The sequence below is a fragment of the Thalassophryne amazonica genome, chromosome 4 (genome assembly GCF_902500255.1).
Source record: "Thalassophryne amazonica chromosome 4, fThaAma1.1, whole genome shotgun sequence".
NCBI lineage: Eukaryota > Metazoa > Chordata > Actinopteri > Batrachoidiformes > Batrachoididae > Thalassophryne > Thalassophryne amazonica.
The window spans coordinates 131,597,264-131,741,442 of record NC_047106.1 but is presented as its reverse complement, the minus strand read 5'-3'; the positions used below and the strand labels follow the sequence as shown (position 1 = coordinate 131,741,442).

Here is a 144,179-nt window from a genome sequence, read left to right as displayed (position 1 = left end):
TCTTTGCAAAACAATGGCAACAAAGTGGTATGATAACCTCTACAGGGAAACCAGTGACACATGCAGGCTTACTCACAAATTTGCTAGAAGCAGTAACATTACCATCACACCTGGCATTATGTAAATGCGCAGCCCACACCAGAGGCACAGATTTTGTCTCCAGAGGAAACTGTCTCGCAGACAAAATAGCGAAAGAAGCAGCAGCTGGTCGATATGGCACTTCTTCTATTTACACAGCTCAGACAGACAATGAACCATTAATAGATTCTGACCTTTTATTGGATATGCAAAAACAGGCACCAGCGCAGGAATGACATTTGTGGTTGAAAAATGGGGCAACCCCAAACCCCAAAGGACTTTATTGTGTACATAACAAACCCGTCCTACCCAAAAGCTTATTCAAGCAGCTGCAATTGCGACGTATGGGTTAACGCATGTGTCAACAAGGGGGATGGTATATATGGTAGACCAATACTTTACTACCTATGGATTTAATTTATACTCAAAAAATTTTTGTAAAGCCTGTGTTACCTGATTGAAACACAACCCACAGGGATCTATAAGACCCCATAAGAGAACACATGAAAATTAAGTTAAAACATCATTGTGCTTACCACCCACAAAGTGCAGGATTAGTGGAAAGGACAAATGGCACAATAAAAACAAGATTAAGGAAATGTATGGAAGAGACAAAACGAACCTGGATTGAATGTTTGGACCTAGTAAAATTGTATATGAGAATAACACCAACACCATCAGGTTTAACACCATTTGAGATACTTTATGGACGACCATATCGTCTACCAATTTTTGACATGGATACTAAAACAGCAGATGAGGAACAAACATTAGCAGATTTTATGAAAAAGACATTAACACAGAAAGAGATAACTTAAACACATTTACTGCTGAATAATTTTGATCTTCCACAGGACGGCCTTCCAGTAGTCCAGCCAGGAGACTGGGTGTTCATCAGAGTGATTAAGAGGAAGAACTGGTCCAGTCCTCGTTGGGAAGGTCCATACCAAGTGCTGTTAACAACACCAACTGCAGTAAAGATAGCGGAGAGATCAACGTGGATACATCTAAGTCACTGTAAGATACAGCGTGTGTTGGCTGCCTCCACAGTGTAAGGGGAAGTCTGGCTACAAAGGGAGTCTATTTAATTAGCAATAGATTGTCTCAACGCCAGTGAAGCAGGGAGATCCTTGCACTATTAGGTGAGGTTGGTTAACAACACTGTATCCTAGCAATCATGACTGAACTACAGCAGACCCCGGAGCGGCGTGCTCAGCGTAAGTGATTGTGAACACGAGGGGAACATTTAGGGCAGTGATTGTGAACACTCGGTGACAATTCAGAGCAGTGATTGTGAACACTGGGGGCACATTTAGGTTGGTAATTGAACACTGGGGCCTCAATTACAGCAGTGATTGTGAACGCTGGGGGCACATTTAGTGAGGTAATTGGACATTTGGGGCACATTTAGGGCAGTGATTGTGAACCCTGAGGGCACATTTAGTGATGTAATTGAACATTTGGGGCACATTTAGGGCAGTGATTGTGAACACTCGGTGACAATTCAGGGCAGTGATTGTGAACACTTGGGGCACATTTAGCGTAGTGATTATGAACACTGACGGCTCACTTTGTGTGGTAATTGAACCCTGAGGGCACATTTAGGGCAGTGATTGTGGACACTGGGACCACATTTTGTGATGTAATTCAACACTACGGGCACATTTAGGTTGGTAATTGAACACTGGGGGCTCAATTACGGCAGTGATTGTGAACACTGGGGGCTCATTGAAGTAAGTGATTCTGAACACGAGGGGCACATTTATGGCAGTGATTGTGAACACTTGGGGCACATTTAGGACAGTTGATTGTGAACACTTGGGGCACATTTAGGACAGTTGATTGTGAACACTGGGGACACATTTAGTGAGGTAATTAAACACTGGGGGCCCAGTTAGGGCAGTGATTGCGAACACTGGCAGCACATTTAGGACAGCTGACTGTGAACACTGGGAGCACATTTAGTGAGGTGATTGACCACTAGGGGCACATTTATGGCACTGATCGTGAACACTGGGGCCACTGGTGGCCTGCTGAGTGGAGAGTCATCCCACTCGTAGGCGCGGAAATCAGGGTGCTCGCTCCTCATCAGAGGCTCATGCACGGCAGGTGAGTGGCCGTGATGAGCGGTGATGCGCAGCAGGTAAGACCCGGCTCTGTGTGCGCCATCTGGGCACACTATGGGCACATTTAGGTTGGTAATTGAACACTGGGGGCTCAATTACGGCAGTGATTGTGAACACTGGGGGCACATTTAGTGAGGTGATTGACCACTGGGGGCACATTTATGGCAGTGATTGTGAACACTTGGGGCACATTTAGGACAGCTGATTGTGAACACTGGCGGCAAATTTAAGGCTGTGATTGTGAACATTGGGGACACATTTAGTGAGGTAATTGAACACTGGGGGCCCAGTTAGGGCAGTGATTGCGAACACTGGCAGCACATTTAGGACAGTTGACTGTGAACACTGGCAGCACATTTAGGACAGTTGACTGTGAACACTGGGAGCACATTTAGTGAGGTGATTGACCACTAGGGGCACATTTATGGCAGTGATCGTGAACACTGGGGCCACTGGTGGCCTGCTGAGTGGAGAGTCATCCCGCTCGTAGGCGCGGAAATCAGGGTGCTGCAGGTTTCCGTGCCAGTCTTGAAGGAGAACTGAAAACTTGGAATCTGGGACCAGGACCAGGCGGGAATGCAAAGAGCCAAAACCGGGAGCTTGAGTTTATCATCGGGAAGCTCCGACATTTTAGGCGCTTGGAAGCTGCAGGAACACGCGGTCAAGGTCACAGAGAGGAATCAGGCTCGGTCCTCACATCATCGATCTGTGGATCATGGCTCTTCGATCATGGAAGCATCTGGAAAGGCTTATGGATCGTCAGTGTAGACTCTGGCCTCAGGGCAGGAAAACCAAGCAAGGATTCGGTCACAATGAAATACTAGCATGGGATTATATAGCCCGCTCCTCATCAGAGGCTCATGCACGGCAGGTGAGTGGCCGTGATGAGCGGTGATGCGCAGCAGGTAAGACTCGGCTCTGTGTGCGCCATCTGGGGGAAAACACTCAGAGCTACACACAGGGTAAAAAGGCAAGGAGAGAGAGGCAGGGCAAAGGCTAACCACGACACCTGCACAGTAATAAGGTCGGTCCCGTTCTGGTCAAAGAGGTCTTGGGACACAACTTATTTACCTTAAGGCAGACAAAGAGGCCAGCAGAAGCCTTAAAATCCCTCCTCACAGAGCCTGGGTTTGACTTTCAGCATCAGGTGAAACACAGCAGGGAGTTCATGCAGCGCAGGTCAAGGCAGGTCTCCAGGTGGGTAACTTTTGTTAAGTATAATGAATGAACTAATGTGACAGAATACATGTGAGCCTTCATTAAAATGAACTTCTCATTTTTTTTTACAGTGTTCATATCTTCAGTTATTCTGCGTGTAGTGGCGCCTTCTTGTAATAATAATCATAATATTAATGAAGAAAAATGTGGGAATTCAAAGGGCGACTATTTAAATTTTCACGCTGTTGAAAAAGAATTGGCCGAGTCTCGAACCTGCGGCGAAGGGGGTTACAAAGCACACGGTTTTCCTGCTACGCTAACAAAAAGTATGACGTCATCACAAGAAATAAAGCCTTATATGGACATCTACCTATCTATTTTTGCAAAGTTTTTAAACAGTATTCCTTTTTTTTCACACAGATATGCATTGCCGACTTTTAAATGGTAGATAAAAGTTAATGTCGTTTAACAATTTCAACAGGTTTTCAACTGAAATGCCCTTTCAAGTTTATTAAGGATAAATATAACGCATTGATGCAAACCAACTGCCCAGTCGCATACTGTAGAGGTTAAGGAGGTGCGACTGGGTGGCAATAATCACTTGTTCGATTCCCCCCCCACCCTTCTGTCTGTTTAAATCAATAGGTATTATCGCCAGCCAGTCAGCCTCGAGTCAACCCTAATTTTATTTATTTATTTATTTATTTTTTTTAAGTAAAAAGGGGGGCCAAGTTTTTTCGGACTTCGATCACGTCCCTCCAGGCCAGACACCTTGTAAAAAGGCCCGTAATCCTGTCGTTGCAGGTGTTGAACAACTCGTGCCAGCTCTCAGCCGCAGCTGTGATGGATCTGACGCGGCCGCTGGCACTAACTCGCTCCAATTTAATTTCACCCTCAGAGTCAGTGTCAGGAGGTCCCCGCTGAAATATCACCCTATAGCGCGGCCCCTGGGGCTTGAGCCCGGTGAGTGGAAGCGAGTTTTCCTCTTTTCTGGCGTCCGATCTCCTGGAGGCTCAGGGTTGACCGTGTCGCGAATCATCGACCCTGCAGCCGCGGAGAACACTCCCCAGTCGGCGGAAGTAAGCGCCACCCGCGGGGTTCCTCGAGTGGCAGTCTCACCCTCAGCCAGAGTGAAGAAACTTACTTGGGCAAAATACGGATCGACGTGTAAGTTAAACGTTCGGGCCCCTCCAGGCCGTACGTCAAATCTTCCTCGGTATCGGCTGACTCAAGCGGCTGACGTACATCCCGCTTTTTTTGGAGCGAGCGAGCCCTCTGTCGTCATGGTGATGTTGACGGGCGTCTCACAGATGTAGCAGAGGATTGGAGTTCGTCTCGCCATGGTGAATGCTGTATGTCACTCTGTCATCGAAAAGGGGTTTTTAAACCCCGTCTTCGCCCGCGGGGTATAATTCAACGCCTCGGATGAATAAAAACACCATCTGGCATGACTGAGAAGGAACTTTGTTTTTTTCCGGCTTCATCACCTCGGGCTGCATCTCCGATCAGCGGGTGTCCCGCAGCCCCTGATCGACCATATCTTAAAAGAAACTGCATCTACCGTGACTAAGAAGGAACTTTGTTTTTCCGTCTTCAAACAAGCCCAGCGAACGACCCCGTCATCAGGAAATCGGATGTAATAAAACATTCAAGCTTCAACCAAAGATTCAAGCTTCTCTACTATGTTATAAAAGACCATCCGGCGTGACACCCCCGCTGCGCAGGTCACACACACACACACACACACACACACACACACACACACACACACACACACACACACACACACACACACACACACACACACACACACACACACACACACACACACCTCCGAAACACACAGTTAGCGTCTGCAACAGGTATTACAGCCGTGGGGTCATGTTTCCGTGAGGAGCTCTATGCGTGGGTATTTGACCGTCTTGCTGCAAAGACAGCCGTTACAGCCGAGAGACGGTTATTTTTAACCCTTCTTTAATTAAGATTAAAAACAGAAAAGGAGACGCATTAATTTAAGAATTAAAAAATATTAAAGGCGTATTAAAATATTCGTGTTTAATCACTAAATTGAAGAAGACCTCCCATAATTATGCATAAGATACGGTATTTTTTATTCCTTCTTTAATTGAGGCATTAAAAACCATAAAAGGACGCGCTTTAATTTAAGAATTAAAAATATTAAAGGGGTATTAAATATTAGACACTGATTTATGTTTAATTATTTCAGAATTAGTTAATTCTTTAATACATTAAAAAGATCTAGGTATTTTTAAATCATTCTTTAATTCATGAAATAAAATGACATTAAAATATTAGACTCGGGTGGGAGGGAAGGTAGGGCTTGGAGGCGGCGCTTGGGGTGGGGTTAGGGGAGGAGCTTGGGGTGGGGCTAGGGGAGGTAGGGGAGGAGCTTGGGGATGGGGCTAGGGGAGGAACCAGGGGCGGGACTAGGGGAGAAGCCAGGGGCGGGGCTTGGAGGCGGGACTAGGGGAGGGGTTAGGGGCGGGACATAGTGATGTAATCGATTCTGATTGGCTGTGACATCATAAGGGGCAGGATTAGGGGCGGGGCTTAGTGACGTACTCGATTCTGATTGGCTGAAATCACTTTTTTGACATAAGGTCTCTCAGTATTCTCTCTCACATTTATGGCAGTGATTGTGAACACTTGGGGCACATTTAGGACAGTTGATTGTGAACACTGGCGGCAAATTTAAGGCTGTGATTGTGAACACTGGGGACACATTTAGTGAGGTAATTAAACACTGGGGGCCCAGTTAGGGCAGTGATTGCGAACACTGGCAGCACATTTAGGACAGTTGACTGTGAACACTGGGAGCACATTTAGGACAGTTGACTGTGAACACTGGGAGCACATTTAGTGAGGTGATTGAACACTAGGGGCACATTTATGGCAGTGATCGTGAACACTGGGGCCACTGGTGGCCTGCTGAGTGGAGAGTCATCCCGCTCGTAGGCACGGAAATCAGGGTGCTCGCTCCTCATCAGAGGCACATGCACGGCAGGTGAGTGGCCGTGATGAGCGGTGATGCGCAGCAGGAAAGACCCGGCTCTGTGTGCGCCATCTGGGGGAATAAACTCAGAACTACACAAAGGGAAAAAAGGGGAAGGCGCGCGAGGCAGGGCAAAGGCTAACCATGACACCTTCACAGTAATAAGGTCGGTCCTGTTCTGTGATTGTGAACACTGGGGCACATTGAAGTAAGTGATTGTGAACACTGGGGGCACATTTAGTTTGGTAATTGAACACTGGGGCCTCAATTACGGCAGTGATTGTGAACGCTGGGGGCACATTTAGTGATGTAATTGAACATTTGGGGCACATTTAGGGCAGTGATTGTGAACACTCGGTGACAATTCAGGGCAGTGATTGTGAACGCTGGGGGCACATTTAGTGATGTATTTGAACATTTGGGGCACATTTAGGGCAGTGATTGTGAACACTCGGTGACAATTCAGGGCAGTGATTGTGAACACTGGGGGCCCATTTAGGTTGGTAATTGAACATTGGGGCCTCAATTACGGCAGTGATTGTGAACGCTGGGGGCACATTTAGGGCAGTGATTGTGGTCACTGGGACCACATTTCTGATGTAATTCAACACTACGGACACATTTAGGTTGGTAATTGAACACTGGGGGCTCAATTACGGCAGTGATTGTGAACACTGGGGGCACATTTAGTGAGGTGATTGACCACTGGGGGCACATTTATGGCAGTGATTGTGAACACTTGGGGCACATTTAGGACAGTTGATTGTGAACACTGGCGGCAAATTTAAGGCTGTGATTGTGAACATTGGGGACACATTTAGTGAGGTAATTGAACACTGGGGGCCCAGTTAGGGCAGTGATTGCGAACACTGGCAGCACATTTCGGACAGTTGACTGTGAACACTGGGAGCACATTTAGTGAATTGACCACTGGGGGCACATTTATGGCAGTGATCGTGAACATTGGGACCACTGGTGGCCTGCTGAGTGGAGAGTCATCCCGCTCGTAGGCGCGGAAATCAGGGTGCTGCAGGTTTCTGTGCCAGTCTTGAAGGAGAACTGAAAACTTGGAATCTGGGACCAGGACCAGGCGGGGACGCAAAGAGCCAAAACCGGGAGCTTGAGTTTATCATCGGGAAGCTCCGACATTTTAGGCACTTGGAAGCTGCAGGAACACGGAGGTCAAGGTCACAGAGAGGAATCAGGCTCGGTCCTCACTTCATCCATCTGTGGATCATGGGTCTTCATTCATGGAAGCATCTGGAAAGGCTTATGGATCGTCAGCGTAGACTCTGGCCTCAGGGCAGGAAAACCAAGCAAGGATTCGGTCACAATGAAATACTAGCATGGGATTATATAGCCCGCTCCTCATCAGAGGCTCATGCACGGCAGGTGAGTGGCCGTGATGAGCGGTGATGCGCAGCAGGTAAGACTCGGCTCTGTGTGCGCCATCTGGGGGAAACACTCAGAGCTACACACAGGGGTAAAAAGGCAAGGAGAGAGAGGCAGGGCAAAGGCTAACCACGACACCTGCACAGTAATAAGGTCGGTCCCGTTCTGGTCAAAGAGGTCTTGGGACACAACTTATTTACCTTAAGGCAGACAAAGAGGCCAGCAGAAGCCTTAAAATCCCTCCTCACAGAGCCTGGGTTTGACTTTCAGCATCAGGTGAAACACAGCAGGGAGTTCATGCAGCGCAGGTCAAGGCAGGTCTCCAGGTGGGTAACTTTTGTTAATTATAATGAATGAACTAATGTGACAGAATACATGTGAGCCTTCATTAAAATGAACTTCTCATTTTTTTACAGTGTTCATTGTTATATGTTGGACGCAGCCCGGAGAACCGACCAGCGTTTGAAGGACCCAGTATAAAATAAGCAGAGCACGGTACAAAGGATAACTGAGTTTAATAAACATAAAAGTGATGTGATAAATATACAAACAAATAAGTGTGCGGTCTGGCGAGGTGGTAAACGGTGCGCTCCCAGCAGCACTAACGGTCCGGAGCCAGAACCAGTTCGGACCCAAGGACCCCGCCGACACCCCCCAGGTGGCCGCGACAAACCGAGTCTGTGAATGAAGAAGTCATCATGTGAGTTCACACTCCACACACAGAGCGAACGCTCAAAGGTGTACAAACAGCAAGCACTTCCTGGCTTAATTACTAATCAGCTTCCCACCCTGCAGGCATGGAACACCCTGTTCACAAACTCACTGCAGTGGAAGCTGATTAAAGCGACTAACATAACAGCTCAATATAATAAGGTGTGAGGGACACCACATTTACTGACTGTACAAATGTTAGTCACAAAACCTCACGTACCTCAGGAAGTGTGCTGACGAGCGTGAGACCTCACCCTCTCCTCTTTCACAGACCATGCATCAAACCTGGACGTTCTCTGCATCCACTGATGATGAGATGGCTCTCGAGACGACGATCTCACCCGTCTGGTCTCTGGCAAATACACACTGTGTACTCCAGACTTAAATGCCACCATGTTCCAATCCGTGTAGATGCACCACAGCTGTGAGTCCTGACGAGCCGCACCTGATCAGCCTGGGTTTGACTTTCAGCATCAGGTGAAACACAGCAGGGAGTTCATGCAACGCAGGTCAAGGCAGGTCTCCAGGTGGGTAACTTTTGTTAAGTATAATGAATGAACTAATGTGACAGAATACATGTGAGCCTTCATTAAAATGAACTTCTCATTTTTTTACAGTGTTCATATCTTCAGTTATTCTGCGTGTAGTGGCGCCTTCTTGTAATAATAATCATAATAATGAAGAAAAATGTGGGAATTCAAAGGGCGACTATTTAAATTTTCACGCTGTTGAAAAAGAATTGGCCGAGTCTCGAACCTGCGGCGAAGGGGGTTACAAAGCACACGCTTTTCCTGCTACGCTAACAAAAAGTATGACGTCATCACAAGAATAAAGCCTTATATGGACATCTACCTATCTATTTTTGCAAAGTTTTTAAACAGTATTCCTTTTTTTCACACAGATATGCATTACCGACTTTTAAATGGTAGATAAAAGTTAATGTCGTTTAACAATTTCAACAGGTTTTCAACTGAAATACCCTTTCAAGTTTATTAAGGATAAATATAACGCATTGATGCAAACCAACTGCCCAGTGTCAATAATCACTTGTTCGATCCCCCCCCCCACCCTTCTGTCTGTTTAAATCAATAGGTATTATCGCCAGCCAGTCAGCCTCGAGTCAACCCTTTTTTTTCTTTGTTTTTAATTAAGCAGATTCTGAACAACTTGACAACAATGAGCGGGGATGCACAGCAGGTGAGACTCGGCTCTGTGTGCGCCATCCGGGGGAAAAAACTCAGAACTACACACAGGGTAAAAAGGGAAGGAGCGAGAGGCAGGTCAAAGGCTAACCATGACACCTTCACAGTAATAAGGTTGGTCCTGTTCTGTGATTGTGAACACTGGGAGCACTATGAAGTAAGTGATTGTGAACATGAGGGGAACATTTCAGGCAGTGATTGTGAACACTAGGTGACAATTCAGGGCAGTGATTGTGAACACTGGGGGTACATTTAGGTTGGTAATTGAACACTGGGGCCTCAATTACGGCAGTGATTGTGAACGCTGGGGGGCACATTTAGTGAGGTAATTGGACATTTGGGGCACATTTAGGGCAGTGATTGTGAACCCTGAGGGCACATTTAGTGATGTAACTGAACATTTGGGGCACATTTAGGGCAGTGATTGTGAACCCTGAGGGCACATTTAGTGATGTAACTGAACATTTGGGGCACATTTAGGACAGTAATTGTGAACACTCGGTGACAATTCAGGGCAGTGATTGTGAACACTTGGGGCACATTTAGCGTAGTGATTATGAACACTGACGGCTCACTTAGTGTGGTAATTGAACCCTGAGGGCACATTTAGGGCAGTGATTGTGGTCACTGGGACCACATTTTGTGATGTAATTCAACACTACGGGCAAATTTAGGTTGGTAATTGAACACTGGGGGCTCAATTACGGCAGTGATTGCGAACACTGGGGGCTCATTGAAGTAAGTGATTCTGAACACGAGGGGAACATTTAGGGCAGTGATTGTGAACACTGGGAGCACATTTAGTGAGGTGATTGACCACTGGGGTCACATTTATGGCAGTGATTGTGAACATTTGGGGCACATTTAATCAATCAATCAATCAATTTTATTTATATAGCGCCAAATCACAACAAACAGTTGCCCCAAGGCGCTTTATATTGTAAGGCAAGGCCATACAATAATTACGTAAAAACCCCAACGGTCAAAACGACCCCCCTGTGAGCAAGCACTTGGTGACAGTGGGAATAAAAAACTCCCTTTTAACAGGAAGAAACCTCCAGCAGAACCAGGCTCAGGGAGGGGCAGTCTTCTGCTGGGACTGGTTGGGGCTGAGGGAGAGAACCAGGAAAAAGACATGCTGTGGAGGGGAGCAGAGATCAATCACTAATGATTAAATGCAGAGTGGTGCATACAGAGCAAAAAGAGAAAGAAACACTCAGTGCATCATGGGAACCCCCCAGCAGTCTAAGTCTATAGCAGCATAACTAAGGGATGGTTCAGGGTCACCTGATCCAGCCCTAACTATAAGCTTTAGCAAAAAGGAAAGTTTTAAGCCTAATCTTAAAGTACAGAGGGTTGTCTGTCTCCCTGATCTGAATTGGGAGCTGGTTCCACAGGAGAGGAGCCTGAAAGCTGAAGGCTCTGCCTCCCATTCTACTCTTACAAATCCTAGGAACTACAAGTAAGCCTGCAGTCTGAGAGCGAAGCGCTCTATTGGGGTGATATGGTACTATGAGGTCCCTAAGATAAGATGGGACCTGATTATTCAAAACCTTATAAGTAAGAAGAAGAATTTTAAATTCTATTCTAGAATTACAGGAAGCCAATGAAGAGAGGCCAATATGGGTGAGATATGCTCTCTCCTTCTAGTCCCCGTTAGTACTCTAGCTGCAGCATTTTGAATTAACTGAAGGCTTTTCAGGGAACTTTTAGGACAACCTGATAATAATGAATTACAATAGTCCAGCCTAGAGGAAATAAATGCATGAATTAGTTTTTCAGCATCACTCTGAGACAAGACCTTTCTAATTTTAGAGATATTGCGTAAATGCAAAAAAGCAGTCCTACATATTTGTTTAATATGCGCTTTAAATGACATATCCTGATCAAAAATTACTCCAAGATTTCTAACAGTATTACTAGAGGTCAGGGTAATGCCATCCAGAGTAAGGATCTGGTTAGACACCATGTTTCTAAGATTTGTGGGGCCAAGTACAATAACTTCAGCTTTATCTGAGTTTAAAAGCAGGAAATTGGAGGTCATCCATGTCTTTATGTCTGTAAGACAATCCTGCAGTTTAGCTAATTGGTGTGTGTCCTCTGGCTTCATGGATAGATAAACCTGGGTATCATCTGCGTAACAATGAAAATTTAAACAATGCCGTCTAATAATACTGCCTAAGGGAAGCATGTATAAAGTGAATAAAATTGGTCCTAGCACAGAACCTTGTGGAACTCCATAACTAACCTTAGTCTGTGAAGAAGATTCCCCATTTACATGAACAAATTGTAATCTATTAGATAAATATGATTCAAACCACCGCAGCGCAGTGCCTTTAATACCTATGGCATGCTCTAATCCCTGTAATAAAATTCTATGGTCAACAGTATCAAAAGCAGCACTGAGGTCTAACAGAACAAGCACAGAGATGAGTCCACTGTCTGAGGCCATAAGAAGATCATTTGTAACCTTCACTAATGCTGTTTCTGTACTATGATGAATTCTAAAACCTGACTGAAACTCTTCAAATAGACCATTCCTCTGCAGATTATCAGTTAGCTGTTTTACAACTACCCTTTCAAGAATTTGTGAGAGAAAAGGAAGGTTGGAAATTGGCCTATAATTAGCTAAGATAGCTGGGTCAAGTGATGGCTTTTTAAGTAATGGTTTAATTACTGCCACCTTAAACGCCTGTGGTACATAGCCAACTAATAAAGATAGATTGATCATATTTAAGATCGAAGCATTAAATAATGGTAGGGCTTCCTTGAGCAGCCTGGTAGGAATGGGGTCTAATAGACATGTTGATGGTTTAGATGAAGTAACTAATGAAAATAACTCAGACAGAACAATCTGAGAGAAAGAGTCTAACCAAATACCGCCATCACTGAAAGCAGCCAAAGATAACGATACGTCTTTGGGATGGTTATGAGTAATTTTTTCTCTAATAGTTAAAATTTTATTAGCAAAGAAAGTCATGAAGTCATTACTAGTTAAAGTTAAAGGAATACCCGGCTCAATAGAGCTCTGACTCTTTGTCAGCCTGGCTACAGTGCTGAAAAGAAACCTGGGGTTGTTCTTATTTTCTTCAATTAGTGATGAGTAGTAAGATGTCCTAGCTTTACGGAGGGCTTTTTTTTATAGAGCAACAGACTCTTTTTCCAGGCTAAGTGAAGATCTTCTAAATAAGTGAGATGCCATTTCCTCTCCAACTTACGGGTTATCTGCTTTAAGCTGCGAGTTTGTGAGTTATACCACGGAGTCAGGCACTTCTGATTTAAAGCTCTCTTTTTCAGAGGAGCTACAGCATCCAAAGTTGTCTTCAATGAGGATGTAAAACTATTGACGAGATACTCTATCTCACTTACAGAGTTTAGGTAGCTACTCTGCACTGTATTGGTATATGGCATTAGAGAACATAAAGAAGGAATCATATCCTTAAACCTAGTTACAGCGCTTTCTGAAAGACTTCTAGTGTAATGAAACTTATTCCCCACTGCTGGGTAGTCCATCAGAGTAAATGTAAATGTTAAGAAATTATCAGACAGAAGGGAGTTTTCAGGGAATACTGTTAAGTCTTCAATTTCCATACCATAAGTCAGAACAAGATCTAAGATATGATTAAAGTGGTGGGTGGACTCATTTACATTTTGAGCAAAGCCAATTGAGTCTAATAATAGATTAAATGCAGTGTTGAGGCTGTCATTCTCAGCATCTATGTGGATGTTAAAATCACCCACTATTATTATCTTATCTGAGCTAAGCACTAAGTCAGACAAATGGTCTGAAAATTCACAGAGAAACTCACAGTAACGACCAGGTGGACGATAGATAATAACAAATAAAACTGGTTTTTGGGAGTTCCAATTTGGATGGACAAGACTAAGAGTCAAGCTTTCAAATGAATTAAAGCTCTGTCTGGGTTTTTGATTAATTAATAAGCTGGAATGGAAGATTGCTGCTAATCCTCCCCCTCAGCCCGTGCTACGAGCATTCTGGCAGTTAGTGTGACTCGGGTGTGTTGACTCATTTAAACTAACATATTCATCCTGCTGTAACCAGGTTTCTGTAAGGCAGAATAAATCAATATGTTGATCAATTATTATATAATTTACTAACAGGGACTTAGAAGAGAGAGACCTAATGTTTAATAGACCACATTTAACTGTTTTAGTCTGTGGTGCAGTTGAAGGTGCTATATTATTTTTTCTTTTTGAATTTTTATGCTTAAATAGATTTTTGCTGGTTATTGGTGGTCTGGGAGCAGGCACCGTCTCTACGGGGATGGGGTAATGAGGGGATGGCGGGGGAGAGAAGCTGCAGAGAGGTGTGTAAGACTACAACTCTGCTTCCTGGTCCCAACCCTGGATAGTCACGGTTTGGAGGATTTAAGAAAATTGGCCAGATTTCTAGAAATGAGAGCTGCTCCATCCTAACAAGACCAGGTTTTCCCCAGAAGCTTTGCCAATTATCTATGAAGCCCACCTCATGTTTTGGACACCACTCAGACAGCAAGCAAGGGACTGATGATCCTCCACCTGTTGTGAGAAGCTGCTCATTTACATAAAGCTTAAATTCAGACCTGAATGTGTTGCTGATAGTGTGTGCCTTTGAAGGATATTAGTTGTAGCTGTTGACTTACCTCACCTCTTCTATCCTTCACAGGGTCAGTTTGTCGTGTCCACCTGGGGGGTGTTTGGCGGTGAATGTGAGTCCAGAAGCGCCAGGCTTCGATCCCTTTGGGCGCTGGAGAGCGCGCCGTCCTTCACTCCACCAGACAAACGCACTTTTATGTTGTACACTGAGTATTGCACAAGAAGGGGAAAATAAAGTTGTTTTGTTTTTTGGAACCGCTTTCTGGTTATTTAGCGTTGGGTTCAGTCAGACGCAGGTCCGCTCCTCAACCCGCGTCGGCACATAACACACTTATTACAAGTACCATTACTGCTAAAGGAGGCCGAGGAATAACTAAACATTTCACACCCAGAGCAGAAAAGTGCAGGAGAGACAGGAGAAGCCGCCATGCTAAACCGGCTAAGAGCTAGTAGCTGCGCTAAGCTAGCGGATTCCTAAAGACACACAAAGTGAATAATGTGTAAATAATTTAGAGGTGATTCAGCAGAGGAAGTGCTTTAGTTAAGGCACGTGAAGATTACACTGTGAAACAAATCGTTATCTAGGTAACTAGATCAATCTAACTGCGCAGATTAAACAGCTAACAGATACAGCAAAACACCGCTGTGCTCCGGGAACAGGAAGTGATACAATACCGCAGTGAGAGCCAACCACCAGTAGAGGCAAAAGCCTCTACTTCTAACTTCTCTATGTCTAGAAGACGTCATAACTGAGAAAGTGACGAGGGTCAGACGTCCAGAGCTCAAACACAAAGGTACTGATAAGCTTTATTGTGAGCCGACATTCACGTCTACATCTGTACACTATGAAACACGCATCAGCAAACAATCACTGCATTCTCACCACACACACACACACACACACACACACACACACACACACACACACACACACACACACGTTCAGAAATCTGAGGCCTAAAAAGGTTTTGTGTATTTAAAAAAATTCTGTACAAAGTTCAGAGTTACTGCTGCAAAGTTAATTCATCTACTTTGAAGGTTAAAATGAGGCAGTTCCTTGTGAACCCACCACAGAGCCCCCCACCCCCATTCTTTTCACACCATCTTGACTTCACACAAAACCCACAAGGTTCCCTCCTTTAATCCATGCTAATCTCAAATTTACAACATGACAAAGTAATGAGTAGACACAGAGGCTGGAAACGTCTGAACATCTGGGTGTTTTGAGTCTTTTTGAAGATGTGCGATTAACAGATTGTTATTCATGGAGCTGTATATAAGAACTCATATACAGCTCCATGGTGTTATTACTCCACAGCACCCTCTTCTGGAACATGTGTTTACACGGCTGCAGGAAATAAGATCGAACACAACATGACATCACCTGAATGATTCCTTACTTCAGTACTAACTTGACTGAAAGTTTTATTAATTTTTTTCTCTCTCTGGCAGAATGTTTTGAGTTAACCCTCTGGGGTCCGAGGGCATTTTTTGGACAGTTCACTCGCCTGGCATAAATGTTTTATTATTGCTGTTAACAGCTCTCCCTGCATCCCACAATCAAGTTTTATGTCTCTTTATTTTCAGGACAACCTGTGCTTTCAGAATATATATGCTATAGTTGTGTTTTATAACTGTAATAAAGACTTACAATCAAAAATAGGCAAGGAAAAAATAAAGCGAAATTTTCCACACACATTTATTCAAAACACACAGCAAAGTATAATAAACAACTGTTTTGACACTTTATAAAGGTAATTTGAGGTCTTGTGTGAAAGACTGTACAACAAAAAGGTTCAAACAATAAACACAAATGCACATTTTGAACAATATATACAAAATGGTCTATGCGTTTTGTTGTCCATTGATATGGTAAACAGTGCTTTACACAGAGAAAGCAACAGTTATCCAGTAACATTCACATGCAAACTAGTGGAGCAATCCTGATAGTTACACACTCTTTGTTTGAGAACGTGAGATTGTCATCAGAGGATCTCCGTCTGCTCCTGCTTTCACTGATCGCTGTGCGTAATGGCGCAGGGTGCACTGAGTATGTACTAATAGTATGTACTCACTGGAGCACCCAGGGGGCTATTCAATCGGGCCAACTAGTAACACATCACATCTTTGGCATTTCACGTGAGGTAAATTTGCCCTACAATTGTATTTTGGAAAACCATGTGACGGTGAACCAATTCCGATTAGACACTCACATTGCGCACATTATCACACAGCTTCTATGAGGAGTACAAAGATGGCCGATGGCTGGCTCGAAAGTCCGCAGAGTTAACTTTTCAGCAAAAAAAAAGTAAGTTTCTATCTCATATCATGGTGGCCAAGTGGTTAATGCGCTTGGTTTCAGTGCAGAAGGTTCCGGGTTCAAATCCCACCCCTGCCACATTTCTCCATGTAACGTGGAGTTGCATCAGGAAGGGCATCCGGCGTAAAAACCTGTGCCAATTCAACATGCAGATCCACCTTGGATTTGCTGTGACGACCCCGAGTGCAAACAAGGGAGCAGCCGAAGGGACTTACTTTTATCATTCAAAAGTTATTTATAATTTAGTAAAGTTTGGTCTTAGCCATTGTATACAACGGCGTCGACCCCAGAGGGTTAAAGGACCATAAATTATCTACGGTGCATCTGGAAAGTATTCACAGCACTTTACTTTTTCCACATTTTGTTATGTTACAGTCTTATTCCAAAATGGATGAAATTCATTATTTTTCCTCAAAATTCTACACACAATACCCCATAATGACAATGTGAAAATATTTTTGTTTTACATAAGTTTTTTTTTTTTTACATAAATATTCACAGGCTTTGCCATGAAGCTCAAAATTGACCTCAGGCACATCCTTTTTCCATTGATCATGCTTGAGATGCAGCACGGTGGCTTAGTGGTTAGCACGGTTGCCTCACAGCAAGAAGGTCATGTAATCGATTCCCACTTGTGGCCTTTCTGTGTGGAGTTTGCATGTTATCCCCGTGCTTGCATGGGTTTCCTCCTGGTGCTCCAGTTTCCACCCACATTTAAAGACATGCATGTTAGGTGGATTGGAAACTTTATAATTGTCCAGGCCTCCCTTGCAAAAGAGGTTTTAATCTCAATGGGACTAACCTGGTTAAATAAAGGTTAAATAAAATAAATAAATAAATAAAAAATCTACAGCTTAATTGGAGTCCACCTGGGGTAAATTCAGTTGATTTGACATGATTTGTAAAGACACACACCTGTCTACATATAAGGTCCCACAGTTGACAGTGCATGTAAGAGCACAAACCAAGCATGAAGTCAAAGGAATTGCCTGTAGACCTCCAAGACAGGATTGTCTCGAAGCACAAATCTAGGGAAGGGTACAGAAACATTTCTGCTGCTTTGAAGGTTCCAATGGGCAAAATGAACTCCATCATCTGTGAACGGAAGAAGTTCAAATCCACTAGGACTCTTCAGCAGTGAAGGGCCTTTTTCAGGGAAATGACCAAGAACCCAATGGTCACTCTGTGAGACATCCTGGATGAAAATCTGCTCTAGAGCACTCTTGACCTCAGACTGGGGCGACGGTTCATCTTTCAGTAGGACAACGACAGCAAACAGGGATCGACTGCAACTCACAGTGATTCCAATTGAAAATAATGGAGAAGCAACCTGAGCTTCTTCTGGCATTTTAACATAAAACAAACACAATAACAACATCTATAAACCCAGAGAATATATTCATGCGAGTTTTAGGCACAATATACAAAGAGTTTAATGCTGTTGTCCGTGTGGAGTCTGATCAGAGCATCTCAAATGCATTTCTCCTGTTGTGACTGTACTGAGATTACCCATAATGCACCTGGACACAGCGTGTCCACACTAAACCCTACAAAATTAGTGCAATACTTTAAAACTAAAACGTATAGCTGATGTTTTCACTTTATAAAACTTCAGAAGTTAATTTAAATAACATGTCTGAAATTAGTTTGGCTAAAATTTTAACCATAAGTTAAACCTGTATGCCTCTGGATGACATGGGTGATATTGCCAGTGAGCTAGTATGGTGTCAAGAGTAATTATCTTGTGAACAGCTCTGACTGCAGAGGATAGAGCTGGTTTCTCTGGAAACCAGCTCTCCTCTATTTACAGAGAATAGAGCTGTTTATCTGCTACAAAACATTTAACAGGTAAGCGCTAAAATCTTTGATATCAGACTTAACAAAAGTTTTTAACTGTTTCAGATTTATTCACTTCACCTGCAAAAACATACATAAAAAATGTAAGTGATCTAAAAATTATCAGACCAGAACTTATCGGAAGATAAATGGTCTGACGATGGTTTTCAAAGTTATCTGAAAAGCTAATCTGATAATGAGAACATTAGCTTCGATAATTAGCAGTTAGGATTAGCGGAACTGTGCCCACCATTGGGTACATCCAGGTTTTGGAGCAACACATGCTGCCATCCAAGCAACGTCTTTATCAGGGACGTCCCTGCTTATTTCAACAAGACAATGCCAAGCCACATTCTGCACGCTTCGTAGTAAAAGAGTGCTGGTACTAGACTGGCCTAACTGCAGTCCAGAGCCCGTTGAAAATGTGTGGCGCACTATGAAGCGCAAAATACGACGTCTTGTAGGCATCCATTTCAAAATGAAGAAATATTTGCACAAAAGCAATAAAGTTTATCAGTTTGAACATTAAATATTTTGTCTTTGTGGTGTATTCAATTGAATATAGGTTGAAGAGGATTTGCAAATCATTGTATTCTGTTTTTATTTACATTTTACACAACGTCCCAACTTGTAATTGGGGTTGTATCATGTCCACCTAATCCTTCCCCTTCACCTAACTGTCACCATATTACGATCCATATATTAATTTACTTTTCGTAACGCCATCATGAACTGCTGTGAGATTGGGTTGGAATCCACATGTGAACGAGCATAATTTAATTTTACATTTATTTGATGGGCAGTTGGGGCCCACTGAGGTGCAATAAATCTCAAAAGTTCTAAAATATCTATTATGTTTGATTGTTCTACTATTATAAACACAGTAATGATAATATGTACAATTAGAAGCACTCAGAGTGCAAACCTCCGCCAAGGTCATGGGGTCACTGACGCTATAACATCTACACGCCGTGGAATCATTAAACCTAAAAAAGTCTAACAATAATGTTTGCTAAAAAAGTTTCATCTGCTGTGACTGGATAGCATGTATCCTTAGCACTTGGCATCACAGTTTATTGCAACTTGCACCTTTCACAGAAGCTACTGTCATCTGAGCACTGATACTGATATTGCATGTGCTTATAGACAAAAACAAATAAGAGACAAAATTCAATTTATTATTCAACTAAACTGCAAATATCTGAATTTTTTTAACATTTATGAAACACTTCTCTAAATAAATAACAGTAAATTCTGAAATAGAACTATTTTTTAAGTGTTACATGTGCTACACAAGGCCATAGGGTCCACGACCCTAAAGAGATTCCCTCCTTGGCACAGTGATCTATTCAACAATTCAGTGTTACAACCAAAACTATGATACATACACTTTTCTTTCCTTTATATTTGACATCCTTGACCATGAAAACTTACCACTAGAACTTTGAATCACTTTTATGTCTTTATTAGTCCAAAGTTATTGTATAAAAATGATTTTTCGGTAATGGCGGTTTTCTTCTGGATCTAGCTCCATAACATTTGAAGCTACATCAAATCTGATGATACCTTACTGAATCAGTACAGATTCAGCTACAACTTGGTGTTAGTTGTGCATCTCTAGCTTCATTTGTCACTTCACACTGACACATTTTCTATTTTCCCTATATTTTTGCATATTCTGGATCACCAGATCCAGAATCCGGGTCCGATCATCACCAAACTTTGTTGTTTGATAGAACATTTGACTATGTTACACCCTAATTTTTTTCAAGCCTTTCTGCCTTGTTTTTGTGGAGTTAGAAACTAGAATGTCAAAATTCCCCCCTATCCCGCAATGGTGAAGAATCCTTTAAAAAATTCATGGATCTGGATCATGATCCGGATCACCACTAAAATTTAATCACTTGTTCCTCTTGTCATTTCCAACCACTCCACAAAATTTCATCAAAATCCATTCAAAACTTTTTGAGTTATCCTGCTGACAAACAGACAGACAAACAAACAAACAAACTCAACCGAAAACATAACCTCCTTGGCAGAGGTAAAAATGTATTTAACTTGAGTGTCTTGTCTCACATTGTCCCACAGAAACACTAAAATAGTGTAGATTAGTGTACAATGTCTACCGTTAATAATTTATTCTATTAAGTAAATGGACTGCATTTAGCATCTGCATCACAAGCTCAAAGTGCTTTACAATTATGCCTCACATTCACCCATTCACACAGACACTCACACACTGATGTCAGGGTGCTGCCATGCAAGGCACTCACCTTGTCCAAGGGCCCTTAGTGATTTTCTGGTCCTGCTGGGTTTTGAATTGAGGATCCTCTGGTCTGAAGCTCAACGCTTAACCACTAGGCCATCACCTCCCCCAGTCCATTTAATTCATTATTTAATATCCAGTTTTAATATAAATAATATAAGATACAGCTGAATTTCAAGTTCATTCAAAGAGGTGTGTGTGTGTGGGGGGGATCCAAATTCACTGACATTTTTGAACAGTTAAAAAAAGTAAGCTGTCCCACAGTAAGATTAAAAGAGTGTAGATTGGTGGTGTTTTCTGTTGATAATTTTTTACCTCCGCCAAGGAGGTTATGTTTTCGGTCGCGTTTGTTAGCAGGATAACTCAAAAAGTTTTGAACGGATTTTGATGAAATTTTGTGGAGTGGTTGGAAATGACAAGAGGAACAAGTGATTAAATTTTAGTGGTGATCCGGATCACGATCTGGATCCCGATGCCAACGCGTTAGCATGTCTATAGCATTTTCAATGTTAAAAGTTAGCATTAAGAAGTTGCAGCTGTCATCACGTTCGGGTGCATTTGTTTTCAAACTGTAATATTTCTTAAATTTATTTTTGTTTCTATATTAATAATCTAATGATTATTATACACAATCTTAGAGAAAGAGACAAAAAGAAATAGATCACTGTGCCAAGGAGGGAATCTCTTTAGGGTCAGTGACCCTATGGCCTTGTTTAGAGAAGTGTTTCATAAATGTTAAAAAATTCATATATTTGCAGTTTAGTTGAATAATAAATTGAATTTTGTCTCTTATTTGTTTTTGTCTATAAGCACATGCAATATCAATATCAGTGCTCAGATGACAGTAGCTTCTGGGAAAGGTGCACGTTGCAATAAACTGTGATGCCAAGCACTAAGGATACATGCTATCCAGTCACAGCAGATGAAACTTTTTTACTACTGAGCAAACATCGTTAGACTTTTTTAGGTTCAATGATTCCACGGTGTGTAGATGTTATGGCGTCAGTGACCCCATGGCCTTGGCGGAGGTGTGCACTCTCTGAGTGCTTCGAGTTCTATAATGTGCCTGTTTAATACATTAAACATATTTAATATTCAGTTTTATTGTATGGCTGAGATGCTACGCGTGCTCTGATTGGCTGATTTGCGGTCTGATATTTTCCAATATCAGACTGGTTACCATGACAATCAGTTCAGAACACATATCATATTTATTACAGACCAGAAAGCTAAAAACATGATTAGAAAAACCAAGTTGGACATGAACATACTCATACAGCATCGGAAAAAGCAGATTGAAAGCTTACCACCTAACGACCGGACCATCTGTTAGCAAGTTCTTCATGGAGGTGAAGCAAACAGGCCTGACTGCGAGCCCAAAACCATTCGCATATTTATATATACAGTGGTATGTAAAAGTTTGGGCACCCCAATGATTTCCATGATTTTCCTTTATAAATCATTGATTGTTTGGATCAGCAATTTCAGTTAAATATATCATATAGCAGACAAACAAAATTAGGCAGGTGCATGAATTTGGGCACCCCAACAGAAAAAAATACATCAATATTCAGTAGATCCTCCTTTTGCAGAAATAACAGCCCCTAAACGCGTCCTATAGCTTCCACTGAGAGTCTGGATTCTGGTTGAAGGTATTTTGGACCATTCTTCTTTACAAAACATCTCAGGTTTGTTGGTTTCCGAGCATGGCCAGCCCGCTTAAAATCACACCACAGATTTTCAATAATATTCAGGTCTGGGGACTGAGATGGCCATTCCAGAACATTGTACTTGTTCCTCTGCATGAATGCCTTAGTAGATTTTGAGCAGTGTTTAGGGTTGTATTGTTGAAAGATCCAGCCCCGGTGCAACTTCTACTTGAACTACTCATACAGCATTCTTACAGCAGTCGGCACATTCTTGCGGCCAGAGCACATGCACTCACTCGTGTTGGAAAACAATCGAACGGCGGTCAAAGTGTAGTCATACCGCAATATGACTATTGGTACGCAACTCAAAGCATTCGCAGAGCATTCGAGGGTCTGTTCGAATTGATCGAGCTCGTCGAATCCTGCCCGAGTGTCCCGATCGTACCTGCGCGCACCTCCACGTCACACTACAGCACGAATGAGCCCGAATGCCACATGAATGTACCTTCGAACTTCAGTAGGGCAAATTCAAACTGCATTCGAAATCCTCGTACAACAAGCTTGAGTGCACACCACACAGCCCGGCACATTCACACGGCCAGCTCAAATGTGGAGCTTGCTTGCATGCATGCACACCACATGCATACCACTGTTGAGCTGCATTCGAAGTGGGGAAATGCCTCCGGCAGTCTTATGGCATCCTGCGCCTTTCAGTCCGGCCGTGATAACAGCTGATCGAAGCGGCCTGCGCGAGTGGCAGGCTGGTTCATCCACACACATCAATGTGCATGTGTGTGTGCACATATAATCTGATTGCTTTACCACTTGTTCGTGAACCAGTCTGTTCAGCAGGGTGTCCACCTGTCCACTAAACAGCTGATGTCCAGAGAGAGAGCGAAAGGGAGGGCGCGACTGCAATGGGACTTGGCAGATCTTCATAAGATCGGACCACAGCGCACGCTCTGCCACCCCCCTCCCCTTCCCTTACCTGCCTTCCACCCAGATCTCGGGTGGTACATACGGCTTTGGAAGCGCATTCTGCTGGCATTGTGGGGTTTCATGCTGTGTTCTGTCTTTTTACTTTTTAGTGTTTTGTGCTGTGTTGTGTTCAGTGTTGGTCAAGTTACTTGGAAATAGTAATAAGTTACTGATTATGGATTACTTCTCCAAAAAATTAATCCAGTTACTATACCGATTACTTATTTTCAAAAGTAACTACTTACTTTATTAATTACTTTACTTGTTACTTTTCAGAAACATGATGCACAACCTGAATATGCTCTAAACCATAGAACTTTCAGCCTAAATCTTTTCTTTCTGCATATTCATCATATAAAATTTAATCAAATGAAAGACTTTAAAAACTTTCAAACTTTCAACCTTATGAACATTGCATCAAGAAAAAAATAAAATTCAATGCAGCAGTCTTTTTGAATGTGCACCTTTGACCATGTTTTAATAAAATAAAATGTGTTTCTTCTGTTAGCTTATATTTCTGCATATTGCAGCACATAAAATAAAAATCTTTTTCTCTTTCCTTCAAAAATTTGTAAATAAAATACAGTAAGAAAATAATAACAACAATAAAATCTCTCCTGAAAGTATTCCAAATTACTAACATTTACATGTTTTAACAGAACAGGTAAAATGCAATAAGTTTACCAAAAATGAAGATGCTGTTGCATGGTACACTGAGGCTGTTAGTTATGTTTTTACCCCTGTTAGTTTGTCTGTTTGTTAACAGCTGGAGCCCACAATTTTTTCTTATCCTTCTGACTACCAGGAAACACACACACACACATATATATTTTTAGTTGACGCCAACATGTACTTGGCTGTCAAGGGGACCATGAGTGCGCAAAATATGAAAGAATTTGAACAAACTGTTTTCGTGTTATTGATGAAAGTCTGTGCATTTCCACATAGGGTTTCCTTTAAATCTCCATTTTCAACTGCATTTTTCTTCATTTGAAGAAAAAAGACTTACTGGGTTTTGCATCTGAACTATATATATATATATATATATATATATATATATATATATATATATATATATATATATATATATATATATATATATATGTGTGTGTGTGTGTCCTGGTAGTCAGAAGGATATTTCATTATTAAAATTTTTAAACAAAGATTCATATCCTAACAGGCAAGAACTGATTCAACTCTCAAGATCATAGGACAAACACCAAAGTCAGGAAAAAATCCCTGTCTGTAACACTGAACAAATATTTAAAAAATTCATAACTCTGTCAAAAAAGATGTAATTATTTCATATTTGAGTGTTATGTAGGATGGTATCCTTTATTGACTGAAAGTTTGATCTGGATCTGATCCAGATTACAGATTTTGTGGCCATGGAAATTTAACTTTGAAAACCCCATTTAATGTGTATTTTAAATTATATCTTACTCAAATGTGCTCCAATCACTCTCGTATTCGAAAGTGAGGTGCAGGCTGACACTATCACCTAAATTTGATCTCGATGGGATGTGGATTGAGGATTTTGTGGACATTTGAATTAAATATTGAAAATCCCATTTAATGCACATTTTGCATTATATCTCAATCAAAAGTGCCTCAATCACTCTCATTTTTATGTTATGAATTTACCTGCACCACCAAAATTGGATGGAGGCTCCAATTTTATGCCTGTTTAGCTTCCAGTTATCAGTCTGAAACCAAGTGCCAAAAAGCAACGACAAGTTTTGCGCAGCAGAGATAAGCAATATTCTGTTGAAATGATGTGAACAAGAATTCAGAAACCAAAAAATTCTGAAAAATACTGACAACACCACAAAAAAAACTTTGATTAAAGTGCATGAACTAAATACATATGTGTTAGCTTATGAAAAGTCACTTTTAACTGGACTTTTTGTTGTGTGGGCCGCCAGAAGAGGAGGTACTGCTGGCCCACCACCAGAGGGCGCCCTGCCTGAAGTGCGGGCTTCAGGCACGAGAGGGCGCTGCCGCCACGGACACAGCCGGGGGTGACAGCTGTCACTCATTATCTCTTGACAGCTGTCACCCATCTACACTACATCATCTCACTCCATAAAGACCGGACGTCATCTCCACCTCGTTGCCGAGATATCGTCTACCTTAGGAGGTAACTTTCTCTGCCGGCATTGATTGATTCCAAGTGCTATTGTGTTGCAGCTGTCTAACCAGAGGACCGGCGTGGGTCGCGACTGTTTCGTCCTACTTCCCGTCAGATAAGTGGTTAAACAGACGCTGCACGAGTGTGTGTTAGAGGTGGAGGTGGAATTCCCACCGTTGTTGTTACTGGGTGTTCACACACCCACATCTGATTGTCTCTGCTCCTCGCCAGCAGTACCAGATCCGACACTCGGAGACAGTGGCCACCTGGGGTGTTCGGGATTTGGCGGCTCCAGTATTCTCCGGGTTCGGCGGCGGAGGAGGAAATCGTGTGGTTCCGGTTCTTCTCAGGACAGACGTCTTCTATCCTCCAGCCTGCCCACACGTCACCTTTGCTAATTGACTATTGTACTTATTCTGTGTTTGGTTGTGCTTTTCACAACAGTAAAGTGTTCATATTTGACTCTTTCATTGTCCGTTCATTTACGCCCCCTGTTGTGGGTCCGTGTCACGACACTTTCCCAACACTTTTACCTTGAAAGTTTTTTTCCAATGTAAAAATTGGTGGAATTGGAAACTAGTGTTGGTGGAGGTTTTACGCTCTAGTTTCATAGCTACTCTGACGAGGCCCTATTTTTGTTTGTTTTCTTTTGGAATGAAACAGTCATTATATCGCATTAGCAGAAGCTTCTCAAACCTCCTATCAGACAGTCTGTTCCTTTTCGGGAAAAGCACCAGTCCACCTAAACCGAACAGTTGTTCCACTGGTGCACTGGATGGAGTTGGAGAGTTGTATTTCATGTACACTCAACAAAAATATAAACGCAACACTTTTGGTTTTGCTCCCATTTTGTATGAGATGAACTCAAAGATCTAAAACTTTTTCCACATACACAATATCACCATTTCCCTCAAATATTGTTCACAAACCAGTCTAAATCTGTGATAGTGAGCACTTCTCCTTTGTTGAGATAATCCATCCCACCTCACAGGTGTGCCATATCAAGATGCTGATTAGACACCATGATTAGTGCACAGGAGTGCCTTAGACTGCCCACAATAAAAGGCCACTCTGAAAGGTGCAGTTTTATCACACAGCACAATGCCACAGATGTCGCAAGATTTGAGGGAGCGTGCAATTGGCATGCTGACAGCAGGAATGTCAACCAGAGCTGTTGCTCCTGTACTGAATGTTCATTTCTCTACCATAAGCCATCTCCAAAGGCATTTCAGAGAATTTGGCAGTACATCCAACCAGCCTCACAACCGCAGACCACGTGTAACCACACCAGCCAGGACCTCCACATCCAGCATGTTCACCTCCAAGATCATCTGAGACCAGCCACTCGGACAGCTGCAGAAACAATCGGTTTGCATAACCAAAGAATTTCTGCACAAACTGTCAGAAACCGTCTCAGGGAAGCTCGTCTGGATGCTCGTCGTCCTCATCGGGGTCTCCACCTGACTCCAGTTCGTCGTCGTAACCGACTTGAGTGGGCAAATGCTCACATTCGCTGGCGTTTGGCACGTTGGAGAGGTGTTCTCTTCACGGATGAATCCCGGTTCACACTGTCCAGGGCAGATGGCAGACAGCGTGTGTGGCGTCGTGTGGGTGAGCGGTTTTCTTATGTCAGTGTTGTGGATCGAGTGGCCCATGGTGGCGGTGGGGTTATGGTATGGGCAGGTGTCTGTTATGGGCGAAGAACACAGGTGCATTTTATTGATGGCATTTTGAATGCACAGAGATACCGTGACGAGATCCTGAGGCCCATTGTTGTGCCATACATCCAAGAACATCACCTCATGTTGCAGCAGGATAATGCACGGCCCCATGTTGCAAGGATCTGTACACAATTCTTGGAAGCTGAAAATGTCCCAGTTCTTGCATGGCCGGCATACTCACCGGACATGTCACCCATTGAGCATGTTTGGGATGCTCTGGACCGGCGTATACGACAGCATGTACCAGTTCCTGCCAATATCCAGCAACTTCGCACAGCCATTGAAGAGGAGTGGACCAACATTCCACAGGCCACAATTGACAACCTGATCAACTCTATGCGAAGGAGATGTGTTGCACTGCATGAGGCAAATGGTGATCACACCAGATACTGACTGGTATCCCCCCCCCCCAATAAAACAAAACTGCACCTTTCAGAATGGCCTTTTATTGTGGGCAGTCTAAGGCACACCTGTGCACTAATCATGGTGTCTAATCAGCATCTTGGTATGGCACACCTGTGAGGTGGGATGGATTATCTCAGCAAAGGAGAAGTGCTCACTATCACAGATTTAGACTGGTTTGTGAACAATATTTGAGGGAAATGGTGATATTGTGTATGTGGAAAAAGTTTTAGATCTTTGAGTTCATCTCATACAAAATGGGAGCAAAACCAAAAGTGTTGCGTTTATATTTTTGTTGAGTGTATATCTTTTTGAGGTTTTGGAACTGATTTATAATCTCAAGTTCATACCCTGACCTTAAATAGTCAGTTACTTCTTTTTCTGCAGAGAAGCTTTCTGTGGGCTGGTTCTCAAAATCAAAAAAATCCATTTCAGCTGGGCTGGCTGGCAGTTGGGGCACATTAGCATCATCAGCAGCAGGAACAGTTTTACGACACTCTGCTGTGAGAAGCTCCTTCACATGTTCTCTCCTACAAGTATGTTCATCCCTCAGCCATCGAAGTTTGAACTTGGGACAAGTGGCTGCTGCAAGAAGACCTTCTTCGCTATCTATTACAGCATCAAACAGATCTTGATGGCCTGTAAAACACAATATAACTAAAAATATATTAATTTTACCTTATAAAATTGGCTATTTTATTAATATTTATGAGCTTTACTGACCTAAACAATCTCATGTGGTATCAATACTGTGAGCTTTAATTTTGGTGGAGGATTTTTTACCTCTTTATTTTGATCTTATGTTATTATGATTAATACGAGTACTAATTTATTCATTTTTATTCATTTTATTGATCGTATTCATTTTTAATGATGACCACTTTCCCAGATATTGAACAGGGGATGAATAATTTATCTTTGATTATCTATTATCATTATGATAATTGTACTCACGGCTTAAAATTAAGTGTAACATCTGCTCATCTTGAATAGCATAATAATTTCACAAATCCACCCCAATCAATTACCAAATAATTATCTTACTTTTACAATGACGTTGGGAAGGCTGGCTGTCATTCTGGAGAGGTCATCTTTCAGGTCAAGTGTTTCTGACATCAGGCTTGTGAGTGTCAGTAGTAAAGCCCCACAGGTGCACTCATCCCCTTGCAAAATGTTCAGGGCTACAATCAGGGGCTTCATCACCGTGCAGTACTCTTGCAAAAATAGGTACTCCCTTTCATTAAGGCACTTGATTCCCAGTTTTACACACAGGGGATTCAGCTCATTCATGGGAATTGTGATGATACTGGAAATGGCCTGGTACAGGGAATTCCACCTTGTGAATGTGGGAACCATTAGCTTCCTGCGGCTGACTTCCTCCACCTGTTCAGAGGCTAATGTTGATCGACTTGCTTTAGTCCAAAGAGCAAATCAAATCAAATCAGTTTTATTTATATAGCGCCAAATCACAACAAACAGTTTCCCCAAGGCGCTTTATATTGTAAGGCAAAAGCCATACAATAATTACAGAAAAAACCCCAACGGTCAAAACGACCCCCTGTGAGCAAGCACTTGGCGACAGTGGGAAGGAAGAAACCTCCAGCAGAACCAGGCTCAGGGAGGAGCAGTCTTCTGCTGGGACTGGTTGGAGCAGTGCATTTTGAAATGCTACTCCTATATACAGTCTTGGTGTCTGCACAGGAATTTAAATGTTTATCAACATCACTTGTTGAAATCAGATTGTGTGTGATGTACATCTGTGGTGTGGAGGGAGGCTAAACTGTCCATCACCAGATGCGGTTGAAAGAGCTTCTATAACATCTGTAAAAGTCGGTTCCTCATCATCACCTTCTTCAGATTCAGACTCCAACTCACAGGGCTGACATACTCGGAATGCTTTGGCAAAATTAGATGCATTATCTGTTACAGTGGCAACAACTTTGCCATGAATGGATGTCTTCAATCTCTGCTCCAATTACATCGTAAGTGTGCCTGCCGTTAATTCTCTTGCATGCCAGTGCGAACCTGTTGCACTGTAAAGTGGAATCAATACAGTGAACTGTTACTCCCAGAAAACTTTTGTTATTCACTGTCCAGATGTCAGCAGTGGTGGAAACAAAGTCCCCATCTCCAAGTGCAGCCTTCAAATTAGCGCCCATTTTGTCATATTCTCTCTCGAGGTATCCTGCAAATGATTTTCTCTGCGGCAACTTGACGCCACTGAATTCTACCTTTTAAAAAAAATCCAAAATAAAACAATGATTTGGTTTTGATGCTAAAACCAAAAATACGACAACAGAATATGGAAAGCGTAAACAGACATATACTCATTTATTATGCTTGTGCTTTGAATTAAATCTGTCAACTCCTTACACATCACTCTAGTCACAACTTTAGTTAAAAAAAGTGCTGCAAAAACAATTATGAAAAGAATGGACAGTTACACATAAAAAAACAACGAGAAATAAAAGAATGACAAACAATTTAAAAAAATAGTCAAGATGACAAGTGACTACTGTACAAATAATATTTCAAAAATTCAGATTTTCTGCGCTGAATAACTGTCCACATTTAAGCAGTAATAGCTTTTACATGGGCAAGTGCATTTTGGTGCCACATGCCCAGATATGTCAAGTGTCCTTGCCCCATCCCCACCAACCTCCATTTCACCACCTCCCACCCCTCAATTTCACTGTATTTAATGATGTACTTGCTCATGTAAAAGCAATTACTGCTTAAATGTGGACAGTTATTCAGATTCTGGACAGTGATTCAAATTCCAGACAGTAGTTCGCCATATCATTAAATACAGAGAAATTGAGGGGTGGATGGGGCAAGGACACTTGACATATCTGGGCATGTGGCACCAAAATGCGCTTGCCCATGTAGAAGCTATTACTGCTTAAATGTGGACAGTTATTCAGCGCAGAAAATCTGAATTTTTGAAATATTATTTGTACAGTAGTCACTTGTCATCTTGACTATTTTTTTAATTTTTAAATTGTTTTTATCATTCTTTTAGGCCTATTTCTCGTTGTTGTTTTTATGTGTAACTGTCCGTTCTTTTCATAATTGTTTTTGCAGCACTTTTTAACTAAAGTTGTGACTAGAGTGAGGTGTAAGGAGATGACATTTAATTCAAAGCACAAGCCTAATAAATGAGTATATGTCTGTTTACGCTTTCCATAGTCTGTCGTATTTTTGGTTTTAGCATCAAAACCAAACCATTGTTTTATTTTGGATTTTTTTTTAAAGTAGAATTCAACAGGGCACGTTTATTTCAATTTTAAAAACATTTTTTGCCCATAATACAACTAGAACTGCTTCATCGCGAATTACTGTCTGAATAATGAACTACTAACTTCGCGCCGTTTTTTTTCTACGATGCGTCGGAATGACTGAGTCGACAGTGGAAATGGGCAGCATGTCCTCGACAATATAGCCAGCGACAAGTTTATTCAGTTCAGCGGCACTAAGTCCTGTCGGTCTTAAGTCTATTTTCACCTGTTTAGCAGGAGAGGAGCCCTCGGAGGTCCACTCGGGGGTTTCGATGTGGTAGCTGCAGCAGTTAGCTTCACATTACCGTGACGGCTTGCTAAGTGCTTGCTAAGATTTGAGGTGGAATTTTTCGCTGTTGACAAAACTTTTCTTCCAACGCAGAGTATACAGCGGACGCTAATGTTTTTGTCATCCTTGACTGACTCAAAGTCAAAGTAATGCCGGTATTTCCAAGCATTAAACGCTGCATGGTCCAGTTCTCCCCCACACTCCATGCTGTGGCTTCCTCTTCCGTTGTGTCTTGTTGATGGACCATTGATCATCGGGACCATTGATGATGCACCGCTTGCGTCAGTCAGGAGACAGCCTCGCAAAACAAAATCACGGTTTAGTAACGCACTAACGCTGTCTTTTTGCGGGAAAGTAACAGCCGTCTAATTACTATTTTTGCAATTGTAATCCCGTTACTTTACTTGTTACTTGAAAAAGTAATTGGATTACAATAACGCGTTACTTTAAATGCGTTACTGTCCATCACTGGTTGTGTTTGCATATTCGACCTGCACTCTGGGTAGTCTACCTGGATTTGGGAGCTGCTGCACTACGATTGTGCACGAATCATTCGAGACAGCTTCGAAACACATTCTGGGTATTTGTACGGCATTCGCACATGGCTGCACAAATGTCTGTCCCCTATGAATGAGGTTCATATTCTGGCTGTTTGTACGGCATTCGGGCTCATTCATGCTCCGTGTGACGGGGCCCTTACTTTTGTGATGCTGTAACTCCATTAATAACTAAGTTACTTTTGGGTAGAAGTAACTATAATTACTTTAAGTAACGTGCCCAACAGTGTCTGTGGCATCCTGATATGAGGTGTGACATGGATGTGAACAACACTCAGTTGGTGGTGGTATCCACTCTGCTCATCCTGTCATATTTCCCACTTTATATTACTTTGTAGTTTCCATGAGGTTTTGGCCTGTAGTATTGAAAGCTGCATCAGAGGCTAAAATCCAGAATGTTTGACAGGAAAAGCTTCAGATCAATCATTACCAATCACATAATCATTTATCCAAATAACTAAACCATGTCACTGAACACGTGCTTGGGTTTTTTCCCCCCACATGGACAGTTGGCTGGTTAACACAGTCTGTTGTGAGGTTGTGTTGCCTTATTACAGGTTATTAACCTCACAAAAAAAAGTGCTTCATAAGATGTTTTTATATGATCATAGTATCACTTCAGCATTAACATATTACTGGATGATTAAAGTATGGAGGATTAAAATATTTGTATCCCCCCAAAATTAGTCCCCTCCATCTACAAGTACACACAAAGTACAGGAGCCAAAAAGAATTTTCAGTAGAGAGAATGAAGGGGGGGGAAAAAAAAAATCCTTTAATGGGCACCTTAATATCTTTACAAATATAGTTCACAAACAAATCGAAGTACAATACAGTTATTTCAATTACTAAGAAATTCATTACATATAAGAAAAACCTGTGGAGAATAAATCTAAACAACGATCACAAAACTTTAACAGTTTCTTCACAATGATCCAAAGACGTCCATTTGCAAATTAAGTGACACAAAGATGATATTTGTGCTAAACGGCGGCAAAGTGCCAAAGCTGCAGTGGGAATTCTGTCCTGTCGATCTGGCACAAATTCTATTCATTTACCTTCTAAAAATCACTTTGTACCTGCAGCTAACACCACACTGAAAAAAAGAAACATGATTTAAATACGGTGTAACAATTTTATGTTTCTCAGTTGGACACATTCTGATCATGTGCTAACGATGTACATATGTAAATCCTGTCAATTCAACAGACTCCTTTTTGTCCCCTTCCAGGGCAGTTTGATGCAGGAGACAGAGGTAGAAGAATTACTTTTAATAGTCTTCTTTCACACACCACTACAGTGAAGCTGAAATAACGTAAGATCTGTTTGTAGTGTGGACACTTCACTTTAATCTTTTAGGAATTACAGCCATTTGTACACACAGTACAAAGTGGACAAATACTACTACAAGTACAACAGTCTAGTGGTACTGTGTGGTAAATCTGTCTAAAGGCACTTCTCAAAAATGAAGTGATTGTACATGAAGTGCACTTGTGAGGGAAGCCACCAAGGTGGCTTTTTTTTTTTAAATCCACAATAAAAATGAATCCAAACTTGACATGAGTGCTCCATGTGCCTTTTGGCAAACTGCAGCTGAAATTTTACATAATTCTAAAATAATCTCTGTGAAACGCTACCATGACTGCATAACGTGACGCAACAGACAAAAGCTGCACTGCCCAGTTTCTCCAATCACAGCCACAGAAGCCTGCAACCTCTTTAGAGTTGTCTGGGTGGCTTCCCTCACAAGTCGTCTCCTTGCACACTCAGCCACTTATTGAGAACTGTCTATTTGCTGTACAGTAGCAGACAGCTTTTATTTCTTATGGAATACAGGTGAGCCCCGGTAACTCGCGCAAGCTGGTTTCCACAAAATTGGGCTGCGAGTTAATTAAGCTGACCCCCAAAAAAAAAAAAAGTACCTTAAAATTAGCTCACCTTGCAATATTATAATATTTTTGATGATTTGAAGCATGATTGCTTCCTGGATAGTGATGATTTCTTCATCAGGAGTGGGTTTGGAATGTTTTTTTTCCTCCTCCAGCTGCAGGGATCAGTGTGGAAGATTCTTGACAATTCCAAGTTTTTGGATGTGACTCTTTAGAGCCTTAGTGCCAGTTCAGATTGGGCCAGAATTTATACACACACCCTCTATGTAACACAGAATCGTCCGCCCTCATCGTTGACCTGCAGCAGCTGGAGGAGGAAGACAAAAAAAACAAACAAACAACCAAAAAAAAGTTGCCTGAACTGACTATCCCCCCCACCAAAAAAATGGTCAAATCCAAACTGACTTTTATAACTAGTCTAAACTTTCAGGGTCTACAACCTGATGCGAGTAAGGCTAAATCATGACTTACGTGTGCGTGAGTTAACGGGGCTCATCTGTATTCAGTGACTTGGAAATGTTCATGTATCCATCCCCTGACTTACCTAAAGGAAACAATTCTTATATTTCTTTTGTCCAGTTACTTATGGCCTCTGAAACTGGAAAGACTTTATATGAATAGCTGCAATTCCTAAATAGTTAATGTGATATTTTTGTTAAATCCCTTGAATTAAAGCAGGAAGTTACAAAAACTGTCACTGTTCAGTTTTGGATCTGATTGCACCTTTACAGTCTGTACTTTCTGATAACTTGCTATTTTTGAGATGATCCAAAAAGTTCAAACATAAAAGGGACACGAATGTTTAATGTGGTTTTGCTGACATCTAGTGTTAACGTTTCATACTGCAGCCCATCCAATAGTCTCCAAATTGTTCGCCAAATGGACACCGGGGTTGCAGGACTCATATTTAAATCTGCTGTATGACTGGATTTTCTCACATATCGGAGCCAACAAAGTTTGTACTCATAACAAAATGGATTTGCTTAACACCAACAAACAACTCCAGCAGAACAAGAAACAAAGAGAAGTTTAATCTGAAGAAGCCCATCAGGACAAACTAGAGTCAGATCCATGTTTGGTGAAAACGTGTTTTCCAAATGGGGTTGCCAGGTCTCTGTACCAAAAACCCACCAAAAAGCAGCACTAATAAGGGATTTGTGATTATCAGTTGTAATTACGTGTTCCCACACGAGGGCGCTGCTACTGAGGACTGTGTTGGTAATGAAAACGGTAGAAGAAGTGAACGGCTGCAGGTTCTGTTTATAAAAAACAGCCGTCTTTTCTTTTTGGCAAGTTATATTTTGCCAGATATGGCAAACACGCACCTAGCGATATTTGACCGGGTCTCCTCGCTGATTGGCTAGTTCAAATGACATCATCATAGAGTTTATTTCAACATGGCGGCGCCCTTGGCAAAGCTGAACTGGACAATATTTCGCCGTACGCGGCACTGGCAAAATGACGGGTTGCGCTGTTTTGCCAGCTGTCTAAATTTATTCACAACGGAATGGAACAGCCATAGTCAGGGAGGAACTTAAAGGCGAGCGGAGTTTAAGATCTCCTTATTTCACATTCATGATAGTAGCTCGGTATTGGTGATTTTCATTATTGAAAATTGGCATATTTTACCATTCACTATTTTCAGGGGTGGACTGATCGAAGGGTTTGCAGACATGACACTGACAGAGGAAAAAACAGGATAAACACACGTGCTGACGTGGACTTCTGTATTTTAGTTTTTATTCTGTCTTGAATTTGCAGGTTTTGTTTATCATCCCCGCCCTACACAGAAAATTACCAAGACTGCAAAAATTATTTCCACCGTGCCCAAAATTATTTCCACCGCGTGGCAAAAATCGCCGGTGGACATAATTTTGGGCACGGTGGTGGAAATAATTTTCACCACACGGTGGAAATAATTTAGGGCACAGCTATGCCACGTTTTTGAGCTGCTTTTAGCGTCCGAGAATCCCTCCGGCAGTAGGTGATTTTCTGTTCCGATTAATGGCACCCAAAACGGCACAGAATCCCTCTGCCAGTAGGTGATTTTCTGTTCCAATTCAAATTACTTTATGGCACCCAAAACGGCATTTAAAGATGAAAAATTAGCACCAACACTCAATGCCGAGGGCGCTGCAACATTCAATGCCGAGGATGCCGCCATGTTGGAATACCCTCTACAATGACATCATTTGAACTAGCCAATCAGTGAGGAGATCCGGTCAAATATCGCTAGGTGCGTGTTTGCCATATCTGGCAAAATATACACGTTGTTTCTTTTTTGGCAAATTGTCCTTTGTCCTTTGTAGTTTGTCCTTCAAACATGGACACGACAGGATTTATCAACATATCACGCTGTATCCAGGACCTTTTTTTTTTTTTTTTTTAACCCAGATGCTACATGCCAGTTTCAAAGCATCCACATGGTAAAATAGCAATCACACATATTAGCTCACTAACCCGTGACATTTGATGAATTAGCTTGTTATCCACTCAAGAAGTTACTTTGATAGTCCAATGATTGAAATATCCTCGGTCAGTTAGCCATGTTGGTTAACTAAAGTTACCCAACTTCAGCAAACAAAAACAAAAATTCACACCATTATTTCTATAAGCTTTTCAGCAGTGTTAGCTTAAAAACTGTTAAAACTCACTCAGGATCTGCCTGAACCCCCCAAAGTACCAACAACAAAAACCTTCTAATAAAACTTTTGTTTCTTAGTTTTTATTGGTCTGTTCTGTTTGGAGTTGTTAGTTTGTTGGTGTTAGCCGAATCCATTTTGTTATTTCTACAAATTTTACCAACTTTATCAAGTGTCTCTTCAAAGGATCTGTTTTATGGAGCGCGAGTGCTTGCGTTCATATTAGCTATAAAATGAAAAAGTTTGATTGGATTTCCCTGAGAACACAACATGTTTTCTGAATATCATCCAACAATCCATTTGCAGGTGACACAAAAAAGGACGAATGTTTTGGAAGCTCAGTGAATCAAATGCTGAGAAAAAAAAATTACACACACACACATATATATATATATATATATATAAAAACTTGTGAGACAGCAGGAAGTGATAAAAAAAACTGCTGTCAGATAACCAGATAACTTCTCTACGTTTAGAAGACGTCATAACTGAGACAGCGACGAGGACGGGGGTCAGACGTCCAGAGCTCAAACACAAAGGTACTGATAAGGTTTAGTGTGAGCTGACATTCACGTCTACATCTGTACACTATGAAACACGCATCAGCAAACATTCCCTGCATTCTCACCACACACACACACACACACACACACACACACACACACACACACACACACACACACACACACAGAAATCTGAGGCCTAAAAAGGTTTTGTGTATTTAAAAAAATTCTGTACAAAGTTAGGAGTTACTGCTGCAAAGTTAATTCATCTACTTTGAAGGTTAAAATGAGGCAGTTTCTTGTGAACCCACCACAGACCCCCCCCACCCCCATTCTTCTCACACCATCTTGACTTCACACAAAACCCACGAGGTTCCCTCCTTTAATCCATGCTAATCTCAAATTTACAACATGACAAAGTAATGAGTAGATGCAGAGGCTGGAAACCTCTGAACATCAGGGTGTTTTGAGTCTTTTTTTAAGATATGCAATACAAATCTGACTCATTGTTAAATATTAAACAGATTGAGTGTTTTTACTCCACAGCACCCTCTCCTGGAACGTGTTTACACAGTTGCAGGAATTAAGATCGAACACAACATGACATCACCTGAATGATTCCTTACTTAACTAACTTGACTGGAAGTTATAGTGGTGCAGCTTAGCTAAAATTTTGATAAAAATGGTTCATTTTGTGATAAAAGGCATGGAACTTGGCACACAGTCTAAATTAATGTTTATGTTCAGATATGGAGCCATTCTGGAGCTGACCTCTAATGAGCTACAGGGGTCAACAAATTACACAGGACTCAAAATTTAAAAATGCTCCAGTCATATTGAAAACCATACCACATTTGTCTGATCATAATGATTCCAAAAAGGTATAGTTTGGACTATCTATGACTGAATGTTCTGGAGTTATGGGGTAAAAACAGCAAAAAATGGTGACAAAGGTCAGTTTCCGTTTGTACAGAGTTAAAAGTTGCTCTAATTTTGGTGTGATGCAAAAAAAGTGATGCAAATTATTGGTCGAGTTAATAGGGTTAAAAAGGAATAGCTTGCACCATGTGTCATGCTTAGTTCTCACATCATGAGGTAACAAATGTCACATGTCATAGAATCAAATGGACACCAACATTGTTTGACTTTTGGAGACCAAGCAATTAATACGGTCAAAAGTATTCCATTTATTAATCCTATTAGCTCAACCAGTAATTTGCACCACTTTTTTCTCCCCCAAAATTGGGGCAACTTTAACTTTTGTTCCCTGTACAAACTGACACTGACCTTTGTCATCGTTGTTGCTGTTTTTACCCCATAACTCCTGATCATTCAGTCATAGATAGTCCAAACTATAGCTTTTTGGAACCGTTATGATCAGACAAATAATGTGGTATAGTTTTTAACATGATTGGAGCATCTTTTAATTTTGACCTCTGTGTAATTCTTCAATTGACCCCTCCCTGGCTGCCTGTAGAAAATTCAAATGGCCAATCAGTTTTTTCATGGGTAATGCCTAAGGAGCATTTCTGTCCAACTTGGTGCTTCTATCACTATTTGCAGGATTAAGTTATCTGCTGCACTCGATCAGACCTTGGCACTGTTTGCTGAATGGTCCTTACTTTTTTTATTTATTCGGGGGATTGACCAAGGTCTTTTCTACAGGAGCATTTTGTATTTTGGTAACTGCTTGTGAGGGTACATCACACATCTTAATGTTAATATGTTTTAAGATAAAACAGTTGTAAAGATAAAGTTGTACTGTGAAAACAAAGACGCTGTAGTTTCTTTTATTAAATTCTACAGTTCACGGAATAAATATCATGTCTCTCCGTGGCTGATGCTCAGGCCGAATTTCAGTGTACTACGCTTGCGTTCCAGCTGTTGATTTTGATACGTGTAGTGCTGATCAACACAATTTAAATCAATGCTTCCTTTTCAACTTTTTAGACGTCACTGTACTTACTGATAAATAGGCAACGGGTCTATTTTGGACGGATGCTGGAGCTGAAAGACAACAGAACGGCCAATCAGACCATCTGTAATCACGTGTCATCATGAATATTAACATCACTGTTAACTGATGGTCAAATAGCTGCTTCTTTATTTGGCCATTAACCAGCTGACACTGCCTGTAATCCCGTCTACGCTCTTAAAAACAAACAAAAAAAAAAAAAAAAAGGAAAAAAAAATACAATAAAATAAAGCATGTGCAGGACGGTCCAAAAATGCAACAAAGATGTGATGCATATGTAAATCAATGCAAACGTAGTATGTGGAAATCCATCCTTACTTCTAAAACCTAGATTAAGGTCCAGGCTCTTTTCTATGAAATCTATCTTTATTTACAGTGCACAAACACAAAAAAAAAAAAAAAAATCATCTGACAAAAGTTGTCCACCACTAACGTGGTGTGGACTGTGATGTTTGCCGTCTCATTCTGAAACAATCACATTACTGGTTTGTTTGTGACTGTTAAGCAGGTTGATGTCTACCTCGGCACTGATCATTTCCTCTTCATGTGTGCAGTTATGCTGCGAGTAGCGCTACATGTGTTGTTGAACAAAGGAAATTAAAGAAGAAATGGTGCAGCATTTACGTGATGGCCCTAAACGCAGCAGCGATTGAGCCCCGGAGCCAAGCTGATGCCACACAGACGGCGTCGATAAATTTATTATATGCAAGATTCTGACATAAGTATTACAATGAAATAACCCCGACATAAAAAACCCAAAACATTACAATTTGATTATGAAAACGTAGTACTAAGAATGACAAACCCTCTACGTGGTTAATGCGTATGACGGGACTCTGAACGCTCAGCCTGAGTGACAACAATCAGAAAAACAGCTTACTGTAACGCGCGGAAGATCAGCACTACAGCTAGTGTGCCTAAAAATGGAGATCTAAACATTCTGGTCAGGACGAACATTTAAAATGACATGACCGTACAGAGATGATGCGTTTGCAGACAGTCTGAGCGTGGGAAGAGTCTGTTGTTCTCGCTGGAAGCAGAACGGCCTCAGCGCGCTGCTGTTAGTGTTTCAGCAACAGGAGGAGGTGCCGACAGGATGAGCTGCAAGGCCACCGCCCATGGCTGGTGCTGTCCTCACCATGGCAACCCCGATACAGTGCAGCATGGGAGGATCTGAAAAGTAGGAAAGAAGCAACGGGGTCTTACTGGATGGATTTTTGGGGAATGCTTTAACTGAAAGAAAAAAAAAAAGACAGAGGAAGATGATGCACACAAAATGACAAATACAAGAGACATCTTTACAAACTGGGATTTTTTCTTTTCTTCTTTTTTGGAATCTAAACACTGCCAAATAGAGACAGACCAAAGAAAGGTCGGCAAGGGTCACTAGGTAGTAACCAATAGAAAGTCTGGAAAACATATTACATAGGAATAATAGAAAAAAGTAGCTAAAACAAGATAGTGGACCATCATTTGTGAATAATGGCCGTCCATCCTAGATTATTCAGTCACAGGGTAAGAAAGAAAGAGTGACACCACCTCTGATTTTATAATTTAAGGCCATTTTCTAAGCCACAAATTAGAATAAAGATTAAAAAAAAGGCTATCTGGAATGTTCCGATTTCATTTAACTCAATGTGCTTACAACTACATTTATTCTCACTAATTTTTTTGCTGCTTAAGGCCCTGTCACACCATGACAATTTAGCCAGCGTATGCCGACCTTATTAAAAAAATACTGGCATAAGTTAAGGGTAAGTTTTTTTACAAGTTAAGAGCAAGTTCGAGCATGTTGAAGCACGCTGAAACAGTTCGTCCTGATAAGCTCAGCTCCTCAAAAAATTTTGGACATGCTGAAAATTTTCAACGAGTGCCAGCGTGTGACTCACACGTCCCGCACATGCCGGACATCAGTTGTAGGTAAGTTATGTGACTGTTGGCAGACGTTTCGAGCAATTTACTCATCTGTCTATTAATGCTGGCCACTGATTGGCTGAAAGCTGCGGTCTGTATGCAGAACGACTGTTCATTTCAGTCCAAATCACCATCACACTGACGGACATGAATCCACATAAAGCTCCTGATTTTTGAAAATGACTTCAGAAAATCCTTTAATTTGTTGATGTAAACGTAGCGTTTTAAAGCAAGTCCCTCTGTGTTTTTTTCTGCTGCAGGTGTGTGTCTCATGACAGGCACCTGCACTATGATGATTAAACTTTGCTCGCCATCGCTGTGGTGTGAAAATCAGACGACCTGATGGATCGATCAGGGTGATCACGCCTGAATAATGCGCTGTTTAAACATTTAAAGGGCCGTGGCTGTCGGCGATTGATCACCACGCCGACGGATCACACAACACGTCACTCTGATCACACCTGATCATGGCTGACTGGCGTTTTAAAAGTTTAAATTATCACAGCGTTTCATTATTCAGGTCTGTGATGGTCTGATCAGCGGAAAAAAGTCCCACGCAGCTGGCTGTTTTCTGATCAGCGGAGCAGAAAGCATCCGCACTTTAAAGAGTCACAGCTCTCCATTCATTCACAGCAGCATTTTCCACAGCCAGTACACTCATCAGCATTCTGTACACAGTGAAAATGGTCCACCAAGATTAAAAAAAATAAATAAAATAAAATAATTAAATTAAAAATAAAATAATCTTTTATTACTCTGTTTTAAGACTCTGTACAGAGTCTTCCCCAGAACCTCATCCCAGTTGAGGCAGCTTTGTAGTGATTCTGCGCTATATAAATGAAATAAATTGAACTGGATGTGTCTAGAAGACCTCCAAAGGGAGACATTTAGGGGCTTCCTCACCGTCAAACAACTGAACTTGCCCCTTTCAATGAGAACAAGCAGCAGCTGTTGTCCAAGATCCTCCTGGGTATTTGAGCTTCTCACCCTGTTCCTGAGTGTAAGCCCAAATACCCAATGGAGGGACCACATTTCCACCACTTGAATTTGCGACCTTGCACTTTCGGTCATTACCCAAAGTTCATGATCGTTTCACAGGAAGAGTCTCTACAAAATAATTTCCTTTTGGGAAGCATGGCCTCTGAGTCTGTCACAATAATTAAGATCATTTTGAATAATTAATTTATGGATTCAGGATTAAGGGCTTGAGATGTGAGAGCTTTATGTAGGATGGTATCCTTTATCGATTTGATCTGGATCCAATCCAGATTACACATTTTATGGCCATTTAAATTTAACACTGAAAACCCCATTTAATGTGTATTTTACATTCTGTCTTAATCAAACGTGCCCCAATCAGTCTCATATTTGAAAGTGAGGTGCAGACTGGCACCCATTATGGCGTGACAAAGTTTTATGTGGATCTGAGCCAGATTGTAGATTTTGTGGACATTTGAATTTAATATTGAAAAACCCATTTGGTGTACATTTTGCATTATATTGCTAATCAAAAGTGCCTCAGTCACTCTCATTTTACTGTTTCAGATTCAACTACACCACCAAAATTGGATGGAGTTTCCAATTTTATACCTGTTTGTCTATCTTTTGGTTATCAGTCAGAGACCAAGTGCCAAAAACCAATTAGAAATTGTGCATAGCACAGATAACTAATGCTCTGTGAAAATTATCTGAAAAAGAAAATAGAAACCAAAAAAGTTGACAAAAAAACATAACACCACAAAAATACTTTGATTCAAGTGCATGAACTAAATACATACTCCTGACATTTGATCACATCTAATTTAGCTCATGAAAAGTTACTTCTAACAGGACTTTGTACTTTAACTTTTTTCACAAGGTACAAATTTGTGGAATTGGAAAATAGTGCTGGTGGAGGTCTGCACTCTATGAGCGCACTGCTCTAGTTGTTGTTCTTCACATTCAATTGACCGGGTTTCTTTCTGGGACATCCTGAAAATTTGTATGATGCCAAACAAGTTGCTCAACATTATAACTGGCCTACATACATACTGTTGTAGATTGATTGATTGTTACGCAGATGATACCCAGCTTTATCTATCCATGAAGCCAGAGGACACACACCAATTAGCTAAACTGCAGGATTGTCTTACAGACATAAAGACATGGATGACCTCTAATTTCCTGCTTTTAAACTCAGATAAAACTGAAGTTATTGTACTTGGCCCCACAAATCTTAGAAACATGGTGTCTAACCAGATCCTTACACTGGATGGCATTACCCTGACCTCTAGTAATACTGTGAGAAATCTTGGAGTCATTTTTGATCAGGATATGTCATTCAAAGCGCATATTAAACAAATATGTAGGACTGCTTTTTTGCATTTACGCAATATCTCTAAAATTAGAACGGTCTTGTCTCAGAGTGATGCTGAAAAACTAATTCATGCATTTATTTCCTCTAGGCTGGACTACTGTAATTCATTATTATCAGGTTGTCCTAAAAGTTCCCTGAAAAGCCTTCAGTTAATTCAAAATGCTGCAGCTAGAGTACTAACAGGGACTAGAAGGAGAGAGCATATCTCACCCATATTGGCCTCTCTTCATTGGCTTCCTGTTAATTCTAGAATAGAATTTAAAATTCTTCTTCTTACTTATAAGGTTTTGAATAATCAGGTCCCATCTTATCTTAGGGACCTCATAGTACCATATCACCCCAATAGAGCGCTTCGCTCTCAGACTGCAGGCTTACTTGTAGTTCCTAGGGTTTGTAAGAGTAGAATGGGAGGCAGAGCCTTCAGCTTTCAGGCTCCTCTCCTGTGGAACCAGCTCCCAATTCGGATCAGGGAGACAGACACCCTCTCTACTTTTAAGATTAGGCTTAAAACTTTCCTTTTTGCTAAAGCTTATAGTTAGGGCTGGATCAGGTGACCCTGAACCATCCCTTAGTTACGCTGCTATAGACTTAGACTGCTGGGGGGTTCCCATGATGCACTGTTTCTTTCACTTTTTGCTCTGTATGCACCACTCTGCATTTAATCATTAGTGATTGATCTCTGCTCCCCTCCACAGCATGTCTTTTTCCTGGTTCTCTCCCTCAGCCCCAACCAGTCCCAGCAGAAGACTGCCCCTCCCTGAGCCTGGTTCTGCTGGAGGTTTCTTCCTGTTAAAAGGGAGTTTTTCCTTCCCACTGTCGCCAAGTGCTTGCTCACAGGGGGTCGTTTTGACCGTTGGGGTTTTTACGTAATTATTGTATGGCCTTGCCTTACAATATAAAGCGCCTTGGGGCAAGTGTTTGTTGTGATTTGGCGCTATATAAATAAAATTGATTGATTGATTGTTAGAGTGAGTGTCTGACTTCTTCCCCGTCAGGGGTGTGTTCCTACTTTGTTCAATAATTGCACAGACTGGGTTTTGGTCAGTTTGAGACCGGAGACTTGGGTGGTTTTGTCATGCGAGAAAAGCTTTGCTTACTTCGACTTCACGGATCATGCTGGAATCTTTGCGGAACCCTGACTGCAGCGCTTGAGAGACTGAGTGAGATGTTTCAGGAGCTGTGTTTGTGATGGTCCTGCATAAACACTAAGATCCTGGCTTCCAATAAGTGCTTGGTGTTGGCTATCAGAAGTGTATTTGTATGTGGTGGAAAGTATTGAACTTTTTGAGGGTCTCACTAATCTCCGAAGTGACTGTCTCTGGAGTCTCATCCTTTGAGACTGAGATCTGTATGGGAGGCGTTTATGTAGTCATAGAGTCCCTCGATTTTGTTTATTGATGCTGATACCTTTTCAGGAGAATGAACAGCCGAAGTGTTAAGGGTCTTGGTGCTTCCTGTTTTACTGTATGATTCTAAGAATTGAACACTAACCATGTGACCTAAGGCGATGCCTGGATGTCTTTGGTACTAGGTCTCTTCGTAGGATCCTTGGGTACTGTGTCAATGAGGACATGTCAGACAGTGGTCCAATACTGTGCTTGTGATTACATGTGCAGCAGCCACACAAGAATAATGTGATACCTGCATCATATCAGCGCATTCCTAAAAATGAAGAGTTTCTTACCATGATGGCTCACTGTGCTGTTCGTTCTCTTCCTGAGTAACTGGTCTTCTAGGCTGACCATCTTCCTCTGCACAAAGAGGAGCACGGTTATATCTCACCTCACCAGTGTTATTTGAACATGTTGCAGAGAATCAACAGCTTCACAAACAGTAACCCCAATCAAAATCCCACCAAGCAAAACTGCCTGGTGTGATTTTTGTGATCGACGTAGTTCTGCATGGAATGTTAATTCTGCTGTATGGTGGTGGTATAATAAACGACACATTTACGGCGGGAGACATACACAGATAAAGACATTTCTTTCTAGGGGTCGATGATTATCGGCCAGGAAAATTACTGATGCAGATATCGATATCAGCAGATATTTGCTGTTTTGCACTTGTGAATCTCATGCGGTGAATCTCATCTCACCAACCTCTCGCGGTCCATGACTTACGCGAGAGGTTGGTTTTGGCAGAGTTCCAGTTTAGGGCACAATGTAAACACCTCGCGAAGCATGAACAACAAGACAACATCGGGGCACAGGAGAATTTCATCACAAGTGCTACACCTCTTCTAGATAACCCTCTCAACTTGGGAGAATGTTTCATCATCATAACTGCTCGTGAACTCACTGAATTGACGCCATCCACATCCTCACTAGCCATTATTTACAGTACATGGCTTTGAAAAGCCGAACTCTGCTGCCACCGCAGTACATTCTGGGAAGCGCTGGGGGCCGCCAGAGGGATTATGGGAAACCCTAACGCAGCGAATGACTATTTTTGCAGCACTGAATGTAGAGACACACCGGTCACCAAGTTCCGCTTTCACACAGACATTTGTTTAAAAAAAAAAAAAAAAAAAAAGACCGCCAGTCAGCAACTTTAGTGTTCCGTGAGGCCCAAGCGCTGTGTAACTGCAGCCCAGACAGAAGCAGAGCACAGATAAAAACAGCGCCTCTCTCCCTCTGAGTAAAGGAAAAAACTTGATCAAAATCATTCATTAAATAATCCAGAGTTCCTCCTGTGTCTGTAGCTGTGGTTAGATTCAGAAATTAAAGGTTTATTTTACAAATTAAAAGCTCTGTGTTCCTAAAAAGCTCTGTTTTCTCAGAGGAGAAGAAAACTAGTGTCTGTATTGCTTTGAAGCAAAATGAGGAGAGAGAGAGAAGAGTGAAAGGGGAGGGGTTGGGGGAAGTTCACTCTTTCACATGAAAACAAAAGTTAATAGTTTTCATTGAACTGATGACATGATCATTTGTGCGAACAGTGGACTTTAGCATTAAACGCTCATTAAAGCCGCGGAACAATTTAATGATCACAAACCATCAGCACATAGCGTCACATAATGACATTGGAAAGTGTGGGGAAAAAAAACTATGACTCAGAAAATTTTCATCTAGGTTTTATCCTTTAAAGACAGGTTTGACAATGAAGTCTGTTTGGCTCCTGTTCAAATAAGACAGTTATTAAAGGGGTTATATTGTATATATATATTGTATATATATATATATATACATATATACAAAAAGAAAATCCCATTCAAAAATGTTGGAAAAAAAAAACATGTCTGACAGCTCTTTGCCTCATTGAATTAAAGCTACCGTGTGTCAGTTTTGAAGAAGGGCGCAAATGCTTTGTCCATTAAATATTCTGTTTTTAACCTTTCAAATGTAATTTATGACCCACACAACATAAAACGACATGAAATAACAGAAATATGAAATTTGCATCATATTTAAGTCAAACTGTCTGAAGTTGTGGCTCTTAAAGTAGATTACAAAACATAAATCTTGAATAACTTTCATTTATTCTGTATGCCACAGACCCATTGATGTGTGAGAAAGACCCATCATATCAAACCAATGGCCCCTTACTTCAGGCACTGATTGGCTGTTGGTCCATGCCACTCTTAAAAACATGAATCGCTGCTTTCTTGTTTGCAGCCAAGCCCCACCCACAGCACTATTTGATTTGTTAGACACCACAAGTTCAGCCTGTAAGTGCCGAAGGCTGCTGCAGTGCGCAGACTGGAGCTGTGTAGGCTGTTTTTATTTATTTGTTCAAATTCATAATGTTATTTGTAGCATCTTGCACTTTTGTGTGAAGGTCATGTTGAAATGTTCTGCAAATTAAACATGCTGAAAAATATTAAAAAAAATTTGTGTCAACTGTGTTGTACTAAATTTTAACACCTTTTGATTGCAGGCAAATATCAGCAATTCCGTCCCTTTGGCTGCTCCCTTGTTTGCACACAGGGTCGCCACAACAAATTTGAGATGGATCTGCACTAGGCATATGGAGATTAATTGATACAAATTGATATCTAAATACAAATGTGCATGATGCGAGTGCATTGAATCATTCAGTGTGCATCAATTCAACTAATGGGTTGAATCGTGTTGCATTGTTCACTGCCTGCTTGCAATGATTTTCTTCCGAGGCACAACGAATGCACCGCAGATGGTTGGGTACACTGAAGCGGCTGTTGTTTTTGAGGGCATTTATTGGGAAAATTATTATTTCTCTACGTTGATTGAAGACTGCAGCGGGTCTGTTTTAACCTTGAAGCAACGAAGCAGCACTTCGACCCGCTGTTCGCTGGTTCCCTGCTTCGCTGGTTTTCAGAAGCGGCAAGTCCACTGGCGTGCGCACCAGCCTAAACTGAAGTTGTTCATCAGGTAAAGGAAATAATAATAATATCCTCTGTTTTGTGGGACTAAGTGCGCAGCTCCAAAGAGCTGTGCAGATTTCGGTTGGAATTAATAACTTCAGCGGTTTAAATCAAATGACACCTCTTTCCAAACGTTATAATACAAACAACTACAACCGACCAAAACCGGGGATTTATTCCCCAAAATGAGACATCCTCTATTTTTTATGAATTACATCCTGACATGCAGCACAGCTGGTGGAAGAGCTCAGCTCAGGGTCTATGGAGTTACATTTGTGATTCAGAGTCATTGATATCTGAAAGGAAATGCTTTTGACAAAAACTACAGAGTTTGTTTATTTTAATCTCTGTCCATAGATCTAGGATCCAGTGACCAATTTCAAATTTATTTACTTTAAGACTCAAAATGTTACTGACATAGAAAACCTGTAAAACCTATTTTTAGTACACAGAAAATTCACAAGCGGTATTGATAAGGGAATCAATAAAGAATTGGATTGATAGGTGGAATCGATAATAGCATATATATCGATATAAAATAATACCCATCCCAAATCGTATCCCATTGTGAGGAATTGAATTGCCATCAAATACATATCAAATCACATCGAACTGAGAACAGGGGTATCGCATCCTCAGTATCACTACATGTATCGTATCGCTGGTAGTGTATTGAGGTGCGTATCAAATCGTCAGTGATGATATTGACATGTCTAATCTGCACGTTTTACATTGGATGCCCTACCTGACGCAATTCCACATTACATGGAGAAATGTGGCAGGGGTGGGATTTGAACCAGGATAGGTTTCCATACTGAAACCAAGTGCACTAACCACTAAAAATCCATATCGGTCAACCCTTATTCCTTTCTTGCACAAATAAGAACTTTTAATCACCCATGTCACTCTTCAAAAATTACAAAGGTCTCAAAATTAATTTACTTTTTTAAATTCACAACTTTTCAAGAATTTCAAGGACCTGTGGGAACCCTGCATACTGAAATATGAAATTTTGCTCAGTAGAGGATCCCTGAACGCTGCCTCGTTGCACTCTCTCCTCTGAGATGTATTTTAATTTTAGTTACTTCATTCATTCATTTACCATACCAATTAAGGGTAAATGGAACCTATCCCAACAGTCACAGGGCAGGAGGCGGGGTGCACCGTGGGCAGGATGCCAGTCTATCGCAGTACTTTATTTATAGGATCAAAAACCAAGTACTTAACTATTTCAATCCTTGCATTGACACTCCTGGTGTCTCCAACCCTTAATACATTCATCATTCTTACACCATACCTCCCCCCACCCAGACGTGGATCAAATATTATTTTAATTGTTTTTATAAGGCCTCCCATTGCTTTCCAAATTATTTGCACTTCCTCAAAACAGTCTCCACCCACACTTTAATATAATTAAGGACAGAAACAGATGATTATATGAACTGGATGGAGTTAAGCACTCTGGGAAAATTCAGTTTTTAATATATTCAAAATTTCAAAGACACTATTTATGAATGATTCTTAATATCTTTTAATAATTCAGAATGTAGTTGCAATATAACAAAATGTGAAAAAAACCTTACAGGTTTCAGTACTTACTGAATGCACTGTACTTAACATTTCCAATTTCTAAACGTCAGTGGTTTGTAAGCCTACAAAACTGTGTTCTCAGAGGAAGCTGTAGCATTCATAGCTGAAGTTTGTGTTTGCTATTATCACACTAAACTTGGTTTAACAGTCTTTTCTTCATGCTACAGGAGAGACTGGACAAATCTTACTATCACGCAAATTTTCCTTTATTCGAGTGTGCAGCATAAGGGCAGGGGTGGTGGCCAAGCACTTGTTTCCAGTGTGGAAGGTTCCCGGTTCAAGGCCAGTTCTCTATGGGGTTGCGTGAGGAAGAGCATCTGGCGTAAATTGTGCCAAATCAACATGCAGATCCACGTCTGATCCGTTGTGGAGACCCAGAGTGGGGGGGAAAAAAAAAAAACAACAAAAAAAAACAAAGGAGAAGCTGAAGGGAGTGCACAGCATAAAAACTGGCTTTACATGGAATGGGTAACAAATTTCTTACCACCGGTGTTTCCTTCTACATCATCAAGAAGATTGGCTGTTGAGTTGGCTGCACCCAGTCTTAAAAAGAGCTTAGTTAAGGAGAAACTGTTGGAATAATCCCTTTTTCGCAACTCATGACAATCTTCATTACTATCTGAGTGAAGCAATCCACAAATGAGCACAAATGTGACACAGTAAAGGCTATGGAGGGTTATAATATGCCCATGTCATTTATCTATCATATTCGCCCAAAGTCTCAGCAGCGGAATTTCCACCAAACCATTCTTAAAAACATGGCAAATATTTTATGAAAAACAGTGTTTGTGTGTGTGTGTGTGTGTGTGTGTGTGTGTGTGTGTGTGTGTGTGTGTGTAAGAAAATAACCAATTTTGCACACCAGGTCATCAGAACATATTTAAGTCACACTTGAGGCAAGGGTCTGTGCACAAAAGCTTTTAAACAGAATTCTATCTGTTTAGTGAGATTAAGAGGGTCACATTTGGTTTGGGCTCCATTTTATTAAATTTGTTGTTTTGCATATCACCAGTTAAAAATCAAAAGCCCTTTTCTCATCTGCAAAATGATTTTCTTGTCAGCTGATAATCACCAAATCCCTCAAAATATTTTGTGCATGTTCAAAACTTTGAGGGGACATCAGACAGAAAACCTCTTTGCTGCCTGCATGTTTATTTACTATTTTGTCTTCTGCCTGTTATTTACTTTTACAATACTCATGTTTTTTATATCCAGGCACATGAGAAGCAAATAAAGAAAAATTGCTTAAAATGGGTGGGGGTCAAGAGGGTCCCGATTGGGGAGTAGCTGAAGGGTTTTACCCATACCAATGCTCCACTGAACCATTTTCTGCAGTAAATTTGCAAGGAAAGATAGGGAGAATGGGAGCAGCTGTTTGTCCAACTCTTTAAAAGCTGGACAAAATCTATCTTCATATGCCACCATGTCTGTGCCATGTGAGAGAGTCTTCTACAAAACTGAAGAGCTAATAACAGAGGAGGAACAGACTCAAGCCTAACACTGCTAAATTATCTAATTTTTAAAGAAAAACTTTTGAAGCCCATAAATCCCCTTTATTTTGTGCAACTATGGTCATAACAATCCCTATTTGGACAAGCATTTCACAGTTTCTATCTCTATTATACAGTATTTTATGATGGCAAAATCACAAGTATATTATTAATGTCTTTAAATGAAAATATAGTCAAAAAATGTCAAGATGCACATACCACCCTTATTATTAATCATATATAATAGTGCCTTAACTTTCATGACATCTTGCTCGTTACTGTTCCATGCAATTGCTATGTTACAGATTGGCCAGCAGATGTCGCCATATCTAATTGTATCAAATGCTTTGAAACACTGAATCATTACAACCCAATTGCTTTCATACTGATTCAGTGGTTCAAAACACTTTGGTTTCTCCGTCACTAATAATTAGCAATAAAATACATCAGCAAACACTAATTATTACTGCATGTGCACGGACAGACTTACAATCATGAATACTTTTATGTTGTGTTTTTAACTGGGACATTACATAACAAGCGACAAGTCCTTAAAACATTAACTTACTGAAGAAAGAAGCAGAGAGCAAGTCACCTGAATCTCACAACGTTCAATCCCACAGGTACCTGATGCCTGCTTCTGTGTCAATGTTCCTGGCATCCAAATCACCAGTTTTGTCCCTTTCTATGTAAGTCTTTCCACAGATTTTTTAGTTTGAGTTTGACTGTTTTATGGCAATTTGCATCCATTACAGTATTACAGTAGTACTGTATAAGCATACGATTGTTGTAAAATATTTTTTTTACAACATCTAACATGCGCCTTCAAAACAGACCTATTTTATACCTTACGCAAACACTTTGGCAGAAATTTTAAAATGCTTAAATACGCAAAAATGCACAATTCTCACATGCCTGATATTCTAGGGCTATCCAATGTTTCACACTGGGCTTGTGATTTGGCCAAAGCTCTGACGTGTGGTGTGAGTTCTGCATGACTGGAGAGGGGACCCGATGCAGCTGTTCAAGGTCAGACTGAAGAAAAAGCCAGTGCTGCTGCAGGCATTTGTTTTTTTTTTTGTTTTTTGTTTTTATCTGGACCACAGAGTGCCCAGTAGAGTCTGTTGGCAAGAATGCACAATGTATTGTTTCACCCCTAGTGATAAGAATTATGGGTAATCAAACAACCAGGACTGCAAAAATCTGTTTGTGGAAGGCACCTGCCCTGCATATTTTCATGTCTACCTGCTCTATTCATACCTGATTTTTTTCTTTTTTTTCGGACTTGTGCAGTGTCTGTGGGAAGTTTGTATTACTATAGAAAATTGGGAGCTTAAGTAGATTTTTCATAGATGGTCGTATGAGGCTGCATTTGAAGGTGGGATGTACAGCGGTGTACTTACTCTTAGACAGTTTTAATAGACAAAGTGTATGTTTGTTGAGACGGGGCTGAAACTGAGATACAAAGAGACACACAAATACAGTTATAAAAAAAAAAAAAAAGACTGACATTTGGCGAACATGGTCAGACATACATACACACACAGAGATAGACAGAGTCAGGGACATTTAGGTTTGTTGTGAAATGTATGGATTGATATGTGAACCACATGAGCCGACAACTTACATTCTAACATTTGAAGTAGAAATAATATAAATTTTGATTGACATGTGGACTTGATAATGAGCACTTTTTATGTCATTTGGGTCTACGTTTTGTTTGATGTGTTACATTATATTATTATTTGAATATAGCATTTCGTATAGTTTCAAAAATCTATTTTATTATCAATTACATGAAAATAAAAGGATTCCTATTAAATAGGTTATTGGAAGAGACTCACACAAAATCAAACAGAACATTTAGAATATTTAAATCTCAGTACCACCACCTTCTGAACAGTTTATTTAAACTTGAACTCACAGCAAATTTAAGATTTGATTCAGCTTATGTACTTAGTGAATCTCTGTAAAATTGTGGGAAATTCATAAATTTTTAGAAAAAAAAAAGATTTTAGCTAATGTCTCCTCAGTGTTAAGTTAAACTCAGTCGCAAGAAACACTGACAGCATGCTTTTCACAGTAAAAGTATTTTCTGGGATGCTGGCATTAAAAGTTTTATTGTGAAATGGTGCGAGTAACATTAAAGCTGGAATGCCGGCAATCTTCAATAGATAAAATATAGTCTGAAGTTTAATATATATAAACTACATCATATTTAGAACCCATTAAAATTTGGGGGGAATTTTTAATCTGTTGTAACATACATACGAGGTCTGAGAGAACTATCTGACCTTTTTCTTTTTTTCAAAAACTATATGGATTTGAATCATGTGCGCTTACATCAGACAAGCTTGAACCTTCGTGTGCATGCGCGAGTTTTTTCACACCTGTCAGTTGCGTCATTCGCCTGTGGGCAGGCTTTGAGTGAGCACTGGCCCACCCCCCTCGTCGGATTTTTATTGTCAGGGAAATGGCTGAGAGACTGCCGCTTTGCTCCATGAAATTTTTTTCAGAAACTGTTAGAGACAGTCAGTTGGAAACCATTCAAAAGATTCAGATGGATTTTGGTGGAGATTCTGTCGGCATCACACGGATTAAGGAGTGTTAAAACCTTTTAAAGACAGCCCACAGCAGCGGAGGGCGCGCGGCACACCGAGCGGCCATCGACAGGCTGGAACGACCAGATCATTTCTAAACTGAACGCTGTGTTGATCCGGGACATCGTGTGACTACCACAGAAATGGCAACAGAGCTGGACATAGCACTTTTGCGGCACATTCCACTGTTACAGGAGATTTTGTAATGAAAGACGTGTGGAGGATTTCGCGCGTCGGCTCTAAACAAAAAAAAAAAAACGCTCAACAAAAAAACACCTCCGTGTTGGAAACCATTCGTAAATTTCAGACGGCTTTCGGTGGATTTTCAGTCGAGTGAGTATCCAAGAAATTGTTTAACAGCTGGGCATGTTCCAACTTGTCCTGTGAGACTTCCAACATGGAGGTATTGTTTGTCTCGCGGCTGCGTCCCGATGCGCGAATCCGTCCGCACGTCTTTCATTACAAAATCTCCTTTAACAGTGGAATGTGCCGATAAAGTGCTGATCCCGACCTCTTCTGAAACTTCTCTGCTAGTCACACGAGGTCCTGCATCAACAGAGCCTTAAATTTGGACATGATCTGCTCGTTCCAGCCTGTCGATGGCCGCTCGGGGCGCGGTGCGCCCTCTGCCGCCGTGGGCCGTTTTTAATCCAGTTTTAATGGTCCTTAATCCGTGTGATACCGATAGAATCTCCACCGAAATCCATCTGAATCTTCTGAATGGTTTCCAACTGGCTGTCTCTAACAGTTTCTGAAAAAAATTTCATGGAGCAAAGCGGCAGCCTCTCAGCCATTTCCAATAAAATAAAAATAAAAATAAAAATCCGACGAGGGGGCTGGACCAGTGCTCACTCAAAGCCTGCCCACAGGCGAATGACGCAACCGACAGGCGTGAAAAAACTCACGCACGTGCACGAAGGTTCAAGCTTGTCTGATGCAAGCGCACATGATTCAAATCCATATAGTTTTTGAAAAAATAAAAAGGTCGGATAGTTTTCTCACAGACCTCGTAATTTGAGGGAAACCCATAGCGTATTTCACCCCAGCGAACGTCAAAACCTGCAGACGAATTCAAGCCGGAAGTGTGTCTGCGCTTGTGTAGATGCATTTAATAACTCAGATAATCAGATAATAACAGACTCAGATAATAACCATAACTGTACACAGTCAGACACCAGTCACCAGGCAACTCACCTGTCCAAAACCAGCGCTGCGAAATCTGCATAAGTTCGATTGCCAGTCTTCTGTCACTGCAGCTAGCGGTGAAACCCCCCCCACGTGACCTGTGACGTCACCCCAATGGTGTCCTGGCTTTCGAATTTTTGGCACGTGCCAATAATTCAGAATTTGTTTCAATCAAGTTCAGACTAATATTTTGGGAACCCATTATATTCACACTAACAAACAACATAACTTTGGTCCCCATCAAAATTCTAACAATCGTGCTTCCTGGCACTCTAGCTTTAACTATCTGATGTTTAACATTGCTACCAGTAACATCAGTGAGCAACACAAACATGAAAAGAACACATTTAACTGACTGTTGTTCTCAAAAGTCATTCTCCTGCAGCCTGCTTTCTCACTTTACTCTGATATTGAAGTTGCAGCTCTTGGTCAGAGTTAGCGTACAGTCACAAGATGCCATGGAGGGCGCCATCTTGGAAGTACTAATGTTACAATGTTAATGAAAATAAAGACTTCAAATTAAAGGCTTTGAAAATTAATCCCAAAATTTTCTTAAGGAAGCGTATCATTGTGCCATGTGGAAGCCGCATCCGAAACGATGAGGCTGATGTGACAAACAGAGAGATATGTGAGCCCCCCCACCCCCCCAACACACACACACACACACACACACACACACACACACACACACACACACACACACACACACACACACACACAATGAAGGTGTTTCTGAAGCAGCTGTGGGGGACATTATTTATGGTTTTGAGCCTTATTTAGATGACAATAAACTTTGGAGGAAACCTTCAGTCTGACAACAGTGACGATATTGGCAGAGTACAGAACAGAATGGTGATTATAAAAAAATAAATAAATAATGCAGACAATTTCAGCATGGGTGGAGGTGATAAACTTTTTTTTTTTGCCAGCTCTTTGGTCGTAATCAACCGATTAAAAAAAAAAGTTTCACTAATCCATACCTCACTATCTGTGAGGTCTGGATTTTTTTGTTTTTTTCCTTAGAAACAATTTCAAATCTGAAAACTGTCATGAGGAACTGAAAATATCAGCTATTTTTAAAATAAATATTGTTTCCTTCTTGAATACATTGAATGTACTGTACATTAGTAGTGTAACACGTTATTATTAAATATTAAATCCAATCACACAAGAAGTAAATATATAGTCTTACCTGTCCGTTTCAGTGAGATCATCTTTAAACTGATCCACCTTTAAAAATCACGGCTGAAAATAATTAAATTCCTTCTGTCTTGGCTGAAGAAAAGTCTATTTGTCACACGGGAGTTTGGTGACGGCAGTGCCGGCTGTAATCCGTTATTGTGGCTGATGGAGCAAGTATCTGTTGTTAACGAGCTGCTTTGCGCTGCAAGTTAAAAGACTCTCAGCACCTCATGTGCTCATAACCTCCTCAGTCTGCATGCGACGACATTATCTCATGATACAGAAAACAATAAAATAACCTGAAAATACTCAGTTTTGTCTCCGTGTCGAGTGGAGAAGCCACGGACACCATGCGTATGTGCTCGTCAATATAAGTGTTGTGCCTGCCAATCAAAAAAGATTCTGCCGGTGAAAATGAACTGTTCTGACACAGAACACATGGTGCAGCTCCGACCCGAACCACTCGGTGGAAACGGGGCTGTCAGTAGCCTGTAAAAATCCATAAATTAATCCATTTAATGGGACAATTAAGATAATGGGTTCCGGAGCTAATGCCACTTCCTCCTCCTTCTTGTCCAATGTCGGCACTTGCCGTGAAGTTCCTGGTTTTTAGTGGTGTGCAGTTCAAAATCCGAATATTTATCTCTTCAAGAACTGTGCCCCAAGAAAGGATAAATTTCAAACTGTTTAATGTTAGTCTTAAATACTCATGAAAACATGGCATTATGTGTCATCTACACTTTAATGTGTAAAATGTTTTTGATTCCAGATTATGGATGCAAACACTCGATCCTGGTGTTGATGTGTTAGTGAAAACATGTATATAGACATACAACCACATGTGCAAGACAATCAAGATGGTACCAACTTGAAGTATTGCTGTAGTGAAACCCATCCGTCATAACTGTATTAAAACAGACAGTCACCCAAAAGAAAAAAAATGGCAGTTAGCTTCTTCACCATCTATACAGATCTGCATATGGTTTCCAAAAAGAGATAAAGGATACGAATGGTGCTTCAAGAGCATCCTCCTTTTTGACTTCTTTCTCTTTGTTTTTTCTGAGAAAGTCCTGGCAATTTCAAAAAGTTTCTTTCTTGTTGCTGAAGATTGGGGGAGGATTCAAAGAAACCAGTATATGTGAAGGTACAGACATTTTTTTTCTCTACTTATTATTTGGTGTGTGTTTCTGTGTAATGCCAACAATGCTGGAAGTGAGACTTACATTTGCCCATGTGTTTGAGTTTGTCTCTGAACATGGCATCATCTGACACAGCATCCACTGAGTTAGCAGAATAATGCTCCCCTGCAGACACACACACAAACGCCAACACTAATGGACTATACACATGTACACAGCTCAAACACTGAACACTGTACTTGACACAACCAACAATATTACAGTGAATGCAGAGACGCACACAGGCCAGTTTTCAGTAAGATTCAGTGAGCACACACAGAGTAGCAAACAGCTTTGCAGGAGAAGCTCGATGAGTGATATCTACCTGTGGAATTCTCCATGCTAGATGAATGATTGGACTTTGATTTCTTTGACTCATACTTCAAGCGATCTAAAAACAGAGAGCAGATATTATGAATGCTGATGAACAGAACAGAGATGTGATGATCTGGGGCCAAAACATCTGTGTCCATACATCGAGCCATTCCAATCAGAGTTTCACCAAAAACGGAAACTGAAGCTTCATTGTTGCATTTCACCACCACAGTCAAGTCGCCTGATCAAGCTTTTTGTGGATGTGCACAGCAGAGCTGATATTTTAGTGACAATATTTTGCGCTCCAGCAAACATGTCTGTATGAAGGTCATACACACTCACCGACAAAATGAAAAATTAGTGGCTGGTGAATATGGTTGTCATTTCTAAACAATTTCATCAGACACATACATACATTATAAACGGAGTTTCTCAAAAGTGAATAATGAGTACCATATTTTCCAGAATAACTCGCACTCGAGTATCGATCTCATCTGTGCAAAAATGCAACATGGAGAAAAAAAACAAAACAGCAATCACACTGGTAAGTCACCTTTTTTTTTTTAACAGTGCTACTGCTTCATGCAACACAAAGCAAAATTAATTTAAATCGGCACATTTATTTAAAATGTAAACACCATGCTCGCAAGCAGAAGCTAATGAGCCAATTAAACTTGTATGAGGAACAAAACATGAGTGAACTGCTTCTTGTCACCACTCAACAAAAGACTGCATGTAAGGTAAAAGAGCAATCTAACTGAACACTGAAAACTTTTTTCAAAAAGATTTGTATAAAGGCAGGGGTGGTGGCTAAGCAACTAAGTTTGCTTGATTCCAGTGCAAAAAGGTTCCCAGTTCAAAACCCACTCCTGCCCATTCTCCATGTGATATGACTATGTCAGGAAGGGCACCCGGCATTAAACGTGCCAAATCAACAGGCAAATTCAATTCGGATCTGCTTTGGTAACCCAAAGCAAGGGAGCAGCTGAAGGAACTTAATATCAAACATTTGTAAAGGATAATAGCCTTCTATATTTGTGAGAATCCGTGAATTCGTTTTGACATAGTCCTTCAATGCCTATATAAAGGGAAATCTTGATCCAAATCCGATTCTGGATCACCTCCTAAATTCAGGGGAGTCTTGACATGGCCTAATATGTATCTGTGTTGTAAACTTCGTCAAAATCTGTGCAGTAGTTTTGATGTAATCCTGTTAACAGTCAGACAAATAAATACAACCCCAATTCCAATGAAGTTGGGATGCCATGTAAAATGTAAATAAAACAGAATACAATGATCTGCACATCCTCTTCAACCTATATTCAATTGAATACACCACAAAGACATTTAATGTTCAAACTGATAGACTTTTTTCTTTTTGTGCAAATATTTGCTCATTTTGAAATGGATGCCTGCAACACATTTCAAAAAAGCTGGGACAATGGTAACAAAAGACTGTGAAAGTTGATGAATGCTCAAAGAACACCGGTTTGGAACATTCCACAGGTGAACAGGTTAACTGGAAACAGGCGAGTGTCATGATTGGATATAAAAGGAGCATCCCCAAAAGGCTCAGCTGTTCACAAGCAAAGATGGGGTGAGGATCACCACTTTGTGAACAAATGCATGAAAAAATAGTCCAACAGTTTAAGAACAATGTTTCTCAATGTTCAATTGCAAGGAATTTAGGGATTCCATCATCTACAGTCCATAATATAATCAGAAGATTCAGAGAATCTGGAGAACTTTACACGTAAGCAACAAGGCCGAAAACACTGAATGCCCGTGACCTTAAATCCCTCAGGCGACACTGCATTAAAAACCGACATCATTGTGTAAAGGATCTTACTGCATGGGCTCAGGAACACTTCAGAAAACCATTGTCAGTTAACACAGTTTGTCACTACATTTAAAAGTGCAAGTTGAAACTTCACCATGCCAAGTGAAAGCCATACATCAACAACATCCAGAAACGCCGTCACCTTCTCTGGGCCCGAGCTCATTTGAAATGGACAGACACAAAGTGGAAAAGTATGCTGTGGTCTGATGAGTCCACATTTAAAATTGTTTTTGGAAATAATGGACGTCGTGTCCTCCGGACAAAAGAGGAAAAAGACCATCCAGATTGTTACCAGCGCAAAGTTCAAAAGCCAGCATCTGTGATGGTATGGGGTGTGTTAGTGCCCATGGCATGGGCAACTTACACATCTGTGATGGCACCATCAATGCTGAAAGGTACATCCAGGTTTTGGAGCAACACATGCTGCCATCCAAGTAACGTCTTTTTCAGGGTCATCCCTGCTTATTTCAGCAAGACAATGGCAAGCCACATTCTGCACGTGTTACAACAGCGTGGTTTCGTAGTAAAAGAACTAGACCCTGTCGCCCATTGAAAATGTGTGGCACATTATGAAGTGCAAAATATGACAATGGAGACCCTGGACTGTTGAACAACTGAAGTCGCACATCAAGCAAGAATGGGAAAGAATTCCACCGACAAAGCTTCAACAATTAGTGTCCTCAGTGCCCAAACGCTTATTGAGTGTTGTTAGAAGGAAAGGTGATGTAACACAGTGGTAAACATACCACTGTCCCAGCTTTTTTGAAATATGTTGCAGGCATCCATTTCAAAATGAGCAAATATTTCACAAAAACAAAGTTTATCAGTTTGAACATTAAATATCTTGTCTTTGTGGTGTATTCAGTTGAATATAGGTTGAAGAGGATTTGCAAATCATTGTATTCTGATTTTAATTTACATTTTACACAACGTCCCAACTTCATTGAAATTGGGGTTGTAGAACATTGGCGCCATCTCGTCATCATCTCGTCTTAGTCATGGAAAAAAGGGTTGTAGACGAACATATTTCGTCTTGTTTCGTCTGACGAAATTAACACTATTCTTGTTTTATAGATAGATAACCATGAATTTCATTTGTTTTATATCATCAGAGTAAATAACCGGGATTTATGAGTTTTTGTTTGTCTACTTTTGTTTTGTTTTTTAACACAAGTTTCCTTCATGTAAATATTGTTCATGATAGGAAAAAAAAAAAACTTTTGAGGATGTTTAATTCACATGCATAAAAAAAATTGCCTCACGGGTCTGAACTGTTTTGTATTTACTGGATCAACTTTTTTTTTTTTTTTTTTTTAGGAAGCTGCTCTTTCTGTTACTTTGTAAACATAGTAGTTAACTACTATAAAAACTATACCTGAGAAGCATAAAGGAATAGCTGAAAATTTAAAAAAGGAGGAGGAGAAGAAGACATTGGCATTTCTAAAATCAGAAGGATCCAAGTGCTTCTGAATTAGACCATGTTAGCCCTTTGAGTGGTGGTAAAGGCAACAGTGATATGACAGCAATGATTAGCATGGTAGACATGAAGAGCGGCAATGTGGATTCAGGACCACACAGCCCAGCGAACACAACTACTGCAAAAATGTGGAGTACAACAAAAAATTAAAGAATCCACTTCATGCTAGAACAATGGACAAGGACGCTGCATCTTGCAAGATCAACAACATTCCAATTATCAACATTATTTAGGAAAACAACACATAAAACAAAAACAGGATAAATCCTATCTTGCTGGAAGATTTCCTGACAGTTTATTTTTGTCAGTGTGGCAAATGTGTAGTATTGCGTGTTTCATTTGTGTCAACAGTATATTCTACATAAACTTAACACAAATGTAAAGAATGTTCTTGTTTTTAGGCGAAATTCAAATAATTTCAACACTCAATCATGATTTAAGATGATTAACAATTCAACTGCAAACTTATGGGGTTTGGTCTGTGCGGTGACTTGATATTGATTTTAAGGGACAAAAACTGGGAACCCTTGATGGGTTTACCTGCTTCTTGATATTAAAGCCCCTTTTACACCAGGCCCACTTTGAGTTGCGTCGTGCAGTGTCATGACAACGCAGGAATGTCTGCGTCAGGCGCGCGCAGCAGGGGGGCAGAGAGGAGGTAAGGACGCAGAGGAGAACCTGCAGACAGACTCAGCTGCAGCCAGTCCGTGTGCACTGACTTCTCTTATAGTTTGTATATCTTGTGCTGAGCTGCAGAGCTGCAGCTCAGAGTTGTCATAGTTTATCATCTCTGACCGCGAGCTGCAAGCGCAAATGAACTGTCTGTGAGAAAATGTGGAGATGTCTGGAGTTATGCTGTGTTTTGTGGACATGACCTGTCTCTGGCATTCAGTCTGTGAGCAGGACATTGGACTTTATTCAAAAAAAATTGTGAGAGAATTTAATGTGAGAGCGAGCAGCTGCCTGCAGTCAGGCAGCAATCAGCATTTTTTTTTGTGCTCTTTGAGCATGTAGTGTTTTCTGCATTGTGCACATGGTATAAAAACAATCCTGCGTGATTTATACTTCAGGAACAATGGAACATAGCAGGAATCATAAATTGGCGTCCGGTAATGTTGTATTGCGAGGTTGTGGCTTCCAGTCATGTTGAGTACCGTTGCTTTGCCCCGACTTGCGTTGAAACTACTTCCTTTCTGCATCAAGCACAGGACGCAGAAAAAAGTTAAACGTTTCATTTTAGGCGTCCGATTGGCTTCGTCCTTTGCATCCCTCGCGGTGTTGTGGCATTGAGCTACATCGTCTTGGCACAAGGTTGCATCCACATGGCGTCGTTATGACACCGCACAACGCAACTCAAAGTGGGCCCGGTGTGAAAGGGGCTTAAGAGTTTGAGGATTACTCCATACATCATCAAACTAATGGCTTCACCAAGTGCTTCAATCAGACCCTGTTGTGCAGAATTGTGAATGACACTGGTGCACAGTGGGATCAATGGTTGCTCTATGTCCTCTTTGGATATAGATAAGTACCCAAGGCGTCCATGGGTTTCTCACCCTTTGAACATCTGTGTGGTTGTGAAGTAAGGGGCACTCTCACTCTATTGAAACAGACATGGGATAGTGATAGGGGAGGGCCAGGGACTGTCAACGTAATCTCTTATGTTTCACACCTGGAACACCAGTGAACTGGTCCAATCTCATATGGCACAAGTCCACAGGCAACAGAAGGTCTGATACAATTAGTCAGCTTGCCAGAGGTCCTTTAATCCCAGCCAAAAGATGATCATACTCCTCCCCACTAAGGAGAGTAAGCTGGCATCAAAGTGGCAAGGTCCTTTTGAGATCCAGCAGAAGACAGCATCAACTAGGGCAAGAGGATGACAAAGTTGAGAAATGGTATTTGCCTTTAGCTGATCTCCTGGATCTGGATCTCAGTCATGTCCCTGAAGAAAAACAGCTACAGGTGAGAACTTTGTGCAGTTCAAAAGGATTTCAGGAGAAGCTTAGAAGGACAGACATGGTTAAACAGGATATGCTGAACAATGGAGCTTCTGTGAGACTGTGACTCATTGAGTGATGCAATCCATTGGTCGTAATTCCAAACAAGGATGGCAGCATACTGTTTTGTATTTATTTGAGGTATCTGAATGTAATCTCACAATTTGAATTATGTCCTACTCCTCTGATTGATGACCTGATTGAGCGCCTGGGAAAGCCCAGATATGTGACCACAACAGATCTCTGCAAACCTTACTGGCAGTTACCACTCACTCAATGATCCAGGAAGCTGACTGCCTTTCAGATGCCATGGGGCATGTTCCAATTTACGATCCTGCCTTTTAGGCCACACAGTGCCCCAGCAACATTTCAGAGGCTGATGGATCAGGTACTGTGTGTTGTGTCAGATTTTGCTGACACATATCTTGATATTGTTTGTCCCTCATTTCCCTGTCAGGGTAGCTCCCCATACAGACGTGACAGGCTCCAGTTACCCTAATCTAGTCCAGTCGCCAGAAGAAGCAGAAGATGCTTTCCATGACATTTGACAGTCATGACAGTCACTTAGTAATAGCACAATCTTCTACAGTCCAGATTTCTACTCTCCAGTACTTAACAGTGGATAAGGAGGGGTTGGAAATCTAGTGGACAATGGATTCCTTTAAATACTACCTTCTGGGATGAGACCTCACACTAGAGATGGACTGCAAGGCATGTCAATGGCTTGAAGACATGAAGGACACCAACGGAAGGACCAACCTATGGTATCTGACAATACAGCCATTCTGTTTCACTATAGTACATCACATTCCAGCCAAGGACAACTGTACGGCAGACGACCTCTCTCGCAGTGCCACTGAGGAATCCGAATGGGGACGAGTGTGTGATAAGCGTATCCACAGGTACATTAATACAACGGTAATGGTAATATTTATCCAGTCACACCACATGTACTATACAGATTTAAAATGCAAGTATATGACATTATGCATGCTCCCAAATCATCAATTTTGTTGTCTTTGCGGTTCTTTAAGTTGCATTTAAAATCCATAGTTTGATTAGATTATAATTTGATTTATTACATTTTGACACTGTTGTAACAGAGATAGAGTGCACATTTAGCGTGCACTGTAATCAATTTTTCTGTTTTTGAGTTGCTGTGAATGCTGTGTTGGCCCTCCTTCCTGGTTTGGCCAAATGAGGTGGCTGCAGCTGGATGCCCACTTAAGCACAGAAACACAATGAGTAGACCAGACCAAGAGCTGCAGCAGTATGTGGGGGGGTGGGGAGCGTCCCTTGTACTGAGTTTTAGTTATTGTTCATGTTTTTTCCACGTTTTTGTGTCTGAAGAGCTGATCAGCCAGTATATTTGTTTTTCTTGTCTCATTTTGTGAGGATAATTTATTCAGTTCAAGTCTGATTTTTGTAAGCAGTTTTTTTTTTTTTTTGTGGAATTATGCTATCTGACCTCTTAACTGTCTACTCATATTATTTTGTTTGTTTTAATCTCTATTTCTGGTACACTTTGGAAGAAACTTTGGAAGACACTTTTTTTTTTTTAGAAGAAAACCTGTGTCCCTTTGGCTGGTTAGTTACTGTCGCATTAAACTGTCCAATAAAAGAACAAATCCTCGCTTTGCATAGCCTTATTTAAATTAATCTTCCACATGTTATACCGCTCCTCACAACACTGAACAATGCAACTCACCGTGGCAAAAATACAACAAAAAAACTCAATATCACAAACCCAGTAACCCAAGTGTCACCTGCCTGGTCATTGTGCATTCTTAAAAATAGAGTCGTTTTTATAACAGCCATTATGTGGCTTTGAGTTGAGCTTCATGCAGAGATTTGCAATCAAAGGAAATACATGGAAATGGTCACACCTCTCTCTAAGGCAATGAGGAAGTCCCGGTTGCGCTGAAGCTCCCTCATGAACTCTTCATTCTGCAGGAACAGGGCAATGCGTTCATCTTCCAGATATTGCTTCAGCTTCTTCTCATGTTCTGCAGCTCCTGCAGTCAGACTGGAACATCCAGTGGATCCTGCTGCTAAAGACTGAGCTGTCCACTGGCTTACAGAAGAGACTGAAGAGGAAGATGATGATGAAGGCTGAGACAGACTGCTCTGAGAACTCTGTCAAAGAAAGCAGATGAATGATTAATAGTTGCAATTAATTTAACTGTAATAGAGACCATGTGCCAAAGACAATGAATACAGTAACAACAGCCATTCTGACAGCAACAGAGGCCACCTGCTTGTACCATTTGTGCTATATATAGAGGGAGGGAGGGAGGGAGAGAGAGAGCGGGTAAAATAAAATAACTATTGAACATGTCACCATTTTTCTCAGTAAATATATTGTAAAAGTACAACTGAAATGAATTTTTCACCAGATGTCAGTGACAACCCAGGTAATCCATACAAAGCAATCAAACCACACATAAATTAAGTTTTTGATCAATTAAGTTATGAGTAATAATGTGAAATAACACAGGGGAAAAGTTTTGAACAAATGAATAAGGGAGGTGCAAAAAGGCATGGAAAGACACCAGCTGAAATCTATCAGTAATTAGAAAGCAATCCTGCCTCTTGTCAGTGCAAATTAATATCACCTGGCTCAGTCCCAACTGATGGCCTTTAAAAAGGTGTCTCATTACCAAGGTGTCGCACAAAACATCTCATGATGGGTAAAAGCAAAGCGCTCTTTCAAGATCTTTACAACCTTATTGTTGCAAAGCATACTGATGGCATTAGTTACAGAAGGATTTCTAAGCTTCTCAATGTTCCAGTGAGCACTGTTGGGGCCATAATCCAAAAGTGGAAAGAACATAATTTTTCCATTAACTTGCCACCATCAGGCTCTCCTCACAAGATTTCTGGGAGTTGTGAAAATAATTATGAGAAGAGCTGTTCAAGAGTCCAGGGCCACTTGTGGAGGGATTCAGAAAGACCTGGAATTAGCAGGTACAAATGTTTCAAAGAAAACAATATGTAATGTACTGAACCACCATGCCCTGCATGCATGCTCACCACAAATGACTCCATTGCTGAAGAAAAAAAATATGTTCAAGGTTGTTTAAACTTTGTTGCACAACATTTAGACAAGCTTGTGAAATACTGGGAGAATTTAGTCTGGTCAAGTGGGACCAGAATTGAAGTCTTTGGATCCCATAACACAGACCACGTATGGAGGTCAAATGGCACTGAACATCACCCAAAAAACACCATACGAACAGTGAAGTTTGGAGGTGGGAACATCATGGTGGGGGGCTGTTTTTCAGCATACGGCAGTAGCAACAGCCTTATCTCATGGCAAACTCAAATTCAAAACACTGTTCTGAAAACTTTATTACATCCGCCAAGGACCTAATAAAATCATCAGCATTTACAACCCCAATTCCAATGAAGTTGGGACGTTGTGTAAAATGTAAATAAAAACAGAATACAATGATTTGCAAATCCTCTTCAACCTATCTTCAACTGAATACACCACAAAGACAAGATATTTAAGGTTCAAACTGATAAACTTTATTGTTTTTGTGCAAATATTTGCTCATTTTGAAATGGATGCCTGCAACACGTTTCAAAAAAGCTGGGACAGGGGCAACAAAAGACTGGGAATGTTGATGAATGCTCAAAGAACACCTGTTTGGAACATTCCACAGGTGAACAGGTTAATTGGAAACAGGCGAGTGTCATGATTAGGTATAAAAGGAGCATCCTCAAAAGGCTCAGCCATTCACAAGCAAAGATGAGGCAAGGATCACCACTTTGTGAACAACTGCGTGACAAAATAGTCCACCAGTTTAAGAACAATGTTTCTCAATGTTCAATTCAGTTCAATTCAATTGTTGAAAATCAGGGATTCCATCATCTACAGTCCATAATATAATCAGAAGATTCAGAGAATCTGGAGAACCTTCCATATGTAAGCAGCAAGGCCGAAAACCAACAGTGAATGCCCGTGAGCTTTGATCCCTCAGGCAGCACTGCATTAAAAAACGACATCATTGTGTAAAGGATTTTACCGCGAGGGCTCAGGAACACTTCAGAAAACCATTGTCAGTTAACACAGTTCGTCACTACATCTACAAGTGCAACTTAAAACTCTACCATGCAAAGTAAAGGCCATACATCAACAACATCCAGAAACGCAGCCACCTTCTTTGGATCCGAGCTCATTTCAAATGAACAGACACAAAGTGGAAAAGTGTGCTGTTGTCTGATGAGTCCACATTTCAAATTGTTTTTGGAAATCATGGATGTCGTGTCCTCCAGACAAAAGAGGAAAAAGACCATCCAGATTATTACCAGCGCAAAGTTCAAAAGCCAGCATCTGTGATGGTATGGGGGTGTGTTCATGCCCATGGCATGGACAACTTACACATCTGTGATGGCACCATCAATGCTGAAAGGTACATCCAGGTTTTTGGAGCAACACATGCTGGCATCCAAGCAACATCTTTTTTAGGGACGTCTCTGCTTATTTCAGCAAGACAATGCTAAGCCACATTTTGCATGCGTTACAACAACATGGCTTTGTAATAAAAGAGTACAGGTACTCCGTACCTAGATGACTGGTTTGTGTGTGCTCAGCGCAACCATTCGACGACACTTTGAACGTACTGAACCATGCATCGCAGCTAGGGCTCTGTGAATTTCACAAAAAGCTTCTTAACGCCAAGCCAACAGATGAATTCATTGACACTGCAATCGACTAACTGAGAGCTTGCCCATCCCCACAGAGAGTGGACAATATTCTCACTCTGGTCTCCGGTGTTTGCAGGAATGTAAAATTGACTTGCGGTCTGCTCCTCCAGCTGATGGGGAAACTGACTGGAGAGTCAGCCATCACACCACCGGGACTCCTGTTTTTGTGCCCCTTACAAATCTGGCTCAACAGCTTGGGCCTCGACCCCAAGCTGCATCAACACAGGTCTGCGCATCTTCCCGGCCAGTGCCTTCAACATTTTCTGCCCTGGGGAGACAGGGAGTTTGTGACACGTGGTGTTCCTCTGGGCTCTTTGCTCTCCCGCTGGAAGGACGTTCTAACAGATGTCTCACTTTCAGGTTGGGGTGCAGTATGAAACCACAGAATGGTCAGGGGTGTCAGGGTTAGCTCTGAGGCATTTCTCCCCAGCATTAGTGGGGAAACGTGCTTGTTTGGTCAAACAATGCATAAAGTCTACCATATAAACCATCAAGGGGGCACCAGGTCTGTTCATTCCCTGAGAGAAGCCCAGAAGCTCCTCCAGTGGGCTTCGCCTCACTTGCAGAGTCTCAGAGGTGTACATTTGCCCGGTGTGCAGAACTGTGCTACAGATTTGCTCTTAAAGCCTCGGTCCCACCAAATAATAAGCAATGAATAATGAGCCACGCATGGGTGTGTAGCAATTATTTGAAGAATGACCCACATTTTCATCTTATATCCACTACTAAGGCGCCTCTATGTGCCTCTCTGTACCCCGCATGTGCCGTAGTAGTAGTGAGCTACGACCATTAGAGTCTCGAATGCCTCATATCAGCCACACTAAGCCACGTAGAGTCACGTATGAGCCATGCACTGCCGTGTAGCGCGACATCGGTGCACAAACGCACATGTTCAGTCCTACCCTCCGCCCCTCCCACACTTGTTTCCTCATGGAGCAGGAAAGAGGAAAAAACATCCAGATGAAACAGTCTTCTATGATTCCAGAAGTGATTAGAGGTGTTTTCAGCATCCAAGGTTTGGCAGAAAATGATTATAATCCCCTACAAAATAATTATTTTATATACAGCATCCGGTGCACAGAGCAGGTGGAATTGTGTGCATAAGAGGGCAGCCGCTCCAAAAATAGCCTCTCAGGTCCTGTGTAACTGCCAGGCACTGGGATTATGGGCTTTTAGCAGCCTTGTAAGCACCACGCACATGCCTCTAAAATCCTTGTTATTCATCGTAGTAACTCATACACAAATTGCCCCACGCTGTTGTTGCTAAATTTTGAACATCTTGAAATTCGCACCACGCTCAGATGAAATGGTAAATAAATGGACTGCATTTATATAGCGCTTTTCCATCTGCATCAGACGCTTAAACAGCTTTACAATTATGCCTCACTTTCACCCCGATGTCAGGGTGCTGCCATACAAGGCACTCACTATACACCGGGAGCAACAGGGGATTATGGACCTTGCCCAAGGGCCCTTAGTGATTTTCCAGTCAGGTGGGGATTTGAACCGAGGATCTTCTGGTCTCAAGCGCAACACCTTAACCACTAGACCATCACCTCCCCCGATGAATGTTTGGGTGATGTTCAGATGAGCCTCGTTAACCAAAGATAATGCCTCTAAGAGCCACCATTCTCCCACGATAGTTGAATAAACCTTCTCGTAGCAAAAAAATAAATAAAAAACATGCTGCGTGGCTCATTATTCATCCTTCGTTATTTGGTGGGACCAGGAATTATGACAGAAACCACCACCGGGCAAGTGGTGACTGAACCCGGATGTGGTACAGATGTTCTTGGAAAGCTATGGCAAGGGGGAAGTCAATCTGGTTGCCTCGAGTTCCACAACACACTGTCGTCTGTGGTTCTCTCTCTCTCGGAACCGAACAGCCCCTTGAGCCAAGATGTTCCGTCTCACCCTTGGCCGGGCCGTCTCCTGTATGCATTTCCTCCTTTCATTGATCATGCTGACACTACACAGGAAATGCATGAGCAATTACACAATGTTGTTGGTAGCCTCATACTGGTGGGGCAGGACATGGTTCCCCATGACTTCTAATGCTCCTCCGCATGGAGCTGTGGTCTTGTTTTGTTGCAGCTGGAGAGGTGAATTTGTCATCCTCACCCAGAACGTCTTCAGCTGTACGTGTGGCCCCTGAAGGGTCCGACTCCATGCTGAACTCCTGTTATCACACTGTTGTACAGATTTTAATGAATGCCCATGTGTCTGCCACTAGCGCATTATATGACAATAGATGGAAGGTTTTAAATCATTAGTGTAGTACACAGGGTGTAAACCCAGAGTGTTGCTCTGCGCTAGTGCTGCTTAGCCATCTTCAAACACTGTTTGACAGAGGTAATGTCTCTATTACTTATGCTCTCCACCATTTGAGCCACTGGGAGGCAGTGACCTCAGGTGGTGGATGTTAAGACTGAACTGCTCCTTGTAATTTCATCCGCAAAGCGTGTTGGCAAGCTCCATGCCTTGTCAATCGCTAAGAACTGTGTCGTGGAATTCTGATGAGTCTGGGGATACTCTATGGCCTAACCGTCCCTTACTTTTCACATTAACCAGCCTGTTACCTTGGCTGTCTTTGCCACGCAATCTGGTGCAGAGACTAATACTAGTCTGTTTACACTTCAATCTAGTGCAGAGATTAAGTCTAGTCTGTTTACCCCTTAATCTAGTGGACACACTAATTGTAGTCTATTGTGTCCTGTTCATTACGTTGAATTCACAGCAGAGTTCGGCAGAACTGATGCTGTTTGTCTGCTATGGGGGCACAGGAAGGGCTGTGCCTTGTCCAAACAAAGACTGTCACATTGGATTGTTGACGCTATATTGCAAGCTTACAGGACTGGCAATTGTCAACCTCCTCCAATAAGATGTCATTCTACCCAGGGCATATCCACTTCCTGGGCTGCCTTGAGAGGTGGTCCACTGAGCGACATCTGTGCTGCAGCAATGTGGGCTCTTGTACTTTCGACCGCTTCTACACAGTTGATGTGGCTGTTCGTCACCCTATGACGATGGCCATATCATCGGCCTCTTCAAACTGCAGCTGAGGTTCAGTAAGTGCAGATTCCTCATGATCTTGTTGGTATTAAGTCATCCAGGTGCTAAGCACCGCCCTCTGGCAGTCAGGTGGAATGAAAAAGAATGAGTTCTATGAATTTCGATTGACCGACAGATTTGGTTGTCACTCGGAGTCTAGGCGACAGATTCCAAAAGAACTGGATGCTGGATGACAGTCTTATATATTGCTGGATGATGTCATCCAGGTCATGCCCACTAACATGACTGGGAAAGGTATGGCAAGGCAGAAGTCGATCTGGTTTCCTCAAATGCCACAACACACTGTCACCATAAGATCTCGACCTTTGCGCGAGTGGGATAATCCAGGTGCTAATCACCACCCTCTGGTAGTCATCCACAATAAAAACCGTAGTTAGATACATAACTCTCGATCAACTCTGAATAACAACCGCAACAAACGCTGTTTCAGCTTCAAATTTTACCCCAATGGAGCATGATCAAATAAGCTGCAAGCGGAAGTCACTACAAATACCCTGTTTAAAGAACTTCAAATATACTACGAATACCCGGAGGTCACCATGTATTATCAACGATTTCAGAAATGGGGATCCAATTGGATCCTGATTTCAAATCTGGTGCCAATGATGGCCTACTACGTATAACAAGTTTGTTTAAGATTGACAAAGATGGATCAAGAAGTTACTATGATGCTGTGAAACATGCCTCAATTTACTATTCAGGATTAAATGGAAAGTAACGGCGCTCTGTGGAACAGCCCCATAAGTTTTTAAGGCTTTCATTGGGCTATTCTACAGAGCACATTCCTTCCCATTTCAAAAAAAAAAAAATTATATAATCTCACACAAAGGGTTTTCAAGCAAGGTCTCTGCCAAAATTGCTCCCACTGTGCAGCTGAGCGCTTTGCATAGCAGCACCCTGACATTGGTGTGTGTGTGTGTGTGTGTGTGTGTGTGTGTGAGAGAGAGAATGCGATGCATCACTGTAAAGCACTTGGAGTATGAAAATGCAATATAAATGCAGTCCATTTTCCATTTTATGGATAACAATCACCCAGAGCCCCACCCCACTTGTCGTAAATCTTTAAAGTCTAACAGTAAACACGAGCTGTGTGGCATGTGGAGAAATTTCCACAGGATGATCAAACAACACACCTGAATCAGCAGGAAAGACACTGCTTTATGCGTGGCCAGACTCAACAGGTTTTATTGTTTTAACCATCAGATTAGTACTTTTAAAAGTTGTGTCATGAACCCTGTGGTTCAATGTCATGTTTTTATTCAGAATGTAAGTTGTATGCGTACATAGTGGCATTTTTAATCACACCTCTTATCTGATGAACTGTTTAGAGCTGCTTTTATGAGTAATTTAGGAAACAAAAGTCCACGGGTGTAGAGTAATGCAGGCAGTTTCAAAAACATTACACTGATGGATGCTTCCTTCTCACTTTTTATTTAGGCTGGAGAGGAGAAATGGTCAAAGGGTGGTTGATGTGTTCTCTGTACTCCGATAACAGATGACTACTCCAGGAGTTCACAGAGATTTACAAGTATATGGTCAGTTTTTATGAGGAATTGGACCACACAGAGTATATTGAGAAATCTGACATGTTGCAGTTTTGCCCCTCAATGGTTTGCCAAGTCTCTTTGGAGAAGACAACAGGGAGCTCAAGGCCATTTTTGCTGCTTGATAACCTTAATGGCAGTTTGAAGAAAGGCCAACTATCTTTGAGTTGCAGGAGAGCAGTTCCAAAATTTGAGATCTGCGGAAGATTAAGAACTGGTTGCTAGTGTCCCACCTATGTACAGATTACAAGGTGCTCTTTAAGGTCCTGACCAAGAGGCTCAGGAAAGCGATGGAGCAGGTCAAGCATTGTGGACCAGGATATCTGGATGTTCCCCAAGAATGGTCTCAGACTGACGAAGCCAAATGGATGAGGGGTTGAAATATTTATGAGCTAGGGCTTTATATCGTCTCTCAAAACTCCATATGATACGCATCACTGGACATCTGACACGTTATACATATCAGGAGAGATATATTTATGTGTTTAATACAGCTTATATAAAATTTATTTCAATACATTCATAAATTATAGTGTATGTGTAACCCAGCGTTTTAATACTTTGCTTATACTGCTTAATGTGTGTTGTATTAGTAGTTTCTAGAGCCCATTTTCACCATTTCTTTGACTTCACCCCATCACAAATTGACATCACAGCAACATGTTTGTTTGATAAGCTTACTAACCCCAAGGGCCTTAAAGGACATGTCACGTTATTTAACATCCTGGTTAGCAACACAACATCAAAGTATTCATGATTCTAAGTCTATCTGCATACATTTGGTAATAATTACTGGTCGCTGATGTAGTTTATTGGTAATTACCCCTCTCCCTTGGTGAGTCAGCAGGTGCATTTCTGGAAAACCTCTTACCCTGCATTTCTCACTGTTTTTCAGCGTGTGATATACATTTTAGCAAACGCAGAAACATTCCGACGGCTGACAGAGTGAAATGAGTGTGGCTATGACAGATAATGAAGCTTCTGAGCTTTCATTCAAAAGTGATGTCTTAGATTTACATAGGATGTACAGAGAGAAGATGACTCACTTCACCCCGAAACTCTTAATTTTTTAAGAGTCTGTTGGATTTTGGAACCTAATGTGTACTGACTGCTGTCTGTGTTGTAGGACGCTATTTTACTGCTGCCGTGAACACACACATAGAATGTCTCCACGATGCTTTTTGTAAAGGCTGCATGAACATGCAGATGTATTTCTTACATTGGAAAAAAAAAAAAAATCAGAATACGTTATTTTCAGGACATAATGGACTTTCTATCAAACATACCAGAATCGTCAGAGAACTTTGTGAAGAGCTGGCAGTGGAGCTGCCATGCGAGCATGCCAAAATAGCAGAGAAGATCGCAGAGAGACACTTTTGGAAGTGGCCAAGACAGCCCAGCAGCCATGGCTCATGGGGAGTGGACTGGACACACCTGTCCACACCAGCTGGGATGATCCTTTTTCTTATTTTAAATCAGGACCATAATGCGACGACCGTGGTCAGCCCCTGCGCACAGAGGTGGACTTAATCACAGTGGAACTGTGGAGGACATCTGTCTACAGGAGGATGGTGCGGACGGACTTGGTTCTCTGGCTGGAGATCATGCTCCATCCGTGCACGATGGTGACAGTTGAGACCTCTTTGATGGAGTGGACTTGGACATTATTCTCCAGCTGGCAATTGTGTGTGATCCATGCGTGACGACTTCTTTGGTGTAGACTTTACATATTTAATCTTGGAAATCATTCTACAAGTAGATGAGTGCTCTGTTCAGTTTTTTCCTTTTGTATTTTGCTCTCTTCAGTGGAGCTGGTAGTCTGTTAATTTTATGTTGAGAGAGTGTCAGATTTTGTATCTCGATGTGTGCGGAGTCTGCTGTCTACCAGAGCAGCCCGCTGTGTTAATCCCCTTGTAGCTCCCACCATGAACGTGCACTCAACTCTCCACTGTTTTTCAGGCTACCTGATCACACAGATGATTTCTTAGATTTTTCACAGTTACATCAATGACAAGACTTATACGCTTGCACAAAGATGAGCCTCAAGCAGAGCCTGTTTTTAACAGGCTTCCCTAACATTAAATGACCCGATTCTTAAGCTAGAACTCCAAACAGACTCAGTTATGCCCTATCTTAGACATTACCTTAAAAATAAAAAATAAATAAATGAATGGAAACTAAACACTGCTTCACATCACACTTAATTATGCAGAAACATTTAATTAAATAAACATTTTATATGGCTCATCAATTCCACTTAGTGCAGAACTGTAGCCAAACCCAAGGACAGAGTTATAGTGGGGGAGCTAGGCGCGGTGGGTGGAGACAGACTATGGACAGAGGTGGCAGGACTTGTGGCCTGGTGTAAAGAAAACAGAAAACAATCTCTCCATGAACACAGACAAAACCAAGGTGATAAATATTGAGGAGGAAGATGGAACATATTCACATTAGAGAGGTTGACGTAGAAAGAGTGAAAACTTTTAAATTTCTTGGAACCCACACCAGTAAGGTTCTCACCTGTTCTTACAATACTCAACAAGCGAACACACAAAAGACCGTACTTTCTGAGGAAGATGAGGAAATTTAGAAAACAAACTAAAATCCTTACCAGTTTCTACAGGGGTACAGTAGATTGACATCACCTGCTCCATCACACTGTGGCATAGAAACTGCACTGTGCAGGAGTGGAACGCACTTCTGTGTGTCACTAAAACTGTACAGTACATCTCTGGAACCATCTCTTCTCTACAGGACATTTACACCATCAGGGCCCACAACATAAAGACAACACACCATCTTCACACTACTAAAGTGTGAAATCATGACCCAAAAGACTGACAAAGTTTTATTTCCACAATAGGAGGAATATAGGTTGAAGAGGATTTTCAAATCATTGTATTCCGTTTGTATTTATATTTTACACAATGTCCCAACTTCATTGGAATTGGGGTTGTATGAAGGAAAATCATGAAAATTATCAGGGGTGCCCAAACCTTTGCATATAACCGTGTGCGTGTATATAAACTGTTGGTTTAGTGGTGATTTTAAACCGTGCAAAAAGTGTCCAAAGGCATGGGCATCCAAACCAGTTATTGCTCTCAGAAACACTTTATTTACAGACCATGTCAGTGACATCAAAACAAAACGGTTCAAAGTGAGATTAATCGAGACTAAAAAAATGAACGTTATAGGTATTGCCATTAATTGATCTTAATTAATGGTATTTTGACATATATATCTCTAATACATCTAAAATATGCAATAATCAATCAATCAATCAATCAATTTTATTTATATAGCGCTGAATCATAACAAACAGTTGCCCCAAGGCCCTTTATATTGTAAGGCAAGGCCATACAATAATTACGTAAAAACCCCAACGGTCAAAACGACCCCCTGTGAGCAAGCACTTGGCGACAGTGGGAAGGAAAAACTCCCTTTTAACAGGAAGAAACCTCCAGCAGAACCAGGCTCAGGGAGGGGCAGTCTTCTGCTGGGACTGGTTGGGGCTGAGGGAGAGAACCAGGAAAAAGACATGCTGTGGAGGGGAGCAGAGATCAATCACTAATGATTAAATGCAGAGTGGTACATACAGAGCAAAAAGAGAAAGAAAAACTCAGTGCATCATGGGAACCCCCAGCAGTCTAAGTCTATAGCAGCATAACTAAGGGATGGTTCAGGGTCACCTGATCCAGCCCTAACTATAAGCTTTAGCTAAAAGGAAAGTTTTAAGCCTAATCTTAAAAGTAGAGAGGGTGTCTGTCTCCCTGATCTGAATTGGGAGCTGGTTCCACAGGAGAGGAGCCTGAAAACTGAAGGCTCTGCCTCCCATTCTACTCTTACAAACCCTAGGAACTACAAGTAAGCCTGCAGTCTGAGAGCGAAGCGCTCTATTGGGGTGATATGGTACTATGAGGTCCCTAAGATAAGATGGGACCTGATTATTCAAAACCTTATAAGTAAGAAGAAGAATTTTAAATTCTATTCTAGAATTAACAGGAAGCCAATGAAGAGAGGCCAATATGGGTGAGATATGCTCTCTCCTTCTAGTCCCCGTTAGTACTCTAGCTGCAGCATTTTGAATTAACTGAAGGCTTTTCAGGGAACCTTTAGGACAACCTGATAATAATGAATTACAATAGTCAAGCATAGAGGAAATAAATGCATGAATTAGTTTTTCAGCATCACTCTGAGACAAGACCTTTCTAATTTTAGAGATATTGCGTAAATGCAAAAAAGCAGTCCTACATATTTGTTTAATATGCGCTTTGAATGACATATCCTGATCAAAAATTACTCCAAGATTTCTCACAGTATTACTAGAGGTCAGGGTAATGCCATCCAGAGTAAGGATCTGGTTAGACACCATGTTTTTAAGATTTGTGGGGCCAAGTACAATAACTTCAGTTTTATCTGAATTTAGTTTAAAAGCAGGAAATTAGAGGTCATCCATGTCTTTATGTCTGTAAGACAATCCTGCAGTTTAGCTAATTGGTGTGTCCCCTCTGGCTTCATGGATAGATAAAGCTGGGTATCATCTGCGTAACAATGAAAATTTAAGCAATGCCATCTAATAATACTGCCTAAGGGAAGCATGTATAAAGTGAATAAAATTGGTCCTAGCACAATAAGTGTCAGTGACGTTTACAAGTTTGTCTATTTTTAATGTTCTAAAGCTGATCACATAATAACTTACCAATAATGTAATAAAGTATTGAACGCTACCATAATGTTTTGCCAAAAATGTAAAAAAAAAATTAAATAGATTAAAATAAATAAATTAGGGTTAAATAGATTCTTTAAAAGTCAGAATCAAATTTATTGCCAAGTAAGTTCGCACATACAAGGAATTTGATTTGGTGTTATTGGTGCATAAGCAATAATGGAATAAGACAAACAAACAACAACAAAAAAAAAACTGGTGATTGAAATATGGTAGTGGGGAGGAAGGCAGAGTAAATAGGGGTCTGGCGTTGTTTATGTGTTCAGTTGCGGATGGAAAGATGCAGATGTTGCATCTTGAGGCTTTGGTCCTGAGAGATCTCAGCCTCCTGTCAGAGGGGAGAGTGACACAAAGTTTGTGTCCTGAGTGGGAGGGATCAGCCACAGTCTTCCTTGCTCACCTCAGGGCCCTGGAGGTATCCAGGTCCTGTAGGGATGGCAGACTGCAGTCAATTACTTTCTCTGCTGCACGGATGATACGCTGTAGTCTGCTCCTGTCCTTAGCAGTGGCACCAATGTACCAGACAGTGATGGAAGAGGAGAGGATGGACTCATTGATGGCAGTATAGAAGTTCACCATAATTGTTTTAGGCAGGTTGAACTTCCTCAGCTGCTGCAGAAAGTACATCCTCTGTTGTGCTCTCCTGATGAGAGTGCTGACTTTCAGCTAAAACTGTTATAACTGGAGCCGATAATGTAATATAATGTTATCACTTTATTCAAATTTTATTTATTTGCTATAGTCACACTTCCATAGCACTCTAGACATTGCCCAAGTATATTCAACCACCAAAGTCCAGTTTCTTTGAATAGTGTGAGCACTGTGGGTCATGTCCAGGGCCAGTGCACTGTCAAGTCTCTTGGTCAACTTGCAGATAATGGTCTGGTACAGCTGGATTTGGCTGTGGCCACATGTAGTTTAATCACAAACACTGCAGGAGCAGTAACCTCTGACATCACATCACTGATGCGACTGTTTATGTTAATTTCTTCCTTCAACTGCTCGTTAGGAGTCCCCACAGCAGGTCAACTGTTCTCATCTCACCCTGTCCTCTGCATGTCCTCCCACACCACATCAATAAACTTCTTTGATGTCCCTTTTCTCTGCCTGATGCTCTATCCTCAGCATCCTTCTCCCTATATACCCTGACTTCTTTATTGTTATTATAGCTACTTGGATAATACAGTCTTCATTTGTTTAAAAACATTTAAGTTAAAGACAGGTCTGACCCTGACTGGGGATGTTGTCGGGCGGTGGAAGGAATATTTCGAGGATCTCCTCAATCCCATCGTCACGTCTTGTGAAGAGGAAGCAGAGAGAGGAAGCAGAGACTGGGGACTCAGAGGCGGACTCATCCATCACCCAGGCCGAAGTCACCGAGGTGATCAGAAAGCTCCTCGGTGGCAAGGCTCCTTGGGTGGATGAAATCCGTTCGGAGTACCTTAAGCCTCTGGGTGTTGTGGGACTGTCTTGGTTGACACGTCTCTGCAACATCGCGTGACGGTCAGGGACAGTGCCTCTGGATTGGCAGACCGGGGTGGTGGTCCCTCTGTTTAAGTAGGGGACCGGAGGGTGTGATCCAGGTAAGGTCTATTCCAGAATACTGGAGAGGAGAATTTGACCAATAGTCAAACCTCGGATTCAGGAGGAGCAGTGTGGTTTTCGTCCTGGTCGCTAGGTTGCATCATTTGCCCCAATGTTGGAAATTCAACTTGTACCCAATTTTAAATTATGACAATACTTATGAAAAGAAAATATGTGGAATATTTGCTGGATTGAATAATGTTTAAGGGGTCCACCAAGCCTCTAAAGTCTTTACGTAGCCGACACGGGGAGAAAATCAGTTATTCTCAAATAATGTAAAAAATAATGCATTTAGCCCTATTGTGTCAATAAAAGTTGAATATAAATGTGGCTATTGTACATTTTTTGGTACCAATTTTATATCTCTAACTTCATTGGTTTTCGAGATACAGCATTTTTTATGAAATTCGGAGCATTTTGTCATCACAAGACCAGAGATGAATGTAGTCACTAGTCATGGTCTCATGAAATAAACTTTTTCCACTATGGGTTCATGGAACCAAACCTACAAAGACACAGGTATATAGATCTAGACTTAAAAGGCAAGTTCTTGCTGCTATTAAGGGTTAATTAATGAGATGAGAGACAGAGTGTGTGTTACAGTACTCATTCCGCAGTTATTTTAGAGCTCTTACTGATGGTCTCTACTACTGATAATCTTTCACAGCAGTTTCTGGTGGTGAAAAGAGTGAACAAGTACTTTTCAGTACTTACCAAAAAATTTGACCCAAAATTTGTGTTTGTCCAGAGTATCTATATTGTATCCTGTAGTACTTGTCAGTACTTTGCCACTATGGCAGATAAGCCATTGCAAAAGGATATCAGGCCAAGCCAAAATGCAAAATCAGCAACAAGGAAGGCAAAGTCCATATATGGACTTGGGGCTGCAATAAACAATGATGATACTATCATAACAGGTTCAAGGCTTCCAAACTGCAATCAAGTCTTCAGATGTATGATGTGGCACATCCAAGAGGGAGCATCTGATCCACGGCCCAAATGGGAAGCAGCAAAACTGGTGATGGCACTACTTGAAACCTTCTACCAGAAAGCCAACATCCCAATGATATCAGAGATAAAGGCCCTTCAGAGGATAATAGCCTTGTCAGATGAGAATGCCAAGATAAGAGCCATTCCAAAGAACCACAGGGATCTGCTAGCCTCACAGGAGAAGCTACAGAAGATGCAAGTCAAACTTCAGGAGACATTTGCCATCTGGCCTTGCAATGTTGAACAGCTCATGAAGAACCAGAAAGATCTGGCCTTTCTCCACTCCATGAAAACAGATCGGAAAGCAACCTTTGGTGCTCTGGACAAGCCAACTGCTGCAAAGGAGAAGAGGAAGGAGGCCCGGTTGTCAGCAGAGAATGAGAGAACACGCAAGTATGAAGAACTAGCGTCTACTTCTCAGAAAGTCATCAGCACGACAGGTGGAGAGTATTCTGATGATGATGAAACTTTCGAGCAGTTTTCCAAACAGTGACCACATAATCGTGTCAAGAAGACTGGCACCTCAGTTTTTATCCCTCATGACATTCCAAAACATCCCAAGCTGGTGTTATTGTCCACGAGAATGAAGCTCACTCCATCTCAGCAAGCGCTTTCACTCAGTGTGTCATTGAGGAGACTGGAGGTAACCCAGAGGCTGTTGCACTATCATATGCAACAGCTGATAGATCCCAAAGGCAGATAGCAAAACAAATAGCAACATCCACCAAGGACAACTGGGAACCTCCTAGGATGCTTACTGTTCATTGGGACTCAAAGTTAACACCATCTGTGATGACACCAAACAAGTGTGAAGAGAGGTTAGCAGTATCTGTAAGAAGCTCCCATGACACCAAACGTCTGGGTGTGCCATCTTACACACCTGGCAGTGGACAAGGCTGTGGAAGCATCATCAGTGAGCTGACATTCAACCTGCTTGAAGAGTGGAAGTGTGAAGACTGAGTGGTCAACATGGCCTTTGACACCACAGCATCCAAGATGGTCCATATATCTGCAGCCTGCATAAGCATCCAGGAGAAGGTGGGCCGTGCTCTCTTGTGGTCAGCCTGCAGGCATCATGTTGGTGAAGTTGTGTTGGACCATGTCTTCACAGACCTCAAGTTTGAAGCATCTAAATCCCCAGAGGTGGCTCTCTTCTCAAGGTTTAAGAAGAGTTACTCTCTCTTACCAGAGAGTGAGCCACCAGACTGGTGCAGACTAGATGTGACATCTTATTCTGTGGCAGCCCAGAAGGTGATTCACAGTCTACAGGATGATGCAGTTCAAGTTGCCCAATCAAGTCTTCAGCAAAAGCGTTGATGACTACTTGGAATTTATAGAGCTGTGTCTTGTATTCCTCAATGCATATCCAGAGGAGAGACCATTCTCTTTCAAGCAACCAGGTGCCATGCACCGGACTCGCTGGATGGCTAAGGTATTGTATTCCATCAAGATCTCTTTGCTCCAAGTACAAATTGCTCAGCTCCCCACTGGCAAGATCACCTCCAGGCATCAACTTGAGAAAATTAGAGCTGTTGTCACTTTTGTGGCACTCGTCTACTCATCTTGGTGGTTGCAGTGTTCAGTGGCTATTGATGCACCATGGAATCACCTGCAGTTCTTCAAGAACTTGCTTTAGTATTCACATGTGTCGGCAGTGATCTCCAGGAGTGCCCATGGATATTTGTATTCAAACATGTTCATGAGTTATCAGTCATTTACATAATGTAGTTTAAAGATTTCTAGTGTTTGTCTAAGATTTTAAAGTTTATGGTGTTCATAGGTCTAGGATGGAAAGGTTTTAGTTACCTATCATAAACATTTCCTTTTGTGAAATTACAAATTAAGGAAGTAGATTTAAGATTTGAGTCATTGTTGCTTTACTTTGTTGTTATTGCATAAATGATTGCGAAGGGCAAATTTCAAAGAAACATTGACACAATATTGTCATATCTAGTTTTAAAGATAGAGACATACAACTGGCACCAAAAGATGTGCAATGTCCATATTTATATTCAACTTTCATTGACATTATAGGGCTAAATCCATTATTTTTGGTGCCATTTCAGAAAAACTGATATTTTCGGCCCAGAATCATGGGCACTGTTAGTAGGAAACTTCAGAGGCTTGGTGGACCCCTTAGATATTAATGGAATTTGATAAAATTTCTTATGGAACTTTATTTTAGTAAGCGTAAAAAAATTATTCTAGGGACAGACTAATTTTCAAAAAATTTGGAAAAAGTGGGGCAAATGATGCATCCTACTGGTCGCAGCAAACTGGACCTGCTCTACACCCTCCATCGGGTGCTCGAGGGTTCATGGGAGTTTGCCCAACCAGTCCACATGTGTTTTGTGGATCTGGAGAAGGCGTTCGACCGTGTCCCTCGAGGTGCCCTGTGGGGGGTGCTCTGGGAGTACGGGGTCCGGGGTCCTTTGTTAAGGGCTAACCGGTCCCTGTACAACCGCAGCAGGACCTTTGATCACACTGCCAGTAGTAAGTCAAGCCTGTTTCCAGTGCACGTCGGCCTTCGCTAGGGCTGCCCTTTGTCACCGGTTCTGTTCATTACCTTTATGGACAGAATTTCTCGGGGCAGCCAGGGTGTAGAGGGGGTCCGGTTTGGGAACCACAGAATCTCATCTCTTCTGTTTGCGGACAATGTGGTTAAATCAGGACCTTCAGCGTGCACTGGAGCGGTTTGCAGCCGAGGGCGAAGCATCCGGGATGAAAATCAGCACCTCCAAATCCGAGGCCATGGTTCTCGACCAGAAAAAGGTGCTTTGCCCTCTTTAGGTCGGTGGAGTGTCCTTGCCTCAAGTGGAAGAGTTTAAGTATCTCGGGGTCTTGTTCACGAGCGAGGGACGGATGGAGTGTGAGATTGACAGACGGATCGGTGCAGTGTCTGCAGTGATGCGGTCGCTGCACCGAAGCGTCGTGGTGAAGAGAGAGCAGAGCAGGGGACAAAGCTCTCAATTTACCGATCGATCTACATTCTGACCCTCACCTATGGTCATGAGATTTGGCTCATGACCGAAAGAACAAGATCGCGAGTACAAGCGGCCGAGATGAGTTTCCTCCACAGGGTGGCTGGGTGCTCCCTTATTGATAGGGTGAGGAGCTCTGTCACTCGGGAGGAGCCGCTGCTCCTCCACGTCGAAAGGAGCCAGCTGAGGTGGCTCGGGCATCTTTTTTGGATGCCCCCTGGACGCCTCACTGGAGAGGTGTTCCGGGCACGTCCCATCGGGAGGAGGCCCCGGGGAAGACCCAGGACACGCTGGAGGGACTACGTCTCGCAGCTGGCTTGGAAACGCCTCACGGTTCCCCCAGAGGAGCTGGGAGAGGTATGTATGGATCGGGAGGTCTGGGCGGCTTTGCTTGAGCTGCTGCCCCCGCGACCCTACCTCGGATGAAGCAGAAGAAAATGGATGGATGGATGGACAGGTATGATTTCTCACCTTACTGATGAACAGTCAGCCAGCAAATCTCTACAATATGTTCTTGTCATGCATGTAGTATGATTGTTGATATCTTTTGCATAATTTATTCAGGAGGGATAGGGTTTACATAAGGAGGTGGGCTGAAATAGCTTTTACCAGAAATCCTTTGTATTTTACTACATTTGGACACACCATCTGGACTGTGCACTTTATCCCAGCACCTGCAGAGTGCATACAGCCAATAATAATAAAAAGTTTATTTGGCAGATTAATTGAAGCTACACTGTAAGAGTGAGACTGAAGAACTGAATGTTGCCAGAATTGTGGTCAGTCCATCTCAGATCACCAAAAAAACAAAAAAAACAAATTGCATTTTTAAACCTCACCCACTACAATTTATATGAAATTTGGTATATAGGTAATTCTTGGCCAGAAAAGCCAGAATTTCAAATGTCGTCTTTCTCGGACCAATAGTTTTTGAGGTATCGCAATTTCAATTTTTCACCGTTTTGCGAAAAAGGGTGTTACTCAGCAGTCTCTTGGTGAATTGGAGTTGAAATGCAGTGCCTGTGAGATCTGGCAGTCCCAGAAGAACTTCACCATTATGACCTGGACTTTAGATAGGAGGGTTTCTGGAGGGTTCCTGTATGCCAGATGATGCCCCAACATGACATGATTAAATTAATTATTAAAACCCAATTTCAAAGAGACAGTTTAGCTAAAATCCCCTCCCTTATTTCCCAACATTGTCCCATTGTTTTCCGCTCAGCATCTTGATCAACCAGATACACAGAGTCCACCAGGTAAACTGAGTGTCCTGTTCACTTTGCCGTAGGAGTTCAAGCTAAAATGATCAACTATACCAATTTAAACTTAAATCAACATCAGCCTAGTTTATAAGTGCAACAATGATATCAGCATAAACACAGTTTTAAAACACAGTTACAGCCAGGAAAAATAAAACCAGTTGTGTGTTTATTTAAAAAAAGGCTTTATGGCCAGATAGTACACCATAACAGAGGAAGCAGCCATGTTGTTAGGAGAGACGGCATCCATCCCACTTTGGATGGAGCAGCTCTCATTTCTAGAAATCTGGCCAATTTTCTTAAATCCTCCAAACCGTGACTATCCAGGGTTGGGACCAGGAAGCAGAGTTGTAGTCTTACACACCTCTCTGCAGCTTCTCTCCCCCTGCCATCCCCTCATTACCCCATCCCCGTAGAGACGGTGCCTGCTCCCAGACTACCAATAACCAGCAAAAATCTATTTAAGCATAAAAATTCAAAAAGAAAAAATAATATAGCACCTTCAACTGCACCACAGACTAAAACAGTTAAATGTGGTCTATTAAACATTAGGTCTCTCTCTTCTAAGTCCCTGTTGGTAAATGATATAATAATTGATCAACATATTGATTTATTCTGCCTAACAGAAACCTGGTTACAGCAGGATGAATATGTTAGTTTAAATGAGTCAACACCCCCGAGTCACCCTAACTGTCAGAATGCTCGTAGCACGGGCCGGGGTGGAGGATTAGCAGCAATCTTCCATTCCAGCTTATTAATTAATCCAAAACCCAGACAGAGCTTTAATTCATTTGAAAGCTTGTCTCTTAGTCTTGTCCATCCAAATTGGAAGTCCCAAAAAACAGTTTTATTTGTTATTATCTATCGTCCACCTGGTCGTTACTGTGAGTTTCTCTGTGAATTTTCAGACCTTTTGTCTGACTTAGTGCTTAGCTCAGATAAGGTAATTATAGTGGGCGATTTTAACATCCACACAGATGCTGAGAATGACAGCCTCAACACTGCATTTAATCTATTATTAGACTCTATTGGCTTTGCTCAAAAAGTAAATGAGTCCACCCACCACTTTAATCATATCTTAGATCTTGTTCTGACTTATGGTATGGAAATAGAAGACTTAACAGTATTCCCTGAAAACTCCCTTCTGTCTGATCATTTCTTAATAACATTTACATTTACTCTGATGGACTACACAGCAGTGGGGAATAAGTTTCATTACACTAGAAGTCTTTCAGAAAGCGCTGTAACTAGGTTTAAGGATATGATTCCTTCTTTATGTTCTCTAATGCCATATACCAACACAGTGCAGAGTAGCTACCTAAACTCTGTAAGGGAGATAGAGTATCTCGTCAATAGTTTTACATCCTCATTGAAGACAACTTTGGATGCTGTAGCTCCTCTGAAAAAGAGAGCTTTAAATCAGAAGTGTCTGACTCCGTGGTATAACTCACAAACTCGTAGCTTAAAGCAGATAACCCGTAAGTTGGAGAGGAAATGGCGTCTCACTAATTTAGAAGATCTTCACTTAGCCTGGAAAAAGAGTCTGTTGCTCTATAAAAAAGCCCTCCGTAAAGCTAGGACATCTTTCTACTCATCACTAATTGAAGAAAATAAGAACAACCCCAGGTTTCTTTTCAGCACTGTAGCCAGGCTGACAAAGAGTCAGAGCTCTATTGAGCTGAGTATTCCATTAACTTTAACTAGTATGACTTCATGACTTTCTTTGCTAACAAAATTTTAACTATTAGAGATAAAATTACTCATAACCATCCCAAAGACGTATCGTTATCTTTGGCTGCTTTCAGTGATGCCGGTATTTGGTTAGACTCTTTCTCTCCGATTGTTCTGTCTGAGTTATTCTCATTAGTTACTTCATCCAAACCATCAACATGTTTATTAGACCCCATTCCTACCAGGCTGCTCAAGGAAGCCCTACCATTATTTAATGCTTCAATCTTAAATATGATCAATCTATCTTTGTTAGTTGGCTATGTACCACAGGCTTTTAAGGTGGCAGTAATTAAACCATTACTTAAAAAGCCATCACTTGACCCAGCTATCTTAGCTAATTATAGGCCAATCTCCAACCTTCCTTTTCTCTCAAAAATTCTTGAAAGGGTAGTTGTAAAACAGCTAACTGATCATCTGCAGAGGAATGGTCTATTTGAAGAGTTTCAGTCAGGTTTTAGAATTCATCATAGTACAGAAACAGCATTAGTGAAGGTTACAAATGATCTTCTTATGGCCTCGGACAGTGGACTCATCTCTGTGCTTGTTCTGTTAGACCTCAGTGCTGCTTTTGATACTGTTGACCATAAAATTTTATTACAGAGATTAGAGCATGCCATAGGTATTAAAGGCACTGCGCTGCGGTGGTTTGAATCATATTTGTCTAATAGATTACAATTTGTTCATGTAAATGGGGAATCTTCTTCACAGACTAAAGTTAATTATGGAGTTCCACAAGGTTCTGTGCTAGGACCAATTTTATTCACTTTATACATGCTTCCCTTAGGCAGTATTATTAGACGGTATTGCTTAAATTTTCATTGTTACGCAGATGATACCCAGCTTTATCTATCCATGAAGCCAGAGGACACACACCAATTAGCTAAACTGCAGGATTGTCTTACAGACATAAAGACATGGATGACCTCTAATTTCCTGCTTTTAAACTCAGATAAACTGAAGTTATTGTACTTGGCCCCACAAATCTTAGAAACATGGTGTCTAACCAGATCCTTACTCTGGATGGCATTACCCTGACCTCTAGTAATACTGTGAGAAATCTTGGAGTCATTTTTGATCAGGATATGTCATTCAAAGCGCATATTAAACAAATATGTAGGACTGCCTTTTTGCATTTACGCAATATCTCTAAAATCAGAAAGGTCTTGTCTCAGAGTGATGCTGAAAAACTAATTCATGCATTTATTTCCTCTAGGCTGGACTACTGTAATTCATTATTATCAGGTTGTCCTAAAAGTTCCCTAAAAAGCCTTCAGTTAATTCAAAATGCTGCAGCTAGAGTACTGACGGGGACTAGAAGGAGAGAGCATATCTCACCCATATTGGCCTCTCTTCATTGGCTTCCTGTTAATTCTAGAATAGAATTTAAAATTCTTCTTCTTACTTATAAGGTTTTGAATAATCAGGTCCCATCTTATCTTAGGGACCTCGTAGTACCATATCACCCCAATAGAGCGCTTCGCTCTCAGACTGCAGGCTTACTTGTAGTTCCTAGGGTTTGTAAGAGTAGAATGGGAGGCACAGCCTTCAGCTTTCAGGCTCCTCTCCTGTGGAACCAGCTCCCAATTCAGATCAGGGAGACAGACACCCTCTCTACTTTTAAGATTAGGCTTAAAACTTTCCTTTTTGCTAAAGCTTATAGTTAGGGCTGGATCAGGTGACCCTGAACCATCCCTTAGTTATGCTGCTATAGACGTAGACTGCTGGGGGGTTCCCATGATGCACTGTTTCTTTCTCTTTTCGCTCTGTATGCACCACTCTGCATTTAATCATTAGTGATCGATCTCTGCTCCCCTCCACAGCATGTCTTTTTCCTGGTTCTCTCCCTCAGCCCCAACCAGTCCCAGCAGAAGACTGCCCCTCCCTGAGCCTGGTTCTGCTGGAGGTTTCTTCCTGTTAAAAGGGAGTTATTCCTTCCCACTGTAGCCAAGTGCTTGCTCACAGGGGGTCGTTTTGACCGTTGGGGTTTTACATAATTATTGTATGGCCTTGCCTTACAATATAAAGCGCCTTGGGGCAACTGTTTGTTGTGATTTGGCGCTATATAAAAAAATTGATTGATTGATTGATGTCTGACTCCATGTCCGCACATTAAAAGGAGCATTCAAACAACCGATAATCTTAAGTATACCCTCAAAGTCACGGTACATGGCTCGAAGTTTTGCGATGAGAGCTGAGGTGAACCCAAACGCTCCCAGCATTCACCACAGATAAGCATGTTCAACTCAATCAGTTACCTTTTCTTGTTTTATGGAAATAAGGCCAAGGTTTATGTCCAGTGAAAGTGAGTGGTCCAAAACACCTCTAGCTTTGATATCTGCTAATCCACTAACTGCAAAGTTAACTTTTATAAAGCTAAACCGATAAACCACTAAAAAATTTAGCAGAGGTTACTGCTAACAGCTAACTTTTAGTACTGATTCGGTACACTGTCTGCTACTGATAAGCCAGTTTCGAGTTTAAGCACCACCGCGGCTTCTGAGTAAAATCAAAGGCGATTACAAATCCCGAATGAACATTGAGCAAGAGCTTCTGTCTTTATGCACCCTGCACGATGTGTCCCTAGGGTGAATAAAGTGTGCGGGCCACAGAGCTTTTGTGGTATGATCAACCTACACCAATAAAACAGTCAGATTCTGTAGACTACCAAGTTTATGCTTAAAATGCATTTATTCTCCATCTCGTACAGCTAGCATGCTGACATAGTATGGTACTATGCTTCCTATCCTTTTAAAGTCTTTTTTTTAAAGCAACAGAACAGGTCTCAGTCTCAAATTCATCTAAATTCGGGGTCTGTTAGTGAAGCACAGGACTAACGGCTAACAATTACCTTAGTAATTTCTCTGTTTTCATGTCGCTTTACTGCTGATGAATTATACCTTACATGTAGGTTATTTTTGGCCTCTGATTCTGCTCTTTTTCTCTGTCCAAGGTATGGATGACATCACATAGGACTGCAGCATTGATAGCTACAAACCGCAGGGTGCCAGAATGCTTATGAGATGCCAGGCCTGAAGCTGGTGCCGCACACTGCAGTCTGCATTTGGAATGGGCATTGTCATAGGAACAGGCCCACTGACTGCATGAGGAATGCTGGGTGACCCCTGCATGTGGTGCAAAGGCCTGTGTGGACTTCTCATCAAATGCTTCTTCTTTTCTTTTGTTATAATGTGTTGGTTTATTTCCTGTTTTCTATTTCTTCAGCTTTGTCAAAATTTGCAACTGTTAGAATGGCCTAAGCAGTGGGACACCCCTCTGAGTCTGGTCTACTTGAGGTTTCTTCCTCAATATCATGAGAAGAAGTTTTTCCTTACCACTATCACCTGTGTGCTTACGGTAGGGATTGGTAAGGTTAGACCTTACTTGTGTGAATTGCCTTGAGGCAGCTTTGTTGTGATTTGGCACTATATAAATGAAAAAGTGAAATGAAAGATTATTAGGGAAATTTCCCAACAGCCAAGCATATAACGTATAACACCACGTCACTGTTTCTTTTTCAAACACGTAAACAACAAAATCCATATATGAAGATTATGCTCATTCAGTGTTAGGGTTTTTGCAGCAATCACCTCCCTTGCATTTACAGTACTTGCAGCAAAGGATCCCAGCTACCCGAAAATACAGCTGTATTTGAAGTAACACTTGAGACAAAAAAGGGTGTGGTCATTTTCAGGCTGTTTGTCCTGGACAGATTTTGGCACATATCCCAAGTTGTTCACTGGGGTCATATTAGTCTAGAACAGTTGAGTTATCCTCTCCTAAATGATGTGCATACATGTCTTAGACTAAGCGCATAGATTTACTTCTTGTTGTTCTGACATGAGGATTAAAAAGCCTAAGGTTTAATGTTAAAAAAATATATAATAATAAAATTCGCTCAAAGTAGAATTTTTTTTTCCAGTTTAAAAAATTAAATGGGTCATTTTCTTCTTTACATAAATACTGGATAAACACGGAATTTTGTAGGGGAGGAGAGAAGGGGCTTAAATAAAAAGTTGCATCTTGTATTCAGGTTAATTTCAGTGAAAAGAGAAAACTGTAGGTGTGTGTGCCATCATATTTTTACCTTTACACCATCTATCTGCTGTGGCGCAATCCGCAGAAAGTCATCCGGTAGGTTTCCAAGCAACGGCGGGTTCCAGTTTTTATAGCTTCTGACCTGCTGATGACAGGGAGGTGGCGGGGCTTCAAATCTATTAGAATATGTGAAACAACAAGAAACACCATCATTATGTACAAACTCTAATAGCTAAACTGTTAACATATCCAAAGCCCTACAGAATCATCACAATGCATTATTTATATATTTTTAAATTGCCCACTTCCAAAACACTTATTTGTTTCCCATGTCTGACTAATGGTGAAGACAATCTGACAGACATGACTTCTGACAATACTGTTAAATTTCAATTAATGTTTTGAAATTCAGGATACAAGACAGGTTCTGAAAACAAAACAATAAAACCATCCTTTAATGATTGAGAGTTTAGCGGCTGTGTGTCTATGTAATGTACGTACACACACACACACACACACACACACACAGTTGTATGCAAAGGTTTGGGCACCTCTGTCTCCGTCTCCTGTCTATCCGGTCTCTTTGTTCTCTGGGACTTCTGCACTTTGTCCAGGGACCATCGTGGGCACCCACATGCCGTGAGGGCTTTCCGGACAAGTTGTTGTTCTTTAGCCCTTCCCTCTGCAGTTGTGGGCACCTGTAGGGCTCTGTGTTGAAGAGTCCTGATCACCCCGAGCTTGTGTTCAAGGGGGTGGTTTGAGCCAAAGAGCAGATATTGGTCAGTGTGAGTGGGTTTTCTGTAAACCCGTCTGGAGCTGCCTGTTCTCTCCAATCGTAACATCACAGTCCAAAAAGGAACAATGGCTGTTTCTGGCATCCATGACTGAACTTGATATTGGAGTCCACCGAGTTGATGTGTTCTGTAAGTCCTCAACCTCCTGTTGCTTGATTTTAACCCATGTGTCATCAACATATCTGAACCAGAGATGGGGAGGGATGCCCGTGAAAGACGTCAAGGCTCTCTTCTCCATTCGCTCCATGTACAGATTGGCCACAATGGGGGATACCGGAGACCCCATCGCACAACCATGGATCTACCTCTAGTAATTCCCCCTAAACAGGAAATACGTGGTGTTAAGACAGATCTCCAAGAGTTGGCAGATGTGGTCTGGTGTGAGTTTGGTCCTTTCAAGTAGAGACACATCCTCCAGCAGTCTCTGCCTCGCAGCTGAGACAGCCTTAGCGGTGGGGATGCAGGTGAACAATGATGTCACATCAAATGACACCATAGTTTCATCTGCCTCCAGCTGAAATACCTTGATCTTGTTCACAAAATCTTGTGTGTTCTCCACATGGTGGTCTGAGTTACCCACTAGAGGAGACAAAATCCACTTGAGGTGCTTGGCCAAACTGTACGTGATAGAATCTGTGCTACATACAATAGGCCTGAGTGGCAGGTCCTGTTCGTGGATTTTGGGCAGTCCATAGATGCATGGAGTGGCGTCCCCACAGTCTGTAGTATGCCTGCCTGTCGATGACTCCCTCTTTCTCCAGGTTTTGGAGGTAGTTAATGATTTTCTTCTTATAGCTGCTTGTGGGGTCTCTCTTCAGATGCTCGTATGTATTGGAGTCACTGAGCAAGTTGTTGATATTGGCCTCGTAGTCCGATGTGTTCAGAACCACCGTGCATCTGCCTTTATCCGCTGGCAGGATAAGGATGCTTTGGTCCTTCTGGAGTGCTGACAAAGCTTTCCGTTCTTCTCCGTCAAGCAACCTTGTCCAGTAGAAGATTCAAGCTTCTCTACTATGGAAACCACCTGGACAACTGAGAGCCTTCACAGAAAGAATTCAAGATCAATGAATCTATGGTATGTAAGTGGAGGAAACAAGAAAATGAAATGCGCCAAGTTAAAAAGACCAAACTGAGTTTCCGCAGAAACAAAGCAAGGTGGCCACAGTTAGAAGACCAACTCGAGCAATGGGTCATTGAACAAATTGAATTGAACATTGAACAAATTGTAACCTCTTCTGCACATATCTTTTATTTAACAGAGGGACTTTTCGGGGGATTCTTGCAAATAAATTAGCTTCACACAGGCATCTTCTAACTGTCACAGCACTTACAGGTAACTCCAGACTGTCTTTGATCATCCTGGAGCTGATCAATGGGTGAGCCTTTGCCATTCTGGTTATTCTTCTATCCATTTTGATGGTTGTTTTTCATTTTCTTCCATGCATCTCTTTTTTTTTTTGTCCATTTTAAAACATCTGACCAATGTCTTGAACGTCTCATTTTCCTCAGGCTTTCAAAGAGAAAAGCATGTTCAACAGGTGCTGGCTTCATCCTTACATAGGGGACACCTGATTCACACCTGTTTGTTCCACAAAATTGACAAACTCACTGACTGAATGCCACACTACTATTATTGTGAACACTCCCTTTTCTACTTTTTTGGTTTTTTTTTACTAATAGCCCAATTTCATAGCCTTAAGAGTGTGCATATCATGAATGCTTGGTCTTGTTGGATTTGTGAGAATCTACTGAATCTACTGGTACCTTGTTTCCCATGTAACAATAAGAAATATACTCAAAACCTGGATTAATCTTTTTAGTCACATAGCACTACTATTATTCTGAACACTACTGTACATCAATATTTAGTAGATCCTCCTTTTGCAGAAATAGCAGCCTCTAAATGCTTCCGATAGCTTCCAATGAGAGTCTGGATTCTGGTCGAAGGTATTTTGGACCATTCCTCTTACAAAACATCTCCAGTTCAGTCAGGTTTGTTGGTTTCTGAGCATGGACAACCCGCTTAAAGTCACACCACAGATTTTCAATAATATTCAGGTCTGGGGACTGAGATGGCCATTCCAGAACATTGTACTTGTTCCTCTGCATGAATGCCTTAGTAGATTTTGAGCAGTGTTTAGGGTCGTTGTCTTGTTGAAAGATCCAGCCCCGGCGCAACTTCAACTTTGTCACTGATTCATGAACATTGTTCTCAAGAATCTGCTGAGGCCATGCAGCCACACAGCATGATGGAACCACCTCCAAATATTACTGTAGGTAGCAAGTGTTTTTCTTGGAATGCCGTGTTGTTTTTCAGCCATGCATACTGCCCCTTGTTATGTCCAAATAACAAGGGGCAGTAGAATAGGAGGGCTTCTTAAAGAAGAACTAACAGGTCTGTGAGAGACAGAATTCTTGCTGGTTGGTAGGTGATCAAATACTTATTTCATGCAATAAAATGCAAATGAATTACTTAAATATGTGATTTTCTGAATTTTTTTTTAAAGATTCTGTCACAGTTGAAGTGTACCTACAGTAAAACTAAAACTTACAGACCTCTCCATTCTTTGTAGGTGGGAAAACTTGCAAAATCGACGGTGGATTAAATATTTATTTGCATCACTGTAGTTGAACGATGCACAGAGACACTATCTACAGCAAGATCATGTTATAGGTCTTTGGAGCAGGTCTGTGGGTTGACTATGACTGTTCTCACTATTCTTTGCTTCATCTTATCTGAGATTTTTCTTGACCTGCCACTTCAGACCTTAACTAGTACTGTGCCTGCGGTCTTCCATTTCCTCACTATGTTCCTCACAGTGGAAACTGACAGCTGAGATAGCCCAGCTCTGAGATAGCTTTCTGTATCCTTCCCCTAAACCATGATGTTGAACAATGTTTGTTTTCATGTCAAATGAGAGTTGTTTAGAGGCTCCCATGTTTACACATTAGAATAGATGCAAAGATGGGAAAGACTGTCACCTTAAATACCCTTTCTCATGATTGGATTCACCTGTGTAAGGAGGTCAAGGGTCAATGAGCTTACCAAACCAATCTCGTATTCCAATAATTAGTGCTAAATGTATTCAAATCAATAAAATGACAAGGGTGCCCAAATTTATGCACCTGCCCAAATTTGTTTAAATAATTATTGCATAATTTCTGGAAATACTAGAAACTTCATTTCACTTCTCAAATAGTGTGTTGGTCTGCTATATGATATATTTAACTGAAATTTCTGATCCAGACAACTAATGATTTCTAAAGGAAAATTATGAAAATTATCAGGGGTGCCAAAACCTTTGCATATGACCGTACATAGATATACAAATAATGAATGTTTATGAGTTCAAAGGTATGAATATTTCATAAAGCGAAAGATGGAATCTTCCATTCAATGAGGTGAAGCAGAGTTGAATGGAACATTCCATCTTTCACCACATTAAATATTCGTTCCATTGAATAAATGAAAAAAGCATTCATTATTTGTTTTATATAATGCTGCGTTCACATTCACTGAGGAGGCCCCAGTAAAGACCCAGAACACACCTCCTCCAGGAAGAGTTAGCGGACTAGGTTGAGGATAGGGAAGTGTGGGATGAGATGCTTGGTCTACTGCCACTGCAATAAGCATGTTTGAAATTTGCAAGATCTGGGACATACTTTGGAAATCCCTTGCATATCTGCAAAGCTTCTAACACTGTTGTGCACGCCGTACCATCACTGGGAGGTTTACCGGAAGCACCACAGTTATGCTACAGTTATACTACAGGTGGGCTACAGTACAAGCAGTTTGTTATAGTTATAGACCGTGACCTTCCAGGGTGCAAACCTGTGAACCTGAAAATATGAATTTTAGCATTTAGGTTAACAGTAAGAGCAGCATAGTCACCTCACAGCCAGAATTGTAATACATGTTCACCATTTTGAAGGAAAGGTGAAAACTAATAAAATTACACAGCAACATTAACTTATAGAGAGAAGGCAGCATGCTCATTTAGTGACAAGAGACTAATCAGAGGTTTGTGCCTCCAATGGGTTGTTGTTCTGTTATCAACATCTTGGCTACATTTTTAGGAATAAGCAAGTCTAGTATACTACAGGCCTGGCGTGCCCAACCAGTCAATCTCGATTGACCGCGGGCTGAGTTCCAGTTGATCACATGAAGAAGAAAAAAAAAAGTCTGTCACTGGACTCTAGAGGATTTAGTGCTGCTATAACAGACTGATGCAGAAGGTGACAGCAATGCACCAATAAGAATGCTGGCTGCTGTTCAACATCAAAGAAGGAGGATTATTTTTTCATTTATTCAAATGGAAAATCCATCTTTCATATCTGCAATGCAAATGATGACTTTACTGAAGAAAGGGAATTTGGAGCAGCATTTCAAAATGAGCCACAAACTTCCCAGCTAAATCACCTCTACACACCCAAAAAGTCCAGGAACTGAAGTCGGCTAACAGCACGTTCCATAAATATGGAAGGCATGATGAATGTGGCGAACAAGATTGCATGTTCTGTTCGGGCCAAGAGTCTGCAGAAGTGTTTAATCCATGCGCAGGTGGAAGAGGCGTGCAGACAGAAAAGGCTTTTTGCACCGAGGTGTAAATTAGGATTTACAGTAGTACACTTCTATTTGCACCACCCTCATCTACGCAAATTTCATTTATGTTAGTAACACTGTCGCAGGGTTCTGCTCAAATCTATAATAATAATGGCCGAGTCCAAGATTTCCCGCAGCAATACACTTTATTCAGGGCCAGCCATTTAAAAAAAAACCACAAGGAGGGGAGAAAAAAAAAAAATACTCAGACACCATATGGACAGGAAACTTACAACAGCAGTAACAATGCATCAAGACCAAAGCTCCAACACCATCTCCTTTACTGGCAGAAACATCCCCCCTAAATACCCAAAGCCCCACCCCTGGGCATACCAAGAGATAATCAGAGGGGAATGTTTTTAACACTGCCCAAACAGTCTATAACGCCAAACCAAAACTCGATCACAATAATAAAAATTCCTTACCCATCTTTGGTACCCAAAAATAAACAACAAAATGGAACAAATCAGACAAGAAATCTACACACACAAAAATGGTTCTGCCCGAGGTCAGCTGACCGCTTGAAGCTCACCACAATGTGCCATTTAAAGCGCAACCAGAAAGCGCTTCGGTTTAGCCCCAAAGGATAGCTGAGAGCAGCGCAGCAACAGGTAAGAGAGTTTGTTAACATTCAATATCCAAAATATGGACATATAGACCCAAAGTGTGCACCCTCAACCGCGCTACAACTGGGGGGAAGTGTATATGAATTCAAGCAGAGAACCAGCGCGCTGTAATCACACGGTCCCTGAGCACAGAGGGAGAGCGAAGGAGGAGTCAAACTCCCTTCCCAGAAGCAAGCTCTCCAGTGACCACTTGACAGCCAGGCCCTCCTTCTCCACCGTCGAGTACCTGGTCTCCCGAGGCAGCAGCTTGCGGCTTAGATACAAGATGGGTTGCTCTTCTCCCGGAGTACCCTGAGCCAGGACAGCTCCAATCCCAAGGGCAGATGTATCTGTCTGGACCAGAAACCTCTGGCTGAAATCGGGACTCCGCAGGATGGGTGGCGTACACAGACAAGTCTTCAGGGTCTGGAAAGCAGTCTCGCAGTCCTCACTCTAAACGACAGGATTCCTCTGATCCTTCGCAGTGAGGGAGGTCAGGGGAGCGACAATGGAAGCAAACTGCAGGACAAACCTCCTGTACCAGCCGGCCAGCCCCAGAAAGGACCTCACCTCCTTCTTCGTGCGGGGCCGTGGACAACTGCGAATCGCATCCACCTTGTCCAGCTGTAGACGGACCTCACCATGCTCCAGCCGATAGCTGAGGTATTTAACTTCCTCCTTGGCCCACTCACACTTGGCCGGATTCAACATCAAGCCCGCCTCTTGAATCCGGCTCAGGACCGGTTCCTGGTGCCACAAGTGCTCCTCCCAGGTGGCACTGAAGATGACAAAATCATCCAAGTAAGCAGCGCAGCAGTCTTCACTCCCACGCAAGACACAGTCCATTAGCCTCTGGAAGGTGGCAGGTGCTCCATGCAGCCCAAAGGGCATCATAGTAAACTGGAAGAGGCCCGCGGGTGTCCGGAAAGCAGTGTAAGGGTGACAGGACACTTCCAACGGCACCTGCCAATAGCCCTTGCAAAGGTCCAACGTTGTAATGAACCGGGCCCGTCCAATCTTCTCCAGCAAGTCATCAATGTGAGGCATTGGATAGGCATCAAACTCTGACAATGCGTTGAGCTTCCGGAAGTCAATGCAAATGCGCAGCGAGCCATCCTTCTTTACCACGATGACCACTGGACTGCACCACTCGGACCGTGATGGTTCGATCACCCCCAGAAGCTGCATTTCCTCTACTTCCTTCAAAAGCTTCCCCACCAGATGTTGTGGCACCTGGTATGACCGCTGGCGGATTGGACCCCTCTCTTTGAATTCAAGCAGAGAACCAGCATGCTGTAATCACACGGTCCCTGAGCACAGAGGGAGAGAGAAGGAGGGCCACGCAAGGCAGAGAGGGACGTGGTGCTGCAAGCACAAACATCTACTACCGTGATACAAATTAAACTTTAATATCCCCTTATTTGCACCATGATTGTGCAAATAAAGATTTGGTAGTTCTCCATACCATTGTTTTACCATATTTACACCACCCAGAGGTAAATTTCTGGAAAGGTTTTCTGAACAGTTTCCCCAAATTAAAGAATTTATGAAATGTTCAAACCATGCTGAATATGCACAGCTTTTGGATTTAGCCTTTCTTACTAGTCTGGATGACAAGCTCAAGGACAAACCCATCATCAACATCAGCTCTGTGAACATGCTTAAAAGCAAGTTACACCTGCTATCAAGCAGACTGCAACAGTGTGATCCAACTTGAACTAGGTGTTGTATTATTTGGGTTGTTTGTTGTTACGGGCCAGTCCAATAGGCCTACTTGTGCTTATTCTTTGCACCATGCACATTTACTTCAATAATATATTATTATTATTAAAATCTTTATCTTTGTGCCAGAAAATTGTGTTATTACAACCCCAATTTCAATGAAGTTGGGATGTGTAAAATGTAAATAAAAACAGAATACGATGATTTGCAAATCTTCTTCAACCTATATTCAGCTGAATACACCACAAAGACAAGATATTTAATGTGCAAACTGATAAACTTTATTGTTTTTGTGCAAATATTTGCTCATTTTTAAATTGATACCTGCAACACGTTTCAAAAAAGCTGGGACAGTGGTATGTTTACCACTGTGTTACATCACCTTTCCTTCTAACAACACTCAATAAGCGTTTGGGAACTGAGGACACTAATTGTTGAAGCTTTGTAGGTGGAATTCTTTCCCATTCTTGCTTGATATACGACTTCAGTTGGTCAACAGCCTGGGGTCTCCATTGTTGTATTTTGCGCATTATAATGTGCCACACATTTTCAATGAGCGACAGGTCTGGACTGCAGGCAGGCCAGTCTAGTACCCGCACTCTTTTACTACGAAGCCACGCTGTTGTAACACGTGCAGAATGTGGCTTGGCATTGTCTTGCTGAAATAAGCAGGGATGTCCCTGAAAAAAAACATTGCTTGGATGGCAGCATGTGTTGCTCCAAAACCTGGATACCTTTCAGCATTGATGGTGCCACCACAGATGTGTAAGTTGCCCATGCCATGGGCACTAACCACACCCCCATACCATCACAGATGTTGGCTTTTGAACTTTGTGCTGGTAACAATCTGGATGATCTTTTTCCTCTTTTGTCCAGAGGACACGACATCCATGATTTCCAAAAACAATTTGAAATGTGAACTCATCAGACCACAGACACTTTTCCACTTTGCGTCTGTCCATTTCAAATGAGCTTGGGCCCAGAGAAGATGGCAGCATTTCTGGATGTTGTTGATGTATGGCTTTCGCTTTGCATGGTAGAGTTTTAAGTTGCACTTGTAGATGTAGCGATGAACTGTGTTAACTGACAATGGTTCTCTGAAGTATTTTCTGGAGCATTAAGATCCTTTACACAATGATGTCAGTTTTTAAAGCAGTGCCGCCTGAGGGATCGAAGGTCACGGGCATTCAACGTTGGCTTTTGGCCTTGCCGCTTACGTGTAGAAAGTTCCCCAGATTTTCTGAATCTTCTGATTATATTATGGGCTGTAGATGATGGAATCCCTAAATTTCTTGCAATTGAGAAACACTGTTCTTAAACTGTTGGACTATTTTTTCCACTCAGTCATTCACAAAGTGGTGATCCTTGCCCCATCTTTGCTTGTGAATGGCTGAGCCTTTTGGGGATGCTCCTTTTATACCCAATCATGACACTCACCTGTTTACAATTAGGTGTTCTTTGAGCATTCATCAACTTTCCCAGTCTTTTGTTGCCCTGTCCCAACTTTTTTGAAATGTGTTGCAGGCATCCATTCCAAAATTAGCAAATATTTGCATAAAAACAATAAAGTTTATTAGTTTGAATATTAAATATCTTGTCTTTGTGGTGTATTCAATTGAATATAAGTTGAAGAGGATTTTCAAATCATTGTATTCTGTTTTTATTTACATTTTACACAATGTCCCAACTTCATTGGAACTGGGGTTGTACTGTATATTGGTGCACAATATATTGTGGCTATGCTATGGCTATCGATATGGCTTGGTAGATCTCGATACACTTTGAACTTTAAAAGCAGATCTTGGATCAAAAAGGTTGAGCACCCCTGCTATAGGCCATAAGACTCACTGGTGCCAGTACTTTATCTCAGTATTGCGTAGCGTGAAGTGGATTAGAATCTAATATCAGTAGATATGACACCACTCCGAAACAGGTTACTTTGCCAGCCAAAGCCGGTGGCCTTTTACAGCTGGGTGGACTGAGATAATGCAGATTAAGTGTCTAGTCCAAGGAGATAGACAGGCACCATGAGCAGGATTTGAACCCAGGTCTACATATTGGCAGGGCAACTCCTTCACCACTGAGTTACCTGCTCTACTAGATTTTGAAGAGACTTAGGAAAAACAAATGCTGCAAACTGTGTCTTTGATGACGAAGACAGCATGTGACATAGAACCTTCACTACTCCTTTCCCTTGTGAAGCAGCATTCCATTTCCATCAGTACAGTGGTAGGACTGTGCCTTAAAACTCCACATCTTAATTCTTTTATTACTAACGGAACAGACTGACGACAAAAACTCAACACCAACCTGAAATAAAGCTTGGATAAAAGCGACTGCAGTCAAATGCTTTAGAAATAGGAAGAACACGTTTCTGTGTGGAGCTTTCACATTCTCCCCAATTTTGCGTGGGTTCCCCCTGGGTGCTAAGCCTTCCAACCACCTTTAAAGACATATAGTTTAGGTGAACTGGTGACTCAAAATTGACCGTGGGTGTGAGAAAATGTTTGTTTATATGTGTCAGTCTTGCGATAGACTGGCAGCTTGTTCAGGACGTACCCAAACTCTTAACCAATGACTACTGGGATAGGCTACAGCCCCACCGTGACCTTTAATTAAAATAATAAGCAGGTTTAGACAATGGATGGCTGGAAGTACATTAACCTGTTTATTTAGATGTATTGATTAGGCCAGCAAATAAGTGAAACAATACTTCACATGGTGATGCACCAAATACAGCACAAATTCTCCTTAGACACTGCTCTTCTGAAAAAACTGACGGGCTACTTGAATTTTCAATAGGCAGCCACGAGTAATATCTAAGGTATACTTTGCCAAATTTCGTGCTTGTATCACCATTTGAAGGATTCCTCTGTACATATTCTGTTATCTGCTGCACTATATACCACTGAATGTTTATTTGGACATTGTTTTAAAAATTAGCATCTTAGGTTGTAAAATAGTTTTGTACTTTTCTTGCATCAGTGGCTCTGGCATCAATACACAAGCATTTGTAATCTAACAATCATGCCTCACGTCTGGTCCTTGTGCCTTACCTTGGCGGGGGTGTTGGCGGAGCCTCTGGATATTTTCTATCATAAATGTGCATATCATATGCTGGTGGAGAATAGACTGGTGGAGGTTCCTCATCTGAGCTGTCAGGTTCAAGTGTTCGCTCCAGTACCTAGACACAAAGTAACAACAATTTTAAAAGTTCTGTTAATAATAACACTACACCTACTACTCATGATAACATTTTTAATAAGTAAAATGTTTAATCGTTATTACTCTGTGCCTTACTTGTACTATAACTCTGCACTAAGTGGAACTGATGAGCCATATAAAAAATATGTTTACTGAGTGTAACTTTTCTATATAACTAAAGTGGGATGTGAAGCAATATCTTTTTTAAAGCAGTGCCTAAGCTACAGCATAACTGGGCCTGTTTGGGGTTCTCACTTTAGAAGTCAGGTCAGACAGGACTCGTAAAACCATAAATATGAAAATCATTATAGGTCTTGGGGTTAGTAATGTTATCAAGCAAACATACATACGAGGTCTGTTAGAAAAGTATCCGACCTTTTTATTTTTTCAAAAACCTGATGGATTTGAATCACGTGTGCTTGCATGAGCCAATCTTGAACCTTCTTGCGCATGCGTGAATTTTTACTGGATTTAAGCATCCGCAGATGATATGCATTTGCGTAATGAGGGAGGGTGTGGCCTAAAGTGATTAACACCCTACATCAGGGTGTGTATACATATTAGGCAAAGTCTTTAAATCAGGCAAAATGGGACAAAAAAGTCAAAAATTGTAAAATGCCTTTCAGAGGGACCCAGAATTTATGAAACACCAAACAAACACTTTACTGGAAATAGATAATACTGTCACAGGAAATGTGTGGAGAAGACACAAATTAACTGCAAAATACTTAAAACTTAAATGTGACACCACCAGGAACTCTTTATCCTCCAATACTACCATATTCCAGAACTGCAACAAACCTGGACTATCCAGAAGTAGAAAATGTTCAGGTAAAGAAAGCTGGAACATGACCACCACTGAACAAGACTCAAGTTGAAACTTCAAGATTGGGCCAAGAAATGTCTTAAGATGGGGTTTTGAAAGGTTCGGTGGACATAAGAAATTAGAGTGACTCTTGATGGATCAAACTGATGGGTCTACGGGCCAATCACTACATCAGGGTGGAGAAGGGGTAATGGTATGGGCTCCTATTATTAAGGATGAGCGAGATGGAGCTTTTTGGATTGAAGACTTAAATTCAACTCTCAAGCCTACGACCTTTAGAAGATACTTTGTTCAAGCATTGGTACAGGTAAAAGACATTTCTGCATGCCAATGCTCCATCACATGCATCTAAGTACTACACTACTTGGCCAGCCAGCAAAGGCCTTAGTGATGACAGAATAATGATATGGCCACCTTCCTCATCTGACTTTAACCCTATTGAGAACCTGCAGGCCCTTCTTAAAGGTAAGATTACAGTGAGAGAAAACAATGCACCACTTTGAACAGCATTTGTTGCTCTGTGGTTGCTGTGGCACCAAAAGTTGATCATCAATAGATAAACTGAGACTCCAAAGGCTCATGGCAGCAGAGGGGGCTGTATTAGTCACAGATTTTTTTTTTTTTAAATGTCCAAAGTGTTTTGTTAATTTTGAGTTATTTGTTATAACATTTTAGGAAGGGAACATTTTAGTTTTTAACTTAGTTACATGATAATTATGCACACATCACTTTGTTAAACATTCAGGTTTGAGGTTTGTTAACATTTGGGACTGCCTGAGAGCACTATGGGCAGCATGGTGGAATAGTGGTTAGCACCGTTGCCTCACAGTGAGGTGGTCCTGGGTACCCTTCTAACCTGGTCCTTTCTGTGTAGGGTTGGATGTTCTCCGTGTGCTTGCGTAGGTTCCCTCTGGATGCGCCGGCTTCCTCCCACTTGCAAACAAAGGTGGTGAACTGGTGATTCTAAACTGAATACACATGTATTACTCCGTCTATACATGTTGGCCCTGTGATGGACTGGTGGCTTGTACAGGGTGTACCCACCCCACCTCTCACCCAGTGACCACTGAGGTAGGGTTCCAGCCCCCCCCAAGACTCTTAAATTGAATAATAGTATAGAAAATGTATGAATGACAGCATTGTATTTGTTCAACAATAAATTAACCCTCAGGAATAAAACTTGCCTAATAACTGTGCAGAAAGTGTATTGTCTATTTGCACTCCTCTACAATGTCCACAGAGACCTCTTGTATGAGAACAGGGATCACTGGTGCCTTTGTCTTACTCAGATGCACAGCTAGTTCCTTTGTCTTTGTTACAAAGAGTCCGTATTCAGACTCATCAGTCTTACAGATTCATCCAACTACTGCAGTCACCAGAATCCTTCTGAAGCTGGCAAGACTCTGTGCAGTAGTTTAAGTCAGTGGTATAAAGGGTGAAGTAGACCGATGAGAGGACAGTTGACTGAGAGGTCCCAAGTATTGCTGAGGACCGTCCTCTCTTTCCGTTCCTCTTCAAAAATCATTCCACAACAAAACGTACTGTCCTTGAATCAATCATAGCTCCTGTATGTAGATACAAATTGGACCATTTTATAGGATAGACATGCACACCCATAATGGACATTATTTTAGTGCTGATGTGTGTATTCACCAGAATGTCTTACCGTCACCAAGGCACAAAAAGTTCTATCTTTAAATATTAAAATACACTTAAAACCTTGCAGTCATCCCTTTCTTATTCAGAGGCAGAGTAAATCTGAAATAAAATTTAGAGATGCCCTAAAAATACTTAAAAAAATTATCACATACGAAGGGTGATTGAGACGTTTTGAGCCTGATCCAGAAAAAGTAGGACCTGGTTCTTCATCTTTTGTATCCTGAGAAACCAACATTTCTCTAGTTCAAATGCCCTGCTCTACCTCCAGAAGGATCTACGGCCTTGGTGAAGGAATTCAGCTCCCCCTTCTTATCTATCTACCAGCCCCTCCAGCCTACTGCTGCCTAGCAACGTCAGACTTTACGCACACACGAACAGAAACTACCACAAACTTAACTCATCTGCACAAGATGCACATCTCCTTCCCTCCATCCCTATTATCCTCCCCCTTGTGTCTCTCCACTGCCCACACCCTGGCCTCCTCCCTGCCACCCTGGAAGCAACGTGTTTTTTACTGCTGCAGCCTTCAACTCCCCAAGCTGGGCAGCGCGGGCCCCTCCTGCTGCCGCCTTCACCCACATTGCCTCAATTCGGATGACGGTCTGCTTCAAGTTTAGTGCACATAAACAATGTCAAATGTATATGTATTCTCTTTAATTCTGATGTATGCCATTATTACGTTCAACTGGTAATAACTGTGGATTAACTGCTGTACGAGGGTAGGCTGAAAAGTTCTAAGGCTCCCCATGAAGGAGTAACGCATTAACTGCATTATAGTGAGCCTTAGAACTTTTCAGCCTACCCTCATATTTTGTCTGAGTGTAAACTGTTGCACACATGTAATGACAATGACAATAAATCACATCTCATCTCAAACCAACATTTCTCAAGAATATGTAAAGTTTTGAATCAATGGGTGCAATATTGAGAAACTTTAGTTCCTCGGAATGCAACAGATGGAGAACCAGACCCTACTTTTTGTGTGTCAGGCTCAAAACCTCTCATTCGCCCCTTGTAACAATACATTCAAGGTTCACACCAAACATTGTGGTTTACATGGAATTTTAACCCATTACTCAGGGTTCAGTTTGGCTCTCATGATATGCATCAGATAATCTTCACACCCAAACTGACTATGCAACATAAAAGGTTCAATCTTGAATCACATAGCACTTTAAAATTCATATTTAGATAGGTAGTTGAAAGAGGGTTTGAGAAATGTTGACAATACTGAAAAGAGAAAAAAAAAAAAAAAATATATATATATATATATATATATATATATATATATATATATATATAAGCTCATTTCTGCTCCATCTCTGCTGCACTGACCTCTGGTGGGATGCTGTCTTCAGAGTCTGAGCTGTCGTCTGAGCCCTCTCCATCAATGTTCATCTGGAGCAGCTGGTCGATGGTGGCATCCACAGCTCCATTGTTAGAACGAAGCACACACTCAATCACCTCATAGTCCATAGTTGGAAACATAGTCTTAAAGTCTTCCATGGCCTGGTTGAATTCAAGGCGTCGGACCTGCCGGTTGGGCCTGCTGTTGTTAAGCTGCCCGTGCCCACTGCTGCCCCCACTACTACTTCCACTACTTCTGGAGCCTCCATTGCTGCTGCTACGTCTGAAAAGGCTGGTCATCCTCAGCAAATGACTCCCTTGGGTACTGCCAACCTAAAGACAGGAAGGCTCTTCTCTTCTGCCTCTGGCACAAACACGGTGGCCTCTTCAGTCTCACTGGGTTTCCACTTACTCCCCTCCTCCCTGATTCAGTTTCTCATCCTAATAGAAGCATGGCAGCTCTTCAACAGAAAATTAGAAACACTGAAGATTTCCTGCTGATGCTTCTGTTACTGAGCTGTATAAAACATAGCTGCTTGCATTGCAGGGTGTGATAGCACTCAGTGAAGTGGCAACAAATCAAATGTCCAAGGTTCTGTCACCAGGTGGTGATTAGGATCCAAATCAAATACGGATCAGGCATCACTGTAGTCCTATAACTTGCACCTAGAGAGAGAGAACAAAAAACAGTTAGCAAGCAAGTAAGAAACAGCAAAAAGCAAGGATGCGGCTACAGGCACAAAACTTGTATCTCAAGTAACTGTGGCTACAAAAACATTTCCATGCAAGGCCAGCAGGTGGACTAAGCATGTGGTGTTCTGACACTGAGCAGCAGCAACAGAACCCAACAGTATTTATTATTCCAGCACCTCAAGTGTTAAAGTGATTAAAGATTAGTTCACAGCAACAGCAAAGACAAAACTGACACCACTGAGCAGGATGCGCTTCCAACTGACTACGGGAGGAAGTGTTTGGGGGCAGGGGATCCCCAACGTCACAGAACAAGTTTTATTTCTCATATTGCACATGGTTTACAGATATTGCACAAGAAACTTGAAGGTGTGGATTAGAGTGATTTGTTTTTGTTCCGAACAGTGATCGCTCTGGGGAGAAAGCTGTCCCTGAGTCTGTTTGTCCTAGCTTTGATTGACTCTGCACCAAACTTTTTTCTTTCAAGCTAGCTCACAAAAATCCTCAGTCACCTGTAAAATAATTACAACTTTCCATATGATCAGAGTTGCAGTGATTTTGCCCTTGATGTAGTGTCAGGTTTCAGCCCGGATCCAGGTTTCGATTTTGTTTTTCCTCCTTTCTTGTCATCACCATCTGCTCCTGCTTTGTTTTATTATTAGTTGGTTGTTTTCATCATGTTGTGATGTGAAATCATATGTTCCATTTTTGCTTTGCCACTTTGTTTCTTTGTTAAGCCCTGGTCACAACCCACCGTGCGTTTTTTTTTTTTTGCCGTACGTTTTCTGCGGATGCCACGGCCACTACATTTTTGTGAAAACGTACGGAGGCAGTAGCAAGAGGAGGGAGGGAGTATGTTCAACGCACGTCTCTAGGAGTGTAACGATAAAGAGAGTTGACAAAGCAGTGTGTGTGTGGGATTGCTTTTCTTTTTTATGAGCGGGACCGGAGCGGCAGGTGTTTTTCGCCGTCGGCGATGCATGAGCATGTCCAGCCTGCAGCAGTCAGTTGTACGAGTGTTTACTTGCCTCGAAAAGTTACAGCTAGTTAACAGACTGAAGCTGTGGAGTGTGTGTTGCTGACGTTTGGAAATAACGTCCAAATTCAAGTGAGAAGCTGCGTTGTGCATGCAAGTCTGTCGGCCTCCATAGTATGTGGTGAGTGCCGTAATCCGTACTGCCTACGTACGGATTTGGTTAATTCAATAGTAATTGAATGAAAATGTGCCGCTCTGAATCCGTACTGAGGCAGTACTCACAACGTGCGTCATCTGTACTGCTGGTGAATCCGCAGCCTGGCCGCAGCAAAAGTTCTGCATGCACTAAAACCTCTATGGCGTGTCTGCGTGCTCCTAAATTCATACTGAGGCAGTACTTACAACGTACGGATCTCCAAATTTAGCCCACGTTTTTGCAAGTAGACTGCACGCACGTGCAAGTACAGCGAGTTGCGACCACGGCTTTACTTTCACACTTTGGCCATTGTTCAGTTCCATTCTGCCAGGCTGTGTTTTCATTGTTTATCATTTAGCTTTCATGTGTTTATTTTTGCTGTTCTCATTTCTGTTGTACTTTAATATCGGGTTTTGCTTTCTGTTAATTAGTCAGTTCCTGTTTGGTTTTGCTTTAGTATTGATTTTCTATTTTCTGATCAGTTCTCATGTAGTTTTTCTCTTGTACTTATCATGGTTTGCTTTTAGTCCTCAAGTTCATGCCTGATTCAAAGTCCTGTTCATAGCAGTATTCTATTCTGTTATTAGCTCTGTTCTCAACTTGCCCTCATTCCCTTTTGATTAGGTTCACTCCACGCCCTGCACCTGCCATTATGTCTTCGTCCCTCACTTATATCCGATTATGTTCTCATTTCACATCACTGCACCTGTCTCGTGTCTCGTCTCTCGTCTCTCCCTTTGATTCAGTCTGTTTAGTGTTTCCATTCACTCACACTCTTGGCACCTGTTCTTGCATCTTGGTATCTGACATCACTTTATGCACTCCCTTCCCCACTATCTTGCGCATGTATACTCTTTGTCCACCAGCCACGCCCACCTAGTTAACACCTGTCTATTTAATACCTCCCAGCCATCACTCCCCTGCCAGTTTGTTGTCTTTAAACACATTCCAGCCTCTTGTTTTCTGTCCTCATTTATGCAGAAAGGCAGAAACTTTCAGCTTTGACTCAGCTTGCAACAACTGGGCCAAGAAGAAAAGAAGGTTCAAGGTTGGCACATGTAAGCACACGTGATTCAAATCCATCAGGTTTTTGCAAAAAATAAAAAGGTTGGATACTTTTCTAACAGACCTCGTATACAGTAGTGTTCAGAATAATAGTAGTGCTATGTGACTAAAAAGATTAATCCAGGTTTTGAGTATATTTCTTATTGTTACATGGGAAACAAGGTACCAGTAGATTCAGTAGATTCTCACAAATCCAACAAGACCAAGCATTCATGATATGTACACGCTTAAGGCTATGAAATTGGGCTATTAGTAAAAAAAAGTAGAAAAGGGGGTGTTCACAATAATAGTAGTGTGGCATTCAGTCAGTGAGTTCATCAATTTTGTGAAACAAACAGGTGTGAATCAGGGGTCCCCTATTTAAGGATAAAGCCAGCACCTGTTGAACATGCTTTTCTCTTTGAAAGCCTGAGGAAAATGGGATGTTCAAGACATTGTTCAGAAGAACAGCATAGTTTGATTAAAAAGTTGAATGGGGAGGGGAAAACTTATATGCAGGTGCAAAAAATTATAGGCTGTTCATCTATCCATGAAGCCAGAGAACACACACCAATTAGCTAAACTGCAGGATTGTCTTACAGACATAAAGACATGGATGACCTCTAATTTCCTGCTTTAAACTCAGATAAAACTGAAGTTATTGTACTTGGCCCCACAAATCTTAGAAACATGGTGTCTAACCAGATCCTTACTCTGGATGGCATTACCCTGACCTCTAGTAATACTGTGAGAAATCTTGGAGTCATTTTTGATCAGGATATGTCATTCAAAGCGCATATTAAACAAATATGTAGGACTGCTTTTTTGCATTTGCGCAATATCTCTTGTCTCTCTTGAAAGGTCTTGTCTCAGAGTGAAGATGAAAAACTAATTCATGCATTTATTTCCTCTAGGCTGGACTACTGTAATTCATTATTATCAGGTTGTCCTAAACGTTCCCTGAAAAGCCTTCAGTTAATTCAAAATGCTGCAGCTAGAGTACTGACAGGGACTAGAAGGAGAGAGCATATTTCACCCATATTGGCTTCTCTTCTTTGGCTTCCTGTTAATTCTAGAATAGAATTCTTCTTCTTACTTATAAAGGTTTTGAATAATCAGGTCCCATCTTATCTTAGGGACCTCATAGTACCATATCATCCCAATAGAGCGCTTCGCTCTCAGACTGCAGGCTTACTTGTAGTTCCTAGGGTTTTTAAGAGTAGAATGGGAGGCAGAGCCTTCAGCTGTCAGGCTCCTCTCCTCTGGAACCAGCTCCCAATTTGGATCAGGGAGACAGACACCCTCTCTACTTTTAAGATTAGGCTTAAAACTTTCCTTTTTGCTAAAGCTTATAGTTAGGGCTGGATCAGGTGACCCTGAACCATCCCTTAGTTATGCTGCTATAGACTTAGACTGCTGGGGGGTTCCCAAGATGCACTGAGTGTTTCTTTCTCTTTTTGCTCTGTATGCACCACTCTGCATTTAATCATTAGTGATTGATATCTGCTCCCCTCCACAGCATGTCTTTTTCCTGGTTCTCTCCCTCAGCCCCAACCAGTCCCAGCAGAAGACTGCCCCTCCCTGAGCCTGGTTCTGCTGGAGGTTTCTTCCTGTTAAAAGGGAGTTTTTCCTTCCCACTGTCGCCAAGTGCTTGCTCACAGGGGGTCGTTTTGACCATTGGGGTTTTTCCGTAATTATTGTATGGCTTTGCCTTGCAGTGTGGGGTGCCTTGGGGCAACTGTTTGTTGTGATTTGGCGCTATATAAATAAAATTGAATTGAATCTACAATGATCTCCAATGCTTTAAAATGGACAAAAAAAAAAAAACAGAGACGTGTGGAAGAAAACGGAAAACAACCATCAAAATGGATAGAAGAGTAACCAGAATGGCAAAGGCTCACCCATTGATCAGCTCCAGGATGATCAAAGACAGTCTGGAGTTACCTGTAAGTGCTGTGACAGTTAGAAGACGCCTGTGTGATGCTAATTTATTTGCAAGAATTCCCCGCAAAGTCCCTCTGTTAAATAAAAAACGTGCAGAAGAGGTTACAATTTGCCAAAGAACACATCAACTGGCCTAAAGAGAAATGGAGGAATATTATGTGGACCGATGAGAGTAAAATTGTTCTTTTTGGGTCCAAGGGCCACAGACAGTTTGTGAGATGACCCCCAAACTCTGAATTCAAGCCACAGTTCACAGTGAAGACAGTGAAGCATGGTGGTGCAAGCATCATGATATGGGCATGTTTCTCCTACTATGATGTTGGGCCTATATGTCACATACCAGGTATCATGGATCAGTTTGGATATGCCAAAATACTTGAAGAGGTCATGTTGCCTTATGCTGAAGAGGACATGCCCTTGAAATGGGTGTTTCAACAAGACAATGACCCCAAGCACACTAGTAAATGAGCAAAATCTTGGTTCCAAACCAACAAAATTAATGCCTCGCAGATGTGAAGAAATCATGAAAAACTGTGGTTATACAACTAAATACTAGTTTAGTGATTCACGGGACTGCTAAAAAAAAAAGCAGTTTGAACATAATAGTTTTGAGTTTGTAGCGTCAACAGCAGATGCTACTATTATTGTGAACACCCCCTTTTCTACTTTTTTTTACTACAACTCCTGGTAATAATTATGGAATCACTGGCCTCGGAGGATGTTCATTCAGTTGTTTAATTTTGTAGAAAATAAGCAGATCACAGACATGACACAAAACTAAAGTCATTTCAAATGGCAACTTTCTGGCTTTAAGAAACACTATAAGAAATCAGGAAAAATAATTGTGGCAGTCAGTAATGGTTACTTTTTAGACCAAGCAGAGGGAAAAAAATATGGACTCACTCAATTTTGAGGAATAAATTATGGAATCACCCTGTAAAGTTTCATGCCCAAAACTAACACCTGCTTCAAATCAGATCTGCTCGTTAGTCTGCATCTAAAAAGGAGTGATCACACCTTGAAGAGCTGTTGCACCAAGTGGACTGACATGAATCATGGCTCCAACACGAGAGATGTCAATTGAAACAAAGAAGAGGATTATCAAACTCTTAAAAGAGGGTAAATCATCACGCAATATTGCAAAAGATGTTGGTTGTTCACAGTCAGCTGTGTCTAAACTCTGGACCAAATACAAACAACATGGGAAGGTTGTTAAAGGCAAACATACTGGTAGACCAAGGAAGACATCAAAGTGTCAAGACAGAAAACTTAAAGCAATATGTCTCAAAAATCGAAAATGCACAACAAAACAAATGAGGAACGAATGGGAGGAAACTGGAGTCAACGTCTGTGACCGAACTGTAAGAAACCGACTAAAGGAAATGGGATTTACATACAGAAAAGCTAAACGAAAGCCATCATTAACACCTAAACAGAAAAAACAAGGTTACAATGGGCTAAGGAAAAGCAATCGTGGACTGTGGATGACTGGATGAAAGTCATATTCAGTGATGAATCTCGAATCTGCATTGGGCAAGGTGATGATGCTGGAACTTTTGTTTGGTGCCGTTCCAATGAGATTTATAAAGATGACTGCCTGAAGAGAACATGTAAATTTCCACAGTCATTGATGATATGGGGCTGCATGTCAGGTAAAGGCACTGGGGAGATGGCTGTCATTACATCATCAATAAATGCACAAGTTTACGTTGATATTTTGGACACTTTTCTTATCCCATCAATCGAAAGGATGTTTGGGGATGATGAAATCATTTTTCAAGATGATAATGCATCTTGCCATAGAGAAAAAACTGTGAAAACATTCCTTGCAAAAAGACACAATGGGTCAATGTCATGGCCTGCAAATAGTCCGGATCTTAATCCAATTGAAAATCTTTGGTGGAAGTTGAAGAAAATGGTCCATGACAAGGCTCCAACCTGCAAAGCTGATCTGGCAACAGCAATCAGAGAAAGTTGGAGCCAGATTGATGATGATGATGTTTGTCACTCATTAAATCCATGCCTCAGAGACTGCAAGCTGTTATAAAAGCCAGAGGTGGTCCAACAAAATACTAGTGATGTGTTGGAGCGTTCTTTTGTTTTTCGTGATTCCATATTTTTTCCCCTCTGCTTGGTCTAAAAAAGTAACCGTTACTGACTGCCACAATTATTTTTTCTGATTTCTTATAGTGTTTTTTAAAGCCAGAAAGTTGCCATTTGAAATGACTTTAGTTTTGTGTCATGTCTGTGATCTGCTTTTTTTCTACAAAATTAAACAACTGAATGAACATCTTCCGAGGCCGGTGATTCCATAATTATTGCCAGGGGTTGTAATAGCCCAATTTCATAGCCTTAAGAGTGTGCATATCATGAATGCTTGGTCTCGTTGTATTTGTGAGAATCTACTGAAGCTACTGGTACCTTGTTTCCCATGTAACAATAAGAAATATACTCAAAACCTGGATTAATCTTTTTAGTCACATAGCACTACTATTATTCTGAACACTACTATATATATATTTTTTTTTAACGTGGTTTGCTCCACTGGCTGCAGTGCTCTCCATCTCCGCAGATGAAGCAAAAAGAAGCGCACTTTAAATTAATCATGTTTAACTATTCAAGAAAAATGCTTTTTTTCAGATTTGATAAGAGTTTTTATCAACAGGCTGAAGAGTTAATTTATCAGTGCAGCTGTTGTGGAAATGCTGCACTCCACAAACGTTTTTTCAAAGGCTTTGTTATTTGCCAAGTATCCACAGAAAACAAGGAATTTGACTTTGGTTTGAGCTGCTCTGTACGGCATGTAGAAATATGCACTAAACACTGAATAAATCACAGCAATAAAAAGTGCAAATTAAATGTGCAATAAGAAAAAAAAAAAAAAAAAAGTCCTGTCTGCAGACTGAAGATTTCACAGCGCGCCTGGGCTTATGGTTTGGCAAAGCTCCAAAACTCTTAATAATGTGAAAAAAATAAATAATTACCTAAACAGAGAGAGAGGGAACATCCTAAACTTAAAAATCTGCATGATGGCACAGCGACATTGTGCCATTGCTTAGGGAGAGCCCTGCCACTACTGATATTGTTTAAAAATACAAAAGTACTGTTTTATCCGATTACTCGATTAATCGATAAAATAATTGATAGAATACCCGATTCCAAAGATAGTCGATAGCTGCAGCCCTACAAAATTACTTTCTGATATGGCGTGGAATTCGTCTCCAGTGGCCATTTCACTCCCTGGAAATCTGACAGCTGAGCAGGTGTTTCTAATGATGCTCACTAACCGGAAGTCTAGGTTTCAAGATGACGGTGCATCTTGAAAATTGTCCACTGCGAAAAACCTATCTTGGCACAAAGAGGCGTGGCCTATACCATTGTTTACTGTGAAATATCCACAGTTTAGTACTTACTTTTCTCATTTTTAGATACATTTTTTTTCCTAGTACTTTTAAACTTACACTTTGTACATACCTTTTTTTTATTGTGTTAAATTTTATGTTTATTTTCCTTTTTCTTCCCTAGACCTTGTAAGTCTACATGTTTATTTATAGGTTTATATTTTCACTGAAAAGGCTTACACCTTACTTCTCTCTTGTACTTGTTACAATGACAAAGAATCTGAATAGGGAATGAACTTAATCCACCGATCGCAAAAGTATAAAGGTTTCTGATGTGCGACTGATGGATCTAAATTTATTCGAGTATGTTTTTTTCATTGCAGTCTTATTATTTATAGCACCACCAAATGTTTTTTGCTGGTCCTTTTTATATACAGACAGTTTGTACTGTGCTCTACACATCATAAACAGCATTCTGGTTAAAGCTGGCAAATTTGGCAGGATTTGGTCTGTGAGAGCAAATCTTTAGTTTTTAACTTTAGATTGTACTAAAATTTAATTAAAAATATACAAAAATTAAGAGGTGATTTATCTGAATCGGAATCCAATTTATTGCCAAGTAAGTTCTCACATACAAGGAATTTGATCTGGTGTTTTATTGTTGTTTATACACCATGGAAAAAACACTTCTGAAGTAAAAGAGTCAAATAGGCTGCAAGCTGAGGGATAGAAATGTACCTAGAAAACAAGTTTTGTTCCCACCTCTGGAAGACTACGATTTCTATGTGGTTTCAAATGGCCAATAATGTATCTAAACTTGTCCTAAACGTTTAACTGTGTAAAGTTTGTAAAGTTTGTTTAAACTTTGTACAGTGGTTTCTTACCTATGACTACATCTGATTTCTAAGTTATGTCATGGAAAAATAAATATATTAATTATGCAATGATATACACATAATGTAATTATAATTATGTACCAAAGGGTAAATAAAATTCTATCAGAGAGCCCAGTTAAAAAGTTCATAATGAAAGTTTGTTGACAAAAATGGAACTTAGTTGGAAAGTAAACTTCTCTACCCTTATAATGAATTGACATTACACATCTATGGGCTCATATATTGTTGCTACCTTGAAGAACAATGTTAACATTATTACAATAACATGTCATCAACTTCCAACTGATTAACTTCCAAATGATATGGGGTTTAGTAATCATGAAATTTATTAATCCAGGTATAACGCTGTACAGAAGAAATGCCGTACTAGTGAACAGTGAAAAGTAATCGATGGTAGAATTGCTCTCAGGATAGAGAAATGTTTAAAAAGTTGCATCTTCAAAGTTTCTCTGGAGTTTTTGAATTTCTTGATGTCTGTTACTCAAACACTACATCATCCTCATCATCACTGTCATCACCCTTTTGCAACTGCTGCTCTAGTCTGGTTTCAGTGATGTTCACAGTTTACACAGGCACACAGATCGGTGCAAGACAAAGCTGACTTGCAACAGCTTGGCAGCAACTTCTAGCACATTTGGAGACTCGGCTCCGCACCGTGGAAAATTCTACAGCTAGCCAGGCCCCTGTAGTCGGTGCGGACCAAGGTAGCTTAGCCGCCGTTAGTTCCCCCCTGGCAGATCCCGAGCAGCCGGGAAAGCAGGCTGACTGGGTGACTGTGAGGAGGAAGCGTTTTGTAATTCACGTCGGCAGTAATGACACCCGGTTACGCCAATCGGAGGTCACTAAAATTAACATTAAATCGGTGTGTAACTTTGCAAAAACAATGTCGGACTCTGTAGTTTTCTCTGGGCCCCTCCCCAATCAGACCGGGAGTGACATGTTTAGCCGCATGTTCTCCTTGAATTGCTGGCTGTCTGAGTGGTGTCCAAAAAATGAGGTGGGCTTCATAGATAATTGGCAAAGCTTCTGGGGAAAACCTGGTCTTGTTAGGAGAGACGGCATCCATCCCACTTTGGATGGAGCAGCTCTCATTTCTAGAAATCTGGCCAATTTTCTTAAATCCTTCAAACCGTGACTATCCAGGGTTGGGACCAGGAAGCAGAGTTGTAGTCTTACACACCTCTCTGCAGCTTCTCTCCCCCTGCCATCCCCTCATTACCCCATCCCCGTAGAGACGGTGCCTGCTCCCAGACTACCAATAACCAGCAAAAATCTATTTAAGCATAAAAATTCAAAAAGAAAAAATAATATAGCACCTTCAACTGCACCACAGACTAAAACAGTTAAATGTGGTCTATTAAACATTAGGTCTCTCTCTTCTAAGTCCCTGTTGGTAAATGATATAATAATTGATCAACATATTGATTTATTCTGCCTTACAGAAACCTGGTTACAGCAGGATGAATATGTTAGTTTAAATGAGTCAACACCCCCGAGTCACACTAACTGTCAGAATGCTCGTAGCACGGGCCGGGGCGGAGGATTAGCAACAATCTTCCATTCCAGCTTATTAATTAATCAAAAACCCAGACAGAGTTTTAATTCATTTGAAAGCTTGACTCTTAGTCTTGTCCATCCAAATTGGAAGTCCCAAAAACCAGTTTTATTTGTTATTATCTATCGTCCACCTGGTCGTTACTGTGAGTTTCTCTGTGAATTTTCAGACCTTTTGTCTGACTTAGTGCTTAGCTCAGATAAGATAATTATAGTGGGCGATTTTAACATCCACACAGATGCTGAGAATGACAGCCTCAACACTGCATTTAATCTATTATTAGACTCTATTGGCTTTGCTCAAAAAGTAAATGAGTCCACCCACCACTTTAATCATATCTTAGATCTTGTTTTGACTTATGGTATGGAAATAGAAGACTTAACAGTATTCCCTGAAAACTCCCTTCTGTCTGATCATTTCTTAACAACATTTACATTTACTCTGATGGACTACCCAGCAGTGGGGAATAAGTTTCATTACACTAGAAGTCTTTCAGAAAGCGCTGTAACTAGGTTTAAGGATATGATTCCTTCTTTATGTTCTCTAATGCCATATACCAACACAGTGCAATCTATCTTTGTTAGTTGGCTATGTACCACAGGCTTTTAAGGTGGCAGTAATTAAACCATGACTTAAAAAGCCATCACTTGACCCAGCTATCTTAGCTAATTATAGGCCAATCTCCAACCTTCCTTTTCTCTCAAAAATTCTTGAAAGGGTAGTTGTAAAACAGCTAACTGATCATCTGCAGAGGAATGGTCTATTTGAAGAGTTTCAGTCAGGTTTTAGAATTCATCATAGTACAGAAACAGCATTAGTGAAGGTTACAAATGATCTTCTTATGGCCTCGGACAGTGGACTCATCTCTGTGCTTGTTCTGTTAGACCTCAGTGCTGCTTTTGATACTGTTGACCATAAAAGTTTATTACAGAGATTAGAGCATGCCATAGGTATTAAAGGCACTGCGCTGCGGTGGTTTGAATCATATTTGTCTAATAGATTACAATTTGTTCATGTAAATGGGGAATCTTCTTCACAGACTAAAGTTAATTATGGAGTTCCACAAGGTTCTGTGCTAGGACCAATTTTATTCACTTTATACATGCTTCCCTTAGGCAGTATTATTAGACGGTATTGCTTAAACTTTCATTGTTACGCAGATGATACCCAGCTTTATCTATCCATGAAGCCAGAGGACACACACCAATTAGCTAAACTGCAGGATTGTCTTACAGACATAAAGACATGGATGACCTCTAATTTCCTGCTTTTAAACTCAGATAAAACTGAAGTTATTGTACTTGGCCCCACAAATCTTAGAAACATGGTGTCTAACCAGATCCTTACTCTGGATGGCATTACCCTGACCTCTAGTAATACTGTGAGAAATCTTGGAGTCATTTTTGATCAGGATATGTCATTCAAAGCGCATATTAAACAAATATGTAGGACTGCTTTTTTGCATTTACGCAATATCTCTAAAATCAGAAAGGTCTTGTCTCAGAGTGATGCTGAAAAACTAATTCATGCATTTATTTCCTCTAGGCTGGACTATTGTAATTCATTATTATCAGGTTGTCCTAAAAGTTCCCTAAAAAGCCTTCAGTTAATTCAAAATGCTGCAGCTAGAGTACTGACGGGGACTAGAAGGAGAGAGCATATCTCACCCATATTGGCCTCTCTTCATTGGCTTCCTGTTAATTCTAGAATATAATTTAAAATTCTTCTTCTTACTTATAAGGTTTTGAATAATCAGGTCCCATCTTATCTTAGGGACCTCATAGTAGCATATCACCCCAATAGAGCGCTTCGCTCTCAGACTGCAGGCTTACTTGTAGTTCCTAGGGTTTGTAAGAGTAGAATGGGAGGCAGAGCCTTCAGCTTTCAGGCTCCTCTCCTGTGGAACCAGCTCCCAATTCAAATCAGGGAGACAGACACCCTCTCTACTTTTAAGATTAGGCTTAAAACTTTCCTTTTTGCTAAAGCTTATAGTTAGGGCTGGATCAGGTGACCCTGAACCATCCCTTAGTTATGCTGCTATAGACTTAGACTGCTGGCGGGTTCCCATGATGCACTGTTTCTTTCTCTTTTTGCTCTGTATGCACCACTCTGCATTTAATCATTAGTGATCGATCTCTGCTCCCCTCCACAGCATGTCTTTTTCCTGGTTCTCTCCCTCAGCCCCAACCAGTCCCAGCAGAAGACTGCCCCTCCCTGATCCTGGTTCTGCTGGAGGTTTCTTCCTGTTAAAAGGGAGTTTTTCCTTCCCACTGTAGCCAAGTGCTCGCTCACAGGGGGTCGTTTTGACCGTTGGGGTTTTACATAATTATTGTATGGCCTTGCCTTACAATATAAAGCGCCTTGGGGCAACTGTTTGTTGTGATTTGGCGCTATATAAAAAAACTGATTGATTGATTGATTGATTGATTGACATTTACAGCTTACAACTTCCAGAACAGATTCTGGAGCTGGGGGCTCTGTCATCCATCTGATGGAGAGCTCATTGTTTGACAAAATCCATCCGTATTCATCAGGGAATGGGGGAATGATGACAGGCGAATGCCGAAAAATCGGCACAGACAAATGTTTCAAGGTGGCCAATCGGTGACGCTAGTGGGCTAAATTCATGACCAAGTTGAAAGAAGGCACTGATAAACTCCTCCTCAGATCAGTATATATGGAAGGAACTAACAATGTCTGGTAACAAATAAGTGGGTTTTTTTTTTGTTCATAACAGTCTCCATACTCCCTGATGGGTTAAGTCTTTTGCTTTTTTTTTTTTACATTATTTAAACATAGTTAATGATTAAAATCAGACCATCATTGTAATGCCTTTACAAATATATATTTTTATTATAATAAACAGTGGAGTACATAGTTCTTGTATTCTGACTGAAGCATTCAGATAATGGTGCATTATGACTATATTAATTCCCTGCTTACTACTATTACACGAGAAACATGTCGTGCAGCGGCGTGAAGCTCGCTCTATAGTAGACGAAGGCACAAACCGGAAATGGCACAAAAAAAAAAATCTGCCCATAGGGGAAAAACCCATAAATGGGCAATATTGTTGTAAAAAGCCATAAAAAGCCACAAACCAATGGTAAAAAAAAAAAAAAAAACCTGCCCATGGTAGACGAAGCCATAAACCAGACAACATTGTCGTAAAAACCCACAAACCGATGGTAGGTTCTGCAAAAATTATTCAATTTTAAAATGTTTGATATATATATATATATATATATATATATACACACAGATAGTGAAGAGCTTTGCTCATTAATGTCAGCAACATTGAACATATAATGTGTGAAATATCAAGTTTTCCAATACTTTTGGAGGGCACTGTATCCTAAACTTATGATGAGTGCAAAATGAGTGTGGTATTATTACTGTTTTGTTTAAGAACGTTTAATTTTCACTGTTGCTGCACTTTGTGTGAAATCATAGTCATATCGTATATTACTTTGATATGACAATATTGAGATATGATCATTTGGCCATATTGTACAGACCTACTGACAACTAGCTGAAAACTTAATATTAATTTACATCTACAATAAAAAAAAAAAGATTAAAGTGGCAGGGGTTAAGAGGGCTGTAATTAGGGGGTCTGGGGGGGTGGAGCCCTCCGAAACTGAAGGGCAAAAAAGAAAAATACTTAAAAAGGCAGGGGGTCTGGGGGGACGGAAGCAATAAAATAAACATAAATAAATAAAATAAAAGGCAGAAGACGAAAGGTTTTAGCCATGCTCAAAAAAGTCTGAAGGACCTAAATTACATGGTGAGATGCTGAAGAGCTTCTTCGCTCGTTCATATTCACATTGCAACTGTCCTTTAATATAATATTGCTTTAACAAAGTAGGAATCATTATTTCTGGTTGGTTACCTATTTATCATCAAGTCCACAACAGTCTTGACAGCGAGGTTATCGTCAGAACAGATAACGGTACACCACCTCGCTCTGCCAAACGTCGACTTAACGGGAAACCTCGCCATACGTCGAGCAAAACAGCAAACAATTATGCCATCATTAATTTATAACATTAGCAGGCCCTTTAATTTATATATTTGTTTGTTTACAAACAGCTGGTTAGTGTTAATTACCCATCAGCAGACAGACAAGGCCTCAGTGATTGTTCACAGCATCCCAACCAAAGTACAAAACATTACCCAACTCCACTCATTTTCGGTTTCGAAAACTCACAGTTGAAAGAGAAGCTTTTTTCATAAATGAAAAGGTTCAACCCCAAACAAAGGAACCGTGAAGACTGTTAGACACCAAATCAGCTCGTTTAAAGCTGTACAAACACCACTATTCGCTTACAGAGAAGGAAGGTGTAACGGTATAATTATACTTACTGACAGAGGCCTAGAATGCACAGCCGAACAACAAAAGCCCACGGTGTTCTGAAAAGTCGGAGGAAAACAGAGCAGAACGCTGAATTTTGTCATTTTAATGAGGAGCAGACATATATTTTTCTCCGTGTAACTGCAGCTATGAGCTATGTTAGCTACAGGCCAAAGCCATAAAGCTGCTGTAAGGCAGACCGCGACCGGCATCAGCTGCATACCGCCACCTACTGTACAGGAGTGTGCAGGCTGCGTTTTCTGACAAAAAACAAAAACAAAAAACAAATCAATAAAAGTCACAGCCTGAGTCACAGTCTTGAAAAAGACAAATAGTGTCGTCCCTTTACATATCTTGTTCTGTGAGGTTGTCTTTCATTCTGTGTTCTTGACCTGTCTTTGTTTCCTGTTTTGAACATAAATCCAGTAGTGCAGAAACAGAATATTTAGAGGAATCCTGCAAATGTTGATACAAGCACCAAATTCGTCACAAATACTCCGTAGACGTTACCCTTTTGAAAAAATCGACTGACCACTTGTATTTTCACTAGGCTGTCCTTACACATGGGTCCAAATTAAAAGATGCTCCAATCATATTGAAAATTATACAACACCTCAATAGATCCTTGTCATTTCATTGGTGGTTTGTATGTCATGTGATGGTGATCGTTGTCCCATTTGCAATTTTGTTCCATTTACCATGTAATTTTGGTTCCATATATGTTTTGCACCATTGCACACCATAAAAGCACAATGTATTGCGTTTGTGTGCATGCAGCAATCAAGCAACTACTACTACTACTACTACTACTATGTACTGCGTTTGTGTGCATGCACCAATCAAGCAACTACTACTACTACTACTACTGATAATAATAATAATAATAATAATAATAATAATAATAATAATAATAATAATAATAATAATAGAAATAGTACATTATTTATGAGACATTGTAAGGTAAATTGGCTAGTTACAGGGAAATAAAATAATTCTTTAACTAGTACAACCATAAATTTCTGTTATTTTTTGGGTGGATATTTTAGGGGAGAAATCTCAAATATTAAAGTAGTACTGTGTGTAAAAGGAACACATGCTTCAATAGAAGAATGACTCACGCTTGTAACAAAACTGTTCCAAGTTCAGTTATTATTTATGTCCATCATTTGGGTTAACGTTGGGGCCTGAAATTAACCCTGTATTTTCATATCTGTGGGTAGTTTCAAAGACAAACATTTGCCATTTGCTATAACTCAAAGCATAGTTTAACCAGTCATAACCAAAAGTGTGCCAAGCATCGAATTCAAGGCAGTAACCAAGGAGATAACTGTTCCTCCCTGAAAGACAGATTAATAAAGTGTCTAACGATAGATATTTAGCATGTAAGGGCATGTTTATTTAAATTTACAATTCATGGATGTTTTGTATAAGAGCTATATTGTAGCCTGCAGTCTTTTGATGTCAATTTCAATGGCAATTTCAGGGGCACTTCTAAAATCTAAAAACTAATACTAACATAATAACAAATTGCTGTTTGTGCAATATTTTGTGGGTTTTGGGGGGGGGGTGCTCAAAGGGTTCCCGCCCAGGGAGTAATTCAGTGTAGAACCGCCACTGACCATGATGTTGAACAATCTTCATTTTCAGGTCATTTGAGAGTTGTTTAGAGGCTCCCATGTTGCCACTCATTAGAAGAGATGCAAAGAGGGGAAACATTTGTAAATGGCCACCTTAAATACCCTTTCTCATGATTGGCTTCACCTGTGTTAGGAGGTCAAGGGTCAATGAGCTTACCAAATCAATTTTGTGTTACAATAATTAGTGCTAAATGTATTCAAATCAATAAAATGACAAGGGTGCCCAAATTTAGGCACCTGCCTAATTTTGTTTAAATAACTATTGCACACTTTCTGTAAATACTAGAAACTTCATTTCACTTCTCAAATATCAGTGTGTTTGTCTGCTATATATATTTAACTGAAATTTCTGATCCAGACAACCAATGATTTATAAAGGAAATGTTATATGGCTGGGGGGGCCTGGCTGCCGGTTTGTTTCTGTTTTTTGGTTTTCCTCCCAGGTGGCTTGCGTTTGGGACTGAGTGGCTGTGTTGCTGAGGCTGTCAGGACCTCACCCTGATCACCTGCGACTCGTCAGGACTCACAGCTGTGGTGCATCTGGATGGATTGGAACATGTTGGCATTTAAGACTGGAGTGCACAGTGTGTATTTGCCAGAGACTCGACCTTGTGACCAGACGGGTGAGATCGTCGTCTCGGGAGCCATCTCATCAACAGCGGATGCTGAGAACGTCCAGGTTTGATGCACAGTCTGTGAAAGAGGAGGGGGTGAGGTCTCACGCTCGTCAGCACACTTCCTGAGGTGCGTTAGATTTTGTGACTAACAGTTATACAGTCAGTAAATGTGGTGTCCCTCACACCTTATTGTATTGAGCTGTTTGTTAGTCATGTATCAGCTTCCACTGCAGTGGAGTTTTGTGAACTGGATGTTCCATGCCTGCAGGTTGGGAAGCTGATCAGTAATCAAGCCAGGAAGTGTTTGCTGTTTGTACACCTTTAAGTGTTCTGTGTGTAGAGTGTGGACTCACATAATGGTTCCTTCTTTCACAGACTCGGTTGTTGCGGCCACCTGGGGGGTGTCGGCGGGGTCCTTGGGTCCGAAACAGCTTCTGGCTCCGGACCGTTTTGCGCTGCTGGGAGCGCACCACGCCAGACCGCACCTTTTTGTTATTATATTATCACTGTTATGTATTAAATTCAGTTAGCCTTTGTACCGTGCTCTGCTTATTTCATACTGGGTCCTTCAAACGCTGGTCGGTTCTCCGAGCTGCGTCCGACACATAACAGGAAAATCATGAAAATTATCTGGGGTGCCCAAACCTTTGCATACAACAGATGGGGAAACTGACCTGAGAAAGGAACTCGGTTAAGAAGGCACAGCAAAAACTAAATTTTCTGAAAATCCTCAGGAAAAATAACATAAACCACAGATCGTGTCTTTTTACGGCTCTACCATGGAGAGCATCCTCACATACTGCCTCTGTGTGTGGTTTACCAGCTGCATGGTGGCAAACAGAAAAGAGGTCCAGGGGGTTACCAAAATGGCAGAAAAGATCATTACCCTCTACCCACACTGGAGGACCTTCATGGCTGTTACTGTCTGAGGAGAGCCAAGAACTATCCTAAAGGACTCATCCCACCCTGGCCACTCTCTGTTTAAGTTACTGCCATCAGGCAGACAGTACAGAGCCATTAAAGCAAGAACAAATAGACTGAAAAACAGTTTCTATCCAACTGCTGTTAGAGCTTTGAATGCTACTGGAACCAAATAGCCAGGTCACATTCCACACTTGAAATGAGTGCAATATTTGTTAATGTGCAATATCCACTGCCACTGAAATATCCACAGTTTTGTACATACTTTTCTCTTTTTTATATATGTAATCTCTTTTTTACTATTTCTTTCTTATAATTTTTTCCTTTTTTTTTACATTTGCACTCTGGACATACCTGTTTCATTCTGGTCAATTCTATGTTCATTTTCTTTTCCTCCCCAGACCTTTTAAATCTGTGTGTGGTTTACCCAGGATTATATTTGCAATGAAAGGCTTGCACCTTACTTTTCGTTGTACTTGTTACAATGACAGATAAAGTATCTGTATGTGTCTGTATCTGTATTTAGTCGACGGATCCTAATCACCACCAGACGGCACTGTATCTACAGTCTAAGTTCATTCTGCAGATCTGATTCAGGATTAACTTTAAGTCAAGGAAGAAGAGCGCCACTCCAGTCTAAAATATGTGACCTGGATTCTCAGACTGAGGAATGAGATGATTCAAAGCCACAGAAGCCAAATCTAAGGTGGGCAAGGGTGCAATTTAGAACCAGAAATTGGGGTGGAGAAAGTGCGAGGCCTGTAGGGCCGAAGCCCATAGGCCGGGGGTCTGGGGGCCGCTTTAGGCCCCCAGAAGCCAGCGGTTTCGAGATAAGCTCAGATGCATTCTGAGCATCCAGAACAGTAATTTTAATGTTTTGAGAAGACCATAAAGTGGGCACCATTTGACTTATGCAATTTGAAACTGTGGATATACGAGGTCTATTAGAAAAGTATCCGACCTTATTATTTTTTTCAAAAACCATATGGATTTGAATCACGTGTGATTGCGTCAGACAAGCTTGAACCCTCGTGCGCATGTGTGAGTTTTCCACGCCTGTCGGTTGCGTCATTCGCCTGTGAGCAGGTTTTGAGTGAGGAGTGGTCCAGCCCCCTCGTCGGATTTTCATTGTCAGGAAATGGTAGAATGATTTGGGCTTTTTTTCCATCAGAATTTTTTCAGAAACTGTTAGAGACTGGCAGCTGGAAACCATTAGAAAAATTTATCTGGCTTTTGGTGAAAATGTTACGGGCTTGGTAGAGAATAAGGAGTGTTACTGTCGCTTTAAGGATGGCCCCCAGCGGCTGTGGGGCACGCCGCGCTCCGAAGCCGCCATCGACAGGCTGAACGACCATTTCATTTCTAAACGGGATGGAAATGAACGGCACATTCCACTGTTACAGGAGTTTTTGTCATGGAAAGAGGAGCGGAGGCTTCGCGCGTCGCGGCGGTGCCGCATGGCGCACAGCAACGCCGTGATGAAGCCTCATGGGACATGTTCTGGCATGTCCAGGCACATCCACAATTTCTCGGATAATCACTCGATGGAAAAACCACCGACAGCTGTCTGAACGCCATCTCAAAGCCGTCCTTTGAGACCAAAACGGAGGTGGTTTTGTCTCGCTCCAGTAGCGAATCCATCGTGACGCGCAAAGCCTCCGCTCGGCTTTCCATGACAAAATCTCTTGTTAAAAGTGAAATCTGCCGGAAAATGGTTGATGTCCAGCTCTTGTGATAACCAGAGAAATGGCACACGATGGTCACGGATCCAGACAGGCATCCATTTAGAAATGAAATGGTCGTTCAGCCTGTCGATGGCGGCTTCGGAGCATGGCGCGCCCCACAGCCGCTGGGGGCCGTCCTTAAAGCGACAGTAACACTCCTTATTCTGTACCAAGCCCGTAACATTTTCACCGAAAGCCAGATAAATTTTTGAATGGTTTCCAGCTGCCAGTCTCTAACAGTTTCTGAAAAAATTCTGATGGAAAAAAAGCCCAAATCATTCCGCCATTTCCGGACAATGAAAATCCGACAAGGGGGCTGGACCACTCCTCACTCAAAGCCTGCTCACAGGCGAATGATGCAACCGACAGGCGTGGAAAAACTCACGCATGCGCACAAGGGTTCAAGCTTGTCTGACGCAATCACACGTGATTCAAATCCATATGGTTTTTGAAAAAAATAATAAGGTCAGATACTTTTCTAATAGACCTCGTAAGTACTTAGTTCTGAGAATAGCCAGCATTGATTTTATTAACATCCTGATGTAAATAAGATATCACCACATGTGTAGAACTCAAAAAGAATGGTAGGTTGAGTTTTCATTAAAAAAACAACTGCAATGTGGTAAAATGTATTCATAAATATGAAAGAACAGGCTCTTAATAATTATTAACTATCGCATACTGTATTTTTTTTTTCTCAAGATTTGTTTTTGCATAAGTTTGAAAAAACAACAGATCATAGGTTTAGGATAAATTACTTATCATGAATTTAATTTACAAAGTGGCACTAATAACAACAGACATACTGAACATAATTTCGCTTGCATAGACTGATTTTGGAGATCAAGCAATAATTGCAGATGGGGTGCAGATGAGGTCCCAGATAGCTTTTCTGATTTCCTTTTCTAACTTTTAGAAAACTCCTCCACGTCGAAAAGGAGTAAGTTGAGGTGGCTCGGGCATCTTTTCCAGATGCCCCCTGGACGCCTCGCTGGAGAGGTGTTCCGGGCACGTCCCACTGGGAGGAGGCCCCGGGGAAGACCCAGGACATGCTGGAGGGACTACATCTCTCGGCTGGCTTGGGAACGCCTTGGGGTTCCCCCGGAGGAGCTGGGGGAGGTGTGTGTGGATCGGGAGGTCTGGGCGGCTTTGCTTGAGCTGCTGCCCCCGCGACCCGACTCCGGATAAAGCGGAAGAAAATGGATGGATGGATGGATGGATAATGATCACATAACAGAGAGACACGTTGGTGTGTGTGCTGAACTGACAGCAGCTGCTGTTGAGATCTGTGGTTCTGGATGTCACAGCTGGGGGACACGTACCATGTTTGGACGGATATGAACTTACAACTGTCCACTGTGACGTGCGTGTGTCTGCTTGCTGTCCTCACATGGACATACATAAAAACATATATCGCTGTTGCAATAGGTTGCAGCGAGCAAGCCACGGCACACACATTGACAGGCTGCCCCAGGTGATACGTCAGATCATAGCACGTAGCGGGCAATCTGAATGTCACATCACCCACGTGAGCTCTGTTTCACATGATGCGGTGTCCGTCTTGCGGCACACCGTCCACAGGACACACATGCACGGGACCAGCTGGACACACCGGGCCAGTAGATGTGGACATGATAACAGCACACTTCTCCCTTCTTGTCATTTCTGTGACCATGGGTCATCTACAGAGGAACAGACGGATCATACTTGTATTGTCTGCTTGATAAGAGGAATTCAATGAAATGTGGTGTTGTTTTTATGGTGTGTGATTTTATTTTTTTTAAATACATCTATCTTGTTTTTGATTTCAGGCATTTTTCCACACTTTTTAGAGGACAGCAATGGTAGTGCAGTGGTAAAGTTTCTGGCTGACAATCAGTGATTTTGGAAATTGCAGGTTCGAATCCCGTGGGTGGCATGTATTTTTTTCTTTTTTTTCACAGCAGCAGCATGATGTGGTTACACATGCTACTCACTGCTCGCACTGTATTCCCACTGCGACGGTTTTGTGCACACTCATGCTTGACGGTGTCATGTGCACGAAACCGTTGCAGCGGGATCATTCACGCATACCTGTCTGTTGGGAAGGTGTCGTAGCATGGACCCACAACAGGGGGCGCAAATGAACGGACAATGAGTAAGCCAAAAGGTAACAATTTAATGTTGTGATAATACACAACGAAATGTGTCGTAATTTTCACAGTCAATAAACACCAGGTGACGTGTGGGCAGGCTCAAAGATAGAAGACGCCCGACGAGAGAGAAGCCGCGTCCCACACGGCCTCCACCACCAACGGTCTGAAGAACAACGGAGCCGCCAAGTCCCGAGTCCCCAGGTGGCCTCTGTCTTCGGCTGTCGACCCTGGTACTGCTGGCAGAAAACAGAAAGATGATGTATGAGTGTGAGTCCGCACACTCAGTAATTTACAGTCCAGACACCGTTAGGAGGGAGCACCTCCACCTCCAAATCACACACACTCGTGCAGCTCCTGATCAACCACTTATCTGGGAGGGGGTGCGAGGTGAAGCCGTCACTGTCACACCAAACGCCAATCCTCCAGACAAGGCAACACTTCAGGAAAACGGCTGCAATAGAAGTTCAGTTGGTTACACAATGTGTCAGTCAGCAGAGAAATTACCTTGGTACTGGTAGTCGATTTCTCGGCGGGGAGGTGGAGTTGCAGTCCGGCTTATATGGTGGTGTAGATGAGTGACAGCTGTCACTTCCTCTGGGTCTGGCGCCCTCTCGTGCTTGGAGCCCGCACTCCAAGCAGGGCGCCCTCTGGTGGTAGTGGGCCAGCAGTACCTCCTCTTCAGCGGCCCACACAACAGGACCCCCCCCCCCCTCAACGGGCGCCTCCTGGCGCCCGACCAGGCTTGTCCGGGTGTCGTCTGTAGAAATCGGCCAGGAGGGCCGGGTCCAGGATGAAGCTCCTCTTCACCCAGGAGCGTTCCTCAGGTCCATACCCCTCCCAGTCCACCAGATATTGGAACCCCCGGCCCTTACGACGGACGTCCAGGAGCCTGCGGACCGTCCAAGCAGGCTCCCCGTCGATGAGCCGGGCAGGAGGCGGCATAGGTCCAGGTGCACAGAGGGGCGAGGTGTGGTGTGGCTTGATACGGGACACGTGGAAAACAGGGTGGACCCGCAGTGAAGCTGGGAGTCGGAGCTTCACTGCGGCCGGGTTGATGATCTTGAGGATGGGGAATGGTCCGATGTATCTGTCCTTTAACTTGGGTGAGTCCACACAGAGGGGGATGTCCTTCGTTGACAGTCACACCTCCTGCCCGGGCTGGTATGTGGGGGCCGGGGAACGTCGGCGGTCCGCATGGGTTTTGGCCCTCGTCCAGGCCTTTAACAGGGCAGAGCGGGCGGTCCGCCACACCCGGCGGCACCTCCTGAGGTGGGCCTGGACCGAGGGCACACCGACCTCTCCCTCCACCAGCGGGAACAATGGGGGCTGGAACCCCAAACATGCCTCAAAAGGGGAGAGGCCGGTAGCAGACGAGACTTGGCTGTTATGGGCATACTCGGTCCAGGCCAGATGGTGACTCCAGGCCGCCGGGTGCGCGGAGGTGACGCAGCGAAGGGCCTGTTCCAACTCTTGGTTAGCCCGCTCTGCCTGGCCGTTGGTCTGGGGGTGGTACCCGGACGAGAGACTCACGGTGGCCCCCAGCTCCTTACAGAAACTCTTCCACACCTGCGAAGAGAACTGGGGACCACGATCTGAAACGATGTCCGATGGTATCCCATGCAGCCGCATGACGTGGTGGACCAGGAGGTCTGCCGTCTCCTGGGCCGTCGGAGCTTCGGGAGGGCCACGAAGTGGGCCGCCTTGGAGAACCGGTCCACTATCGTGAGAATAATGGTGTTGCCCTGGGACGGCGGGAGGCCCGTGATGAAGTCCAGGCCGATGTGAGACCAGGGGCGATGAGGCACTGGCAGGGGTTGGAGGAGTCCCGTCGTCCTCCGATGGTCTGCCTTGCCCCTGGCGCAGATGGTACAGGCCTGGACGTAGTCTCGGACGTCGGTTTCCAGGGACGCCCACCAGAAGCGCTGCTGGACTACTGCCACGGTCCTACGCACTCCGGGATGACAGGAGAGCTTGGACCCGTGACAGAAGTCCAATACGGCAGCTCTTGCCTCTGGTGGGACGTACAGTCTGTTCTTGGGGCCAGTCCCCGGGTCCGGGCTCCTTGTCAGGGCCTCCCGGACGGTCTTCTCCACGTCCCAGGTGAGGGTGGCCACGACAGTGGACTCGGGGATGATGGTCTCGGTGGGGTTCGACAGCCCCGCTTTGGCTTCTTCTTCGTGCACCCGGGACAATGCATCTGGTTTTTGGTTCTTGGTCCCGGGGCGATACGTGATCTGGAAGTCAAAGCGCCCGAAGAACAGAGACCAGCGGGCTTGCCTGGGGTTCAGCCGCTTGGCGGTCCGGATGTACTCCAGGTTCCGATGGTCTGTGAAAACCGTGAAGGGCAACGATGCCCCCTCCAGCAGGTGTCTCCACTCTTCAAGAGCCTCCTTCACCGCAAGAAGTTCCCGATTGCCGACGTCATAGTTCCGTTCAGCTGGGGTCAACCTGCGGGAATAAAAGGCACAAGGATGGAGGACTTTATCAGCCTCCACGCTCTGGGACAGCACGGCTCCTATCCCTGAGTCAGAGGCGTCCACTTCTACTATGTACTGGCGATCAGGATCTGGCTGCACCAGAACTGGTGCAGTCGAGAACCGGCGTTTCAACTCCTGGAACGCGGCTTCGCATCGATCCGACCAGGCGAAGGGGACCTTGGTGGAGGTCAGGGCAGTCAGGGGGCTAACTACCTGACTGTAACCTTTAATGAACCTCCTGTAGAAATTTGCAAAGCCAAGGAACTGCTGTAGTTTCCTGCGGCTTGTTGGTTGGGGCCAATCTCTCACCGCCGCAACCTTAGCCGGATCAGGGGCGACGGAGTTGGAGGAGATGATGAACCCCAGGAAGGACAAAGAAGTGCGGTGGAACTCGCACTTCTCGCCCTTCACAAACAGCCGGTTCTCCAACAACCGCTGTAGGACCTGACGTACATGCTGGACATGGGTCTCAGGGTCCGGGGAAAAGATGAGTATATCGTCCAGATATACGAAGACGAACCGATGCAGGAAGTCCCGCAAGATATCGTTTACCAATGCTTGGAACGTCGCGGGGGCGTTAGTGAGGCCGAACGGCATGACCAGGTACTCAAAATGACCTAACGGGGTGTTGAATGCCGTCTTCCATTCGTCTCCCTTCCGGATCCGAACCAGGTGGTACGCGTTTCTAAGATCCAATTTAGTGAAAATTTGGGCTCCATGCAGGGGCGTGAACACTGAATCCAACAGAGGTAACGGGTATCGGTTGCGAACCGTGATCTCGTTCAGCCCTCTGTAATCAATGCATGGACGGAGTCCGCCGTCTTTCTTGCCCACAAAAAAGAAACTAGCACCCATCGGGGAGGTGGAGTTTCGGATCAGCCCGGCAGCTAAGGAGTCCCGGATGTAGGTCTCCATTGATTCGCGTTCCGGACGTGAGAGGTTGTACAACCTACTGGACGGGTACTCAGCGCCCGGGACCAAATCGATGGCACAATCATACGGTCGGTGCGGGGGAAGAGTGAGTGCCAGATCTTTGCTGAAAACGTCAGCAAGATCGTGGTACTCCTTTGGCACCGCCGATAGATTGGGGGGCACTTTGACCTCCTCATTAGCCGTAGTGCCGGGAGGAACCGAGGATCCTAAGCACTCCCGGTGGCAGGTTTCGCTCCACTGCGTCACAACCCCAGACGGCCAATCTATCCGGGGATTGTGCTTCACCATCCATGGAAAGCCCAAAATCACGCGGGAGGTAGAAGGTGTTACATGGAACACTATCTCCTCCCTGTGATTCCCAGACACAACCAAAGTCACTGGTTGTGTCTGATGTGTGATTAATGGAAGCAGGGTGCCATCTAGTGCTCGCACCTGCAATGGTGCCGGCAGAGCCACCAGAGGGAGCCCTACTTCCTTTACCCATCTGCTGTCCAGCAGATTCCCTTCAGACCCCGTGTCTATCAGTGCTGGGGCATGAAGGGTTAAATCCCCACAAAGGATTGTTACTGGGATTCGTGCAGATTTGCGGGGTTTTCCCGCATGCGTGTTATGACCCACCCTTAGCCCAGTTTCTAAGGACGGGCGTTGTAGTTTGACCGTTTTAGGGCAGTCCCTCTGCATGTGCTCGCAAGAGCCGCAGACGAAACACTCCCCGCGGGCCAGCCTCCTTTGTCTGATGTTTGATTTTAATTTGGCCCTGCTCATGTCCCTAGCCTCCTCAGCAGGGGGAGCTGTAGCCACATGGAGCTCTCTGGCAGTGAAGCGTGGGGACGATGTCATCTTATCGGAACCGGAAGGGGGAGGGACGACTCGTGCCCGGTCATGCCTCCCGGCCTGCTCCCGACGATGCTCATTTAAACGGTTGTCTAAACGTATAACCAAATAGATCAGCCCGTCCAATTCCCGCGGTTCCTCCTTGGCCAGTAGGTGCTCCTTAAGGACCGGGGACAGTCCATTTACAAAGGCGGTGCGGAGCGCAACGTTATTCCAGCCGGACCTCGCTGCCGCGATGCGGAAGCCGACTGCATACTCGGCTGCGCTACGACGCCCCTGTCTCATCGACAGCAGCACGTTCGAAGCGGTCTCGCCTCTGTTGGGATGATCAAACACTTGTTTGAATTGAATACGGTTCCGGAGGGCTTATGTATGCTTCAGGGGACGGTGGGGGGGTTCGTTGAACGACCAGTGGAATGTCTAATACAGGCCCAGGACCAGCCAGAGGAGTGGCTGCAGCAGCGCCCTGATCGCGCGCTTCCACCCTGGCGGTGAGAGCCTCCACCCTCCGATTAAGGAGGACACTCTGCTCGGTCACTAATTCTAACCGGGCCTTGAAGGCGGTTAAGATCTGCTGCAGCTCACTCAACCCGCCTCCCGCTGACGCCTGCGCTCCTGGCTCTTCCATTGGCCGTTCAAGATGGAGTTGACGCCCCTCGGAGTCCATGACGATGGCCGAGAAATCCTGTTGGGAAGGTGTCGTAGCACGGACCCACAACAGGGGGCGCAAATGAACGGACAATGAGTAAGCCAAAAGGTAACAATTTAATGTTGTGATAATACACAACGAAATGTGTCGTAATTTTCACAGTCAATAAACACCAGGTGACGTGTGGGCAGGCTTGAAGATAGAAGACGCCCGACGAGAGAGAAGCCGCGTCCCACACGGCCTCCACCACCAACGGTCTGAAGAACACCGGAGCCGCCAAGTCCGAGTCCCCAGGTGGCCTCTGTCTTCGGCTGTCGACCCTGGTACTGCTGGCAGAAAACAGAAAGATGATGTATGAGTGTGAGTCCGCACACTCAGTAATTTACAGTCCAGACACCGTTAGGAGGGAGCACCTCCACCTCCAAATCACACACACTCGTGCAGCTCCTGATCAACCGCTTATCTGGGAGGGGGTGCGAGGAGAAGCCGTCACTGTCACACCAAACGCCAATCCTCCAGACAAGGCAACACTTCAGGAAAACGGCTGCAATAGAAGTTCAGTTGGTTACACAATGTGTCAGTCAGCAGAGAAATTACCTTGGTACTGGTAGTCGATTTCTCGGCGGGGAGGTGGAGTTGCAGTCCGGCTTATATGGTGGTGTAGATGAGTGACAGCTGGAGTAATGAGTGACAGCTGTCACTTCCTCTGGGTCTGGCGCCCTCTCGTGCTTGGAGCCCGCACTCCAAGCAGGGCGCCCTCTGGTGGTAGTGGGCCAGCAGTACCTCCTCTTCAGCGGCCCACACAACACCTGTCACCTCGATGTTTTTGTGGTTTGCTCATACGAGCTGTTCCGCCGTGATTCGCCCTGATTTGTAATTATTCATACTATGTGTGAAGGGGCCCTAAAGTTGGGCCAATAGTTAAATCTTGCTTGAAAACCTTTCAGTAGTAGTAGTGATGATACGACAGTCTTACTTTGGCCTGAATATGCACAGCGACAAGCACAAACACATGCTCCAGAATAATACTTTGCCCTCACTGTTTTCTAGAATGCCAAGACTGGAGCAAGGGCATGGTCTCTCCTGAAACAGCAGAAGCTCATCTTCTGTCTTCTGTAACTGTCCAGTGCAGAAGGACGAGGGCTACTGAGTGTCCTGCTGTCTCATGTCCAGCTGCAGCGTTCTCCAAAAGGACTCCAGAGGAACTTTCTTCATTCCCTCGTTGCAAACCTAAAAAAACACAAAACACGCAAGCAAGATGCACATGAATCATATATCCGCTTAAAGCTGGGAATGTTCTCTATCAAACAGTGTCAGTGTGGGATTTACAGCAAGGGAAAACAATACCGCAGTCTGAAGAGCATTTGGGAAGGCGTGGTTGCTAATGCATGAAAAGTTGACCATCAAGTGATTAAGAAAGTGACAGAATCCATGGATGGGACTTACTAGTGAGATGCGAAAATTAATTTTTTTCATTTCCTTGCATAATAATTCTGCACACACATATATGTTAAGTGCTATACGAGCAGCCCTATTTTGAATAATCTGTCATTTATTTATCATTTCTCCAATGGCATTTGACCAAACTGCTGGGCAATAGTCCGGATATACTAATAGTAATGCGTTAATAGTATAATTCGTTGTAGTACAACTTAGAAACCTTGCATGTCTTCTCATAATCAATATAACCCTGCCCATTTTATAAAACATATTATTTATGTTTTTTCCATGATAATATTGAATCTACCGTTACACCCAGCCGTTACACCCTCAGCCCCAACCAGTCCCAGCAGAAGACTGCCCCTCCCTGAGCCTGGTTCTGCTGGAGGTTTCTTCCTGTTAAAAGGGAGTTTTTCCTTCCCACTGTAGCCAAGTGCTTGCTCACAGGGGGTCGTTTTGACCGTTGGGGTTTTACATAATTATTGTATAGCCTTGCCTTGCAATATAAAGCGCCTTGGGGCAACTGTTTGTTGTGATTTGGCGCTATATAAAAAAAATTGATTGATTGATTGATTGATTGGTCTCATGTACTTGATTTATTATCATATTATTAATCTTAATGTTTAATACAGGTTTTTTTTTTAAAAAACAACACAACTGGAGCCAATAATCATACAGTTAGTCTTTTCTGTATTTAACACTAGCTTGTTAGATGTTACCCAGCCAACTACATTGTGCAGTTCCATATTTAAAACAGTTTCTAGATCATTGCATGAGCGTGCTTATGTATAAATGGTTGAATCATCTGCATACATCACTATACTAGCTTTATGTAAAATATATGGTAAATCATTTGTGAAAATCGTAAATAATAATGGACTGAGGCAACTCCCTTGTGGCACTCCACATACTACACTCCTGGTGTTAGAAGCTGCCATTAACAGAACACTGTCTGTGTTCTGTTAGATAGGTAACTATAGAACCAAGTCAGAGCTGATAGCTCAAAACCATAACAAGCAAGTTTTTCCAATAACAAATCATGGTCAATGATATCAAAAGCAGCAGAGAAATTGAGAAACACAGTAAAACTATATTCTTCTTCTCAACCTCTCTGAACCTATCATCGGACATATGATTCAACGCCGTGGCAGTGGAGTGACTCTTTCTATTCACATGTTGGAAATCCGTGATTAAGTTAATAGAAGAAAAAATAATTAATTTAATTTGCTGATATACAGTAGACTCCATATTTTTTCCTAACACAGGTAGAATACTTATGGGTCGACTATTTAAAGCCGAGAACGGAAGTTCCTTATTTTTCGGTAGTGGGATAATTTTAGCCTGTTTCCACGTTTGTGGACATGTATTATAAGTAAAGCTAAGGTTTATTATATGGGCTAAAACAGGAGCAATACAATCAACCAATACAGCTGCTAGTTTGAGAAGCCTACTCTCAAGACCATCAACACCCGGGGGCTTGTCTTTACAGGATTTCGGGAATTCCTTTACCTTATTTGTACTTACTTTTTCAAATTTAAACCTGATGTTTTTATTATTCATAAATTTATTTCTTATCAATAGATAAGCTTTAACATTACTTGGATTAGGCATATTTTCTCTTAATTTGTCTAGTTTGCTTATAAAAATATCATTAATATAATTAGCAATATCTACAGGCTTTGTTATGAATTTATTATCTACCTCAAGAAAAGACAGATTGATTCTGTTTTTCTTACCTGTCAGCTGTTTTAAAACATTCTATATCTTTTTATTGCCAGTTCCTGCTTTCTGAACTCAATCCTCAAAAAAAAAAAGATTTTTCTTTTTATTACGTTTTTGAACCACTAAATCAATATGAAGCAATTGTGTTTAAAAGATTCAGTGTTTTGAAGCATTGGATACAATTAAATATGGAGACATCTGCTCACCAATCTTCAACATAGCATTTGCATTGAGCAATAAAGTGCAAGGTAATATTAAATAATAAGGCACTGTTATGAATGTTTAATAATAAGGCTTCTATGTGCATCTTGAAATTTTATTTAAGGGCAAATGCCGCCCAAACAGTTATTGACCTACACTTGGCCAAAGATGTAACGCACTCCAAAGTCCACTGACAGCAGTTGTAGTGCACTCCCAACAGTCGGGTACAATCAAGCAGCCGGCGCAAATATAGAGCACATGCCCATGACTATTGAGGTGCAGATGAAGTGGTGATTGTGTGCACAGTGGTCAAGGTGCTGTCTGATTGCAGTCTGACTGCAGTCGCAGTGGTTGAAACGGCACCCCGACAGCATTTGAAACAATCTGCACGGGGCTGGGTGACATACTGCAATTGCCAGCCACTACAGACTGCGGCCGAATACCCTGGGTGTGGCACAAATGAGGCAGATTGCACCTGAGCGCCCCTAGTGTGTCCCTAGTGGTGTCTGAGTGCAATACGGATGTCAAATGAATGCCCACAGTGGCCCTTCATGCAACACGAATGGCGTTCGAATAACATGAGTGGCTCCCTTAAGCAACACAACTGGCATCTGAATGTCACAAGTGGCTCCCCCATATCAGGCATGGTGGACAGGAATGGCTGGACACAATTGTACAATTCGATTATACAGCTCTGTAGAGTAAAACAGTTTAATAAAGTACTTAGTTGGGGTCAGCACACAGTAAGGCAGTCCAAGAGAAGCAACAGTACAAAAATCATCAGGCAAGGGTGTGGTCAAATGAACAGGCAGGTGATCCAAAAACACGATGAGATGGGCAGGATGAGAAAACACAAGAACAAAGCCGGAAAGAAGGCACAAGGCACATCAATCTGGCAAGAGAGAAGTGTAACCATTGGGCTTTATATACACCCAGGTGATGAGCTACAGATTAGGAACAGGTGTGTGGAAAGCACCAGAACAGGGTGTGGCCAGACAGAGTGAAACGCAGGTCAGGTTTTATGTGGGGTGAAGTTCAGTGTCTGCACACCCAAGCTTGGACTGGATGTCATTGGCAAGCCATCCGTTGGAGTTTCACTGCTGAAGATCTGTGTTTCTGAGAGGTCTTCAGTATCAAATATTGAGGGCAAGACCACTGTTTCCATTCTTCTTAACTGTGAGAGGATAAAAATCTCTTCAGTGTTTTGATGCAATGCACAGAGGATAACTCATGATTTTTCCACTTCTTTCAATTCAATTAAATTCAGTTTATTTAGTTTATATAGCGCCAAATCACAACAAAGTTGCCTCAAGGCACTTCACACAAATAAAGTCTAACCTTACCAACCCCGAGAGCAAGCACACAGGTGACAGTGGTAAGGAAAAACTCCCTCTGATGATAATGAGGAAGAAACCTCAAGCAGACCAGACTCAGAGGGGTGAGGGTGACACTGCTTAGACCATTCTAACAGTTACAAGATTTTGCAAAATTCTACAAATTAATTTGTTGAGAAGTCCATGCAGGCATCCAGCCCACAGGCAGGGGTCATCCATCATGTCATTCAGTGGGCCTGTTCCCTGAGCAGAGCCCATTCCACATCCCTTTCAGAAATTATGCAAATTATGCGTGAAATCCATCACATGATGTCATGATGTCGTCCATATTTTGGACAGAGAGAGAGAAAAAAAAGCAGAATCAGTCAGCCAGAAAACCTGCACCTAAGGTAAAATTCATCAACATTATCAATCAATCAATCAATTTTATTTATATAGCGCCAAATCACAACAAACAGTTGCCCCAAGGTGCTTTATATTGTAAGGCAAGGCCATACAATAATTACGTAAAAGCCCCAACGGTCAAAACGACCCCCTGTGAGCAAGCACTTGGCGACAGTGGGAAGGAAAAACTCCCTTTTAACAGCTACCTTTTAATTCTATTCTAGAATTAACAGGAAGCCAATGAAGAGAGGCCAATATGGGTGAGATATGCTCTCTCCTTCTAGTCCCCGTTAGTACTCTAGCTGCAGCATTTTGAATTAACTGAAGGCTTTTCAGGGAACTTTTAGGACAACCTGATAATAATGAATTACAATAGTCCAGCCTAGAGGAAATAAATGCATGAATTAGTTTTTCAGCATCACTCTGAGACAAGACCTTTCTAATTTTAGAGATATTGCGTAAATGCAAAAAAGCAGTCCTACATATTTGTTTAATATGCGCTTTGAATGACATGTCCTGATCAAAAATGACTCCAAGATTTCTCACAGTATTACTAGAGGTCAGGGTAATGCCATCCAGAGTAAGGATCTGGTTAGACACCATGTTTCTAAGATTTGTGGGGCCAAGTACAATAACTTCAGTTTTATCTGAGTTTAAAAGCAAGAAATTAGAGGTCATCCATGTCTTTATGTCTGTAAGACAATCCTGCAGTTTAGCTAATTGGTGTGTGTCCTCTGGCTTCATGGACAGATAAAGATGGGTATCATCTGCGTAACAATGAAAATTTAAGCAATGCCGTCTAATAATACTGCCTAAGGGAAGCATGTATAAAGTGAATAAAATTGGTCCTAGCACAGAACCTTGTCGAACTCCATAATTAACCTTAGTCTTGTTATGTGTCGACGCGGGTTGAGGAGCGGACCTGCATCTGATGGAACCCAGCGCTAAAACAACCAGAAAGCGGTTCCAATAACAAAACAATTTATTTTCCCCCTTCTGTGCAATACAAAGTGTACAAACGTAAAATGCGTCAATCTGGCGGAGTGAAGGACGACACGCTCTCCAGCGCCCAAAAGGATCGAAGCCTGGCGCTTCTGGACCCACGTTCACAGCCAAACACTGCATACCACCTGGAGAGCAAATCAATCAATCAATCAACTTTTTTCTTATATAGCGCCAAATCACAACAAACAGTTGCCCCAAGGCGCTCCATATTGCAAGGCAAGGCCATACAAAAACCATGAAAACCCCAACGGTCAAAACGACCCCCTATGAACAAGCACTTGGCCACAGTGGGAAGGAAAACAGGAAGAAAACCTCCAGCAGAACCAGGCTCAGGGAGGGGCAGTCTTCTGCTGAGACTGGTTGGGGCTGAGGGAAAGAACCAGGAAAAAGACATGCCGAGAAGGGGGGCAGAGATCGATCACTAATGATTAAATGCAGAGTGATGCATACGGAGCAAAAAAAGAAAGAAACAGTGCATCATGGGAACCCCCCCCACAGTCTACGTCTAAAGCAACATAACCAAGGGATGGTCCAGGGTCACCGATCCAGCCCTAACTATAAGCTTAGCGAAAAGGAAAGTTTTAAGCCTAATCTTAAAAGTAGAGAGGGTATCTGTCTCCCTGATCTGAATTGGGAGCTGGTTCCACAGGAGAGGAGCCCTGAAAGCTGAAGGCTCTGCCTCCCTTCTACTCTTACAAACCCTAGGAACTACAAGTAAGCCCGCAGTCTGAGAGCGAAACGCTCTAATGGGGTAATATGGTACTACGAGGTCCCTAAGATAGGATGGGACCTGATTATTCAAAACCTTATAAGTAAGAAGAAGAATTTAAATTCTATTCTAGAATTAACAGGAAGCCAATGAAGAGAGGCCACACGGGTGAGATATACGCTCTCCTGCTAGTCCCGTCAGTACTCTAACTGCAGCATTCTGAACCAACTGAAGGCTTTTTAGGGAACTTTTAGGACAACCTGATAATAATGAATTACAATAGTTCCCAGCCTAGAGGAAATAAATGCATGAAGTAGTTTTTCAGCATCACTCTGAGACAAGACCTTTCTGATTTTAGAGATATTGCATAAATGCAAAAAGGCAGTCCTACATATTTGTTTAATATGCGCTTTGAATGACATATCCTGATCAAAAATAACTCCAAGATTTCTCACAGTATTACTAGAGATCAGGGAAATGCCATCCAGAGTAACGATCTGGTTAGACACCATGCTTCTAAGATTTGTGGGGCCAAGTACAATAACTTCAGTTTTATCTGAGTTTAAAAGCAGGAAATTAGAGGTCATCCATGTCTTTATGTCTGTAAGACAATCCTGCAGTTTAGCTAATTGGTGTGTATCCTCTGGCTTCATGGATAGATAAAGCTGGGTATCATCTGCGTAACAATGAAAATTTAAGCAATCAAGCAAAGAAGCAAAGAAGCAAAGAAAAGAAAAGAACACCCAAAAGTCCAGCCAAACCCCCCAACACACAACAGTACCCCCCCTTAACGGGAAGCCTCCCGGCGACCGAAACAGACCAGGCCCGAGAACGCAGATCCCTCCGCGGTGTCCTCGTCAGAGGCCGACAGCGTAACGCTCCCAAGGTCCACCGCAGACAGCATGGACAGGGCGCCGCAGCTGGAAGGCCGGCTGCATCAACAAAAACCCCAAAACAGTCCCAAGTACAACCCAACATACAAGAAAAACATAAAACCCACCCAAAACCTCCCCAGGGGGACCGCCCATCCAACCCGGGGAAGAAAAGAAAAACTCCCAAATGCAAAAAACCAAACAGCCCACAAAACAATACAAACATAAATGTTATGTGTCGGAACGCAGCCCGGAGAAACGACCAGCGTTTGAGGACCCAGTATAAAATAAGCAGAGCAACGGTACATAAGGACACGAGTGTAATAAACATAACAGTGATGTGAAAAAATACAAACAAATAAGTGCGCGGTCTGGCGTGGCGGATTTGCGGTGTGCTCCCAGCAGCACAAAACGGTCCGGAGCCAGAACCAGTTCGGACCCAAGGACCCCGCCGACACCCCCCAGGTGGCCGCGACAAACCGAGTCTGTGAAAGAAGAAATCATCATGTGAGTCCACACTCTACACACAGAGAGAACGCTCAAAGGTGTACAAACAGCAAACACTTCCTGGCTTAATTACTAATCAGCTTCCCACCCTGCAGGCATAGAACACCCTGTTCACAAAACTCCACTGCAGTGGAAGCTGATTAAACGACTACATACAGCTCAATATAATAAGGTGTGAGGGACACCACATTTACTGACTGTATAAATGTTAGTCACAAAAATCTAACGTACCTCAGGAAGTGTGCTGACGAGCGTGAGACCTCACCCCCTCCTCTTTCACAGAACCATGCATCAAACCTGGACGTTCTCCTGCATCCACTGATGATGAGATGGCTCTCGAGACGACGATCTCACCCGTCTGGTCACAAGGTCGAGTCTCTGGCAAATACACACAGTGTACTCCAGTCTTAAATGCCACCATGTTCCAATCCATGTAGATGCACCACAGCTGTGAGTCCTGATGAGCCGCAGGTGATCAGCCTCAGGTGATCAGGGTGAGGTCCTGATAAACTCAGCTACACAGTCACTCAGTCCCAAATGCAAGCCACCTGGAAGGAAAAACAAAAGACAGGACAGAAAACAGAAACAAAAGGCAGCCAGGCCCCCCCAGCCACACAACAGCACCCCACCCTCACGGGAAGCCTCCCGGCGCCCCACACAAACCCGGCCCAGGAGAAACACCCCCCTCCAGGGGCCATGGCTGGAAACCGTATCTGCATTCGTCTTCCAACAGAATGGTTGATGTCTTCCTCCTCTGGCTGCATCTTTGCCTTTGTTTCTGTCAGTCACTTAGCACAGGTGTGGCCAGGAGTTCTTAAACCTGTGCGGTCAGCCTTTGTCCAACCATGTTACAGTCTGATTATTCATAAACAAAAAAGACAACACAAACAACCAAAACAACCCCCCCCCCCCAGGGGACCTTCCCATCAACCCCGGGAAGAGGAGAAAAGAAAAACACAACCCAAACTTAAGCTAACAAATAAAAACACTAACACCCCCCCCACCCCCAACGACATTAGGGACCAAACACCCCCCAGAGGACATCCCGCCAGCTCCAGGAGTAATAACCACAGCCGAGTTCCTCTGGGATCCACGTCACCCACGGGGACTCCCAGCGCCTCCCAGAGGACCATTCCATCAACCCCAGGAGACGCCTCCCCTCATGACCAACGGACCCAGCCCCGGCCGTCTATGGCTAGATGGACCCACAGCCCTTTCCCCCCCAGAGGACACCACAGTCAAAACCCTGAGGGCGGAAACTGTGGGGGAAAAAACAAAAGGAGAAAAAAAAAACATACAAACAAAACAACCCAACCCCACCCCTTGGCGCGTGGAAACTGGAAGCACGTCCAGTGTCACCAACCGTGACTATACCCCAGAAGCCAACCGGGAGGATTGGAACAGCGGTTATGGCAGACGCACAAAACGGCGCCACTCCTCCGACTTCCCAAACCAGCCACCAGCTGCGGGTATATCCCACTGCCCAAACCTCAGCCACACCGATGCAGACGGCTCAAAGGCGCGCTGAAGCCGGGAGGTGGAACAGGGAATCAACAAGCAAAAACACCCCCCCCCCCCCCAGTGCAGAGGTTACCTGGGAAACACCCAGCATAACCAAACTGCACCACTCCAGCAACGTCCGACACTACGGCTCACACGGCTGGAGCCAGAGGAGAAGAGAGGGAACAAAAAAGAAAATACCCCAAAACCCCCCCTCCCCTCCCGGGTGGCAGAGGTTACTTGGGAAACGCCCAGCAATAACCAAACTGCATCCACTCCAGCAACGCCGACTCTACGGCTCACCCGGCTGGAGTCAGAGTGAGAAGAGAGGGCGTAACAAAAACAAAACAAAAAAAAAGAAAAAAGAAAAAACAACCCAATTACCCCCCATCACCCCCCAGGGGACCGTCCCATCAAACCCTGGGAGGGTGAAACTAAAAGAAATAAAAAGTAAGACTAACAGACTAACATAAAGTTGCTTGGGTCCTTTTTTGTTGCTCCAAACAGGCTGCAGGGTCACAAACTCCAGACACTAATAGTGAAAAACAAAAATAAAATCCCACACAAAAACCAACTCAAAAAAACACCCACACAAAATGAACTAACACAAAACAAATAAGTGATTTATACCGTCAAGCTCAAACAATGGAACACACCTGCTCCAACTTAAGAGCTTGACGGTAATGTGACTCAGTCACCAACAGAGGGAGCCAGAGTGCTAAAAATGGAAAAACCCCCTTTGGTGACAGAGAAAACAATACGAGCCTGCTTTTCTGTGCGCAGCTGAGTGCAACACACAACCAAAAATGTGATTCAACTAAATAACACCGAGCTGACACACAGACGCAGTAGCTATCTTTACCCGGGAAACGGGGCTACGACTGTAACACAGGAAGCACCGCGACCCGTGCCACAGAGCTCCGCCATGCGTGTGCACCCATTACAGACCCACCCTCCTGCAGCTCCCGTTTAAACCTCTTATCCGGTCGAAGTGTACGCGAAGCCGTCGCCAGTCACACCCCACCACGACCCACGTAATAGGCACAACACAGGAACACGGCTGCATGAGCGCTCAAATCAGTATTCAGTAATGGGTTTCTCCAACGCGCACCATCCGGGCGGAGAGCACCCGCAACTGATCCGGATAACTTCTGAACGTCTGCTGCCGCCTTCCCGCGCGTTACCGTCTCTGCTACCACTGGGTCCGTGATGTTTGGCCAGAGACTGCTAATATGTGTCGGACGCAGCCCGGAGAACCGACCAGCGTTTGAAGGACCCAGTATAAAATAGCAGAGCACGGTACAAAGGATACAGAGTTTAATAAACATAACAGTGATGTGAAAAAAATACAAACAAATAAGTGCGCGGTCTGGCGTGGCGGATTTGCGGTGTGCTCCCAGCAGCACAAAACGGTCTGGAGCCAGACCGTTCGGACCCAAGGACCCCGCCGACACCCCCCAGGTGGCCGCGACAAACCGAGTCCTGTGAAAGAAGAAATCATCATGTGAGCCACACTCTACACACAGAGAGAACGCTCAAAGGTGTACAAACAGCAAACACTTCCTGGCTTAATTACTAATCAGCTTCCCACCCTGCAGGCATAGAACACCCTGTTCACAAAACTCCACTGCAGTGGAAGCTGATTAAAACGACTACATACAGCTCAATATAATAAGGGTGTGAGGGACACCACATTTACTGACTGTATAAATGTTAGTCACAAAATCTAACGTACCTCAGGAAGTGTGCTGACGAGCGTGAGGACCTCACCCCCTCCTCTTTCACAGACCATGCATCAAACCTGGACGTTCTCTGCATCCACTGATGATGAGATGGCTCTTGAGACGACGATCTCACCCGTCTGGTCACAAAGTCGAGTCTTTGGCAAATACACACAGTGTACTCCAGTCTTAAATGCCACCATGTTCCAATCCATGCAGATGCACCACAGCTGTGAGTCCTGATGAGCCGCAGGTGATCAGCCTCAGGTGATCAGGGTGAGGTCCTGATAAACTCAGCTACACAGCCACTCAGTCCCAAATGCAAGCCACCTGGAGGAAAAACAAAAGACAGGACAGAAAACAGAAACAAAAGGCAGCCAGGCCCCCCCAGCCACACAACAATAAATGCACAAGAAAAATAACAAACAACCCCCCCAGAACGACCTGCAGAGCCCAACCCCCCCAGAAGGCCTTCACCGCCAATTGCAGGAGGAATAGCCAAAGCCGGAATCCCACAGAGGTCCCCAGGTACACATGGAGCAAACGGCGCCCCCCAGAGGACCGTACCATCAAACCCCAGGAGGCACCCTCCCCACAACACAGGAACCCAGACCCGGCCACACTTGGCTAGTCGGCCCCACAAGCCAATTCCCCCCAGAGGACCGTCCCATCAAGCCTGGAGGTGGAACCTGGAAGGAAACAAAAACACAAAGTCCAACCCCGGAGGACTACATTAAACAACCCCGGGGGCAAATGAAACAACCGATAAACCCTGTTACCTTCCCCAGCACCCCGAAAGACCCCAGATCCCTCCCAGAGCCTTTCGGTGGCTCAATTTTGGCGAACGGCACAAACATCAAGCCGGGGAAGGGAACAGGAAAAACTAACCCGGCCCCAACCCCAAGGCGCAGCGGAAAACCGGAAATACGTCCGGTGCCCCAACTCGACCATACCCCAGCCTATCGGGAGGGGTGGAACTACCGAAATGGCGAACGGCAACAGATCGGCCCACCCCTCCGACTGAGGTACGTTCCCGCTGCACCACACCCCGGCAACACCAATGACGAACGGTACAAAGGCCCACCGAGGCTGGAGTGGAACCGGGCCCTAACGAAACAAGAAAAAAAACGCCCCTAACAATCCCCCCCCCCCCCCCCAGGTGCAGAGGTCTTCTGAGAACGCTCAGCGTGACCAACCTGCACCACCCCACAACCCACAAGACGAACGGTCTTGGGGCGAGTGAGGTTGGGGTTAGGGAAGTAGGGAAATAAAAAACCCAAACCCAAACAAAATACCTAAATACAAATAATAAAAACCAACGATCAACTGAGTCCAGACGGGCCTCGAACCACCTGTCGTTCACTCCACCAGAAACGCCTCTGACTCCCCAAACAATTTATACCCCTTTCAGAAAGAAAAAAGAAATTAGCCCAAACAATTTTTTTTTTTTTTTTTGTGTGTGTATTATTTTGCCTGTCCCAGAACACCTGGAGAGACGTCACCACTATTTTTCTTGACGCTTATATGACGGGGCAATATAGCGGCTTCAGCTCGTCCGAGCTGCATGGGCTCATCTGCAAGGTCCCATCGGAGGAGTCTCAGTGGGGCGAAGAGGCAAGCCCAGATCTGTGTCGGGGAAAGCCCCGAGACGAAAAAACCCGTTCTGATGGCCGCCCTCTCTCGCATCCACGCTCCTTCATCCGATCATCTAGACGAATCACCAAAGATAAATCGTCTGGCTCGTCACGGACTGCTAGCTCGTCTTTTAATGACTCATTTAAACCATCCACAAACACTCCTCGTAAAGCTGCGGCATTCCAACCGGACTGAGCAGAAAAATCCGCCGCACTCCGCCTCCCCTGCCTGAGATTCAGCAACCGTTGGGCAACGGTATTCGTTTTCACCGGATGGTCAAAGAAGAGAAGGAAGCCGGTCGCTGAGCAAAAACCAGAGAACATTGCATCAAAATGAAGCACAGGCTTCAACGTCTCCCGCATAAGGCTCCGGATGACAAATAATCGGTTCGGACGCCGAATCTCTGGGTGACGGAGTTATCTGCACCGGTATCGATGGTGCCGCAGCTGGAGCAGCAGTGGAACGGCTTGCTCTGCAAGCTCCGTATGTTTATGTTTATTTACAGGGTGATTCCATAATTATTCCTCAGAATTGAGTGAGTCCATATTTTTTTCCTCTGCTTGGTCTAAAAAAGTAACCGTTACTGACTACCACAATCTTTTTTTCTTGATTTCTTATAGTGTTTCTTAAAGCCAGAAAGTTGCCATTTGAAATGA

The 144,179-nt window shown here is 42.5% G+C and overlaps 1 protein-coding gene across 2 annotated transcripts; it reads right to left on the bottom strand.

The window, feature by feature from the left end:
• Positions 1 to 39,328: 39,328 nt before the first annotated feature.
• LOC117508750 (CUE domain-containing protein 1-like) lies at positions 39,329 to 118,779 on the bottom strand. Of its 2 annotated transcripts, none has more exons than XM_034168578.1 (11): positions 118,578 to 118,779; positions 103,559 to 104,236; positions 99,591 to 99,718; positions 88,860 to 88,986; positions 64,062 to 64,311; positions 56,872 to 56,937; positions 56,592 to 56,672; positions 56,376 to 56,469; positions 49,399 to 49,454; positions 44,667 to 44,733; positions 39,329 to 39,885 (listed from the first exon to the last, which is right to left on the bottom strand). In XM_034168578.1, coding segments are annotated over exons 2-11 (1,182 nt in total). In that variant the 5' UTR covers positions 103,871 to 104,236; positions 118,578 to 118,779; the 3' UTR covers positions 39,329 to 39,884. The 2 variants fall into 2 exon arrangements, with proteins under 2 accessions (XP_034024469.1, XP_034024468.1); XM_034168577.1 differs by having other exon boundaries at positions 49,396 to 49,454; positions 118,578 to 118,778.
• Positions 118,780 to 144,179: the final 25,400 nt, after the last annotated feature.

Coding starts and splice junctions, on each gene's coding strand:
- LOC117508750 (XM_034168577.1), bottom strand. CDS start 103,870: ATGACCAGCCTTTTCAGACGTAGCAGCAGCAATGGAGGCTCCAGAAGT. Junction 99,719..103,558: donor AAGACAGCATCCCACCAGAG/GTCAGTGCAGCA, acceptor CTTTGTGTCTAG/GTACTGGAGCGAACACTTGA. Junction 64,312..88,859: donor AGCAGATAGATGGTGTAAAG/GTAAAAATATGA, acceptor TTTCTTTGACAG/AGTTCTCAGAGCAGTCTGTC.